This window comes from Leptodactylus fuscus, chromosome 5 (genome assembly GCF_031893055.1).
Source record: "Leptodactylus fuscus isolate aLepFus1 chromosome 5, aLepFus1.hap2, whole genome shotgun sequence".
Taxonomy (NCBI): Eukaryota; Metazoa; Chordata; class Amphibia; order Anura; family Leptodactylidae; genus Leptodactylus; species Leptodactylus fuscus.
Genome location: NC_134269.1, coordinates 106,015,522 through 106,159,700, shown reverse-complemented (window position 1 = coordinate 106,159,700; position 144,179 = coordinate 106,015,522).

The window sequence follows — 144,179 nt, the reverse complement described above, 5'->3', positions numbered from 1 at the left end:
CTCTAGTGTTTGAGCATCTGGACACATTGTCCTCTGAGGGACAATGAAAGGAGCGGAGAACAGCTCTGGGGAGCAGGGACAGTTGGGGTTATTGTTCTGTGAAGCTTGGGAATTTTGGGAGGAAGGAGGACAAGACTGTTGGGTAATAGGAGGAGAGGAGGCAGAGTCTGACTGGCTGCTGGACAATATGCTGTAAGCGTTCTCTGACAGCCATTGCAAGACCTGTTCCTGGTTCTCGGGCCTACTAAGGTTTGTACCCTGCAGTTTAGTTAATGTGGCAAGCAACCCTGGCACTGTGGAGTGGCGCAATGCTTGCTGCCCCACAGGAGTAGGCACGGGACGCCCTGTGGCTTCACTGCTACCTTGCTCCCCAGAACCATTCCCCCGAACTCGCCCAAGGCCTCATCCACGTCCCTTTCCGGGAGCCTTGCGCATTTTGAATTCCCAGTCAGACAATGGCACTATATACCAGTAGCAAAAATTGTGGGTGCACGTAACCCCAATATATTTTTTGAATTACCAGTCAGAAACTGGCACTATATGGCAGTAGCAAGAAATGAGGGTATTTGTAACCCCAATATATTCTTTGAATTCCCAGTCAGACAATGGCACTATATACCAGTAGCAAAAATTGTGGGTGCACGTAACCCCAATATATTCTTTGAATTACCAGTCAGAAACTGGCACTATATAGAAGCAGCAAGAAATGAGGGTATTTGTAACCCCAATATATTCTTTGAATTCCCAGTCAGACAATGGCACTATATACCAGTAGCAAAAATTGTGGGTGCACGTAACCCCAATATATTCTTTGAATTACCAGTCAGAAACTGGCACTATATGGCAGTAGCAAGAAATGAGGGTATTTGTAACCCCAATATATTCTTTGAATTCCCAGTCAGACAATGGCACTATATACCAGGAGCAAAAATTGTGGGTGCACGTAACCCCAATATATTCTTTGAATTACCAGTCAGAAACTGGCACTATATGGCAGTAGCAAGAAATGAGGGTATTTGTAACCCCAATATATTCTTTGAATTCCAAGTCAGACAATGGCACTATATACCAGTAGCAAAAATTGTGGGTGCACGTAACCCCAATATATTCTTTGAATTACCAGTCAGAAACTGGCACTATATAGCAGTAGCAAGAAATGAGGGTATTTGTAACCCCAATATATTCTTTGAATTCCCAGTCAGACAATGGCACTATATACCAGTAGCAAAAATTGTGGGTGCACATAACCCCAATATATTCTTTGAATTACCAGTCAGAAACTGGCACTATATGGCAGTAGCAAGAAATGAGGGTATTTGTAACCCCAATATATTCTTTGAATTCCCAGTCAGACAATGGCACTATATACCAGTAGCAAAAATTGTGGGTGCACGTAACCCCAATATATTCTTTGAATTACCAGTCAGAAACTGGCACTATATGGCAGTAGCAAGAAATGAGGGTATTTGTAACCCCAATATATTCTTTGAATTCCCAGTCAGACAATGGCACTATATACCAGTAGCAAAAATTGTGGGTGCACGTAACCCCAATATATTCTTTGAATTACCAGTCAGAAACTGGAACTATATACAAGTAGCAAGAAATGAGGGTATTTGTAACCCCAATATATTCTTTGAATTCCCAGTCAGACAATGGCACTATATACCAGTAGCAAAAATTGTGGGTGCACGTAACCCCAATATATTCTTTGAATTACCAGTCAGAAACTGGCACTATATGGCAGTAGCAAGAAATGAGGGTATTTGTAACCCCAATATATTCTTTGAATTCCCAGTCAGACAATGGCACTATATACCAGTAGCAAAAATTGTGGGTGCACGTAACCCCAATATATTCTTTGAATTACCAGTCAGAAACTGGCACTATATGGCAGTAGCAAGAAATGAGGGTATTTGTAACCCCAATATATTCTTTGAATTCCCAGTCAGATAATGGCACTATATACCAGTAGCAAAAATTGTAGGTGCACGTAACCCCAATATATTCTATGAAATACCAGTCAGAAACTGGCACTATATGGCAGTAGCAAGAAATGAGGGTATTTGTAACCCCAATATATTCTTTGAATTCCCAGTCAGACAATGGCACTATATACCAGTAGCAAAAATTGTGGGTGCACGTAACCCCAATATATTCTTTGAATTACCAGTCAGAAACTGGCACTATATGGCAGTAGCAAGAAATGAGGGTATTTGTAACCCCAATATATTCTTTGAATTCCCAGTCAGACAATGGCACTATATACCAGTAGCAAAAATTGTAGGTGCACGTAACCCCAATATATTCTTTGAATTACCAGTCAGAAACTGGCACTATATGGCAGTAGCAAGAAATGAGGGTATTTGTAACCCCAATATATTCTTTGAATTCCCAGTCAGAAAATGGCACTATATACCAGTAGCAAAAATTGTGGGTGCACGTAACCCCAATATATTCTTTGAATTACCAGTCAGAAACTGGCACTATATACAAGTAGCAAGAAATGAGGGTATTTGTAACCCCAATATATTCTTTGAATTCCCAGTCAGACAATGGCACTATATGCCAGTCGCAAAAATTGTGGGTGCACGTAACCCCAATATATTCTTTGAATTACCAGTCAGAAACTGGCACTATATGGCAGTAGCAAGAAATGAGGGTATTTGTAACCCCAATATATTCTTTGAATTCCCAGTCAGACAATGGCACTATATACCAGGAGCAAAAATTGTGGGTGCACGTAACCCCAATATATTCTTTGAATTACCAGTCAGAAACTGGCACTATATACAAGTAGCAAGAAATGAGGGTATTTGTAACCCCAATATATTCTTTGAATTCCCAGTCAGACAATGGCACTATATACCAGTAGCAAAAATTGTGGGTTCACGTAACCCCAATATATTCTTTGAATTACCAGTCAGAAACTGGCACTATATACAAGTAGCAAGAAATGAGGGTATTTGTAACCCCAATATATTCTTTGAATTCCCAGTCAGACAATGGCACTATATACCAGTAGCAAAAATTGTGGGTGCACGTAACCCCAATATATTCTTTGAATTACCAGTCAGAAACTGGCACTATATGGCAGTAGCAAGAAATGAGGGTATTTGTAACCCCAATATATTCTTTGAATTCCCAGTCAGATAATGGCACTATATACCAGTAGCAAAAATTGTGGGTGCACGTAACCCCAATATATTCTATGAATTACCAGTCAGAAACTGGCACTAAATACAAGTAGCAAGAAATGAGGGTATTTGTAACCCCAATATATTCTTTGAATTACCAGTCAGAAACTTGCACTATATACAAGTAGCAAAAATTGTGGGTGCACGTAACCCCAATATATTCTTTGAATTACCAGTCAGAAACTGGCACTATATGGCAGTAGCAAGAAATGAGGGTATTTGTAACCCCAATATATTCTTTGAATTCCCAGTCAGACAATGGCACTATATACCAGGAGCAAAAATTGTGGGTGCACGTAACCCCAATATATTCTTTGAATTACCAGTCAGAAACTGGCACTATATGGCAGTAGCAAGAAATGAGGGTATTTATAACCCCAATTTATTCTTTGAATTACCAGTCAGAAACTGGCACTATATGGCAGTAGCAAGAAATGAGGGTATTTGTAACCCCAATATATTCTTTGAATTCCCAGTCAGACAATGGCACTATATACCAGTAGCAAAAATTGTGGGTGCACGTAACCCCAATATATTCTTTGAATTACCAGTCAGAAACTGGCACTATATACAAGTAGCAAGAAATGAGGGTATTTGTAACCCCAATATATTCTTTGAATTCCCAGTCAGACAATGGCACTATATACCAGTAGCAAAAATTGTGGGTGCACGTAACCCCAATATATTCTTTGAATTACCAGTCAGAAACTGGCACTATATGGCAGTAGCAAGAAATGAGGGTATTTGTAACCCCAATATATTCTTTGAATTCCCAGTCAGACAATGGCACTATATACCAGTAGCAAAAATTGTGGGTGCACATAACCCCAATATATTCTTTGAATTACCAGTCAGAAACTGGCACTATATGGCAGTAGCAAGAAATGAGGGTATTTGTAACCCCAATATATTCTTTGAATTCCCAGTCAGACAATGGCACTATATACCAGTAGCAAAAATTGTGGGTGCACGTAACCCCAATATATTCTTTGAATTACCAGTCAGAAACTGGCACTATATACAAGTAGCAAGAAATGAGGGTATTTGTAACCCCAATATATTCTTTGAATTCCCAGTCAGACAATGGCACTATATACCAGTAGCAAAAATTGTGGGTGCACGTAACCCCAATATATTCTTTGAATTACCAGTCAGAAACTGGCACTATATGGCAGTAGCAAGAAATGAGGGTATTTGTAACCCCAATATATTCTTTGAATTCCCAGTCAGACAATGGCACTATATACCAGTAGCAAAAATTGTGGGTGCACATAACCCCAATATATTCTTTGAATTACCAGTCAGAAACTGGCACTATATGGCAGTAGCAAGAAATGAGGGTATTTGTAACCCCAATATATTCTTTGAATTCCCAGTCAGACAATGGCACTATATACCAGTAGCAAAAATTGTGGGTGCACGTAACCCCAATATATTCTTTGAATTACCAGTCAGAAACTGGCACTATATGGCAGTAGCAAGAAATGAGGGTATTCGTAACCCCAATATATTCTTTGAATTCCCAGTCAGACAATGGCACTATATACCAGTAGCAAAAATTGTGGGTGCACGTAACCCCAATATATTCTTTGAATTACCAGTCAGAAACTGGCACTATATACAAGTAGCAAGAAATAAGGGTATTTGTAACCCCAATATATTCTTTGAATTCCCAGTCAGACAATGGCACTATATACCAGTAGCAAAAATTGTGGGTGCACGTAACCCCAATATATTCTTTGAATTACCAGTCAGAAACTGGCACTATATGGCAGTAGCAAGAAATGAGGGTATTTGTAACCCCAATATATTCTTTGAATTCCCAGTCAGACAATGGCACTATATACCAGTAGCAAAAATTGTGGGTGCACGTAACCCCAATATATTCTTTGAATTACCAGTCAGAAACTGGCACTATATGGCAGTAGCAAGAAATGAGGGTATTTGTAACCCCAATATATTCTTTGAATTCCCAGTCAGACAATGGCCCTATATACCAGTAGCAAAAATTGTGGGTGCACGTAACCCCAATATATTCTTTGAATTACCAGTCAGAAACTGGCACTATATGGCAGTAGCAAGAAATGAGGGTATTTGTAACCCCAATATATTCTTTGAATTCCCAGTCAGATAATGGCACTATATACCAGTAGCAAAAATTGTAGGTGCACGTAACCCCAATATATTCTATGAAATACCAGTCAGAAACTGGCACTATATGGCAGTAGCAAGAAATGAGGGTATTTGTAACCCCAATATATTCTTTGAATTCCCAGTCAGACAATGGCACTATATACCAGTAGCAAAAATTGTGGGTGCACATAACCCCAATATATTCTTTGAATTACCAGTCAGAAACTGGCACTATATGGCAGTAGCAAGAAATGAGGGTATTTGTAACCCCAATATATTCTTTGAATTCCCAGTCAGACAATGGCACTATATACCAGTAGCAAAAATTGTGGGTGCACGTAACCCCAATATATTCTTTGAATTACCAGTCAGAAACTGGCACTATATGGCAGTAGCAAGAAATGAGGGTATTTGTAACCCCAATATATTCTTTGAATTCCCAGTCAGACAATGGCACTATATACCAGTAGCAAAAATTGTGGGTGCACGTAACCCCAATATATTCTTTGAATTACCAGTCAGAAACTGGCACTATATACAAGTAGCAAGAAATGAGGGTATTTGTAACCCCAATATATTCTTTGAATTCCCAGTCAGACAATGGCACTATATACCAGTAGCAAAAATTGTGGGTGCACGTAACCCCAATATATTCTTTGAATTACCAGTCAGAAACTGGCACTATATGGCAGTAGCAAGAAATGAGGGTATTTGTAACCCCAATATATTCTTTGAATTCCCAGTCAGACAATGGCACTATATACCAGTAGCAAAAATTGTGGGTGCACGTAACCCCAATATATTCTTTGAATTACCAGTCAGAAACTGGCACTATATGGCAGTAGCAAGAAATGAGGGTATTTGTAACCCCAATATATTCTTTGAATTCCCAGTCAGATAATGGCACTATATACCAGTAGCAAAAATTGTAGGTGCACGTAACCCCAATATATTCTATGAAATACCAGTCAGAAACTGGCACTATATGGCAGTAGCAAGAAATGAGGGTATTTGTAACCCCAATATATTCTTTGAATTCCCAGTCAGACAATGGCACTATATACCAGTAGCAAAAATTGTGGGTGCACGTAACCCCAATATATTCTTTGAATTACCAGTCAGAAACTGGCACTATATGGCAGTAGCAAGAAATGAGGGTATTTGTAACCCCAATATATTCTTTGAATTCCCAGTCAGACAATGGCACTATATACCAGTAGCAAAAATTGTGGGTGCACGTAACCCCAATATATTCTTTGAATTACCAGTCAGAAACTGGCACTATATGGCAGTAGCAAGAAATGAGGGTATTTGTAACCCCAATATATTCTTTGAATTCCCAGTCAGACAATGGCACTATATACCAGTAGCAAAAATTGTGGGTGCACGTAACCCCAATATATTCTTTGAATTACCAGTCAGAAACTGGCACTATATACAAGTAGCAAGAAATGAGGGTATTTGTAACCCCAATATATTCTTTGAATTCCCAGTCAGACAATGGCACTATATGCCAGTCGCAAAAATTGTGGGTGCACGTAACCCCAATATATTCTTTGAATTACCAGTCAGAAACTGGCACTATATGGCAGTAGCAAGAAATGAGGGTATTTGTAACCCCAATATATTCTTTGAATTCCCAGTCAGACAATGGCACTATATACCAGGAGCAAAAATTGTGGGTGCACGTAACCCCAATATATTCTTTGAATTACCAGTCAGAAACTGGCACTATATACAAGTAGCAAGAAATGAGGGTATTTGTAACCCCAATATATTCTTTGAATTCCCAGTCAGACAATGGCACTATATACCAGTAGCAAAAATTGTGGGTTCACGTAACCCCAATATATTCTTTGAATTACCAGTCAGAAACTGGCACTATATACAAGTAGCAAGAAATGAGGGTATTTGTAACCCCAATATATTCTTTGAATTCCCAGTCAGACAATGGCACTATATACCAGTAGCAAAAATTGTGGGTGCACGTAACCCCAATATATTCTTTGAATTACCAGTCAGAAACTGGCACTATATGGCAGTAGCAAGAAATGAGGGTATTTGTAACCCCAATATATTCTTTGAATTCCCAGTCAGATAATGGCACTATATACCAGTAGCAAAAATTGTGGGTGCACGTAACCCCAATATATTCTATGAATTACCAGTCAGAAACTGGCACTAAATACAAGTAGCAAGAAATGAGGGTATTTGTAACCCCAATATATTCTTTGAATTACCAGTCAGAAACTTGCACTATATACAAGTAGCAAAAATTGTGGGTGCACGTAACCCCAATATATTCTTTGAATTACCAGTCAGAAACTGGCACTATATGGCAGTAGCAAGAAATGAGGGTATTTGTAACCCCAATATATTCTTTGAATTCCCAGTCAGACAATGGCACTATATACCAGTAGCAAAAATTGTGGGTGCACGTAACCCCAATATATTCTTTGAATTACCAGTCAGAAACTGGCACTATATACAAGTAGCAAGAAATGAGGGTATTTGTAACCCCAATATATTCTTTGAATTCCCAGTCAGACAATGGCACTATATACCAGTAGCAAAAATTGTGGGTGCAAGTAACCCCAATATATTCTTTGAATTACCAGTCAGAAACTGGCACTATATGGCAGTAGCAAGAAATGAGGGTATTTGTAACCCCAATATATTCTTTGAATTCCCGGTCAGACAATGGCACTATATACCAGTAGCAAAAATTGTGGGTGCACGTAACCCCAATATATTCTTTGAATTACCAGTCAGAAACTGGCACTATATGGCAGTAGCAAGAAATGAGGGTATTTGTAACCCCAATATATTCTTTGAATTCCCAGTCAGACAATGGCACTATATACCAGTAGCAAAAATTGTGGGTGCACGTAACCCCAATATATTCTTTGAATTACCAGTAAGAAACTGGCACTATATGGCAGTAGCAAGAAATGAGGGTATTTGTAACCCCAATATATTCTTTGAATTCCCAGTCAGACAATGGCACTATATACCAGTAGCAAAAATTGTGGGTGCACGTAACCCCAATATATTCTTTGAATTACCAGTCAGAAACTGGCACTATATGGCAGTAGCAAGAAATGAGGGTATTTGTAACCCCAATATATTCTTTGAATTCCCAGTCAGATAATGGCACTATATACCAGTAGCAAAAATTGTGCGTGCACGTAACCCCAATATATTCTATGAATTACCAGTCAGAAACTGGCACTATATACAAGTAGCAAGAAATGAGGGTATTTGTAACCCCAATATATTCTTTGAATTCCCAGTCAGACAATGGCACTATATACCAGTAGCAAAAATTGTGGGTGCACGTAACCCCAATATATTCTTTGAATTGCCAGTCAGAAACTGGCACTATATACAAGTAGCAAGAAATGAGGGTATTTGTAACCCCAATATATTCTTTGAATTTCCAGTCAGACAATGGCACTATATACCAGTAGCAAAAATTGTGGGTGCACGTAACCCCAATATATTCTTTGAATTACCAGTCAGAAACTGGCACTATATACAAGTATCAAGAAATGAGGGTATTTGTAACCCCAATATATTCTTTGAATTCCCAGTCAGACAATGGCACTATATACCAGTAGCAAAAATTGTGGGTGCACGTAACCCCAATATATTCTTTGAATTACCAGTCAGAAACTGGCACTATATACCAGTAGCAAGAAATGAGGGTATTTGTAACCCCAATATATTCTTTGAATTCCCAGTCAGACAATGGCACTATATACCAGGAGCAAAAATTGTGGGTGCACGTAACCCCAATATATTCTTTGAATTACCAGTCAGAAACTGGCACTATATGGCAGTAGCTAGAAATGAGGGTATTTATAACCCCAATATATTCTTTGAATTACCAGTCAGAAACTGGCACTATATGGCAGTAGCAAGAAATGAGGGTATTTGTAACCCCAATATATTCTTTGAATTCCCAGTCAGACAATGGCACTATATACCAGGAGCAAAAATTGTGGGTGCACGTAACCCCAATATATTCTTTGAATTACCAGTCAGAAACTGGCACTATATACAAGTAGCAAGAAATGAGGGTATTTGTAACCCCAATATATTCTTTGAATTCCCAGTCAGACAATGGCACTATATACCAGTAGCAAAAATTGTGGGTTCACGTAACCCCAATATATTCTTTGAATTACCAGTCAGAAACTGGCACTATATACAAGTAGCAAGAAATGAGGGTATTTGTAACCCCAATATATTCTTTGAATTCCCAGTCAGACAATGGCACTATATACCAGTAGCAAAAATTGTGGGTGCACGTAACCCCAATATATTCTTTGAATTACCAGTCAGAAACTGGCACTATATGGCAGTAGCAAGAAATGAGGGTATTTGTAACCCCAATATATTCTTTGAATTCCCAGTCAGATAATGGCACTATATACCAGTAGCAAAAATTGTGGGTGCACGTAACCCCAATATATTCTATGAATTACCAGTCAGAAACTGGCACTAAATACAAGTAGCAAGAAATGAGGGTATTTGTAACCCCAATATATTCTTTGAATTACCAGTCAGAAACTTGCACTATATACAAGTAGCAAAAATTGTGGGTGCACGTAACCCCAATATATTCTTTGAATTACCAGTCAGAAACTGGCACTATATGGCAGTAGCAAGAAATGAGGGTATTTGTAACCCCAATATATTCTTTGAATTCCCAGTCAGACAATGGCACTATATACCAGTAGCAAAAATTGTGGGTGCACGTAACCCCAATATATTCTTTGAATTACCAGTCAGAAACTGGCACTATATACAAGTAGCAAGAAATGAGGGTATTTGTAACCCCAATATATTCTTTGAATTCCCAGTCAGACAATGGCACTATATACCAGTAGCAAAAATTGTGGGTGCAAGTAACCCCAATATATTCTTTGAATTACCAGTCAGAAACTGGCACTATATGGCAGTAGCAAGAAATGAGGGTATTTGTAACCCCAATATATTCTTTGAATTCCCGGTCAGACAATGGCACTATATACCAGTAGCAAAAATTGTGGGTGCACGTAACCCCAATATATTCTTTGAATTACCAGTCAGAAACTGGCACTATATGGCAGTAGCAAGAAATGAGGGTATTTGTAACCCCAATATATTCTTTGAATTCCCAGTCAGACAATGGCACTATATACCAGTAGCAAAAATTGTGGGTGCACGTAACCCCAATATATTCTTTGAATTACCAGTAAGAAACTGGCACTATATGGCAGTAGCAAGAAATGAGGGTATTTGTAACCCCAATATATTCTTTGAATTCCCAGTCAGACAATGGCACTATATACCAGTAGCAAAAATTGTGGGTGCACGTAACCCCAATATATTCTTTGAATTACCAGTCAGAAACTGGCACTATATGGCAGTAGCAAGAAATGAGGGTATTTGTAACCCCAATATATTCTTTGAATTCCCAGTCAGATAATGGCACTATATACCAGTAGCAAAAATTGTGCGTGCACGTAACCCCAATATATTCTATGAATTACCAGTCAGAAACTGGCACTATATACAAGTAGCAAGAAATGAGGGTATTTGTAACCCCAATATATTCTTTGAATTCCCAGTCAGACAATGGCACTATATACCAGTAGCAAAAATTGTGGGTGCACGTAACCCCAATATATTCTTTGAATTGCCAGTCAGAAACTGGCACTATATACAAGTAGCAAGAAATGAGGGTATTTGTAACCCCAATATATTCTTTGAATTTCCAGTCAGACAATGGCACTATATACCAGTAGCAAAAATTGTGGGTGCACGTAACCCCAATATATTCTTTGAATTACCAGTCAGAAACTGGCACTATATACAAGTATCAAGAAATGAGGGTATTTGTAACCCCAATATATTCTTTGAATTCCCAGTCAGACAATGGCACTATATACCAGTAGCAAAAATTGTGGGTGCACGTAACCCCAATATATTCTTTGAATTACCAGTCAGAAACTGGCACTATATACCAGTAGCAAGAAATGAGGGTATTTGTAACCCCAATATATTCTTTGAATTCCCAGTCAGACAATGGCACTATATACCAGGAGCAAAAATTGTGGGTGCACGTAACCCCAATATATTCTTTGAATTACCAGTCAGAAACTGGCACTATATGGCAGTAGCTAGAAATGAGGGTATTTATAACCCCAATATATTCTTTGAATTACCAGTCAGAAACTGGCACTATATGGCAGTAGCAAGAAATGAGGGTATTTGTAACCCCAATATATTCTTTGAATTCCCAGTCAGACAATGGCACTATATACCAGTAGCAAAAATTGTGGGTGCACGTAACCCCAATATATTCTTTGAATTACCAGTCAGAAACTGGCACTATATACAAGTAGCAAGAAATGAGGGTATTTGTAACCCCAATATATTCTTTGAATTCCCAGTCAGACAATGGCACTATATACCAGTAGCAAATATTGTGGGTGCACGTAACCCCAATATATTCTTTGAATTACCAGTCAGAAACTGGCACTATATACAAGTAGCAAGAAATGAGGGTATTTGTAACCCCAATTTATTCTTTGAATTCCCAGTCAGACAATGGCACTATATACCAGTAGCAAAAATTGTGGGTGCACGTAACCCCAATATATTCTTTGAATTACCAGTCAGAAACTGGCACTATATGGCAGTAGCAAGAAATGAGGGTATTTGTAACCCCAATATATTCTTTGAATTCCCAGTCAGACAATGGCACTATATACCAGGAGCAAAAATTGTGGGTGCACGTAACCCCAATATATTCTTTGAATTACCAGTCAGAAACTGGCACTATATGGCAGTAGCAAGAAATGAGGGTATTTATAACCCCAATATATTCTTTGAATTACCAGTCAGAAACTGGCACTATATGGCAGTAGCAAGAAATGAGGGTATTTGTAACCCCAATATATTCTTTGAATTCCCAGTCAGACAATGGCACTATATACCAGTAGCAAAAATTGTGGGTGCACGTAACCCCAATATATTCTTTGAATTACCAGTCAGAAACTGGCACTATATACAAGTAGCAAGAAATGAGGGTATTTGTAACCCCAATATATTCTTTGAATTCCCAGTCAGACAATGGCACTATATACCAGTAGCAAAAATTGTGGGTGCACGTAACCCCAATATATTCTTTGAATTACCAGTCAGAAACTGGCACTATATACAAGTAGCAAGAAATAAGGGTATTTGTAACCCCAATTTATTCTTTGAATTCCCAGTCAGACAATGGCACTATATACCAGTAGCAAAAATTGTGGGTGCACGTAACCCCAATATATTCTTTGAATTACCAGTCAGAAACTGGCACTATATACAAGTAGCAAGAAATGAGGGTATTTGTAACCCCAATATATTCTTTGAATTCCCAGTCAGACAATGGCACTATATACCAGTAGCAAAAATTGTGGGTGCACGTAACCCCAATATATTCTTTGAATTACCAGTCAGAAACTGGCACTATATGGCAGTAGCAAGAAATGAGGGTATTTGTAACCCCAATATATTCTTTGAATTCCCAGTCAGACAATGGCACTATATACCAGTAGCAAAAATTGTGGGTGCACGTAACCCCAATATATTCTTTGAATTACCAGTCAGAAACTGGCACTATATGGCAGTAGCAAGAAATGAGGGTATTTGTAACCCCAATATATTCTTTGAATTCCCAGTCAGATAATGGCAGTATATACCAGTAGCAAAAATTGTAGGTGCACGTAACCCCAATATATTCTATGAAATACCAGTCAGAAACTGGCACTATATGGCAGTAGCAAGAAATGAGGGTATTTGTAACCCCAATATATTCTTTGAATTCCCAGTCAGACAATGGCACTATATACCAGTAGCAAAAATTGTGGGTGCACGTAACCCCAATATATTCTTTGAATTACCAGTCAGAAACTGGCACTATATGGCAGTAGCAAGAAATGAGGGTATTTGTAACCCCAATATATTCTTTGAATTCCCAGTCAGACAATGGCACTATATACCAGTAGCAAAAATTGTGGGTGCACGTAACCCCAATATATTCTTTGAATTACCAGTCAGAAACTGGCACTATATGGCAGTAGCAAGAAATGAGGGTATTTTTAACCCCAATATATTCTTTGAATTCCCAGTCAGACAATGGCACTATATACCAGTAGCAAAAATTGTGGGTGCACGTAACCCCAATATATTCTTTGAATTACCAGTCAGAAACTGGCACTATATACAAGTAGCAAGAAATGAGGGTATTTGTAACCCCAATATATTCTTTGAATTCCCAGTCAGACAATGGCACTATATGCCAGTCGCAAAAATTGTGGGTGCACGTAACCCCAATATATTCTTTGAATTACCAGTCAGAAACTGGCACTATATGGCAGTAGCAAGAAATGAGGGTATTTGTAACCCCAATATATTCTTTGAATTCCCAGTCAGACAATGGCACTATATACCAGGAGCAAAAATTGTGGGTGCACGTAACCCCAATATATTCTTTGAATTACCAGTCAGAAACTGGCACTATATACAAGTAGCAAGAAATGAGGGTATTTGTAACCCCAATATATTCTTTGAATTCCCAGTCAGACAATGGCACTATATACCAGTAGCAAAAATTGTGGGTTCACGTAACCCCAATATATTCTTTGAATTACCAGTCAGAAACTGGCACTATATACAAGTAGCAAGAAATGAGGGTATTTGTAACCCCAATATATTCTTTGAATTCCCAGTCAGACAATGGCACTATATACCAGTAGCAAAAATTGTGGGTGCACGTAACCCCAATATATTCTTTGAATTACCAGTCAGAAACTGGCACTATATGGCAGTAGCAAGAAATGAGGGTATTTGTAACCCCAATATATTCTTTGAATTCCCAGTCAGATAATGGCACTATATACCAGTAGCAAAAATTGTGGGTGCACGTAACCCCAATATATTCTATGAATTACCAGTCAGAAACTGGCACTAAATACAAGTAGCAAGAAATGAGGGTATTTGTAACCCCAATATATTCTTTGAATTACCAGTCAGAAACTTGCACTATATACAAGTAGCAAAAATTGTGGGTGCACGTAACCCCAATATATTCTTTGAATTACCAGTCAGAAACTGGCACTATATGGCAGTAGCAAGAAATGAGGGTATTTGTAACCCCAATATATTCTTTGAATTCCCAGTCAGACAATGGCACTATATACCAGTAGCAAAAATTGTGGGTGCACGTAACCCCAATATATTCTTTGAATTACCAGTCAGAAACTGGCACTATATACAAGTAGCAAGAAATGAGGGTATTTGTAACCCCAATATATTCTTTGAATTCCCAGTCAGACAATGGCACTATATACCAGTAGCAAAAATTGTGGGTGCAAGTAACCCCAATATATTCTTTGAATTACCAGTCAGAAACTGGCACTATATGGCAGTAGCAAGAAATGAGGGTATTTGTAACCCCAATATATTCTTTGAATTCCCGGTCAGACAATGGCACTATATACCAGTAGCAAAAATTGTGGGTGCACGTAACCCCAATATATTCTTTGAATTACCAGTCAGAAACTGGCACTATATGGCAGTAGCAAGAAATGAGGGTATTTGTAACCCCAATATATTCTTTGAATTCCCAGTCAGACAATGGCACTATATACCAGTAACAAAAATTGTGGGTGCACGTAACCCCAATATATTCTTTGAATTACCAGTAAGAAACTGGCACTATATGGCAGTAGCAAGAAATGAGGGTATTTGTAACCCCAATATATTCTTTGAATTCCCAGTCAGACAATGGCACTATATACCAGTAGCAAAAATTGTGGGTGCACGTAACCCCAATATATTCTTTGAATTACCAGTCAGAAACTGGCACTATATGGCAGTAGCAAGAAATGAGGGTATTTGTAACCCCAATATATTCTTTGAATTCCCAGTCAGATAATGGCACTATATACCAGTAGCAAAAATTGTGCGTGCACGTAACCCCAATATATTCTATGAATTACCAGTCAGAAACTGGCACTATATACAAGTAGCAAGAAATGAGGGTATTTGTAACCCCAATATATTCTTTGAATTCCCAGTCAGACAATGGCACTATATACCAGTAGCAAAAATTGTGGGTGCACGTAACCCCAATATATTCTTTGAATTGCCAGTCAGAAACTGGCACTATATACAAGTAGCAAGAAATGAGGGTATTTGTAACCCCAATATATTCTTTGAATTTCCAGTCAGACAATGGCACTATATACCAGTAGCAAAAATTGTGGGTGCACGTAACCCCAATATATTCTTTGAATTACCAGTCAGAAACTGGCACTATATACAAGTATCAAGAAATGAGGGTATTTGTAACCCCAATATATTCTTTGAATTCCCAGTCAGACAATGGCACTATATACCAGTAGCAAAAATTGTGGGTGCACGTAACCCCAATATATTCTTTGAATTACCAGTCAGAAACTGGCACTATATACCAGTAGCAAGAAATGAGGGTATTTGTAACCCCAATATATTCTTTGAATTCCCAGTCAGACAATGGCACTATATACCAGTAGTAAAAATTGTGGGTGCACGTAACCCCAATATATTCTTTGAATTACCAGTCAGAAACTGGCACTATATGGCAGTAGCTAGAAATGAGGGTATTTATAACCCCAATATATTCTTTGAATTACCAGTCAGAAACTGGCACTATATGGCAGTAGCAAGAAATGAGGGTATTTGTAACCCCAATATATTCTTTGAATTCCCAGTCAGACAATGGCACTATATACCAGTAGCAAAAATTGTGGGTGCACGTAACCCCAATATATTCTTTGAATTACCAGTCAGAAACTGGCACTATATACAAGTAGCAAGAAATGAGGGTATTTGTAACCCCAATATATTCTTTGAATTCCCAGTCAGACAATGGCACTATATACCAGTAGCAAATATTGTGGGTGCACGTAACCCCAATATATTCTTTGAATTACCAGTCAGAAACTGGCACTATATACAAGTAGCAAGAAATGAGGGTATTTGTAACCCCAATTTATTCTTTGAATTCCCAGTCAGACAATGGCACTATATACCAGTAGCAAAAATTGTGGGTGCACGTAACCCCAATATATTCTTTGAATTACCAGTCAGAAACTGGCACTATATGGCAGTAGCAAGAAATGAGGGTATTTGTAACCCCAATATATTCTTTGAATTCCCAGTCAGACAATGGCACTATATACCAGGAGCAAAAATTGTGGGTGCACGTAACCCCAATATATTCTTTGAATTACCAGTCAGAAACTGGCACTATATGGCAGTAGCAAGAAATGAGGGTATTTATAACCCCAATATATTCTTTGAATTACCAGTCAGAAACTGGCACTATATGGCAGTAGCAAGAAATGAGGGTATTTGTAACCCCAATATATTCTTTGAATTCCCAGTCAGACAATGGCACTATATACCAGTAGCAAAAATTGTGGGTGCACGTAACCCCAATATATTCTTTGAATTACCAGTCAGAAACTGGCACTATATACAAGTAGCAAGAAATGAGGGTATTTGTAACCCCAATATATTCTTTGAATTCCCAGTCAGACAATGGCACTATATACCAGTAGCAAAAATTGTGGGTGCACGTAACCCCAATATATTCTTTGAATTACCAGTCAGAAACTGGCACTATATACAAGTAGCAAGAAATAAGGGTATTTGTAACCCCAATTTATTCTTTGAATTCCCAGTCAGACAATGGCACTATATACCAGTAGCAAAAATTGTGGGTGCACGTAACCCCAATATATTCTTTGAATTACCAGTCAGAAACTGGCACTATATGGCAGTAGCAAGAAATGAGGGTATTTGTAACCCCAATATATTCTTTGAATTCCCAGTCAGACAATGGAACTATATACCAGTAGCAAAAATTGTGGGTGCACGTAACCCCAATATATTCTTTGAATTACCAGTCAGAAACTGGCACTATATATAAGTAGCAAGAAATGAGGGTATTTATAACCCCAATATATTCTTTGAATCACCAGTCAGAAACTGGCACTATATACCAGTAGCAAGAAATGAGGGTATTTGTAACCCCAATATATTCTTTGAATTCCCAGTCAGACAATGGCACTATATGGCAGTAGCAAAAATAGTGGGTGTATATAGCCCCAATTCTATTGCTAGGGGACTTGCAGTGTATTTCTGGGGTGAAGGTGGGGGGGCACACCGTTGGAACGGGTATCGGGGGTTTATATAGGGTATACGGGAATACACTGTCAGTGTATTCCATTCAGGATCCTGGGAAAGCTGGGTTGCGGCGATTGAGCCCGTCAGTGCCACGTTACACTGACAAGCTTCTCCCTGGAATTTAGCTCTTATAAGAGCTGTTGTGGTTGTCTTCTCTTTCCTATCCTAGCCTGTCCCTGCCTACCCAGAATCTAAGCCCTAGCTAACTGGACGGAAACCTCCGTCCTCGGTGAATTGCAAGCTCAGAATGACGCGAAGCTGGGCGTCGCTGTTCTTTTAAATTAGAGGTCACATGTTTTCGGCAGCCAATGGGTTTTGCCTACTTTTTTCAACGTCACTGGTGTCGTAGTTCCTGTCCCACCTACCCTGCGCTGTTATTGGAGCAAAAAAGGCGCCAGGGAAGGTGGGAGGGGAATCGAGTAATGGCGCACTTTACCACGCGGTGTTCGATTTGATTCGAACATGCCGAACAGTCTAATATCCGATCGAACATGAGTTCGATAGAACACTGTTCGCTCATCTCTAGTACCAAGAGCTATAGTTTTTCATATTTTTTTCTGTTAACGTACCTTTATGAGATGCTGTTTTTTTGTGGGATGAGTTGTATTTTTCAATGGCATCCTTTTAAGCATGACATTCTGGAGAAAAATTTAAAAATACAGCAATTCAACCTTTGATTTTTGCATTATAAACATTGTTCTGCCTACTGTACAGTATAAATAACATATTCACTGTATTCTGCAGCTCAGTACAATTTCAGTAATCTCAAATATATGTAGTTTTTTTTTTCTTTTTAACTAGGGTAAAATAATTTGATAATTACACACTGAACAGCTAATTTACATACAGATTAAAATTTGATTTCCTCTCTGGTAAAATTATACTTTGACACAAAAGAGGTTTGTTCACTATGCCACTAACAAACCATACAAAAGCATATTTCAGCGTTTTAGAAGTTATTTTGATGATGCTAGACTGATATAAAGAAAATATCAGAGCAAAAAATAAAGATGGTCCATAAAGAATAAATAGGGTTTTTAACTGCTACCTGAGATCTGACATAATAGTATGGTAGATATCAGGTATTTAAATATGGCGGTCACACTGATCACAGGTATTAAGGCCCCTGACACCTCAGTCAAAACTGAACAAGGAGCCATTTTCTCAGCGGTGCATTAACGCCATCATTTTAGGGAGGTTTTCTGGTGCCCAGAACGAGATCCAGGGCAGTGAACTGTTGCTATGGTGGCTGAGAGCCTAGTGAAGGCTCCCATACTTGTCTGGCAATGATTTGTATGACTGGCTGTTCTATGTCCAAAAACGCCTGGTCTTACGAACTTAGAAAACTATTTTTCCTGTACAGTGAACGCTGTAGCAGGAAAAAAAAAAAATCACAATTGCCATTTTTTCTTGCTGTTTCGCCTTTTGAGTAAAAACTGATCAAAGCAATAGATGTTTCCCAAAATGATAACACAAAAAAGTACACTTGACCCCGCATCCTCATCCATAGAAATATAAAAAAGTTATAGGTGTCAGAATATGTCGACTTTTAGAAAAAAAATATTTTTTGAAAGGTTTTTGATTTAAACATAGAATATAGGTGACGTGTCTTTTTGGCTGCACAGTTAATGCCGTAAAAACTAAACCAATAAGAAAGTCGCGAACATGTACTTTTTCTCCAATTCCACCCCATTCTAATTTTTTTCCAGTTTCCCAGTACACTGTACAGAATATTAAATGGTAGCATTATGAAGAACAATTGACCCTGCAAATGTTAAGTCCTCATTTGGATCTGAGAACCGAAAATCAAAAAATGTCACTAGCAGGAAGGGATTAAACAAGTTTTCCTTTACAGAATGTCCATTGGATTTATTTTTTTCACTTTGGAATACACAGACAAAGATGGGTTGACTCTGAGGCATTCAAAGCATTACAAGGCTGAGAGCAGTTCATTGCGTTCACTTAACTCATTTCATAGCTGGTTTATATCCAATAGCCACAAAAGTTAATGCTATAAAAAAAAGCCGATACCTCATAAAAGGAGACTACAATATAAACACTATTAACCATGACGTTTTTTTTCCATAAACTCCTCTGAGTTTAGCTACATATTATTCAACAAGGCAAATCAAGCCTATCTGTCATAGTAAGGAATCCCTTGTGTTTTCATCAACAGATTAATGGCAAGCTATTGCACTTTGCTAAACATTTCCCTCCTGTCTCAGCAGGACAAGTTTAGAAGATTTAGATATTTTACTGGAATCTATTGAAAATCCTAAGTGTGGGCTGGATGCTGTTCATTTAATTCACTGCAGTATTCTCAATTTTGGATTGAAACACACTCTTCTTTCCAGAACCAGTAGGAGACTTTTTTTTAGAAAATGTATTTTCCATTATTCCGGTGCAAGAATAGCAGTTATCATGCAAATGTCTAATCCACTCTGGGCAGTCATAAAGCTTAAAGCCGTCCTATTTGTCATGCAAAACAAAGGATGTCTTGAATTATGAAATCTACAAGTATGTGTTATTAATCATCATGCATTAGTCATTGTTATTGGGAGCTGGAGCACTTATAAGGTTTGTATCTGTTTGTTCAAGTCAATGCCTACAGACTTTCAGTGGCAACGCTTTCAATTACATTTAAGTGGCATGTAAATGTTGGCAGATAAAGGGCTTTCTTTGACAGTAGACCAATAAATGTTAGTTTGCTCTGCTTTATATGGATGTGCAGAAACCCCTCTCGTTTTACAATACATACTTACTGTTCCTCATACAATCCCTCTCCCAATAATTGAACCATTCTGGTTACTGAAAGTTACAAACCAGCTGAGTCCTATTCATGTGTATTATGTAGGAAACATTGTGAGGATGAGGCGAAAGGTGTGAGGCTACCACTGTGCTGTTTAGACTGTTTTACTGTTTAGATCTAGATTTTTATAACAAGCTGACACTGCATATAGTGCATTTCTAATAGCAACCAGGTGCCATTGCCATCTCTACCCCTATATTGTAATTTTTATAGCCAAAAATTAGAATTTGGGGTATCGGCCATGTTTTCTGCCTCTGCAATCTGTACACTGTCACACATTCAATTGTTCCAATGCAACCACAATGATGCACAGTCTACAGTACAACCCTTATAGTTTTATAGCGAAATCTATCTGATAATTGATAATAACTACTTCAATATATGTCAATATTATAGCTTTAGGACAGACGTAAATACATGTAAATCTATACATGCTAATATACTAAACAAAAGGCATAAAGAGTACCTGCCAGCTTTCCTGCCAAATTGTGGCATTCCTCTATTATTCTTTCTGGACAGATATGAATACATTGTCATTCTCTTTTCTCTTATATGACTGTCATGTGACAATATTTTAGTTGTAAGCCCAACTGAGAAGTGAGACCTCCTTTGTATTGTGGACCCACTGCTGCTTTAGGCTTATAAGTACTTCTGCAGATTACTGATAGAGGTCCTTTCATTGCCCCACAAAGTAATAGTAGGAGACCCCTCTCTGCTCCCACACAGTAATAGTGCCTGCTATTCAGGGGTGAACCTGCCCCTTTCGCCGCCCGAGGCGAACGACAGAAAGCCCCCCCTTCCCCCGGGAGGAGGGGGCGGGGCGAAGGGGGCAGGGCTAAGTGAAGGGGGAGGGGCTTAGCGGCATTCGCAGGCAGAAAGCAGGCACGGAGATGACCTGCTCTCTGCCTGAGCGTGAGGGGAGACTGCTGGAGCGGCGCTGCTCCAGTGGCCTCCCCGATCCACCAATCGGTGCTAAGCCAGTCCAAGACAGCTTGTCCTGGACTGGCTTAGGTAAGTAAAAATGCCGCCCTCCCTGCGGCCCTGGCATAGCGCCGCCTGAAGCGGTCGCTTCAGGTCGCCTCATGGGAGCTGTGGCGCTGCTGCTATTGTCCCACTTACATGGCAATAATGCCCCCTTTATAACTCCCCTGACAGTTATAATGCCTTCGTCATGACCTAAAAGATGAATAACTACCCCTCTGTGCCCACCACTAAATAAACATTTCCATCTTTATTCCCACTACAATGTAATAACCCCATTTTTGCTCCAACACAATAAAAATACCCTGACTTTGGGATGCAGTCTGCACCCACTGTGACTCCTACAGCCATGTTACTGCTGTTTTAAGGGGTATCTCTGGGTGACAAAGGAGTTATGATTTCTCTGTTCCATATTGACACAAACCGTGTTCATAACAATACCAAATATAGATGTACTTCATTTATTATGATAGTTATTTAATAACACTTTTTTAAAAAGCCATGGTTATTTTTGTATCTATTTTTAAGTGTTAGTTATTTGATGTAATTTAACTTTTTTTTTGGCCCCCAAAGTAAAAATTAGTTTTTCAAAAGTTTTCTGTAGGGTCATTCTCACCATAAAGGTAAGCTGCTCTACTAGTCCCAGTGGGTCTCAGTACTAAACTCCTGTTGCTTTGCAACACATATCCCTAATATTTTCTTTTACTCACCAATATGGGAGCTCAATGCAAAGAAATCTTTACAGCTTCCATTCAGTCCAATGATAGCTATAGAAAGTCATCTGCACTCAAGGCTTCCTAATGGTGGCAACATGTTGTCAGGTTTATCATCTACTACTATATAAAGGGACATGGGAAGAATATGTAAATCTGAATTCCATGATGTAATTAGGATATCAGTGCCTCAGGCATGCACACCAATAGAGGGCGCTCACTGAGAATGTGCAAGTCTATCTTCCATGATGTAATTAGGAAGACAGAGTCTCAGTCAAGCAAGCCTATAGAGAGCGCTCCCTTTAACATCATGCCGACCTTCTCAGAGGCCTTTGTTTGCAATGATGTTGGGATTTTACCAGGTAGTCTCTCAGCCAAGGACTGCTGTTTCGATGTTATTGCATCTCGTCAGCTTGGCGCATTGAGGACTGACCTGGCAGAGGTGAGTGGCTTTGACAGGGTTGGGGGGATATCATCACTCCATAGGGAGAGACCACCATTTAGGTGTGTGGAGTCTTATTAAGCCATGAGCGCTCCACTGTGCAAAGGAACATGGGAAGAATATGCAAATCTGACTTCCATGATAAGTAGACACAAATATAAAGTTGTATGGGGGGAGATTTATCAATGTATTTAGCGCCGTGAATCCTCTGCCCATAAAGTAATAATGTGGTGAGGAGGGTCCATGGACCCAATCAGCGTTATCGGTCTGGTCTCATCTGTGACTGTGGCAACCCGTAAAGCCACACCACTGGCTATGTATATTCAGAAAACTATAAAGAACAGAACATTATAAAGACTTCACTATTAGGGATCACTATCTAAAAGTAATTATTGCCTATCTTAATAAAATTCCATCACGCTCCTTTGTACTGTATCTCTTATTATCCAGTCTTCTGAGAGCATTGATCTTCTTTTAAATGCAATTATTTGCTCTCCCTTAAATCTTACACTTATTACTCAGAAGAACCTTATAATACTAACATCCTTATTTCTGCCAAATGTTTCTATACCTTCTTTTCTACAAAATGTCCTTGACAATTGGCTATAAATCAGCCTTGTGTGCTGCTTCTCTACTGGGTATTCTGTAATGGTTGGTTTATCAGATTTCAATAGTTCTTATTACAGTTTCTAATGCATATTCAGTATCTATAATATTCTTACAATTCATTACTGTATAAGAGAATTCCAAAATGAATTCCAATAACAAAGGGTTAAGAGGACCTCTTATATGAAACATTAGTGCGGCATTTCTCTTGAAGAACATAATTACCACATTTGGTTTTCATCTCTAGGCCAATTACATCTTCAAGTGAAATTTCCCAAGGTCTTAAAACAAACAGCATTAACTGTCTTTTTATTTCTCCCATCCTTCATGCTCAAGACATTTACCCAAGGTCAGTCTCTCTTCTATTAATATTTCCCAACCTGATATATGTGTTTGTATGAACAAGATCTCACTCAATCCCAAATTCAACATGTTTTACTTTTATATAATTTCTTGTATTTTATTGCTCTTGTGTATTAGGAAATGCTACCTCTGACAGGAAGGAAGGAAGGAATCTGCTTTATCTCCAAAAACAGTGCCACAAATCTTGGACAAGTTGCATGGAAGAAAGTACTGGTGATTTTGGAAAAAAACCAGACCCTTGATGACTCCATTAGGCTGGAACCCCATGCAGAGTTTTGGCAGAGTTTTAATTTACCTGCAAAGTGGATGGAATTCAGGCTAATCCCATTCACACATTGCAGAAAAAACATCTGCAGAAGAAATGCTGCGATTTCAGAAACAGACGTTTTAGAAAATCGCAACATGCCAATTATACCTGTGGACACGCTGGTGTTTTCCATATAGGTGTAATAGAGGCAGAAAGCCCCTAAAGGAAAACTCTGTGGACTTTGGGAAGCTGCTTTTTTGTTGCAGATTTTTCAGTTTTTTTTTTTTTTACCAAAGCCTGAAGTGAAAATAAAAGAAGGGAGAGGAGGAAATACTTCCATCATATTATACGTTCCTTTTCAAGCTACTTTTGACATTGGCTCATGAAAAAAAAATGTAGCAAAAATTTCTTCCTCTGATAGGCTAAGGTCCCACATTGCAAAAAAAACTGCGTTTTTCACTGCTGCCTTAAATATATAGGGAAATGCTTGCAATTCCAAAGCTAAAATTAACTTGCTGCATTTTAAAATAAAATGCTTCTCCACAGCTTTTTTTCTTTTTTGGATGAGAATAATAAAATCCCCTTTAATTCACTTTGCTGCTACTGTAAAATGGAGTGTTGTTTTTTTTTCACTGAGTTCCTGCAGTAGTCAAAAATGCTGCATTTATGTGATGTGGGGCCTTAGCATTAAAGGGTATTTGTCATGTTAAAATGCATTTTCAGGTGGGCACACACGGTGGCTCAGTAATTAGCTGTGCAAGCTGGAGCCCTGGGTCCGAGTCCTACCAAGAACAACATCTGCAAGGAGTTTGTATGTTCTCCCTGTGGATTTCATCCCATACTCCAAAGTCATACTGATAAGGAAAAATATACATTGTTAACCCCTATATGGGGCTCACAATCTACATGAAAAAAAAAGCATTTTCAGGTACAATACGCCATAGAGAAATGGCTAGGCAAATTAATATAGAAATTTTCTGGAAAAGTTTTGATATAACTTTGCCTGTATTCATTTAGCTCTCCCCTATGTGTGATTGACAGCTATCTTTGTATACACAGTCATACAATTAAGGCTATCAGTCCCCGAAAGGACCACCTACTGGACTCCTAAGCATATAAATGAATAAACCAAAATTTATATAGGAACTTTTCCAATAAATAAAACACATTTATCAATCTGTTTGGCCCCGCCTGCTCTATAATATGCTTCAGATTTGACTATATTTTCAATATGACAGATTCGCTTTAAGCATCATGTCTCTCATATTCCATTAGAAAACTGTCATGTATGTTCCCTCGCATCAGTTATTACAATGGTGATTTTTCCTTTTTACCTTCCCCTCTCCTTTTCATTTACTTTACTATTATTTCTGGTACCATTCCCTTTAATAACTGATGGCTTAGTCTTTATTTGTTTGGCTATAAGCATAGAAAGTGATATTGCTACAGGTAGTTGTGCACAGTCCAAACACTGCTGAATAGAGATGAGCGAACAGTGTTCTATCGAACTCATGTTCGATCGGATATTAGGCTGTTCGGCATGTTCGAATCGAATCGAACACCGCGTGGTAAAGTGCGCCATTACTCGATTCCCCTCCCACCTTCCCTGGCGCCTTTTTTGCTCCAATAACAGCGCAGGGTAGGTGGGACAGGAACTACGACACCGGTGACGTTGAAAAAAGTAGGCAAAACCCATTGGCTGCCGAAAACATGTGACCTCTAATTTAAAAGAACAGCGACGCCCAGCTTCGCGTCATTCTGAGCTTGCAATTCACCGGGGACGGAGGTTTCCGTCCAGTTAGCTAGGGCTTAGATTCTGGGTAGGCAGGGACAGGCTAGGATAGGAAGGAGAAGACAACCAACAGTTCTTATAAGAGCTAAATTCCAGGGAGAAGCTTGTCAGTGTAACGTGGCACTGATGGGCTCAATCGCCGCAACCCAGCTTTCCCAGGATCCTGAATGGAATACACTGTCAGTGTATTCCCGTATACCCGATATATACCCCGATACCCGTTCCAACGGTGTGCCCCCCCACCTTCACCCCAGAAATACCCTGCAAGTCCCCTAGCAATAGAATTGGGGCTATATACACCCACTATTTTTGCTACTGCCATATAGTGCCATTGTCTCACTGGGAATTCAAAGAATATATTGGGCTTACATATAACTTCAATTCCAGGGAGAAGCTTGTCAGTGTAACGTGGCACTGACGGGCTCAATCGCCGCAACCCAGCTTTCCCAGGATCCTGAATGGAATACACTGACAGTGTATTCCCGTATACCCGATATATACCCCCGATACCCGTTCCAACGGTGTGCCCCCCCCACCTTCACCCCAGAAATACACTGCAAGTCCCCTAGCAATAGAATTGGGGCTATATACACCCACTATTTTTGCTACTGCCATATAGTGCCATTGTCTGACTGGGAATTCAAAGAATATATTGGGGTTACGTGCACCCACAATTTTTGCTACTGGTATATAGTGCCATTGTCTGACTGGGAATTCAAAGAATATATTGGGGTTATAAATACCCTCATTTCTTGCTACTGGTATATAGTGCCATTGTCTGACTGGGAATTCAAAGAATATATTGGGGTTACAAATACCCTCATTTCTTGCTACTGCCATATAGTGCCAGTTTCTGACTGGTAATTCAAAGAATATATTGGGGTTATAAATACCCTCATTTCTTGCTACTGGTATATAGTGCCATTGTCTGACTGGGAATTCAAAGAATATATTGGGGTTATAAATACCCTCATTTCTTGCTACTGGTATATAGTGCCATTGTCTGACTGGGAATTCAAAGAATATATTGGGGTTACAAATACCCTCATTTCTTGCTACTGCCATATAGTGCCAGTTTCTGACTGGTAATTCAAAGAATATATTGGGGTTATAAATACCCTCATTTCTTGCTACTGGTATATAGTGCCATTGTCTGACTGGGAATTCAAAGAATATATTGGGGTTACAAATACCCTCATTTCTTGCTACTGCCATATAGTGCCAGTTTCTGACTGGTAATTCAAAGAATATATTGGGGTTACGTGCACCCACAATTTTTGCTACTGGTATATAGTGCCATTGTCTGACTGGGAATTCAAAGAATATATTGGGGTTACAAATACCCTCATTTCTTGCTACTGGTATATAGTGCCATTGTCTGACTGAGAATTCAAAGAATATATTGGGGTTACAAATACCCTCATTTCTTGCTACTGGTATATAGTGCCATTGTCTGACTGGGAATTCAAAGAATATATTGGGGTTACAAATACCCTCATTTCTTGCTACTGGTATATAGTGCCATTGTCTGACTGGGAATTCAAAGAATATATTGGGGTTATAAATACCCTCATTTCTTGCTACTGGTATATAGTGCCATTGTCTGACTGGGAATTCAAAGAATATATTGGGGTTATAAATACCCTCATTTCTTGCTACTGGTATATAGTGCCATTGTCTGACTGGGAATTCAAAGAATATATTGGGGTTACAAATACCCTCATTTCTTGCTACTGCCATATAGTGCCAGTTTCTGACTGTTAATTCAAAGAATATATTGGGGTTACGTGCACCCACAATTTTTGCTACTGGTATATAGTGCCATTGTCTGACTGGGAATTCAAAGAATATATTGGGGTTACAAATACCCTCATTTCTTGCTACTGGTATATAGTGCCATTGTCTGACTGGGAATTCAAAGAATATATTGGGGTTACAAATACCCTCATTTCTTGCTACTGGTATATAGTGCCATTGTCTGACTGGGAATTCAAAGAATATATTGGGGTTACAAATACCCTCATTTCTTGCTACTGGTATATAGTGCCATTGTCTGACTGGGAATTCAAAGAATATATTGGGGTTACAAATACCCTCATTTCTTGCTACTGGTATATAGTGCCATTGTCTGACTGGGAATTCAAAGAATATATTGGGGTTATAAATACCCTCATTTCTTGCTACTGGTATATAGTGCCATTGTCTGACTGGGAATTCAAAGAATATATTGGGGTTATAAATACCCTCATTTCTTGCTACTGGTATATAGTGCCATTGTCTGACTGGGAATTCAAAGAATATATTGGGGTTACAAATACCCTCATTTCTTGCTACTGCCATATAGTGCCAGTTTCTGACTGTTAATTCAAAGAATATATTGGGGTTACGTGCACCCACAATTTTTGCTACTGGTATATAGTGCCATTGTCTCACTGGGAATTCAAAGAATATATTGGGGTTACAAATACCCTCATTTCTTGCTACTGGTATACACTCACCGGCCACTTTATTAGGTACACCATGCTAGTAACGGGTTGGACCCCCTTTTGCCTTCAGAACTGCCTCAATTCTTCGTGGCATACATTCAACAAGGTGCTGGAAGCATTCCTCAGAGATTTTGGTCCATATTGACATGATGACATCACACAGTTGCCGCAGATTTGTCGGCTGCACATCCATGATGCGAATCTCCCGTTCCACCACATCCCAAAGATGCTCTATTGGATTGAGATCTGGTGACTGTGGAGGCCATTGGAGTACAGTGAACTCATTGTCATGTTCAAGAAACCAGTCTGAGATGATTCCAGCTTTATGACATGGCGCATTATCCTGCTGAAAGTAGCCATCAGATGTTGGGTACATTGTGGTCATAAAGGGATGGACATGGTCAGCAACAATACTCAGGTAGGCTTTGGCGTTGCAACGATGCTCAATTGGTACCAAGGGACCCAAAGAGTGCCAAGAAAATATTCCCCACACCATGACACCACCACCACCAGCCTGAACCGTTGATACAAGGCAGGATGGATCCATGCTTTCATGTTGTTGATGCCAAATTCTGACCCTACCATCCGAATGTCGCAGCAGAAATCGAGACTCATCAGACCAGGCAACGTTTTTCCAATCTTCAATTGTCCAATTTCGATGAGCTTGTGCAAATTGTAGCCTCAGTTTCCTGTTCTTAGCTGAAAGGAGTGGCACCCGGTGTGGTCTTCTGCTGCTGTAGCCCATCTGCCTCAAAGTTCGACATACTGTGAGTTCAGAGATGCTCTTCTGGCTACCTTGGTTGTAACGGGTGGCTATTTCAGTCACTGTTGCCTTTCTATCAGCTCGAACCAGTCTGGCCATTCTCCTCTGACCTCTGGCATTAACAACGCATTTCCGCCCACAGAACTGCCACTCACTGGATGTTTTTTCTTTTTCGGACCATTCTCTGTAAACCCTAGAGATGGTTGTGCGTGAAAATCCCAGTAGATCAGCAGTTTCTGAAATACTCAGACCAGCCCTTCTGGTACCAACAACCATGCCACGTTCAAAGGCACTCACATCACCTTTCTTCCCCATACTGATGCTCGGTTTGAACTGCAGGAGATTGTCTTGACCATGTCTACATGCCTAAATGCACTGAGTTGCCGCCATGTGATTGGCTGATTAGAAATTAAGTGTTAACGAGCAGTTGGACAGGTGTACCTAATAAAGTGGCCGGTGAGTGTATAGTGCCATTGTCTGACTGGGAATTCAAAGAATATATTGGGGTTACAAATACCCTCATTTCTTGCTACTGGTATATAGTGCCATTGTCTGACTGGGAATTCAAAGAATATATTGGGGTTACAAATACCCTCATTTCTTGCTACTGGTATATAGTGCCATTGTCTGACTGGGAATTCAAAGAATATATTGGGGTTACAAATACCCTCATTTCTTGCTACTGGTATATAGTGCCATTGTCTGACTGGGAATTCAAAGAATATATTGGGGTTAAAAATACCCTCATTTCTTGCTACTGGTATATAGTGCCATTGTCTGACTGGGAATTCAAAGAATATATTGGGGTTACAAATACCCTCATTTCTTGCAACTGCCATATAGTGCCAGTTTCTGACTGGTAATTCAAAGAATATATTGGGGTTACGTGCACCCACAATTTTTGCTACTGGTATATAGTGCCATTGTCTCACTGGGAATTCAAAGAATATATTGGGGTTACAAATACCCTCATTTCTTGCTACTGGTATATAGTGCCATTGTCTGACTGGGAATTCAAAGAATATATTGGGGTTACAAATACCCTCATTTCTTGCTACTGGTATATAGTGCCATTGTCTGACTGGGAATTCAAAGAATATATTGGGGTTACAAATACCCTCATTTCTTGCTACTGGTATATAGTGCCATTGTCTGACTGGGAATTCAAAGAATATATTGGGGTTATAAATACCCTCATTTCTTGCTACTGGTATATAGTGCCATTGTCTCACTGGGAATTCAAAGAATATATTGGGGTTAAAAATACCCTCATTTCTTGCTACTGGTATATAGTGCCATTGTCTGACTGGGAATTCAAAGAATATATTGGGGTTACAAATACCCTCATTTCTTGCAACTGCCATATAGTGCCAGTTTCTGACTGGTAATTCAAAGAATATATTGGGGTTACGTGCACCCACAATTTTTGCTACTGGTATATAGTGCCATTGTCTCACTGGGAATTCAAAGAATATATTGGGGTTACAAATACCCTCATTTCTTGCTACTGGTATATAGTGCCATTGTCTGACTGGGAATTCAAAGAATATATTGGGGTTACAAATACCCTCATTTCTTGCTACTGGTATATAGTGCCATTGTCTGACTGGGAATTCAAAGAATATATTGGGGTTACAAATACCCTCATTTCTTGCTACTGGTATATAGTGCCATTGTCTGACTGGGAATTCAAAGAATATATTGGGGTTATAAATACCCTCATTTCTTGCTACTGGTATATAGTGCCATTGTCTGACTGGGAATTCAAAGAATATATTGGGGTTATAAATACCCTCATTTCTTGCTACTGGTATATAGTGCCATTGTCTGACTGGGAATTCAAAGAATATATTGGGGTTACAAATACCCTCATTTCTTGCTACTGCCATATAGTGCCAGTTTCTGACTGGTAATTCAAAGAATATATTGGGGTTACGTGCACCCACAATTTTTGCTACTGGTATATAGTGCCATTGTCTGACTGGGAATTCAAAGAATATATTGGGGTTACAAATACCCTCATTTCTTGCTACTGGTATATAGTGCCATTGTCTGACTGGGAATTCAAAGAATATATTGGGGTTACAAATACCCTCATTTCTTGCTACTGCCATATAGTGCCAGTTTCTGACTGGTAATTCAAAGAATATATTGGGGTTATAAATACCCTCAATTCTTGCTACTGGTATATAGTGCCATTGTCTGACTGGGAATTCAAAGAATATATTGGGGTTACAAATACCCTCATTTCTTGCTACTGCCATATAGTGCCAGTTTCTGACTGGTAATTCAAAGAATATATTGGGGTTACGTGCACCCACAATTTTTGCTACTGGTATATAGTGCCATTGTCTGACTGGGAATTCAAAGAATATATTGGGGTTACAAATACCCTCATTTCTTGCTACTGGTATATAGTGCCATTGTCTGACTGGGAATTCAAAGAATATATTGGGGTTACAAATACCCTCATTTCTTGCTACTGCCATATAGTGCCAGTTTCTGACTGGTAATTCAAAGAATATATTGGGGTTATAAATACCCTCATTTCTTGCTACTGGTATATAGTGCCATTGTCTGACTGGGAATTCAAAGAATACATTGGGGTTATAAATACCCTCATTTCTTGCTACTGGTATATAGTGCCATTGTCTGACTGGGAATTCAAAGAATATATTGGGGTTACAAATACCCTCATTTCTTGCTACTGCCATATAGTGCCAGTTTCTGACTGGTAATTCAAAGAATATATTGGGGTTACGTGCACCCACAATTTTTGCTACTGGTATATAGTGCCATTGTCTGACTGGGAATTCAAAGAATATATTGGGGTTACAAATACCCTCATTTCTTGCTACTGGTATATAGTGCCATTGTCTGACTGGGAATTCAAAGAATATATTGGGGTTACAAATACCCTCATTTCTTGCTACTGGTATATAGTGCCAGTTTCTGACTGGTAATTCAAAGAATATATTGGGGTTACGTGCACCCACAATTTTTGCTACTGGTATATAGTGCCATTGTCTGACTGGGAATTCAAAGAATATATTGGGGTTACAAATACCCTCATTTCTTGCTACTGGTATATAGTGCCATTGTCTGACTGGGAATTCAAAGAATATATTGGGGTTACAAATACCCTCATTTCTTGCTACTGGTATATAGTGCCATTGTCTGACTGGGAATTCAAAGAATATATTGGGGTTATAAATACCCTCATTTCTTGCTACTGCCATATAGTGCCAGTTTCTGACTGGTAAGTCAAAGAATATATTGGGGTTATAAATACCCTCATTTCTTGCTACTGGTATATAGTGTCATTGTCTGACTGGGAATTCAAGGAATATATTGGGGTTACAAATACCCTCATTTCTTGCTACTGCCATATAGTGCCAGTTTCTGACTGGTAATTCAAAGAATATATTGGGGTTACGTGCACCCACAATTTTTGCTACTGGTATATAGTGCCATTGTCTGACTGGGAATTCAAAGAATATATTGGGGTTACAAATACCCTCATTTCTTGCTACTGGTATATAGTGCCATTGTCTGACTGGGAATTCAAAGAATATATTTTGGTTACAAATACCCTCATTTCTTGCTACTGGTATATAGTGCCATTGTCTGACTGGGAATTCAAAGAATATATTGGGGTTATAAATACCCTCATTTCTTGCTACTGCCATATAGTGCCAGTTTCTGACTGGTAATTCAAAGAATATATTGGGGTTATAAATACCCTCATTTCTTGCTACTGGTATATAGTGCCATTGTCTGACTGGGAATTCAAAGAATATATTGGGGTTACGTGCACCCACAATTTTTGCTACTGGTATATAGTACCAATTTCTAACTGGGAATTCAAAATGCGTAAGGCTCCCGGAAAGGGACGTGGACGAGGCCGTGGGCGAGGTCGGGGGAATGGTTCTGGGGAGCAAGGTAGCAGTGAATCCACAGGGCGTCCCGTGCCTACTCCTGTGGGGCAGCAAGCATTGCGCCACTCCACAGTGCCAGGGTTGCTTGCCACATTAACTAAACTGCAGGGTACAAACCTTAGTAGGCCCGAGAACCAGGAACAGGTCTTGCAATGGCTGTCAGAGAACGCTTACAGCACATTGTCCAGCAGCCAGTCAGACTCTGCCTCCTCTCCTCCTATTACCCAACAGTCTTGTCCTCCTTCCTCCCAAAATTCCCAAGCTTCACAGAACAATAACCCCAACTGTCCCTGCTCCCCAGAGCTGTTCTCCGCTCCTTTCATTGTCCCTCAACCTGCCTCTCCACGTCACGATTTCACGAACCTAACAGAGGAGCATCTGTGTCCAGATGCTCAAACACTAGAGTCTCCTCCATCTCCGTTCGATTTGGTGGTGGATGACCAGCAACCCACCCTCATCGACGATGATGTGACGCAGTTGCCGTCAGGGCATCCAGTTGACTGGCGCATTGTGCGGGAGGAGGAGATGAGACAGGAGTTGGAAGAGGAAGTGGTGGATGATGAGGACACTGACCCGACCTGGACAGGGGGGATGTCAAGCGGGGAAAGTAGTGTGGATGTTGAGGCAGGTGCAGCACCAAAAAGGGTAGCTAGAGGCAGAGGCAGAGGTCAGCAGCTTAGGCGAAGCCAGGCCACACCCGGAATCTCCCAAGATGTTCCAGTTCGTACCCAGCCCCGAAAAACTCCCACCTCGAGGGCACGTTTCTCGAAGGTGTGGAGTTTTTTCAAGAAATGCGCCGAGGACAGATATAGTGTTGTCTGCACAATTTGCCTCTCGAAATTGATTAGGGGCTCTGAGAAGAGCAACCTGTCCACCACTTCAATGCGCCGTCATTTGGAATCCAAGCACTGGAATCAGTGGCAGGCAGCAACGGCAGGACAAAGGCCGCCTGCCGTTCATGCCACTGCCACTGCCTCTGCCACTGCCTCTGCCTCTGCCACTGCCACTGCTGACTGTGCTGGCGATGCACTCCAGAGGACGAGCCAGGACACCACTTCATCTGCCTCCGCCACTTTGTTGACTTCTCCCTCATCCTCCCCTGTTCCTGTCTTATCTCCTTCTCCTGCACCATCAAAGGCACCATCAGGCGCTTCTTTACAACAACCCACCATCTCTCAGACATTGGAGCGGCGGCAGAAATACACTGCTAACCACCCACACGCGCAAGCCTTGAACGCCAACATCGCTAAACTGCTGGCCCAGGAGATGTTGGCGTTCCGGCTTGTTGAAACTCCCGCCTTCCTGGACCTGATGGCAACTGCGGCACCTCGCTATGCCGTCCCTAGCCGTCACTACTTCTCCCGGTGTGCCGTCCCCACCTTGCACCAGCACGTGTCACTCAACATCAGGCGGGCCCTTAGTTCCGCGCTTTGCACAAAGGTCCACTTGACCACCGACGCGTGGACAAGTGCATGTGGACAGGGACGCTACATTTCACTGACAGCACACTGGGTGAATGTAGTTGAGGCTGGGACTGCTTCCCAAACTGGCCCGGTGTACCTCGTCTCCCCGCCTAACATTCCTGGCAGGGACACGAGAAGAACACCCCCCTCCTCCTCCTCCTCTACCGCCTCCTCCTCTGCCACCGCCTCCTCCTCCGCTGTTAGATTGACCCCAGCTACGAGTTGGAAACGTTGCAGCACTGGCGTTGGTAGACGTCAGCAGGCTGTGCTGAAGCTGATCAGCTTGGGGGACAGACAGCACACTGCCTCCGAGGTGAGGGATGCCCTCCTCGATGAGATGGCAATATGGTTTGAGCCGCTGCACCTGGGCCCAGGCATGGTCGTTTGTGATAACGGCCGGAACCTGGTAGCAGCTCTGGAGCTTGCCGGACTCCAACATGTTCCATGCCTGGCCCACGTCTTCAACCTAGTGGTGCAACGTTTCCTAAAGAGCTACCCCAATGTTCCAGAGCTACTGGTGAAAGTGCGGCGCATGTGCGCCCACTTTCGCAAGTCGACAGTAGCCGCTGCTAGCTTAAAATCTCTCCAGCAACGCCTGCATGTGCCACAACACCGGCTTTTGTGCGACGTCCCCACACGCTGGAACTCAACGTTTCAGATGTTGAATAGAGTGGTTGAGCAGCAGAGACCTTTGATGGAATACCAGCTACAAAACCCTAGGGTGCCACAAAGTCAGCTGCCTCAGTTTCACATCCATGAGTGGCCATGGATGAGAGACCTTTGTGACATCCTATGGGTGTTTGAGGAGTCCACAAGGAGGGTGAGCTCTGAGGATGCGATGGTGAGCCTTACAATCCCGCTCTTGTGTGTTCTGAGAGAATCCCTGATTGACATCAGGGATAACTCAGATCACACAGAGGAGTTAGGGATAGCATCCGATCCGTCACAGCTGGAGAGTAGGTCCACACATCTGTCCGCTTCACTGCGTTTAATGGAGGAGGAGGAGGAGGAGGAGGAGGAAGAAGAGTTGTCCGATGATGTGATGGTGATACAGGAGGCTTCCGGGCAACTTCGAATCGTCCCATTGTTGCAGCGCGGATGGGTAGACATGGAGGATGAGGAGGAAATGGAGATTGAACTTTCCGGTGGGGCCAGAGGAGTCATGCCAACTAACACTGTGGCAGACATGGCTGAGTTCATGTTGGGGTGCTTTACAACCGACAAGCGTATTGTCAAAATCATGGAGGACAACCAGTACTGGATCTTTGCTATCCTTGACCCCCGGTATAAAAACAACATCTCGTCTTTTATTCCGGTAGAGGGGAGGGCCAATCGCATCAATGCTTGCCACAGGCAATTGGTGCAGAATATGATGGAGATGTTTCCAGCATGTGACGTTGGCGGCAGGGAGGGCAGTTCCTCCAGTAGGCAACCAAGTTCTCACCGGTCCACACAAACGAGGGGCACACTGTCTAAGGTCTGGGACACCTTGATGGCACCCCCTCGCCAAAGTGCCGCCACGGAGGGTCCTAGTGTCACCAGGCGTGAGAAGTATAGGCGCATGTTGCGGGAATACCTTTCCGACCACAGCCCTGTCCTCTCCGACCCCTCTGCGCCCTACACGTATTGGGTGTCGAAGTTGGACCTGTGGCTTGAACTTGCCCTATATGCCTTGGAGGTGCTGTCCTGTCCTGCCGCCAGCGTCCTATCTGAGAGGGTGTTCAGTGCAGCCGGTGGCATCATCACTGACAAGCGCACCCGTCTGTCAGCTGAGAGTGCCGACCGGCTCACTTTGATAAAAATGAACCACCACTGGATAGAGCCTTCATTTTTGTGCCCACCTGTGTAAAGCACCCCAACATGAAACTCCATGTCTGTACTCAACCTCTCCAATTCCTCCGCATCCTCATACTCATCCACCATAAGCGTTGCACAATTCTGCTAATACTAGGCTCCCTCCACCCTGATTTCCCCCAACTCTGCTGGTTAGAGGCTCCCTCCACCCTGATTTCCACCAACTCTGCTGGTTAGAGGCTCCCTCCACCCTGCTTTCCCACAACTCTGCTGGTTAGAGGCTCCCTCCACCCTGCTTTCCCACAACTCTGCTGGTTAGAGGCTCCCTCCACCCTGCTTTCCCACAACTCTGCTGGTTAGAGGCTCCCTCCACCCTGATTTCCACCAACTCTGCTGGTTAGAGGCTCCCTCCACCATGAATTGGTCCAAACTGGGCTGTTTAGCGGCTCCCTCCACCATGAATTGGTCCAAACTGGGGTTTTTAGAGGCTCCCTCCACCATGAATTGGTCCAAACTGGGCTGTTTAGAGGCTCCCTCCACCATGAATTGGTCCAAACTGGGGTTTTTAGAGGCTCCCTCCACCATGAATTGGTCCAAACTGGGCTGGTTAGAGGCTCCCTCCACCATGAATTTGCCCAAACTGGGCTGTTTAGAGGCTCCCTCCACCATGAATTTGCCCAAACTGGGCTGTTTAGAGGCTCCCTCCACCATGAATTGGTCCAAACTGGGGTTTTTAGAGGCTCTCTCCACCATGAATTGGTCCAAACTGGGCTGTTTAGAGGCTCCCTCCATCATGAATTGGTCCAAACTGGGGTTTTTAGAGGCTCCCTCCACCATGAATTGGTCCAAACTGGGCTGGTTAGAGGCTCCCTCCACCATGAATTTGCCCAAACTGGGCTGTTTAGAGGCTCTCTCCACCATGAATTGGTCCAAACTGGGGTTTTTAGAGGCTCCCTCCACCATGAATTGGTCCAAACTGGGCTGTTTAGAGGCTCCCTCCACCATGAATTGGTCCAAACTGGGGTTTTTAGAGGCTCCCTCCACCATGAATTGGTCCAAACTGGGGTTTTTAGAGGCTCCCTCCACCATGAATTTGCCCAAACTGGGCTGTTTAGAGGCTCCCTCCACCATGACTTTGCCCAAACTGAGCTGTTTAGAGGCTCCCTCCACCATGAATTGGTCCAAACTGGGGTTTTTAGAGGCTCCCTCCACCATGAATTGGTCCAAACTGGAGGTTTTTAGAGGCTCCCTCCACCATGAATTTGCCCAAACTGGGCTGTTTAGAGGCTCCCTCCATCATGAATTGGTCCAAACTGGGGTTTTTAGAGGCTCCCTCCACCATGAATTGGTCCAAACTGGGGTTTTTAGAGGCTCCCTCCACCATGAATTGGTCCAAACTGGGGTTTTTAGAGGCTCCCTCCACCATGAATTTGCCCAAACTGGGCTGTTTAGAGGCTCCCTCCACCATGAATTTGCCCAAACTGGGCTGTTTAGAGGCTCCCTCCACCATGAATTGGTCCAAACTGGGGTTTTTAGAGGCTCCCTCCACCATGAATTGGTCCAAACTGGGGGTTTTTAGAGGCTCCCTCCACCATGAATTTGCCCAAACTGGGCTGTTTAGAGGCTCCCTCCACCATGAATTGGTCCAAACTGGGGTTTTTAGAGGCTCCCTCCACCATGAATTTGCCCAAACTGGGCTGTTTAGAGGCTCCCTCCACCATGACTTTGCCCAAACTGAGCTGTTTAGAGGCTCCCTCCACCATGAATTGGTCCAAACTGGGGTTTTTAGAGGCTCCCTCCACCATGAATTGGTCCAAACTGGGGGTTTTTAGAGGCTCCCTCCACCATGAATTTGCCCAAACTGGGCTGTTTAGAGGCTCCCTCCATCATGAATTGGTCCAAACTGGGGTTTTTAGAGGCTCCCTCCACCATGAATTGGTCCAAACTGGGGTTTTTAGAGGCTCCCTCCACCATGAATTGGTCCAAACTGGGGTTTTTAGAGGCTCCCTCCACCATGAATTTGCCCAAACTGGGCTGTTTAGAGGCTCCCTCCACCATGAATTTGCCCAAACTGGGCTGTTTAGAGGCTCCCTCCACCATGAATTGGTCCAAACTGGGGTTTTTAGAGGCTCCCTCCACCATGAATTGGTCCAAACTGGGGGTTTTTAGAGGCTCCCTCCACCATGAATTTGCCCAAACTGGGCTGTTTAGAGGCTCCCTCCACCATGAATTGGTCCAAACTGGGGTTTTTAGAGGCTCCCTCCACCATGAATTGGTCCAAACTGGGCTGGTTAGAGGCTCCCTCCACCATGAATTTGCCCAAACTGGGCTGTTTAGAGGCTCTCTCCACCATGAATTGGTCCAAACTGGGGTTTTTAGAGGCTCCCTCCACCATGAATTGGTCCAAACTGGGCTGTTTAGAGGCTCCCTCCACCATGAATTGGTCCAAACTGGGGTTTTTAGAGGCTCCCTCCACCATGAATTGGTCCAAACTGGGGTTTTTAGAGGCTCCCTCCACCATGAATTTGCCCAAACTGGGCTGTTTAGAGGCTCCCTCCACCATGACTTTGCCCAAACTGAGCTGTTTAGAGGCTCCCTCCACCATGAATTGGTCCAAACTGGGGTTTTTAGAGGCTCCCTCCACCATGAATTGGTCCAAACTGGGGGTTTTTAGAGGCTCCCTCCACCATGAATTTGCCCAAACTGGGCTGTTTAGAGGCTCCCTCCATCATGAATTGGTCCAAACTGGGGTTTTTAGAGGCTCCCTCCACCATGAATTGGTCCAAACTGGGGTTTTTAGAGGCTCCCTCCACCATGAATTGGTCCAAACTGGGGTTTTTAGAGGCTCCCTCCACCATGAATTTGCCCAAACTGGGCTGTTTAGAGGCTCCCTCCACCATGAATTTGCCCAAACTGGGCTGTTTAGAGGCTCCCTCCACCATGAATTGGTCCAAACTGGGGTTTTTAGAGGCTCCCTCCACCATGAATTGGTCCAAACTGGGGGTTTTTAGAGGCTCCCTCCACCATGAATTTGCCCAAACTGGGCTGTTTAGAGGCTCCCTCCACCATGAATTGGTCCAAACTGGGGTTTTTAGAGGCTCCCTCCACCATGAATTTGCCCAAACTGGGCTGTTTAGAGGCTCCCTCCACCATGACTTTGCCCAAACTGAGCTGTTTAGAGGCTCCCTCCACCATGAATTGGTCCAAACTGGGGTTTTTAGAGGCTCCCTCCACCATGAATTGGTCCAAACTGGGGGTTTTTAGAGGCTCCCTCCACCATGAATTTGCCCAAACTGGGCTGTTTAGAGGCTCCCTCCATCATGAATTGGTCCAAACTGGGGTTTTTAGAGGCTCCCTCCACCATGAATTGGTCCAAACTGGGGTTTTTAGAGGCTCCCTCCACCATGAATTGGTCCAAACTGGGGTTTTTAGAGGCTCCCTCCACCATGAATTTGCCCAAACTGGGCTGTTTAGAGGCTCCCTCCACCATGAATTTGCCCAAACTGGGCTGTTTAGAGGCTCCCTCCACCATGAATTGGTCCAAACTGGGGTTTTTAGAGGCTCCCTCCACCATGAATTGGTCCAAACTGGGGGTTTTTAGAGGCTCCCTCCACCATGAATTTGCCCAAACTGGGCTGTTTAGAGGCTCCCTCCACCATGAATTGGTCCAAACTGGGGTTTTTAGAGGCTCCCTCCACCATGAATTTGCCCAAACTGGGCTGTTTAGAGGCTCCCTCCACCATGAATTTGCCCAAACTGAGCTGTTTAGAGGCTCCCTCCACCATGAATTGGTCCAAACTGGGGTTTTTAGAGGCTCCCTCCACCATGAATTGGTCCAAACTGGGGGTTTTTAGAGGCTCCCTCCACCATGAATTTGCCCAAACTGGGCTGTTTAGAGGCTCCCTCCATCATGAATTGGTCCAAACTGGGGTTTTTAGAGGCTCCCTCCACCATGAATTGGTCCAAACTGGGGTTTTTAGAGGCTCCCTCCACCATGAATTGGTCCAAACTGGGGTTTTTAGAGGCTCCCTCCACCATGAATTTGCCCAAACTGGGCTGTTTAGAGGCTCCCTCCACCATGAATTTGCCCAAACTGGGCTGTTTAGAGGCTCCCTCCACCATGAATTGGTCCAAACTGGGGTTTTTAGAGGCTCCCTCCACCATGAATTTGCCCAAACTGGGGGTTTTTAGAGGCTCCCTCCACCATGAATTTGCCCAAACTGGGCTGTTTAGAGGCTCCCTCCATCATGAATTGGTCCAAACTGGGGTTTTTAGAGGCTCCCTCCACCATGAATTGGTCCAAACTGGGGTTTTTAGAGGCTCCCTCCACCATGAATTGGTCCAAACTGGGGTTTTTAGAGGCTCCCTCCATCATGAATTTGCCCAAACTCTGCTGGTTAGAGGCTCAATCCACCCTGATTTTCAAAACAAATGTTGGTGCCAACCTCAACTTACTACAAGGGCCAAATTCACTGCTGGTGACAAGCTCTCCTCACTGCAAGTGCCAAATACACATGTTTCAAGGTGTTTTCCTACTGTCAGAGAGGTGGTATTGAGTGTGTAAAGTGTGTAGGTGTTAGGCTGTGATGTTGGGGTAATAGAGGGTCTTTGGTGTGTTAGATGCCCCCAGACATTCTTCCCCTGCTGTCCCAGTGTCATTCCAGAGGTGTTGGCATCATTTCCTGGGTTGTCATAGTGGACTTGGTGACCCTCCAGACACGGATTTGGGTTTCCCCCTTAACGAGTATCTGTTCCCCATAGACTATAATGGGGTTCGAAACCCGTTTGAACACACGAACATTGAGCGGCTGTTCGAATCGAATTTCGAACCTCGAACATTTTAGTGTTCGCTCATCTCTACTGCTGAACACTACTGTACTTTTTTTTTTTGCAACTCAATGGGTGACCATAACACATTGGGAGAGAGAAGCAGAATGGGTTAATGACAATGTAAACTCTGATGCTGAGACTGTAAACTAGTAGACATTGATATAATACTTCAAAATAGGACGGACCTACTATATTAGTATTCCTTCTGGATGTCTCTCAACATCAAACCATCTTTTTCGCTTTTCATTCATATGTATAAATGAATAGAGATCCTTCCACTGCAACCACAGCTACAACTACTCCCAACCTCCTGGCCTTTGTCTACTGGGCTGCTGCATATATCGGGACCCATATGTTGGATTTTCAGTATATGCTTTTAATATTCACAGTTATTAATAAAGCAATGTAACAATTAATAGTAACAATTATCCAACACAAAAGTGAATAACGTTTCACAGATACTGAGCAGAAAAGAACAGCAGGAAAACAAGTCATATGTCAGGATGGTAAGATTTGTGGGAAGGAGATAGAGCAGCAGTTTCTTTGTTCTCTTTCCTCTGATGACAGTGGGCATTACATTTACATCTGCCACATTTACATAAATCTACAAATCAGATTTCATTCAATTAATGCATTGTTTTACAGTAAATTTATTTTAATCTATTCCATGATGTACAAGGCTGTAATGTGCCTAAAGCAGCGCTCATTTCAATTAGCTAATAAAGAAGCCATATTTATAAGAATATGATGTACAACATTAGTCAGTAATTGCCAATAAAGTCTCGTTGTCTGACCTTTTCAGCAAATAATGCTTTTAAACAAACCTGTTTGCGTCTGGCTTCTAACTCCTGTGATAAATGATGCTTAATGGGGTAAGACCAAAGCAGGTACAATGTGGAGGTTATAGTCTCCCTTTTATAGTATGAGTTTTATAATGCCATTTAATATGTCTTTTATATGAAGATTTAGGAGCAGATTTACTTACGGCAGTCTATAAATTTACTTAGAGGAACAGTTATGGCCGCTACTGAGGCAGACATTTCTATCAGTTGTGCGCTACAATTTGTGCCAAGTTATGATGTAACTAATATATTAGTAATAATAACTGGTACTGTACTGTATCTGTACTTTTACTGAGCATTTCCAAGATTTCATGTTCTAATCTCTCAGTAAAGTACAATGTACCAGATTTACTATGAGCTAGACAGTGTAAACTTATGGGAAGAATATGCAAATCTGTCTTCCATGATGTAATTAGGAAGACAGATGCTGCCTCTGAATTGCAAACCAATAGAGGGCGCTCACTGGAATGTGCAAGCCTGTCTTCCCTGATGTAGTTGGGAAGACAGAATTCCAGTGAAATAACTCAATAAAGGTTGCTCCCTTCTGCATCATGCTCGACCTTCCAAGAGGCCTATGTTTTGCAATTACGCTGGGATTATTACCAGGTATAGTCTCTCAATTGATGACAGCTGTTTCGATGTACTTGCATCTCTTCAGCTCGATGTAGAGAGGACTATAACCTGGTAGAGGTGAGAGGCTTAGACAGGGTTAAGGGGTTATTGTCACTCCTTGGGGAGAGACCACCATATAGGTGTGTGGAGACTCATTAAGCCTTTAGCACTCCACTTCGCAAAGGACCATGGGAAGAATATGCAAATCTGTCTTCCATTATGTAATTAGGAAGACAGATGCTGCCTCAGTATTGCAAACTTTTATTGGGTTATTTCACTGGAATTCTGTCTTCCCAACTACATCAGAGAAAATCCAGGAGTCTTCTATTCTTGGGTTGTTATGGGTGATGATACATGGGTCGTCTACCATAATCCCAAAATGAAAAAAAAATGAGTCCAAGCAATTGAAGCACAAAGGGTCACCAACTCAAAAGAAATCTTGTGCGCAGAAGTCAGCTGGAAAGGTCATGGCAACAGGTTTTTGGGATACAGAAGGTGTTTTATTACTAGAATTCATCACACACAAGACAACAATTACTTTACTGAATGAAGGCATTATGTGCGACAATCAAAGAATAACACCATGTGAAGTTGTCAGCAGGTGAGTTGCTGCTTCATGACAATGCACCAAAAAAATTGTTATTGATGGAACCTGTGACTGCTGTTCTGTTGCCTGATCTTGAGTGGAAATGAGAAGGCAGGCAGATAACTGAACAGTAGTAGCAGCTCCTCTCTAACAGTGAGTGGTGTCAGGTTAACAGTAAGATGCTGTTCATCTTCTCAGCATGTGGCCAGGGACTAGGGAACCATGATCAGGAACAGCTGCAAGACTGACACGAAAATGGTGCAAAACAACTGTGAAAAACATCCATTTTTCATGGTTGTCTTGCACCCAACGGACACCCATTTTCTCAGGTCCTCTACACATTAGTATATGGTGGGATCTGTGAAACCGGTTACACCCAAAGCACGCCCTCATCATCCTTCTTTGTGGAAAGCAACAAGCAGACTAAAAACTTTGTTGCAACTGAGGTTTAAGAAGTCACAAACCTGAGTTTTACAAATTTTTATGCCCAAAATTCTGTTTCATTGTGTTTTTTTCTGCAAACATGCATTCTCTTTGAATTCTATGATTTTATGTATAATAATATAATACAAGAAACATCTGGTCCTTAGAATGTAATTGCAACCTCAGATAAAAAATAAAACTCTCCAAACAGGGACATCATGGTGGCTCAGTGGTTAGCACTGCAGCCTTACAGCGCTGGAGTCCTGGGTTTCAATCCTGCCAAGGACAACATCTGCAAGGAATTTATATGTTCTCCCTTTGTTTGCGTGGATTTCCTCCCATACTCCAAAGTCATACTGATAGGGAAAAATGTACATTGTGAGCTCTATATGGGGCTCATAATCTACAAAAAAAATAAAAACTTGCCAGATAATACTGTTGTTATTAATTTAGCATAAAGTAGACCAAATGTAGTAGCAATGTGTAAGAAATATTATGTCCATAGGAGTTAAGAGGGGAAGTAGCAGCCAGGTGTAGCTAGTCAAATACCTTGATTAATTAATCATCAGCAAGTGTGACCAGCTCTGTGAAAGCAGAAGTTGTAGCAGTTTGCTAGTCTGGAGCATTTTTTGAGAAGCAAAAGTCTTGGGAAGGTCATAAAGCCATTTCCAAACATGATGAGGTTCATCATTTTACAGTGAGATTATTTACAAGTGGAACAAGTTTACAATCCTTCCAGAAGTGGAAATTTCAGCAAGTTCTCACAAAGGTCATACTGGGCAATGCTCAGATAAATTAAATAAAACAAGAGTTGCATCTAATACTTTACAGGACTCAAGTAGTATGTTAAATGTTCAAAAACATAATAGTATGATTAGAAAAGACTGAATGAGTATGGCTTGTTTAGTTGGGTTGCCAGAAGAAAGCCTCCTCTTTCTAAAAAGAACATAGCAGCATGGCTTTTTTGCAAAGCTGCAATGGAACCAACCACAAGAATCCTGGAACAGTGTCTTTTGGGCAAACAAGACCAAAGTGGAGATGTTTGGCCATCTATCATTATAGACATTTCAGTCAAGCACGGTGGTAATGGGATGATCATTAGGCTTATTTTGCAACCACATGACCTTGTCACCTTGTAGTCAATGAGTTGACCATGAACTCCTCTGTATGCCAAAGTATCCTAGAGTTATATGAGAGATTATCTCTCCAACAGCTAAACTTGGTCAACACTGAATCATGCAACAAACAATGATATAATGTGCACCAGGAAATATACAACATAATGAATAAAAAAAGAAAATAATTAAGGTGTTGCAATGGCCCAGTCCAGACTTCAACTCAGTTATATTGCTATGTATAAAGGGATGCCGACAAAACCCAATGAACTAAAGCAAAGTAGTAAAGAAGAGTGGGACAAAATCCCTCCACAATGGCATGAGAGACTGTGAAGGCATATGGAAAATGATTACGTCTGGTTAAAGATGGTTCTTTAAGCTATTGACTCATGGAGTGTACATTGCCTAAGAACAGGGAGTGAACTATAAATTAGCTAGAAGGGAAACAACTAGGAGCAGGAACTTTAGAGAGGCTTTTCGGGCAAAACACAATTGCTTTGTTGAATAAGACTAAGTTGTCTGAAAACTTAGTGACCATTTAAAGGGTTTTCTCCTATTATTTAACAAGTGACCAGTGACAGAACACAGTGATCAGCACTCATTGTGCCTGCACTAGCCTATTGGAGGGGCTGATATAGCGCATGTGCAGATGGAACAATCATTTTAGTGATCGGTTACACTATTAAACAGCCTGGTTATCAGAAATGAGTTTTCGTATGGGTATTTGTTCCTGATAACCCTCTATAATATTGCTGGGTCTTATAAGATGTCAAGGATCTAAGGTACTTTGAGAGAGGACAGATTGTAATGGCAAGATGTCCGGGTTGCAGCATCTTCAAAATGAGAGGTATACAGTTTTACAGTTACAAAAGTGATCTAAAGAAGAACAACCAGTGAACTTTGGACAGGGTCTTGGTTACCCAAGAATGGGAACTTAATGTTGAAAAAGTTAATGTTGGCTAGTTCATTTACCTGCTCTAAGGTGTATGCTTTACCTGGTGAGATTGCACCAGGACGCACTATCGGAAGAAGACAATGTGATGCTTTGGGCAATGTTCTGGGAAACCTTGGATTCTGACATTCATGTGGATGTTACTTTGGGACATACCACTAATCTAAACATTGGTAACACTAGTATTTGTCTAAAGGATGTGGCTTCTCCAGGATGTGCCCAGTCACACTCTGAAAATTATTAAGAAATGGTTTGAGAAACTTGACAAAAATTTCAAGGTTGTTCTGTCCTCCAAATTCCCCAGATCTCAATCAGATTGATTAGCTTTGGATTTGGTGAAACAAAATTCGGGGACTGCACCTTACACTTTATAGGACTTGCTGCTAATGTCTTGGTGCCAAATCCTACAGGACTCTTTCAGAAGTCTTATGGAGTCCCTGCCTTGCAAGGTCAGATATGTTTTGGTAGCATAAGGAGGGTGTAACATCTCTGCCTGTTCGGGTCACTGCACCACCCTCTGCTCGCATGCTGCGGCGCAGGAGGCGTGTGCAGTTTGAGAATCTGCTTAAAGTTTTTAGTTGCACTGTGTGAACACGGCTCTAGTCCTTAATTGGATTTGCACCACACCCGTCTTCTGCCAAGGTTGCCTCTGTCCATTAAGTGGTTAATCTGGCCTTGCCCTGTGATTGACAACTGCCTTTCTGTGAACTCCATGGGCGGGTTCTTCCTCCCTATTTAGCCTTGGTTCCCATTCACACCAGTGCTTGTTATTGCCGTGCGCATACCTGCTCTTACTGTCCCTGTTTGCTTATACTATTATACTTGACCTTTGGCTTTTCTCATTGGCTATTCTCTTGACTCCGATTTGGCACTGCATCGCTCTCTTGTTACCGAACCCTGGCTACCTGACCTCCCTTTGTTGTTGTTCGTCTTGTCTGCGTTTTGTGTTTCACATATTCAGGGAGGGATTGTCCTCGTGGTTGTTACCTAGGATAGGGCCTGGCAATAGGAAGGGAAAGCGGGGGGCTTCAGCTTAGGGCTCACTGTCTCTTGTGCCCCTCCCAGGGTTTAACAGTTCTGGGAATTGCTGTCTTAGCAATTCCCTTACATAATAACAAGCCCAAAAACCTACATCCATTGCTTCCCTACAGACAGCATGGATCCTATTCAGTGCTTTGCAGCCAAGTTGGAAGGTTTGACCGGCCTGGTAGCTGAGCTAGCTAAACAGGTTCAGACCCTAACTGACGCTGCTGCATCATCCCCAGCTGTTTTGGCACCTTACAAGGTCAAGATGTTACTCCCAGATCGTTTCTCAGGGGACCGTGACAAATTTGAGACGTTCAGGGAGTCTTGTCGCTTGTATTTTCGGATTAATCCACATGTGACTCAGGCCCAAATGGTGGGAGTGGTTATATCTCTGCTACAGGGGGATCCACAAGCTTGGGCCCTTAAACTCCCTCCTGATGCTGATGAGTGGTCTGATGTGGAAAAATTTTTTAAGTCCCTGGGCTCTATCTATGCTGAGCCAGACCACATTGCGCTTGCGGAATCTCAACTCCTCACCATGCGGCAGGGAAAACGCTCTGCAGAGGAGTATTGCGCAGAGTTCCGTAAGTACAGTGTAACTGCAGGTTGGTGTGAGTCAGCTCTAAAGGCTCACTTTAAAAAAGGTTTGTGTGACCGTGTTAAGGAGCTCTGGGTTGGTCACCCAGATCCCCCAACGCTTGAGAAAGCCATGACTTTGGCGGTCCGTATTGACCGCAAGATCCGAGAAAATTTAAAAGAGAGAGTAGGGTCTGTTGCCTCCAAGTTTTCTGTCTCTTCCTCTCTCTCCTCTGAAAAACCTACCTTTCCTCCCATCACTTCTGGTGAGGAACCCATGCAACTGGGAGCTATGGACGCCAAGACACGACGAGAGCATCGTCTCAGGAATAACCTGTGCCTGTACTGTGGTTCCTCTGGTCATGTCATCCAAGACTGCTCTATCAGACCATGGTCACCTGCGCAAAAACTTCAGTGCCTGAGTGGTAATCAGAAGAACCACTCAGGCAACCAGGTATTTTGGGGGAATAACAATAAGATGTTGTTATCTGTGTCTTTGTCCTCTGGGGACAGATCTGTTTCTGGCAAGGCCCTAGTTGACTCTGGGTCTGCAGCAAATTTTATTAAATATTCAGTTGTTGAATCTTTGGGCATTGAGCTTTTGCCACTTGATACACCTATGTCTGTTACTGGAGCGGATTCTACTCCACTGGCCAGGGGTAAAGTCAGGTTTAAAACCCCCTTGATCTCTTTGCAAGTGGGTTCTACACATTCAGAGGTCATAAGCCTTTTTGTTATGGAGAATCTCTCTGCTGATGTTATTTTGGGGTTCCCCTGGCTGAAGCTCCATAACCCTATTTTGGATTGGGGTAAAAAGGAGTTGGTAAAGTGGGGAGATCAGTGCTCATCCCACTGTATTGCTTTACATTCTGTAGATTGTGTCACTGTGGAGAAGGTCTCAGCTACTAAAAGTTGGGAGCGCTCCTCCGGTATTAAAACCTGGTGGTATCAGAAACGCCGGATGAATAAAAAATGTTTGCCTGGTTCTCAAGCGTCTGTGGTTCAAGCAGAACCAAAATACAAGGCAGGGAAAACTCAGAATCCCTCTAGAACTGGTTTGTCTGGTGAGGGTCCGGTGGCCCCTTATAAAAGGGGGGGTACTGTAACATCTCTGCTTGTTCGGGTCACTGCACCAAACTCTGCTCGCATGCTGCGGCGCAGGAGGCATGTGCAGTTTGAGAATCTGCTTAAAGTTTTTAGTTGCACTGTGTGAACACGGCTCTAGTCCTTAATTGGATTTGCACCACACCCGTCTTCTGCCAAGGTTGCCTCTGTCCATTAAGTGGTTAATCTGGCCTTGCCCTGTGATTGACAACTGCCTTTCTGTGAACTCCATGGGCGGGTTCTTCCTCCCTATTTAGCCTTGGTTCCCATTCACACCAGTGCTTGTTATTGCCGTGCGCATACCTGCTCTTACTGTCCCTGTTTGCTTATACTATTATACTTGACCTTTGGCTTTTCTCATTGGCTATTCTCTTGACTCCGATTTGGCACTGCATCGCTCTCTTGTTACCGAACCCTGGCTACCTGACCTCCCTTTGTTGTTGTTCGTCTTGTCTGCGTTTTGTGTTTCACATATTCAGGGAGGGATTGTCCTCGTGGTTGTTACCTAGGATAGGGCCTGGCAATAGGAAGGGAAAGCGGGGGGCTTCAGCTTAGGGCTCACTGTCTCTTGTGCCCCTCCCAGGGTTTAACAGTTCTGGGAATTGCTGTCTTAGCAATTCCCTTACATAATAACAAGCCCAAAAACCTACATCCATTGCTTCCCTACAGACAGCATGGATCCTATTCAGTGCTTTGCAGCCAAGTTGGAAGGTTTGACCGGCCTGGTAGCTGAGCTAGCTAAACAGGTTCAGACCCTAACTGACGCTGCTGCATCATCCCCAGCTGTTTTGGCACCTTACAAGGTCAAGATGTTACTCCCAGATCGTTTCTCAGGGGACCGTGACAAATTTGAGACGTTCAGGGAGTCTTGTCGCTTGTATTTTCGGATTAATCCACATGTGACTCAGGCCCAAATGGTGGGAGTGGTTATATCTCTGCTACAGGGGGATCCACAAGCTTGGGCCCTTAAACTCCCTCCTGATGCTGATGAGTGGTCTGATGTGGAAAAATTTTTTAAGTCCCTGGGCTCTATCTATGCTGAGCCAGACCACATTGCGCTTGCGGAATCTCAACTCCTCACCATGCGGCAGGGAAAACGCTCTGCAGAGGAGTATTGCGCAGAGTTCCGTAAGTACAGTGTAACTGCAGGTTGGTGTGAGTCAGCTCTAAAGGCTCACTTTAAAAAAGGTTTGTGTGACCGTGTTAAGGAGCTCTGGGTTGGTCACCCAGATCCCCCAACGCTTGAGAAAGCCATGACTTTGGCGGTCCGTATTGACCGCAAGATCCGAGAAAATTTAAAAGAGAGAGTAGGGTCTGTTGCCTCCAAGTTTTCTGTCTCTTCCTCTCTCTCCTCTGAAAAACCTACCTTTCCTCCCATCACTTCTGGTGAGGAACCCATGCAACTGGGAGCTATGGACGCCAAGACACGACGAGAGCATCGTCTCAGGAATAACCTGTGCCTGTACTGTGGTTCCTCTGGTCATGTCATCCAAGACTGCTCTATCAGACCATGGTCACCTGCGCAAAAACTTCAGTGCCTGAGTGGTAATCAGAAGAACCACTCAGGCAACCAGGTATTTTGGGGGAATAACAATAAGATGTTGTTATCTGTGTCTTTGTCCTCTGGGGACAGATCTGTTTCTGGCAAGGCCCTAGTTGACTCTGGGTCTGCAGCAAATTTTATTAAATATTCAGTTGTTGAATCTTTGGGCATTGAGCTTTTGCCACTTGATACACCTATGTCTGTTACTGGAGCGGATTCTACTCCACTGGCCAGGGGTAAAGTCAGGTTTAAAACCCCCTTGATCTCTTTGCAAGTGGGTTCTACACATTCAGAGGTCATAAGCCTTTTTGTTATGGAGAATCTCTCTGCTGATGTTATTTTGGGGTTCCCCTGGCTGAAGCTCCATAACCCTATTTTGGATTGGGGTAAAAAGGAGTTGGTAAAGTGGGGAGATCAGTGCTCATCCCACTGTATTGCTTTACATTCTGTAGATTGTGTCACTGTGGAGAAGGTCTCAGCTACTAAAAGTTGGGAGCGCTCCTCCGGTATTAAAACCTGGTGGTATCAGAAACGCCGGATGAATAAAAAATGTTTGCCTGGTTCTCAAGCGTCTGTGGTTCAAGCAGAACCAAAATACAAGGCAGGGAAAACTCAGAATCCCTCTAGAACTGGTTTGTCTGGTGAGGGTCCGGTGGCCCCTTATAAAAGGGGGGGTACTGTAACATCTCTGCTTGTTCGGGTCACTGCACCAAACTCTGCTCGCATGCTGCGGCGCAGGAGGCATGTGCAGTTTGAGAATCTGCTTAAAGTTTTTAGTTGCACTGTGTGAACACGGCTCTAGTCCTTAATTGGATTTGCACCACACCCGTCTTCTGCCAAGGTTGCCTCTGTCCATTAAGTGGTTAATCTGGCCTTGCCCTGTGATTGACAGCTGCCTTTCTGTGAACTCCATGGGCGGGTTCTTCCTCCCTATTTAGCCTTGGTTCCCATTCACACCAGTGCTTGTTATTGCCGTGCGCATACCTGCTCTTACTGTCCCTGTTTGCTTATACTATTATACTTGACCTTTGGCTTTTCTCATTGACTATTCTCTTGACTCCGATTTGGCACTGCATCACTCTCTTGTTACCGAACCCTAGCTACCTGACCTCCCTTTGTTGTTCGTCTTGTTTGCGGTTTGTGTTTCACATATTCAGGGAGGGATTGTCCTCGTGGTTGTCGCCTATTACCTAGGATAGTGCCTGGCAATAGGAAGGGAAAGCGGGGGGCTTCAGCTTAGGGCTCACTGTCTCTTGTGCCCCTCCCAGGGTTTAACAGTTCTGGGAATTGCTGTCTTAGCAATTCCCTTACAGAGGGTCTATATCATATTCGGTGTATTTTCTGAGAAGCAATACACAGGGCTGTATTTTGACAATGGTTGCACAATAGCATCATGCATAACAACACCAAATAAATTGCCCCTTCACCAAATAGGCAGGATGCAGTAAGTAAAAGTCTGACTATACTGTTATTAGATTTTAGCACAAAGTAAGTAAATGGAGTGAGCAACCGCAGGTGGACATCCACTTATTTTCATTTGTAAAGTATCATCAAGGTTGAGGGAAAGAGTGTTTGCAGATATTACTTTCAGTATTCAGTAAAGCTACATTATAAAAGCACATTTTGACATTGTAGCAGCACATGGCGGTTGTCTCTGTTACATGACATTTATCAGCCATATGTAATTACATTCTTGTATGTGGGAATTTGGTTATCTAGGAGAGTTTTTGTCAATGCCATTTGGATGATATATCATGTGACCTAACAACTCCTATTGTAAAAGCATTGACATTGAAGGGAGGTGGGCATATTATTAAACTGGAAACCCACCATCAAGTTTTCAGGTTTAGATCGAGCTAATCTTAGAGCGAATCAAAGTGCTAAACAGTAAATGAATGTAGGAAATACATAATAGTGGTAAATAATAAATGGTGTGCTCCTTAAAGGAGTCAGTAAGGAGGAATGGCAGAAGTAACATTTCCTGTAAAGCTCTGACTAGGAAATAGCAATGATTGCATGGTTAATCTCACAAGCTCTCTCCAGCATGAATAATATTGAAATATACTGAGAAAAGCTGCTGCTGAAATTACAAGAGGGACTCAATGTTGTGCCATAAAAAGCATTTCTACCATTTGTCTAGTCCTTTTAAATTGACCGATAGCATTTAGACTGTAAGTAGCAATAAAGGGCACACACTATTTGTAAAAGCCATTTTGTCTTATTAACTCACAGTAACTTGTCAACTGTTATTGCAGCAGACACTGATCATCAAGACAATCTGCCAGTATAATCCTGCAGAAAACCTCTTCGACATATACCGTTATGTGCTACAAATGAAGAAGACACTACAGTGATTATATACAGTATACAATGGGAATTCAGAAAGAAACACAAGGAATCTACAGCTAACAATTGGACACTTTGTAACAATGGCTGTTACTGGGAAAAGAATATCAATGGTTCCTTATTTATTTATTTATCCAATACAAGAACTTATTAGATTTTATTAAAGGGATCCTATATTTCAAACTTTTTTTTCTAACTAACACGTCAGAATAGACTAAGGAAAGGCTATTCGTCTCCTACCTTTCGTTGTCTTCTCCGTGCCGCCATTAGCCTAAAATCCCGTTTTTTGTCGGTATGTAAATGAGTTCTTTCGCAGCACTGTGGGCAGGCCCCAGCACTCAAAGAGCACTGGGGGCAGCCCCAATGCTGCAAGAGAACTCTCCAGCGCCGCCTCCATCTTCATCTGGAGCGAGGTCTTCACCGCGTCTTCTTCCAGCGGTGTCTTCTAACTTTTAGGCCTCGGGCCTAGGGCAAGCCGACTGTGCATGCCCTCCGGCCACAAGAAAATGGCCTTTTAAAATACTTGAAAGATAGGATCCCTTTAATAATTACCAAAATACAGCATATTTCTATTTTGGACATATTGGGGGATATTTATTGCCAAAAATGAAAAACGTAGCACAGATTTAATTTCTAATTTTACACTCGAAGAATTAATGCTGTGCTGTTATTGGTTGCTATGGGCAACAAAGTGTTTCATGAATATCATCTACTGACTATATTTTCAAAGTCCAAACAATATCCATATATGTTTCCATTTTATAATATTACAGTTCTACTATTTACTGTGTTTTATTTTTAGGATTTTCAATAATGGTTCATGCTTCAATTGTGTGTCTGTGTGATACTGAATCATATAATGAGCTGAGTCATATAACTATAACATAGATCAAACATAAAGGTCTATATGATGGGATATAGATTGAGCAGGTAGGAACAAGTCCTTTTCTGAATCCACGAGTATTTCATTATTAGAAACTAAAAAGGAATGGTTTGATGCTATAAGATCATTTTTCTAAACTGCATATGAAGAACGCAAACTAAAATAACAAACTAAGAAAAAAATAACAATGACTATTTTTATATATTAAGATGAACTATATTTTAGTGCCAAATATGAATTATTATTAAAATAACCTGATAATTGTTTAACACATCCCTATTCGTAAAGCACTACAAAATATGTTGATGAATATAGATTATGTTACCATGCAGGGCTGTCCAATAGGTCCAGTTCACTTCTGCGTTCAGGGAGCCCACCCCCCAGGACAGAAAACTTTACGCATAAAAAAGCGGTTACCTGAGAAACCCATGGACCCCATAAACTACAATGGAGTCCGTGTGGTTTCCGCACGAAACATGCAGAGAAAAAAGTCCTACAAGTAGCACTTTTCTTTCCACATGTTTCGTGCGGAAACCAAGCGGAATCCACATAGACCCCAGTATAATCTATGGGGTCCACAGTTTTCCTGATGTAGTCGCTTTTTTATGTATACAGGTTTCCGTTCGGAGGATCCCCAAGGAGATGTGAATCGGGCCTAAAGTTCTATGATACCTTGTGCTGTACTTTCTATTGACACGGGCCCTTATGTTGTATCATATAATGTCCAAATAAACTGATGCAGTTAACAAATAACAGTCAGATCTCAAACAGAAAACTAGAGAATGTAGCTAGATCCCTTGTAGATGCCTTTCCAAAATTGAGTACCAAGTTTGCAATTCTGGGGACCACTTGTACAGCCTTTAGTATTAAAAAGTCATGCACACAAAGGTAGGCCCTGCGGTCATATATTATTACATCACTATAGGCATAATGAGAAGAATTTACTATAGCATACACACCATAAAACTGACATAGTAGCCAGGCAAAGACAGAAAACTGACTTGACTTATAGTAACAATTTCCTCCAGTCATTGGTTCACATAGATTAAAATTTTTGCACACAAGACCAACTAACACACATGAAAATGGAGCCTGGAGCTCTTAATAATTTTGTCTCAATTCATGTCAATGGAGGAATTAATTTAGATTATTATTTTTTACAGGTTTATGGTTACAGGTTGTTTACATGAAGTTTTAGGGCTTATTCCCACATCTATGCATCTCTGTGCTATCCATGATTTTCACTGACCCATTATGCTATATATAACTAAAAAATAGGGACATGATTTTCATAGGCCCATACACTTTAATGGATATGTTTGGTCTGTAAAATGGACAAAAAAAGGAAAAAAAAAATCTGTATAAACATCCATTTCAAATAAATAAGATCATGTACTGTCCATGGAGAACATGGACAGCACATGTCGATGAATCACAGATCTGTGAATAAGCCTTAAAGGGATTCTACCATTTAAAAACTATTTTTTCTAGGTAACATGTCGGAATAGCCTTTAGAAAGGCTATTCGTCTCCTACCTTTGGAAGTGCTCTCTGCCGCGCCGTTCGTTTGAAATACCGGATTGTACCGGTATGCTAATTAGTTCTCTTGCAGGAGATGCGATGGGGGCGTCCCCATTGCTGCTCGAAAACCGACTGCAGCGCCTTTCTAAAGGCTATTCCGACGTGTTACCTAGAAAAAATTGTTTTTTAATGGTAGAATCCCTTTAACAAACAGCTTTATTTCACATTTCTGATGTATGGCTGTATATCAGTGCTGAAGGGGGAGCGGAAGGGTCTGCACCAGTACGTTCTAACACTTAAACCATCTGAGTGGTCAGATCGCAATCTTTAGCAAAACGCCTCTGATGAGATTGCTGGCATGAGTTTTAGCCGGCTTTTGAAATGCGTCAGGTGTTTATTAGTATCCTTAAAGGAAGCAGGTTCACTGGTTATAATGCAGGGAAGTTGCTATTAGCATTGGACAAAAAATTAGTGTATTAGATTCAGCTTAGTCCTTTTAGTAACATCTTGCTTAGTACAGTGACGCATACATGAGGGGAGCTGCCATACATGCTCAGGATGAAAATGATATTAGGGCAGTTGTATAGCATTGTTCCCAGAGAGGGATACGACTAGTGATTGCTGCTTTGTCCTACCAGATCTTTGTATAAACATAGGGCATGTAATAGGGTAGACTAATGATACTACCACAATGAATATTAAAAATCTGTCCAAACTTTATTAACAAAAATGTTAAAACACAGATATCAAATAGAAAAAAGAAAAGAAGGAAAAATCACATACAAATGGCCCAGCATTCAGGTAAGCATGGTATATAATGACACAATTCGCAGCAATAGGGGCAATATAAATGCAATGACTGGTATTTTAAATGTGGAAAGCCACTACCTTAATGTTGCCATGAACATGGCTAAACCATAGTCAGTAATCTTGCAAGGTAATAAAGATGCAAATTGACACCCTATAATGACACAGTAACAAGAATTTGAAATGCCATAACTTTACCATGTAATGCATGGGAAGAGCCCCAACGTACATTTCACCTAAACTGGCTTCTTCAGGGGGAACTATCAGATCTTTGGTCATGCAATATATTTGGGTACTATAGGTAGGGGAGTATTATTGTACCACTCCCCAATAGGTTCTCATCCTTATTGACCATTGAATTATATGTGTAACTCTTACATGGTTGTGCAAAAATTTTGAGAAATTATTTGGGATCCTTTTAATGGAATTAACAAAGAATAGAGTTTTAATACGTCCTTGTGGTTAGGGTTTGACTAACTTCATTTCTTTTTAGGTTCAGTTATAAGGTACGTAATACCATCTTGTCTATAATAGAAGTTTTGGTTTTCTATAGAGAAACCACTGCCATTTTCTTAGGTATAATTAACATCCTGAGATTTCCAAAACCACAATAGTTTTGGAAATCGCAGCATTTCTGCTGTTCGTATTTTTCTTCAATGTGTGGATAGGATTTGCTTGAAAAACAATCCTAACTATAAAACTATTATAACTATGATAAAACTAAATAGCTATGCCATTTGTTTTCATGGGGTATGCAGCTTTCTCTTCTTTTAAAATATTGAATAGGTTACAAAATGTGTCGCTCTGACTCCAGCCATTCTACAAATTGAGGGCATTGGATAGATTATCTTAATTACGGCCTTTGTTAATATTCCTCCTTTATTGGCATGCACTTCATGTCCGGCAGAAGCTGTTTAATGCACTGCTAAGCGCCCATGCATGCCGATAGGGACACCATAGTACATTTTAAAATTCATTAAGCTTATTAGTAAAAATAGGAACTCATAAATATAGGCTTAAATCCTACAAATCCTTTAGATACTAGATCCTAGCCGAGATTTTTTTTTTTTTTTTTTTTTTTTAACTTTTTACTAGTAACAGCAAAGGCCCAAAATCCATTTTTTTTCTAGACATGTCAAATTCTATTATATACTGTAAAGGGTTAAATTCATTTTTAAGGTTTCACTAATTAATTGGGAAAAGAATCAAACAGAAAAAGTTACAGTTGAATGGAATAATTGGTTTGTATCTTTTAGGAGGGATTGTTAAACATGGAAATGTGTTGTATACAAAATTGCTCTATGACTGATTAGTTCTTTGCCCGCCAGCATGGAAAAACAGCATATTACACATTCACTGCAGCTGTCTAGTTGAAGCAGCTGGATTGACACAAAAAATCCTTTGGAATTATAGTCTCTATGGATGGCAAGGTTTAAAGCAAAGCTAATCAAACATAAATGTTTTGCCAGAGGCAATCTAAAGCATTACACATGTCAAGGCCACAAATGCAATCTATAGCCGCCAGAGGATACACCTACTGTACAAGAAGTGGTAAGTGATTTAACAGGACCATAATGAGGTTGAGATTCTCAAAGGTACATAGTGCTTAAAAGCATCCATATGGGTTTTTAAGATGAAAATTAAGAAATAATATGGCTCTAAAACTGTACACTCGTTTTCTCTTGACAATTGTGTCATATAAAGAGTTAAAGACATGAGGTGTTTAGTGGAAAATATGTTCCATTATGTTACACCGTATATGGTACTAGGAGATACAGAAAGATGTTCTTGAAACGTAACATAAATGGATTGTTTACCAGGTTGTTCAATGTAATCTCTCCATAATCCTGCAGTCCTGTACAACCACCAGTGTGTTCACAGTGACACAGGGAGACTTCAACCTGAATTATTCATGTTTATTGAATAGTAAGGCTGAAACAAGACATCCATCCATCAAATTCAGGGGAAGGGACGAGGTTTGTTTGAGATGTTATAATTCAGGTATGTATGCAAAAAATATATATTAAATTAAAAATATATATACTTCACCATGCATGATATTTTTTTGTTGTAGTGAATAGTATATGTTGTACTTATATTTCTGACATACAGTATACCATAACTGTGATGGGAAAGGAGTTAAGGGATCATGTACAAAGAATCCCTGTGGGTGTTACCTTATGGTGCCACATGGCATATGACAATGCATGCTACATATCTTTATTATGGCACAGTACAGTACGGGCCCATAGCAGACTATGGTGAGGTAATACAGATCTGTATCTGGTTCTACAGTATGGCTTTACTATGTCTGATCCAGGGTTAGGTAAAAAAAAACCCTAACAAGATATGTTCCTTTTTTCCTAGCAGTGTTAAACTATATCAGCATTTAGCTTTCAGTAATTGATTTATTTAGATAACCCTTATAATATGGTGTTCTATACACTTCCATATAGTCTCCAATCCTCATATAAGAAAGTATAATATGCAGTATCTAAATAATAGTCAAAGAGCCCTCATTATCATGCCATATAGATATTACATATAATACTACAAATCAATTCCCAAATAATACCATCATACACCACTATTTAACTCATTAGTGACATCTAGACTTCCTGCGTCAGTCGCATCGGAATACCCATACAGTATGCACATTGTGGTTCATATATACAGTCCTATGAAAAAGTTTGGACACCCCTATTATTCTTAATCATTTTTAGTTCTAAATATTTTGGTGTTTGCAGCAGCCATTTCAGTTTGATCTATCTAATAACTGATGGACACAGTAATATTTCAGGATTGAAATGAGGTTTATTGTACTAACAGAAAATGTGCAATATGCATTAAACCAAAATTTGACCGGTGCAAAAGTATGGGCACCTCAACAGAAAAGTGACATTAATATTTAGTACATCCTCCTTTTGCAAAGATAACAGCCTCTAGTCGCTTCCTGGAGCTTTTAATCAGTTCCTGGATCCTGGATGAAGGGATTTTGGACCATTCCTCTTTACAAAACAATTCAAGTTCAGTTCAGTATGATGGTGGCCGAGCATGGACAGCCCGCTCTCAAATGATCTGAAAACAAAGATTGTTCAACATAGTTGTTCAAGGGAAAGATACAAAAAGTTGTCTCAGAGATTTAACCTGTCAGTTTCCACTGTGAGGAACATAGTAAGGAAATGGAAGACCACAGGGACAGTTCTTGTTAAGCCCAGAAGTGGCAGGCCAAGAAAAATATCAGAAATGCAGAGAAGAAGAATGGTGAGAACAGTCAAGAACAATACACAGACCACCTCCAAAGAGCTGCAGCATCATCTTGCTGCAGATGGTGTCATTGTGCATCCGTCAACTATACAGCGCACTTTGCACAAGGAGAAGCTGTATGGGAGAGTGATGAGAGAGAAGCCGTTTCTGCAAGCACGCCACAAACAGAGTCGCCTGAGGTATGCAAAAGCACATTTGGACAAGCCAGCTTCATTTTGGAAGAAGGTCCTGTGGACTGATGACACAAAGATTGAGTTGTTTGGTCATACAAAAAGGCGTTATGCATGGCATCCAAAAAAAACAGCATTCCAAGAAAAACACTTGCTACCCACTGTAAAATTTGGTGGAGGTTCCATCATGCTTTGGGGCTGTGTGGCCAATGCCGGCACCGGGGATCTTGTTAAAGTTGAGGGTCGCATGGATTCCACTCAGTATCAGCAGATTCTTGAGAATAATGTTCAAGAATCAGTGACGAAGTTGAAGTTACGCCGGGGATGGATATTTCAGCAAGACAATGATCCAAAGCACCGCTCCAAATCGACTCAGGCATTCATGCAGAGGAACAATTACAATGTTCTGGAATGGCCATCCCAGTCCCCAGACCTGAATATCATTGAACATCTGTGGGATGATTTGAAGTGGGTTGTCCATGCTCGGCAGCCATCAAACTTAACTGAAATTGAATTGTTTTGTAAAGAGGAATGGTCCAAAATGCCTTCATCCAGGATCCAGGAACTGATTAAAAGATACAGGAAGCCACTAGAGGCTGTTATCTTTGCAAAAGGAGGATATACTAAATATTAATGTCACTTTTCTGTTGAGGTGCCCATACTTTTGCACCGGTCAAATTTTGGTTTAATGCATATTGCACATTTTCTGTTAGTACAATAAACCTCATTTCAATCCTGAAATATTACTATGTCCCTCAGTTATTAGATATAGCAAACTGAAATGGCTGTTGCAAAAACCAAAATATTTAGAACTAAAAATGATTAAGATTAATAGGGGTGCCCAAACTTTTTCATAGGACTGTATATATATATTTCACATCATCCGAGCGTGTACTTGGTGTGAATGAAAAACTGCTTGGAGGTGCGGGCAGTGGGCAGGCTCTGGGAAGGTCTGCCAAGAAAAGTGCTGGAACGCCCATAACCAGGAAGTGTAAACCATGAAGTATTGCATGAGCCTGAAAATATGAGGGATGGTATAAATGGTCCAAACACACATTAGCGTTGTGTCTCCCACTGGGTGAAAACGCAGCGCTAAAGCGCAGCGGGAAGAACCGCAGCGTGAACTCATTGCGGTTCTTCCTGCAGCGCTTTCAACAGAAAGTTCACTGAGTTTTCCTCCACAGACTTTCTGTTACAATTATATTTATAGGAAAGCCGCCGGCGTATCCGTAGATATAATGGGCATGCTGCAATTTTCAAAAACGCAACGGTTTTGGAAATCGCAGCGTGTCCGCGCTGCCATTTTTTTTCTACAAAGTGGGCATGGGATTCGCAAGTACTGTAAAACGCCGCCAAATTGCAGTATTTCTGGCCAGTGGTGCCCCGGTCTAAAAGTACTCAGTTATATCTGCTCATTTATGATGGTGGGGTGCCTGCTAAACAATGCTTCATTTACTTCTATAGGATTTCTAGGACTGCATACTCTATCAGTCCAAAAGAATTGAATTGAGAGCTAGTTGAGAATGTACACCACCATTCTATCCACAAGGGGCCCAGTTGTCATAAGCAATCAGACATTTATCTCCTATCCTGTAGATAAGGTAGGAGATAGATGTCAATAAAAGGAAACCCCTTTAATCCAGGGTAAATGGGTTAGAGTTGACATCTCTGACTATTCAGTGTCCCTCACTAGACACAACATACAAAGGAATGTCTGGCTGTGATTCAAGAGTTGCATAGTTCTTTATATTGTAGCATAGCACACAAATTGTAAATGAACATGCTACCTGGACTACAGGAATTTATAGTAGAGTGGGATGTTTTTTATGCTGAGCACATGGGTCCTGTCCTCAGAAGTGCTCTAGAAACCTGAGGTCCTTGGCAATTTCTATCATTAAACCAGCCCTACATATAGGGTACCCTATACTTTGAGTTTATCATCAGTAACTATTAGTAATATTTCTGTAGGCTCATTTTTACAAATCCAGAAAAAAATCTAAGTAAGGGCAGCAATACATATAAGATACCTGTTGATCAAGAAGCCATTTTTTCCCAATTGCATCATATACATACATGTTTGTCTAGACCAAGTGTGCAATGTGCTCTGAATAAGTAGAGGTGTAAAGTCCAATCGTTCCCATCATCTGCTGTGCAAGAAGAGTTGGAGGCCCTTTACATATGATGGTCTGCCATTCACTGAAATTAACATCTATTCAGAGTTGTAGCTATAGGGGTACAGTAGCCCAGTGCTATTGGGCCCTTCCGCCTAAGGGGACCCAATGCCATTTTCACATCATAAGAAACCAGTATTATAGATAGCAACAGGTAAATAGGGGGCCTCTTTCAGCTTTTGCATTAGGGCCCATGAGATTCAAGTTATGCTTCTGCATGATTAGTTAAGGCAGAGGTAGCAAAACTTAAATCTTCGGGACTCCAATTTCAAAATCTGCACTTTGTCTCATTCCCTTTCAATGGTGTCACGAAACATTACATATTACAATACATACAATATATACATTATAATGATAAAATAGCTTTTATTGTGTTATGGGAAATAATTCCACCCAGAATGATTAAATCATCATACATATAAAATAATAAGGGCTCGTTCACATCTGCGCCCGTACTCCGTTCTGCAGGTTTCCGTTTCCTGCACAAAACAGAGGCAGGAGACGGAAACCTGCCAGCATGTTTCAAGCCCATTCATTTGAAAGGGCTTAAAGTCTCCGGCCATGTGCGCCGGTGAGCGTTTTATGCTCCACGGCGAAACAGTTTTTTTTTAACCGGACACAGAGTCGGAAATGCAGTACTTTGTGTCCGGTTTAAAAAAAAACGGTTTCACCGCGGAGCGCATAAAACGCTCACTGGCGCACATGGTTTTCACAAACCTGAAAACGGTGTCCAGACGCTGGTGTGAACCCAGCGTAAGTAAGTATATTGCAATATACAAGCATATTGTAATTTTCAGTTATATCAATGAAATACTTTCCAACATGGAAGACAAAACTCAGTAATGTGGACCGTGGCTAGAAGTGACAAATAAGGGTAATACAAACTCACAGACACAAGAATCACAGGTGAAAGGTAAAAAGCACATTGAAATAAGTGCAGCACGTTAACATATCCCGTCTGTAATAGTGCTTTTTTTTCCATTATTATGCAAAGAATCTCTTTCTTCAGTCCCCTCCAAGGGGGATAAATAAGAAATGAATTAAGAATTCTCAAACCATAGAGAACTATATTGTGTCCCTCCCCCAATCCCTTGGTCCATTAACTTACTTGTGGAGAGCAGTGATATCTACCGAGGGGCAGGAGTCGCAGAGCTGTTTAGCATGCTAGCTGGGTAGATTAGCATTCTAATTAGCCTGATTAGCATGAAATCCTCCGAGCAATAAATCTACTTCTGAGAGGTGTTTTCACAATCTGAAGCTAATATTTGTTACGTTTCTTAAAGACTCGTCACTCAAATCACTTGTGTCATTATGATAAAACAGATGTGTATAGACTTGTATGTGATTCCTTTAAAACCGGGGTAGGCAACCTTGGTGATTTATAGAGATCTATAGGAGTAAGACAACATTTTCTAAAGAATAAAGATCCATTACGTTAGCACCATCTTGTTTTCACTCAAAAAAAAAAAAAAAAAAAAAGCGACCGTGTTTAGGTTAAAGAATATTTTGACTCTAAAAACATTTGGCACAGTTGTGAAAACCGTCTTAAAGAAAAACTGGTTTAGTTTTCCATAGCAACTAATTACAGCACAGCTTTCATTTCTTACAGTGATTTGTAAATGATAACTGTGCTGTCATTGGTTGCTATGGGTAACTAAGAGGTTTTATTAGAATGGTACGTGAGTTTTCATGAAAAGTTGAAATATGTGCAGGATCCTGCAGGGCAATGTGTTCAATGGCTGTATTCACCTTCATACAAGATGTCTTGTCAGTTTTTCTTCTGCTAATAATCACATTATGACTGCAGAATATTTTACTTTTCTTTCTCAGGCTGGTGGCGTATACAATAAAGAGAAGTCTACCTCCCTCCCCTATCCATTACTACTACTGTTTTTACAAGTAATTCTGACAATAGTAATTGCAAAATTGCATACAAATGCCTAAGAAAAGTCCAAGGGAGAAAAATATAGGAGATTTAGGAACAATGAACTGCACATATAGGGCAAATACATGTAGGTATGATGCTGCTAAAAAGATCCCTAACACAGCACCCGTTCAGTATGCTCCAGAGGGTTCAGGGCACCTATTTCATGGTCCCAGCTGAAGATTACAAACAATGGACCGTAGAGTTTTTTTAGTACCTTTGGTGGAGGGTGAGGGCAGCGCCGCACCTCTCATCAGGTGGCGCTATGCCAGGGCCCCGGCGGGGGGGGGGGCGGCATTTTTGCTGACCTAAGCCAGTCCAGGACAGGCTGTCCTGGACTGGCTTAGCGTCACCATCTCGGCAGCCTGGCACGGGAAGCGAGCGGTGGATTGGGGAGGCCCTGTGGACACAGCGCCGCTCCAGCGGCCTCCCCTGACACTTAGCAGAGAGCAGCTCCTCTCCCTGCCTGCTCTCTGCCTGCTAACGCCGCCCTCTCCGCCCCCCCCCTCCTCCCGGGGGGGGGGGGGGCTTTCTGTCGTCCGCCTCAGACGGAAAGAAAGCTAGGTTCACCCCTGGGTGAGGGGTTATCTGGATGTGTATTAGTGGTCAACTCATATCATGATCTTCTATAGTTCAAGAATTTTAAGGAATATTTAACAACTGATCAGTAACAGAATAGTATACAGAACAATCAGTAACAGAATAGTATGCAAAAATATCGACAATCAGTAACAGAAAAGATCGTATAGATCTGGGGTAGGCAACCTTTTCTGTTCAGTGTGCCGATTTAAATAAAAAAATCCAAGATGTGGTCCTCGGAGTGCCGCGCAATAATTGTAAGGCTGGCGACTCCTTCTCTAAAATCATATAGTACAAACTGTAACATAAGGGTGCTGTTATACTGTGCTCCCAGCTATTTGCCTGGATACACCTGTACTTTTCCATTAGAAGCAATGTAAGTACATGTGTAACCTGCAATTAGTGGTAACTGTATATGACTGGTAGCAGAGTGAGGTAACACCTGTAGTGTAGTCACATACTATGTGATCGCTCCCTGGCTGCCAGTACTTTAACTTTTCTTTAAGTGAAACGCAGATTAATTTCAGCTACATTTAATTCCTGCTGGTGCGGTAACAGCAAAACCACAGCCAGAAATTAATGGGTGTCACACTTACCCCAATAGTGACAGCACTGTGTCTCCCTTCTGCTCAGCGCACTCCTGGCTTTGGCTCAGAAAAACGCAGCAAATTCTCGTGTTTCTTTTCAGGTGGTGACACACTGAGTACCCAGGTACTCAGTGTGTCACCACTCGAAAAGAAAAACGATAATATGTCCTGTTACAAGGCCTTAGAAAGTTCTGAGTGTGTGTTAAGTGAATGTATTGTTACTTGAAGTTGAACTTTCTAAACATGTAATGTACAATGTGGAACAAGCCATGAATGCTGCATCTTGTACTATACCTACAAAATAATTCAATCATAAAATCAATATCCTAAAGTGTCACTATATAAATGACACAGCCTATTTTATGGGATCTTTAAGTATCCCTGTATACACTTTATAACTCATGTTTAATATTATATTGATTACAGATTCCTTAGTCACAACGTGATGCTGGCAGCTTGATGGCCATTATAAACTACACTAACAGAACTGACGTTTATTTAATATACACTGCAAATATACATACTAAACCAGATAACAGAAAATATTCAGCTATTACAGGGGCTTGTAAAACTTTGATTATCTCAGTTACATAGCTCTTAAAGTAGTGGTGTAATAAAGTTGTAGATGATATGTTATTTGTTACTGTATGTGAATAGACATTCTATACAAGGGAGTGGCCGTGTTGTAACTATAGACCATGCAGGTTGTGGATCCACCCTCAAGCTTAGTCAGAAGAGAACCTCTGTCCCATATGAGGAGACCATTACTTATGAATACTATAAACATTCCATTTACTCAGTGAATTTTGGAACGCACGTTTTTCAGGGGATACTTGTTTTCTTGTCCAACCATGAGTTGTCCCACCCCTGAAGTTTATGGCTTTTTTTTATCTTATTCAATGATATTTGTAATGAATACTGTTTAAAATTATAAGTGCACAAAAATGCAATGCATTGCTCTTCTACCTCAGGATCAATGTCCCAATCTCCCTTGCAGTCCCTGCTGAGATTCTATAGTGGCCAGAAGCCTGAGTGTCCCATTTGCTTCCCTGCTCAGGGCCTCCATTTCCTCAACCTATGCATTTGTTCCCCAACCAATATCCAGCAGGGATAACCTCATAAAGACCTTTCCCATCGTCTTGTGCCTAAGCAATAAGGTCTGTTTGGTTCCTTGAGTCTGCTATGGTGTTTGTTCCTGTCTTTGCCGTAACCAGCCAGGCTTGTGAATTTGCTTTGTATTTCAATCTGCCACCTGTCCTGATGCAAATTTACCTACTTTAACCACTGCCCTGTCAGACCAAAAGTTCCATCTTCTGGCATGGTACTTTGTCCTTAGTCATGGTCACCTAAACTGTCAGAGACTACTCCTGCAGTAGTGACCTAGGGATTCTCTGCAGTCAAGTCCATATTCTTCCATAGGAGTTGGCAAGTCAATATCAGGGACTGTCTTAGACTATGATCCTGGGCACAGACTCCATACTCTTCTACTAAACAGAACTTAGTTCTATCCAGCACATCTGTGAGGGTTTTGGGTGTTATAGATATAAAACATATTCTTAAATATAGCTATATTACAGAGCTTTTAACTCCCCTCTGAATATGATCTAACAAAGCACTCATTATAATGTTAATCTGTTTTCCCCTAGTCCTAACAGCAGCACAATATAGGGGTGTTATGCTGCAATTAATTTTACTAATTAAAAATTCCGCCTGTCCTACCAGCACATAGGGTCAGAAATACCCCATATTGTGCTGCTGATGGGATGTAAGGGAAATGATGGGGTTGTCTTTGAAATGAGCAGTAAGAGGTAAAATGCATTTCACTAAGTAAATTCTCAGCTGCCCAGCCAAAACTCGTCTCTGTACAGAAAGTCAATACATTCATTCTAAAGTAATATTTCCTGGCTTACACACTAGTTTATAAATAAGAAGCTAGATATATTTCCTGTTTGATAATAGAGACAGAATAGCTTCTCTACACCACACTTTAGTTATAAGGAAAGGAAAAAGGAATGTACCAGTAAATCCTTAAATAAAATAAAAAACAAAAGAGACACCGAGCACACTATATAGTGTAGAATGTCTGATAAATTTTGGTGGAAATAACCAGAAGATTTAAAAGGACCAAATGGCCTCTCACCTGATGAGGTTGTGACAATCGCTCACAACTACGTTTGGGGTTTACCGTCAGGTGGAGGAGGCAGCACGTCTGATGGACACCGGCCAAGGCCAGGGAAGATAGAGTTTTCAATGAAATGGAAAGACGGCGCTCTCAGGTCACAACAGGATTTTATTCAAAAAGACAATGATGCATCATTGTCTTTTTGAATAAAATCCTGTTGTGACCTGAGAGCGCCGTCTTTCCATTTCATTGAAAAGTAAATCCTTAAAGGGATTCTATCATTAAAACACTTTTTTTTTCTAGTTGACACGTAGGAATAGCCTTAAGAAAGGCTACTCTTCTGCTACCTTTAGCTGTCTTCTCCGCGCCGCCGTTCCGTAGAAATCACGGTTTTTGTCAGTATGTAAATGAGTTCTCTCACAACATTGGGGGCGGGCCCCAGCGCTGAGACAGCACTGGGGGTGTCTCTCCTGCTGCGAGAGAGCTCTCCAGTGACGCCTCCATCTTCATCTGGAATGTCCTCTTCAAGTGTCTTCTTCCGGAGCAGGTGGTCAAACTTGTAGGCCTCGGGCAGAGCCGACTGCGAATGCCCAGAGGCCACAAGAAAATGGCTGCTTAGTTACTGTGTAAGCAGCCATTGACTCCTACGTGTCAACTAGAAAAAAAAGTGTTTTAATGGTAGAATCCCTTTAATCCAGAAGTTGTTTTAGAGAGGACCTTCCACCACCTCCACCAAATTCAGCTGTTTGTATCCTAATTTCCACCATTCCTAAGCAATTGGAGCCGTTAGTTTCAGCACCCAACATGTTAAATAGGCTGTGAGTGCTGGACTGCCCACCTGACTCTAGAGAGACTAATTAGCATATTAGGTGCTGAAACAGCATCAAGCAGAGCTGAAGCTCCTGTCATTGCTGGCCTCCTGGGTGTCCTAGCAAGCCCTTACAACCCCCCTTACAATCTTATCGTGGGGGATCCGAGAGGTGGCTGGGAGGGGAGTTGATTGATGCTGTGATCAATAACGATCACAATTAATCTGCTAGAGTCAGAGTATCTTCTGACTCCAGAGTCTAGTCTTGGACCTCAGCTGTGTAACAGAGCCAAGTGCCAGAGGTAATGCCGCAGGTACAGCTCCTGTGCTCGCGGCATTACAGCACTGTACTATTACAGAGCTGAGGCTGAGAGTCAACTATACACTCAGCAAGACATACAGGTTGTAGCGCTGAGTGTTAAGGGATTAAGTGAAGAAAAATCTAAGTATATAGCCAATAAAAATGTTTCATAAAACAGCATTCTACAATTTGAAAATCATATCATATCATATATGTACATATTACTGTCTGGGTGCTATATTTACTATTCCACATGACCGCGGACTGATAAAAGACGTGCCTCAGTAATGCTGATTGTTCCAGCTTCTTACTATAGTGCTGACAGTCATTCTCCCTATGCCCCCTGACCCTAAACAAGGTCTGGTATTATTCTCTAAATGGATTAGGAGAGAACATAACAATTACAGAAAAATATTGCTTTATACATGGAAACTGGTTAAACGTGATGTATATTTATTTGTATACAAACACTGTACATATCGAGGGTTTCAGATATTTATATTCTACAAGTACTCTGAGAAACAAAGCTTTTACAACAGCAGAGCCAGCGAGGTGGTTTCACAGACAGTTCAATACTATTGATATAAATTGAACCATTAGGATTACATATATAGACAAGGATTACTAAGTGTATTATTGTAGATTTCTATGAAAATATAATATACAGCTCTGTTTAGAACTGACCTGTTTTCCCACTGTGCTCTCTTCAGATTAAAGTACCTTGTCACCATATAGAACAGTGTGAGAACATGACAGCTAACATGACTTGTCCCATTTACTTTATAATAATGTCAATTATTTATCTTTTCATAGATCTATGGGTCAATCAAAAAATGTCATGGTTAAGGAGGCGCAGCTAGCGATGCATGGAGGTGACTGTGTGACGCTGACATTATAACGGCACAAAATGGCTTCACACTGATCGTCTGTACTCCGTAGAACCTGTGGGAGTAATAATTCATTGTAAAACAAAGAAAAGCCCAGTAAAACTGCCCAAGATCTTTCCAGCGGCAGGTCCAGGCTCGGCATTCTCAGATGGCATTGAGGAAGCTCCATCACTTTCACCAGTAGCAGTACTGACAAATCACAGGTCTACCTCTCCAGCAGTGGAGAACGCATCTGCCCTCCCTCAGCCAGGTCATCCCCTTTGCAGTCCTCTATTTGCTCCATGATCTCCACTATGGCTTCCAACACCTAGGTTATTGCCTGTCCTAACAGAAGGAAAGAAAGTAAGCAGACCCCTGTCACTATACCCATGCCAAGTGTTCTATTGGCCTAACATAGGAGGGAATAATTCACCTGCTACCATAACATTGATGCACTCCTTACTGGTGGACCATAACCTGTCTATTCATTACCAAATCCAGGCAGCTTTCTCTAGTCTTTAGGCCGAACTGACAACTCTAGGGAACCACAGCGTCCATATTGAATCTAAAATGGAAGAGCTGACCTCAGTCCATAATGTAATAGTGGACATTTCTAACTCTGTTGAGATCAAGATCTCTGCACTCAGAGCCAAAATTGCCAACATTTAAGGCCACTCTAGGAGAAGTAATGCCCGATTTAGAGGAATTCCCGAGTCAGTTAAAAATGCAGATTTGAGAGACTTCATTACTGATTTTTTTTTTTTCAGCTCTACTTCTCAATGTGGTTATCATTGACTTACTCTTGGATATGATGCACAGGCTTCCCAAGACCAAGTCTTTGCCAGTGGCTACTCCAAGGCGTGTTATCATCCACATCCATTTCTTTCATGTCAATGAGATGATAATAGAGGCTCTAAGAAATAAACCAAATGTGCCAGATTTCTTCTCACACATCTCAGTATATGCAGCCTTGTCTGTGGTTACCATGGCTTGATGGTGGGAATACAGCAATTGCACTTAGATCCCTTTGGATAATGATGTACCATATTGCTGGGGCTTTCCAGTGAAACTTATCATCAATGAAAATGGCAGGAAACATGTGGTGACTTCTCACAAAGAGGGGCTACAGCTATTTCATGAGTAGAACGTGCCCTCTGGTGAGGATTCTGGATGCCCTAGTCAGTGCAAATCACCCAATCAGCTCCAGGAAGACTGGACAATGGTAGCTTATCATAAACACTGCACTGCTTGGGAATCGGCTACTTTGACTCTGCATTCAGAGGCTTCTTTTTATTGCTACTGATGTCTTGCAGTTTAAATTTGACCTTCCTTCAGGTAACATGCTTGTGTAGCCCCACTGAGTCATATTCAATTCCTGGTTGTAGGTACAGTCATCCCTTAGTTGCTTAACTTTGTGCAGGTATTATGTGACTCTGAAGCCCTAGCCCTGCTAATTCCTCAGTAGTTTTTTTGTACCCTTGAGGGCAGTATTATTTTTATGCTGCCCATTTACCTCTCTGTATTGGTTAGCACTTACTCTAGTTTTGTTGCTTATCAATGCGCTTTTGTTCTGTGCATCTCTTCCCTTCATTTGTATTGCCTACACTAGTACTGTACTGCTTAAGATCAGTAGCTATCACACTGCCGATTGTCAATCTGGCACTACGCTATCCCTTCTAACGTGCTAATGATATGTAACATAGTCTCCCTCAATGTGAAGGGGTTAACCTCCCCATATAACCTCCCCATATCTGTTCTGTGAGGCAGCTCGATTACATGCCGGTGTCGTGTTCATTCAGGAGATCCACCTTAAGGATAGTGACCTCTTTAGAGTTAAAAATTGGCATTACCCTCATATTTTTCTGCTCATGCCCCACTTAAAGAAGGATGAGTCTCTATAAAGTCTTCTGTAGTATTCTGTGTTGGAGGAGGTTGTGGATGGCAAGAGTTGGTATGTCATATTAAATTGTAAAGATCAATAATGTAGGATATACTGTTGTGTCCCTAAATTTCCCTAACTCAGGTGAAATAAAATTCCTATCTTGCCTACTCTCTAAGATTCAACAAGTTAGTCAGGGCTATGTTATTGTAGTAGGTCAGTGGTACCCAATACATTGATCGCGATCTACCAGTCGATCGCAAAGGAAGTATGGGTCGATCGCGTGACATTTTTTTTTTAACTTTTTTTTGTTTGAAGCAGTGCAGGAGAGCTACCGCTCTCCTTGCGCTGGTTCAGACGTCTACGTTTTAGCGTAGGTGGCGTGATGATGCGCAGACGTCTGCCAGGAGAAAACCATGCGATGGCAGCGGGAGCAGCAGCAGCATCGAGGTCAGTAAGCAGTGCCGCACCTCCCATGAGGCGACCTGAAGCGAGCGCTTCAGGCGGCACTATGCCAGGGCCTCAGGGAGGGCGGTATTTTTGCTAACCTAAGCCAGTCCAGGACAAGCTGTCCTGGACTGGCTTATCACCGAGCGGTGGTTTGGGGAGGCCACTGAAGCAGCGCTGCTCCGCCAGCCTCCCCTCACGCTCAGGCAGAGAGCAGGCAGTCTCCGGGCCTACTCTCTGCCGGCGAACGGGGCTAAGCCCCGCCCCTTCACTAGGCCACGCCCCCAATCCACCCGGCCACGCCCCCGATCCACCGACCACGCCCAGTATGTATTCCCAGCAGGTTGCGGCCTATTTACCAACCTCCCCGGACCTGTTCACTGCTTCCCCTTGTACTATAGGCCGTGTCGGGCAGTAGTGAATAGGCCCGGGCCAGGCCACGATCCCACTACCGCTATTATTATATTCGGGTGTCTTTTCAAACTCTGACACACCATATACGTGCCAGATCACGCTCAATTTTACATCGTGTAAACGCACCCTAAGACCGAGGGTTTCCTAAGAGACTTTGTTGAACTTAATGATAATGGTGAAGTCTTCAGCTCTACTGTTTGATGTGCCAGAGGCACTCAAACCGACCTACATAGTAGACTACCTACCCTCCACAGACTCAATATGGTCTCTTTTACTGCCTTTAGAGCCATGCAGATCACACAAGTGCATAATGAATTACACCAACTGAAGCCCTTTCGTATGACTTGGCTTTACACTGCTTAAAACCTAAAACCACCATTAGCATGGTAATAAACCTAGCTCCTTACTGGCTTGTCAAGATCCAGGTGAAAAAAAAAATAGGTTTCAGACCTGTACTCGCACACTTGTCTGTATAAATTGAAATTGGATTCTTCCATGAAAAAAAAAGATCAATTTGAGTCCGTCTGTTAAGGCAGCCCCAATTTTATGGTATATTGTGTGTTTATGTCTTTCAAAAGGACAGAGATGGATCCATTTTTATAATTTTTTTTTACATCCATTAAACAGATCTGTTAACTAGTTCCTGCATCATGATATACTATTACATCAGTGATAGGAACATGTTTTGAACTGAAGTAATAGTGTGTCACAAAGATGGAGCTGTGTCGGAGCCATCAAGAGACACAGCTGACATCCTCCTCTCATGGCTGCAAGTAGTGTAAACACCATTTGCGGCCATTTAATAATTCAATGGTGGTATCTAAGGGGGTCTCTTTGTGTTCTCCCCCCATTGACTCCCCTGCTGTTTGTGTTCTGTAGAAGACTTTGCCAGAAGCAAAAAAATTAAATATAAATATGAGAATAAAGAATGATCTAAAAATCTTGTATATCCCAAAATGGTACCAATAGAAACAATTTCGGTTCTTGCAAAAAACAAGCTCAGATAATGGAAAAACAAAAAGGTTATGGTTCTCAGAATGTGGTGCATCTAGAACAAACTTTTGGGAGATTAGTGATTTTATTGTGCAAAAGTAGCATAACATAAAAAAATATACAACTAGTATCATAATGGTACTAACTGGCAGAATATAAGTAACATGGTATTCACGATGCCCAGTGCATCATGAAAAATTTAAAACTAAAAAATTGTGAAAATTGCCATTTTTGCCATCCTGCTGAGAGAGAGATATTACAATTTGATCAATAAGCTAAATGTTTGCCAAAATACAAATCAATACAAATACAACTCGTTGTGCAAAAGAAACAAGCCTTATTATGGCTATGTCATCATTACAATGAAGAAGTTATGGCTGTTAAAATTAGAAATGAGCGAACACTGTTCGGATCAGCCGATCCAAACAGCACGCACCCATACAAATGAATGGAAGCACCTGGCACGGCCGCCGGCAAAGTGTACGTGCCAGGTGCTTCCATTCATTTCTATGGGTGCGTGCTGTTCGGATCGGCTGATCCGAACAGTGTTCGCTCATCTCTAGTTAAAATGTGATAATGGAAAAAATAAAAAAAGGACCTGTGTCCTTAATGAGTGAAATGGATGTAAAATATGTGATGTGAATGGAGGCTAACAGTGTAACAGTGTTGGAAACACAAAGCTAAAAGACCAACTTCTACCTTTTAGCTTATCTGACCAGAAGTAATGATGGAAATCATCACAACCCTCATAAAGTGACAAATGACCCTTTAGGTATAGTAGATAATGGGGCATGGAGGCAAAAACGCTAACAAGATAACATTAGTGTGAAAGATTTATAGAAACACATTTAAGCATCTAACAAATACATTAACAGACAATGATGTATTTCTTCTTTATTACATTTCTATATTCTATAAAGATGATTGACTACCACATTGATTTTCTTTCCAGAAAGATAAAAGCAGAAATTCCTGTACAACATCTTCCAGACAATGCAAAAAGAGGAAATCTATTGGAAAACATCTTGTAATATATTATAGATATCCAAAATTATAAAAGTAAATCCGTTAAACCTTATCAGTGATACCACAAAGATTTTATTCCTAGAATTGAAATATATAATTATTTATGATCTCTTTAGGGACATATGATATAAAAATAGTATTGAAATCTGTATTTTCTACTTTATTAGAATATTTGTCTCAATGGTCATTTAGGAAAGAGAAAATATAGGTCATAGGAAGCCAAACACAATTCAGGAAAATAAAGGATCCCCTCTTATCTCTTCATCTTCAGACTTACTAATCTATCCTCAAATGACAACTTTTCTGTAACCCCAGTCACACTGTATATATTATATATTAAAAGTAAATTACATAACGCGTTAGATAATAAGTAGAGATACTTACAAAATATAGAAATATTTTACAAGTAGAAACAATGAAGCTACTTATTCAGAGTCCACTTTGACAGTCAGCCAAATGATGATGATACGTGACCATGGGAATGGTGCTGACTCAGGAGACATCCCTAAAGCACAATAGTATCTGTAGTCGAAAGCTACATGCAGGAAGTATGAAAGCCACATCTGATCCCAAAGTCACCTGTTGGGAAATACTGTCTCTACTTTAAGCTAAGACCTAGATTCAAATATTCAGGTTAAAGTATAGCATTCTTCATAGAGCAATAGCGATCCTTACCTGCTGTGCTTTGGGCCATAAAAGTGTGTTCTAGCAGACAACATGTTAGATCTCTACCAGGAACATATCCCTAGAGAGGAGGTCTAGCAGTAGAGTAAGTGTGAATGTTTTCTTCGTTCTCAGAAGAGATTCATGATTGCATGCCTGTGTACAAGGTAACCATTTTAAATTCAGTGAGGTCTTATGAATAATGTGAATGTATAGTAGAAGAAAATGTGTAAATTATTTTAGGAAAAAAGGTGAAGACGAACAGACAAAAATAAGGAACAAAGAATGGGGAATTTTTGGTACAGATACAGTAGATTTTTAGTCAATGGTAAAATCATTTGCTAGGGCATTAAAAAGGGGTATTACGATACATTATGCTTACCCTTATCCTCTATAATGAACAACAAAACAATCTATGATTATATAGGAAATGAATATGCAATAAAAGTTTGTTTTATTTTTATTATTCTTAACAACAGAAACATTTATAATAAAAATAGCAAAATAATTATTTGAACTATGCTTCATAGAATATAGCATAGAATGAAGCAAAGAATTCATATTATTTGTATTTGCTATTGTTGTTGTACCGACCTCATTTACGTTTGCAAACTTGGCACAATATCCTTAAATATTAATTTGAGCTATAATGATTACATAATTACTATATATCACTGTATCCCGTATACAACATAATGCAATGGTTTTTATATACCGTAACGTAAGTTGTAGCTTAGTTGCATATTTTATTTCTGCATCACCTATAACTATTTAGATTTAAAATCTACAATTAAAATTTACATTTTATAATGAGTTTTCCAGGTTTAATATGACTGTTAGAAAGTTGGCTGGCTATATTCAACTCTGATATAGTTTAATTTACAAAGACGTGTTATAATCTTCAAAATTATTTTACTCTGTATTAACCTGAGGTGTAGGATTCCAGATGCAGTTATCTGAAAGACTAACATATAGGCTATAGAGCATTGATCCTCAACATGTGGTACATGTATTCCAGGGGGTATTAAAGAGTCCACATTGAAAAACGGTGTACTGGAAGTGGCAGATGTGGCAATGTTCAGGTTACAAAGCTCCTGGGGGCTAGTGTACCCCAAACCAACATCCAATTTGAAATACTGAGGCACAATGGCTGCCAAACCGAAGTAGGCATCAAAGATTGTGCCTTTGCTGGATGGTTCCCATGCAGCAAGAGGAAACAAATTGCTCCTAAGGCAGCAGGAAGCCTAATGAAGGCTCCCAGTCCTGTCATAGCAATATACCTAATGATGCTGATCTATGACCAGCCTCAATAGTTATATAGCAAAAGTCCCATAGACTGCAATATAGTTGTATTGGAATTTTTTCCATCTTTCCAGTATATCATATAGAATATTAAATGGTACCATTACAAAGTACAGTTTATCTTGCTGACATTAAGCTCTCATGTGACTCTGTAAAGGGAAAAAATACGTTATGAGGTTTGGAAGGTGATAAGCAAAAAACCCCAAAAATCTAAAAATGCCTGGAGGGGAAGGGGTTAAATTTGTAAAAGAACCACTAAAATTAATTAAATTTTCATTAATTCTATTTTGTACTAAAAGCAACCTATTCTGTGTTTGTTCTTTATAATTTCTATGTAACTATTAACAATTAAAACAATCCAGAAATATTTCAATTTTCCCTCTGGTCATTTTGACAATAGGAAATGCTTCCCAGTAGACTTTCCTGACATGACTTTCAGCTTGTATTGTGGTATTAGCAGCAGGGTCAGCAGTCATTTCATTATCATCACAGGCAGGATCATATTAATATTATAATGTGAAAGTTTGTGAGTTTGTGAGTTTGTGTGTTTGGATGTTTGGATGTTTGTTAGTCAATCACGCAAAACCCGCTCGACCGATTTGGCTGAAAGTTTCCACAAACATAGTTAATACACCCGATTGCGCAATAGGCTACTTTTCGTCACAATAGCGCACATACGTTTGTGCCAGGACCCCCACAAAACCCAAACTCACACCACCATCTCTGCAATCTCACACACTTTGGACCATAGCAAGCCACAAAATTCATATTGCTCTCTGCAGCCTCGCCCCTAACCCCACACAATCTCATATACATATACCTTACCACATTGCCCCTCACCTTAACGATACTCGAGGAGGCTCTCTTTAACGCTCCGGAGCAGCCATGTTTGCCGACCCCCACCGTTCTGACAATCCGCGACACCGCCCACCCATGTCAATACCCCTAGGCGGTCTAATAAATGCAAAAAAAAAGTTTAAAAAAAGTAAAAAAATATAAAAAAAAAAATAAAAAGGATTAAAAATTCAAATCACCCCCTGTTTCCCTAGAACACATATAAAATTAGTTAAAAACTGTGAAACACATACATGTTAGCTATCCCCGCATCTGAAATCGCCTGCTCTACAAAGCTATACAAATATTTTTCCTGTTCGGTAAACGCCGTAGCGGGAAAAATGGTCAAAAGTGCCAAACCGCCGTTTTTTCACTGTTTTGATTCTGATAAAAATTTGAATAAAAAGTGATCAAAGCAATAACATTTCCTGAAAATGGTAGACCTACAAAGTACACCCGATCCCGCAAAAAAAGACGCCCTATACATCCCCATACACGCACATATAAAAAATTTACGGCTGTCAGAATATGGCGACTTTTCACACAGTTTTGGATTTTTTTTAAGGGGTCAAAATGTAAATAAAACCATATAAATTTGGTATCCCCGGAATCATAACGAAACACAGAATACAGGGGACATGTCATTTTGGTTGCACAGTGAACGCAGTAAAACAAAAGCCCGTAAGAAAGTCGCAGAAATGCATTTTTTCTTCAAATCCAACCCATTCTGAATTTTTCCCAGTACATTATATAGAATGAATAATGGTGGCATCATGAAGAAAAATTTGTCCCAGGAAAAATTAAGACCTCATATGGCTCTGGGAGCGAAGAAATAAAAAAATTATGGGGTTTAGAAGGAGGGGAGTCAAAAACGAAAAACGAAAATAAAAAAAAGCCATCGGCGGGAAAGGGTTAACTTCAAATACTTCTGTCCCAAAGTCACTATGTAAAGTTTCTCACAACACCGTATAGCAGCTCAAATACAAATTAACTTCAAGACAAAAGTCTCACGTATTCTCTGAATTACAAGATACAAAGTTACATTTCATATCCCATACCTTATACACACTACGAAAACCTTACCCATGCCTGTATATACCCACTTCTACAATCACCGCAGATGAAGTCGCGGGTACCAGCTAGTTACAATATAAGTAACACCTTTGGGGACAGCTTCCCTCCTCCGTTCCATACGATGACCTCTCCAAATATCACATGATGTGACCACAATACTCTCCCAAATAATTCATTAAAAGGTTTTTCTTATTAGTTGTCTTATGCCTAGATGTGTACTGTGAAGAAAGTCTCTGAATGTCTCTGAAAGTCTGTGAAGAAAGTCTCTACTATGAAATTGAAATGATATTACTGAATTGTTAAAGGGATAGTTGTCTTAGAGTCAACTGTGAAACAGAGGTTGAAAAACATTATACATATTATACAGTTATAAATCAAATTATCAAAGTAACTGCTAATTTATTCCTCCTGACAGTTCAAAGATTCTGAAGCTTTACAATTTTTGCAAACAACTGTATGAATGTTTTACATGGCAGTCTTTATTATTTGTCAGATGGGACACTGGAACCTAATTCAATACTATGCGGCTGCAGTGACAAGTCATTTCCACAGTAAACACTGAAAGTTCACAACATGACTTCTGTTGTAAAATCATCCACCTTCAAACTGTACTATTATTTAACCATCTACTACCTAGGTGAAGGAATCTTATCTGTTCCTGCCGCCACAGTGGAATGTTATAATATGGGCCATGGATGTCCAATCTCTCACCAACTTTACCAAGTATATGCCAATTAGAAGTGTGACAATAGTTATATTCACCTGCAAATACATGCAAGGCTGCAGCTTGTGCTTCCATAAGCAAGGGGCAGCATCAAAGTGTGGATGGTGAGTGCCTACTCCAGACATAGTGAGGGCAATCTATTGCTCTTTCTCAGTGAAGTTTTCCCTATTTTGGACCCCATGTCCATTAACAATAAAACTTCCTTCAGCTACACTCATCTGATCCCAGGGTTCAGCAGCATCATGGGTGAACATTGTATGCATTGCATTCAACCCAACTTAACGCTAGGAATTAATTGAGAATCAGTGCCTCCCTTTAAAATATTCTGCTCCCCATTTTATTAAAAATGTAGGTAAACAAGTTCACAAAATGTCCATACTAGTAAAATCCCTCATATAGCTCCATATATACAAATATATAAAAAAAAAGTTGATGGTGCTTCAATATGGCAATGTAAAGCAAACTTTGTTTTCACTATAACATATGTGGTATTGCCATAATAAAAGCCCTGCCCTGCAGAATAAAGGTAACAGGTTATTTTTATGACATAGTAAAAGCTGTTGGAATGAAACCCATGGGAGGAGGGAATTTACATGTATTAATACTGTCTATCTTTGCACTATCTTTCCCATTCACGTTTTTAGACATATTTATGAATCTGTCATACCGACCTTAATAAATGTGGATGGTTTCTAGAAGCTCTAAAATTCTGTCTCACCATGAGACAAATATATGGCACAAAAATGGAGACAAATATTTGGCACAAAACGTAGACAAAATCTGTAGGCAAAGATCTTAACTTACAGGCTTTAAGCAGGGGCGTAACTACCGTGGTAGCAGCAGTAGCAGCTGCCACAGGGCCCGGGCCATTAGGGGGCCCGGTGACAGCCACTACCGCTGCGTTTTTTTTTGTTTTTTTAAATAGTCCGTTACGGGCCCCATTCACTTGCTGATCCTGGCTGGGCCGGGATCGGCAAGTGACACCGCGGGCCCCACAAACACTATCATTATACTCGGGGGTCTGCAAAGACCCCCGAGTATAATGATCAGCGGACCGGGAGACGTAAGGAACATAACAAACAGTGTTACTTACCTCTCCACGATCCTGCCTCCGGCCTCCCTCATTCGTGTCTGACGTCTCTGACGTCACATGACCCGGGTCTGCTTCCCGGGTCATGTGACGTCTGACGTCATTAATGCAGGACAAGAGCGGCAGCCGGCAGCCGACAGCCTAGGAGCCGGGCACAGGTAAGCAACTGTTTTTTTTTTTAAATGTTTTTATTCCCCCGGGTCTCCGATTATTATACTCTGGGGTCTGAAAAGACCCCAGAGTATAATAATTGTTTATGGATGTCCACAGTGGGACATAATACTGTGTGCAGGGGCCACTATTGGGGTTAATACTGTGTGCAGGGGCCACTATTGGGGTTAATACTGTGTGCAGGGCTTACTAAGGGACATAATAGAGTTCTGAGGAGGGGGTCGGTTGAGGTCTTCGGCGTCGGTTTTGGGGGGGGCCCATGTCAAAAGTTCGCCACGGGGCCCCGCCATTCCTAGTTACGCCACTGGCTTTAAGGAACAAATATTGGGCGCACGCATCAAAGACCCTACAATTCTTGGCATAACATAAGCAGACACAAATCATCTCTCACTTATTGAAACAAATATGTGGCGCACAACAGGAATCTTTGGCGCACAAAGTAAGTAGTGGTAAATTATTTACACCATTTTAAACTTGGTGTACTGTGCACAGGAAATCTACGCCATATTTGTTCTTTTCTGTTTCTCACATGTGTCGTAAAAGTGAGATACTTCTAAACCACACCCATTATGTTATAAACCCTGCCTATTATGTTATAGACCACGCCCATTTTCTTTCTGGTGCACACTGTTCATAAATATAAAAAAATAATGTGCACTATGAATTTTGGCGCAAATGTAGACAGTAAAGTGTCTGGTTTGGATTGATAAATGTGCCCCAACGTATGAAACATTAATTAGTGCCATTAAAAAAATACACTTTTCCCACAGAAACAAGCCCTCATATGCTAAACATGTTTTTTAAGAATTGTTGATAGTTTTCCATGTCACTATCTACAAGTACTATTTCTTGAAATTTATACTCTGACTACTAACTATTAGACAATATTAGTAAATCTGCCCTGCTGTGTATGCAGATATTTTCCTTTAGCAAGCCCGGAAATTCCACGCTAAGGAACTGTACTGAAGGTGGGGACGGCTGTACATATAACTCTAATCCCCCCCAAAAAGGCATGAGTAAAAAGCAAATCCCGTAAAACTGCATACCCAAATCAGTGGTATGCTGCATAGAAAGTATATTGGAATTTTTACATTTATTTCCATGTGTAAAATTTATACTAAAGGGAATTAAAACTACATCATACACTGTAACAAGCTTAACATCCGTGATTTTTTTTTTTCTTGAAAACAGTTTTTTGCTTTCATGTAAAAATGGTCAGACATAATCATGAAATAACATAACGTGTCTAAATTCCCCAGTTAAATTACAAGTGATTGAGATTATTCACATATGTAATCATTATAATAAAAATAATCACCAGATATTAACTAAACATGTTAAAACTACCATTTCCTTTCTTCCATTACAAATAGTTCACAGAGACCAAGATCTCTGCCAAAACATAAGAAGCTACACCTGTGTGTGTGTATATATATATATATATATATATATATATATATATATATATATATATATATATATATATATATATATACCGGTATATATAGCGAGAGAGAGAGAGAGAGTTCCTTAGTCATGATAACCATCAGTACGTGAATTATATTGGAAATCAACTAACAATTTTAATGTTTATTGGAAGGCAATGGAAAATTTCCTGGAAATGATACTCTTTAAGCCCTTTTGTCACTGTCTGTTATAAATTTTACAAGAGAAATATGGTTAAAGCTGACCCAAAAGGTGCAATTGCCAACATATACAGTATTAAAGAAACAGGGATAATAGAGTATATTAAGGTGAAACAGCTTAATGGATGGAGGTCATTTGACTTTTGGAACTGGATAGATTTTAACAGTTTTGCAAAGTGTCAATTAAACAGAGAATTTCATTTCAATTACTTGTGTAAAATATAACTGGAGTAACTAAAGTTCTTTTATGGTACTACATATGTCTGGGTCTGGGAACATTTGGGTTACAGTTGTTAGACAAAATATTAATAATGGGGTCAGGGCTGCCGATAGGCCAGTACTACTGCTACTGGCGTCAGGGGCCCGGCCAAATTTTAAAATGGGGGGGGCCCGGGCCCCCTGGCGCCGGCAGCAGTCATTGTATGTCCTGTTTCAACTCAGATCTGCGTCCAGAGGACGCAGATCTGAGTTGAGCACATACGCGGCTGAAGCGAGGAGCTGACACAGGTCAGCTCCTCGCTTCGCCGCTGCCGCCTGTCTCGCTGACACATATGCGGCTGAAGCGAGGAACTGACCTGTGTCAGCTCCTCACTTCGCCGCTGCCGCCTCTCTCGGTGACACATATGCGGCTGAGCCGGAACCCGGCTCAGCCGCAGATGTGTCAGCGAGAGAGGCGGCAGCGGCGAAGTGAGGAGCTGACACAGGTCAGCTCCTCGCTTCAGCCGCATATGTGTCAGCGAGAGAGACACCCAGCGGCGAAGCGTGGAGCTGACCCGTGTCAGCTCCTTCCTTCAGCCGCATGTATCAGCGAGAGAGACGCGCAGAGAGCGGCGAGGGAGAGGAGGAGAAGGTAAGTTTAATGTGGAGGTGGAACGTGAATCTGGGGGCAGATGAAGGAGAGGACGGCATGACACTGTGGGGACATAAATCTGGGGGCAGATGAAAGAGAGGACGGAATGACACTGGGGCAGATGAAGGAGGGGACGGCATGACACTGTGGGGACATGAATCTGGGGGCAGAGATGGAGAGGACATGAATCTGGGGGCAGAGATGGAGGGACATGAATCTGGGGGCAGAGATGGGGGACATGAATCTGGGGGCAGAGATGGAGGGGGGACATGAATCTGGGGGGACATGAATCTGGGGGCAGAGATGGAGGGGACATGAAACTGGGGGCAGAGATGTGGGGACATGAATCTAGGGGCAGAGATGGAAGGGGGACCTGAAACTGGGGGCAGATGAAGGGTGTATATGAAACTGGGGGAGAGATAGAGGGGGGACATATAATTTACGGGTGACTGTAGGAGGATTATACTGTGTGCGGGCACATGAAAAATTAACGAGTCAACGGAGTAACGGAGTAACGGAGTCAACACAAAAGTGGGCGGGGCTAAACTTGCTGCGGCGCGCTAAGCGCGCCACACATTTTGTCCCTCTTTTAGTTCTTCAAAAGTTGGGAGGTATGGAGATGTGGAGACATGAATCTGGGGGCAGAGATGGAGGGACATGAATCTGTGGGCAGAAATGTGGGGACATGAATCTGGGGGCAGAGATGGAGGGGACATGAATCTGGGGGCAGATGAAGGGTGTATATGAAGCTAGGGGAGAGACGGAGGGGGACATATAATTTACGGGTGACTGTAGGAGGATTATACAGTGTGCGGGCAAATGGAAAATTAATGAGTGGGAGGAGTCAACATAACAGTGGGTGGGGCTAAATTTCCCACGGCGCGCAAAGCAAAAATGGCAGGGGAGGGGGGGGGGGCCCAGACACTTAGGCTGTATGGGGCCCCAAAATTCCTGATGGCGGCCCTGAATGGGGTAATTGGGTCTTCTTTTTCTATATTTTCATGTAGTTATGAAAAGACCATTTATGTATTCTATATGGTACTTTCAGGAAAACATCTGACAGTTCTATAAATATTAAAGTTTGCAAAAGAACTTTGAAGAAAAAAATATTTCCCTTTTAAGTGTTTTCTATTTTCATTCGGAGTTATTCGTATTTCTAGTTAAATAAGATGGAACGAAAAAATGGAACTGTCAATTATGTCTATAAATAAAGAAGACGTAGAATACCTTTAATATCCTTTATATACAAAGCTCCTTCCTTCTTTATGTCCCTTCTACTGCTACTTTAAGACTTTTTGCATTGTCATATGTATTATGCTGCAACTGGGACTTTAAATGGAACCTATCAATAGACTGCAAGGTAAGAGATGGTATGACTCGACTCAGGACATGTGAATGAAGAGGAGCAGACCGTTTTAATTTTTCCTGTTTTGAAAAAGGAGATAGATTCCTTCCATAGTTAAGGGAAGGAAGTATGAGCCTCCTCCATCTAGGGACAAAGTGACCTCTTTTGATGATCTGCACCTTTTTTTTGTTGACCATAGAGACTTACTCTTATTTCCCAAAAGTGTGCACTGCTTCTGAAAGCGGTCACGTGGGGCAAGCTCATGTTATGACACCAGCGCACCCCATGTAACCACTGAGATCCAATCACAGGCCTCAGTGGTGACATCTGGACAGCTACAGGCCAGAAATGTCTAGAAGATAACTGCGGATCACCAGATGCCCAGGAGAGTTGATTAAAAATGTTTATTTTTATAGACCTATCAGGGGACGACTTCTATAGTTATCAATGTGACTTGGCCTGACCGAAGTTATCAGGCCCTGGACCCTGGGAGGACCCTTTGGAGATGGGAGCCCTGGGCAATTACCCAGTCTGCTCTCTAAAGCCAACTCTGAGGATGACCTGTCTAGTTCAATCCTATTGATGAGGTACGATAACAATAGCTGCTGATACAGTTAATGTTGGACATCTTCAGAAATCCAGAGCCGATGCCTTGACTGGTCAGAACTATTTTGGAAACACAAAAGGGGTCTACATAATATAAGGCAGTGGTTTAAATGAAATGGGTTATGAATGTAGGTATAATGAGGAGATGGACACTCATAATTTGATCAAAGAGACTCACATTTGTTTACTTAAAGCAGTAAGGACCCATTTAACTTATATTTTTGGTTTCCATTTAGTTGGCATCTGTAAAGGATACATTAACAATGGATGCAAAAGGATGCCAATGGAATGTAATGCATTTGCATAGGGTTCATGTGATAAAAAAAATATGCTTGCTGTTGACCATAATTTGCAAAACACAAAGATTAGGTGTTTGTATCTAATATAAAATGGGCAATGGAATAATTTAGCTTTCACATTGAACTCTATGCACGCATATGCTTCTCCTTTGTTGCTATCCATTCATTTACAACAAACCTGCTATATGGATGCTCACAAGCGATTTTAAAAGAAATAGCACAAGTAAATAATATCACATGTGATTTTAATATAACCTTGTAATTCCCAAGGAATACATTAGCAGAAAATTGCATTATGAAGTAACGCAGTGAGATTATATTACTGCTGCCACTTAGTAAAATGCTTTAAGCTCTATACCTTATTGAGTGATGTTTGGCTGGTATAGGCTAATATATGTATTTGTGTCATGTTCTCATTCATCCATACTCCACTCATGAGATTACCGTATATTATGCAATTTTGTTTCCCAATAGAAAAATAATGCCAAAAGAACTTGTTATATACTGTATGTACCCTGAAGTCTCCATATTGGCCTTTACACATTTGGTTTTCATGTTTCCCATTACTGTAGAGTTGAAAGTTTGGTTTTAACATCTGTAAACTATTTATGGAGAAAAAATGATGTTTTCTTGCCATACTACAGTATTGTAAGTGAATTACAGAGAAAGAAAAGTAAGGAAAAGTTCCATCCTCCACAGACGTTTCAGAAATAATATATCAAAATGTGAAGGCAGTCATACTGCACAATAAAATAACAAGCAGGAGGAGATAAAAATAAAAATGTGAAATGTTACTGTTTCAGACCAAGCTGCTGTAATGAGAGCAGGCTGAAATTCGGAATGGTGTTTACAATGTGAAATAATTATACCACTGAGAAATAGAGAGCAAGAACAACTGAAGGCTCATGGAAAAAGATTACAGAAGGCATCCATGTGTGTCTCATTGCCGCAACAGAACTGGGGGGAAAGGCATCTCCACAATTTGGAGAATTACCGTATGGTAGTGTTGCCATTGTGATACATTTCAGTATTCCCTGCACTACTGTCTCCACTAACTCTAAGATGCAACATCATTACATTACAACGCTAGATATCCAATAGCTAAATTACTGTAATGGAACTGTTGAACAAATTCCACCAGTAAACCCCTTGGGCCTAATAAGAAATAAGTCTAGACCCACTCTCCATCAATACCATGTAGAATTATTATTATTATTATTATTATTATTATTATTATTATTATTATTATTATTATTATTATTATTTCACACATGACACAAATATATATATATATATATATATATATATATATATATATATATATATATTTATATATACATATTTGTGAATAACCCCGTAAGAAATGGCTCCATATTGGTTGGGACCATATTGTGCCAGATCAAGGACCTATGGGAGGATCCTCTGGTGCACTGATCAACGAGTCTGATCTTGGATGCATCACAATATAAACATGGCATGAAAACCATTTTCCAAGGCAGAAAACCATCTGAGATGGTTACAATCACACACTCAGTTTTTGGTGTTTTTTTTCAGTCAAAATGAAAAGTGAATTAAGCAGAAATGAAAAATATAAGTCCTTCCATTACACGTGGCCTTTCATTTGGAATGCGAATCCTGAACCCGAAGGCCAGCCGGCTGAGGAAGCTTCCTGATCTGATTCAATCTTTAATACCCCCTGGGGCAGTTACCAGGAAGTTTTCAGAAGCTGATATAGATGACAAAGCTGGTGAGATGCCACAACAGCACAGGTCGAGTATGAGGTTGAGAGGTGACATTGTGGTCTTGACTGGGTCGGAGTCTGGGGCTGGTGAAGTTTCAGAGCCAGACTAGACCAAGATGGCCCCGAGTGCTCAGGAAAATTCAGTTGTAAATCTACCCGGAAGGTCTCAGGCTCTGCAGGCCAAGTCCAAAAAGAAAAAGAAAGGCACTGGTCGTAAAGGGTCAGTTGGGAATGTGAACAAGCCTGCTGCATCAACAGCAGCTGAGAGCTCTTGTATGGGCGGACAAGCTTCGGGTGGCAGTGGATCTAGACTGAAACCTGATGGGTCAGCTCTTGTACCAAGCCCGGAGGGTGGACCTGAGACCAGACCTAAGATGGATGTTAAATAAAAGCCTGGAAGTGTTCCTGGATTGATGACATCAGATAAGCCAAAAGAGCCAGATAAGATGGACTTGAGCTAGAGGGAGGGAAGTGCTTCGGAATGTTTTGGGCGCTTCTGTGTCTGGATCTGATCCGGAAAATATAAGGGAAGTTATGTGCCTTGTGTTTAGGGGGAAACTCTCGCAGTTGATTTTGGAGATTTCATCCTCTGGAGAGGAATCTGATCTTTAATGGTGTTTTCTATAAAAGTTGCCTCACTAAATGTGAGATTTATAAAGGGCTCTTTCCACAGAGCAGCATTGTTTTCTTTTCTAGAGACTGAGACTTTTGATTTGTACTTATTACAAGAATGTGGTTTTCAAAATGCCATGGATTATGTGGACATAAAAAAGTTTGGACTCTTGTGCCCTCCTTTTGGTCGAGGGGCAATGACAACAGATCTGCAGGAGTGGGATGACTCTGCCATGGGTGGCACATCCATATTCAGACTGTCACTGAAATTATACCAGGCAGAGCCATCCTGCTACAACTATCTTTTAATGGACATTGTGTTCGTGTAATAAATATATACGCTTCCCCTTCAAAAGCTGAAAGGGCAGAGCTATTTTAAATTTTACCCTTGTTTTGTGTAGGCGCATCCCCACTCATTATTGGAGGGAATTTTAAGTGTGTGCTATTGTTTGAGCTCCGCCAAGGAGGGGACCCAAATAGAAAGGACCACACCTCCCGTTTGATAATTTTATTGATGATTTTAATTGAAAGATTGCTGGAAGGAACTCTTGCTGGTGGACCCAAGCTCCACTTAGTCCGATGGGAGAGTTTCCTCCAGAATCGATTTTATTTTTGCCTCTTCTGGTTTTATTCCTTTTAGTTGTTTTATCCAAACAAATGGTTTTTCTGATCACAAGTTTTTATTGGTTCATTTGGAATGGGAGTCTGAGAAGAAAACCAGTAAAAGGGTTTGGAGATTAAACGATACCCTGCTGGAAGATCCTGAGGTAAAAGAAGGCTTTGTATGTGCTTACCTGTGCTGACAGCCTCTGAGGGCACCAAATACATCTATGCTGCGCTGGTGGGAGGGTATTAAACCTGGGATTAAACAATATTTGACCGAAGTGGGCAGGAAGAAAGCAAAAGGGAAGAAAGAAAGAATGTTTTTATGTGCTTAATATACAATTGCATTAGTTATTAAAATCAAAAGAAGCTGGGATGGAGGTGGAAGCGAAAATTTTAAAGGTTAATAGGGATATTTCAAAAACACTTGAAGAGAAAGGGAAGCAGATTCTTTTCAACTCTCATGTACAAAATTTAGAGGAAGGAGAAGAAGGTTATGGGAAGGAAAGACATCATTCTTAATTTGGAAGATAAAGATAGCATTAAAGATATGCTAGATGTTACTTTTAACGTTTACAGGTCTCTTTTTGGCATTACACAGATCGATGCTTCTTTTTTAGATTCAGCTCTTAATGCTCTGGATTTTAAGTTGGATATTTTAGACCAAGAGGTCTGCTTGCTTATTTCTGATTCTTAAAGTGCCATTGCACACACTCTAATGTTCTCCTTCCAAACCCTGATGTTCAGAATCTATTTAAAGCAGTTTCACTAGGCACCTGACTCCTGAGCAATATGGGTTCCTAATTGCTAGTTTTTGCAAGGGTGTTCTACTACTGATTTCTGATAATTTCTTTAAATTTTAACCTTCGCGTGTTTCTGATTCCATCTTTGATTCTGTCCCAGTTCTGCTGATCTCCAATGTCTTACCCTGAAATGCCTCTGACCTTTTTGTACCACCCTACCTATCCTTTTCATTTACTGTATGTCACTGAACTAATTCTGACAGCCCTCAACTTCGGTCCATACATTAAAACACTCTTGTCTGACCCCAGATGCTTTGCACTTTTTTCAGCTGTCAACTGAAATGGGCCACTCTGAAAGGTAGCGATCTGATAGTTTAAATGGTGAATATCGAGAAAGCTAAGACACAGGAACACATCTTCCATGAGGTGACCTGAGGTGATTGCTTTAGTTGGTGCGTCACAATATATTGGGGGGGGGGTTAATTGTCAGCTATTTATTGTAGCTTGAGGTCATAAAAAGGGGACCATATACTGTGTGGGGGCCATGTCATATACTGCATGGGGACCATAAAAAGGGGTCATATACTGTAGGGAGGCCATAAGAAAGGGCTCATATATTGTGGGGTTGGCATAAAAAGCAGGGTCATATACTGCGTGGTGGGCCACAAAAAGTGGTTATATCTCATGTGGGGTGAGAGAAAGGATATTACATACTCTGGGGGGCCATAAAAGGAGGTGTTATACTATGTGAGGGCCAAATAAGGGGATTTTTTTAATATACCAAAGGGGTGTCATATACTACAACCTTAATTAGGGGGGCCCATCACACAACCAAAGATGGCTGGGTTGGATTTTTTTTTTTTGGGGGGGGGGGGCACCTTTCTATAGAGTCTTAAACAACACCCTTGGGAGTGGTTCATAGTCAAGTTATTAGGTGGCAGAGTGGGCTTATAACTGGCTGCCTGCTATAGTAAAACCTTAAGATTGTACACAATAAAAGTAGTATGTAAAGTTTGGTGTCCTACCTGCTGCAGAACATTATTACACATCTGAAATGATGTAGACCTTGAGGGGTTTTTATATGATTCAATCAATGATGGACAGGAAGCTTGTATCCAATTTTCAACAAGATGTTCTACAGCAGCTGTTTATGTTACTAGAAGTAATGCACCAGTATAGTAAAACATAGCTGTAAGTAAAATGTATAATTCAAAACCTTTTCTTATTGTACAACTGGTTTACAACATATGACATTTTACATTTTGGTCAGAAATCCCTTTAAAGTTTATCCATAGCAGTTCTAGCTCTGAATAAGAGTTGGCCATTCTTCTTTATCCCACAAACTTCTTATATTTCTCACAGTTCCTGATAAGTGAAATGTGGCTTTGGTTGCTATGGTGAATTAATCCATAGGAAGGATTTATATATAATCTCTAAAACTCGCCTGACTATAATAATAATAACTCGCCTGCAGTGTATTTTCTAAGTACTGTAAGTCTCTATCTTAGGAAAGTACATACTACTGTACTGAATACAAGAATTCCTCCTCAATCATATTTATGTCAAGAAGTATACTTCTTGACATAAATATGTACATACATTCATATTCATATTATGTACTTTGCATTGAAAACATGTACAGTAAGGATGACAAATGATGGACTTTTGATTATATGTTGCATGTACAGGAATTCCCTATTACAAGTATATACCTATTGATGAATTGCTCCCTTTACAAAAAGCAACCAATCTTCAAGTAGCAAAAGGAAGAAGTGGGAAAATACTGGTGCCCTATGTGAAGAAATCTCAATATAAGAAGGCATACCGCATAACATAGTGGTACAAATTAAAAGTGCATTTTATGTATCATAGCAGGAGCAAAATAGGAGGTACACATAAGAGACCAACAAAAATTGTAGCTTTTTGGGTACCAAGGCATGAATAACCCATCATATTACTTACATTTGTGGCTATTGACTCAGTGTAGGGAAAATTCTAGTGGGGAAGCTGCTTCTTGGTTCTCTAGCACCCTCCATGCTTTGCTGCACCGTGTAATAATGAAGGCAATCTGATGTTTGGAAAAGGCCTGAACCACAACCATATAACGCTAGGTTCACACTAGTGTTCGGGTTTCCATCCTTAGGGATTGCTTAGGCACCCAAAAGATGGAAACACTATTTGCTTAAAAAGCAGATACATGTGGAAACCCTTGTACCCCACAGACAATAATGGGGTCTGCTGGGAATATGCCAATTTTATACTGATTTTAAGCGGAATCTGGGATGAAATGCACGAATGCTAATGCGAATCTAGCATAAGTCTACAACCACATGGTGACCACAAACAGTGGTATACAAAGGTCACATTATAGTAGTATTTTACTAAAATGTACAATAGAACTTCTGAGAAAAACTCCCGAATTGTGGATTATAATTTGTGACTTGTGGATGGAACTAAAGCTAGATTCACATCTGTGCATAGAGAGCCAGACTGCTGAAAGAACGGTTGCCCCCAGACACCTGCAGACCCCACAGACTATAATAGGGGCCACCACGTGTCCGTCAGGTTTTTATACTGAACCCGGCAGAAAGAGAAGTCCTCTGTGCAGGAGTTTTCTCTCTGATGATTTCTGATGAAGGGACCTCTATAGTAGTCCCGAAAGCTCGATATGTCATCAAAACATTTTTTAAGTTAGCCATTAAAGGTATCAACTACTGAGGACTTCTCTCAAAAAATTTTTTCATTTCATGATTTTTGACAGTGAACCTTGCCTAAACCTCTTATTCAACCAAAGGAAAAATAGTTGCATGTTATCCTACTAATATTATAAATGTGAGTTTGTGTGTTTGTATGTTTGGATGTTTAGATATTTGTTACTCTTTCACGCAAACACGGCTGAATGGTTTGGATGAAATTTGCCACATACAGTAGATAGTTTGCAAACTCGATTAACACATAGGCTACTTTTTATCCCGGTAAATGACACGGTTTCATGACTGTTATGAATTTATGTTCACATACCATATTACACTGCTCTTGCTGCCAGGACGATCAGATAATTGGAGATTGCTGATAAAGCCTGGTCTGTTATCTCTCTATTTAAACACACAGCTAACCCTGAGTGCATTGTGTACAAGCATTTGCACATTATCTAATCTACTCTAGGCAGTACTGACACATTGGATGGGAAAACACCTTTCATCTAAATTGGCAGTTTGCCAATTTTAAACATGCCGGGGAAAAAGAAAATCTAAATTGTCACAAAATTCTAAAACAACGAGAGCTATGAAGGTAGCCAGAAGTCAGCAGACTTCTGAAGCGGAGCTCAGGGGGATCATCGACGCCAACAACACACTCATTATATGGCATCCCAGCATATGAGATACCAAAACTAACAGTTCATATTGCTTGAGAATGGTGGAGGCAAAGGGAAAATTCCAACTGTGCCTTAATAAGTGAAGCAGCAGCTATTAAATGATATAGAGAGCTGGACTTGGCAGTGGTGAAAATTTCTCTTTATCTATTGTCAAGCTAATAGTTGGCTAAACATTAGATATATTATGCACACAATATGCAGTAAAAAGTGAATATTTATTAGCATTTCCCTTCATTGTCTCATTGTTCTCATTCAATAGAACAGTATAGGCTTTAAGCCAAGGAATATTTGTTATGCCATGTTACATCAGCAGCCAACATAGGCATATTCGACAAACTAAAATAATAATAGATATTAGAGATGAGCGAGTAGAACTCGATCGAGCAGGTATTTGATCGAATACAGACATATGGATACCATGAAGGATATCCTCCATATAGAATCCACTATATGATCCAAAGCAGAGGCTTTTACTCTGACCAAACCAGTGCAGCTATGTAATACCTCAATATTTGTTCATTTGGATGAAAGGTTTCACAGCTGCAAGGGGTCTGAAAAGCTAAACTCTCAATGATCAGTTAGGTGACTGGCCAGCCTCATGACAAAAATGGCTTCTTGTTGTGAGGCAACAGCCGTTAACTTAGCATGCTGAAATGAACTGTGTATCAACACATCAGGAATATACAGATCCAATCTACTTAAATGGCTTCACATATTATAATGCATGGTACCATGTGCATTTGTTGTATTATCTTTCTTTTTAGTTAGCTTTCTTATAGTTGTATTATTAGATATATCAAGATTTACAGGTTTTTTTGTATAGTATTAAATGTGTAATTCCACTTTGTATGCAATTTCTTCACTTAGCATTGGAACATTTCTTTTTAGAGATTTCCTAATATGCTTTCAAAAGCCATTACTTGGTGCCAGAAATTAAGTTATGCGTCTGTACTGAGCTCGCAGCTGTAGATTTAGACAATTTCCAGATAGACTGTATGTTGAGACATCATAGCATACACATAATGTCACATTGTGCAAATAATCATGATCAAATTTGCCTGACACCTATCCCATGATCACTGGGTATGAATGTAAAAGATAAGTAAGTCATTGTCTGTGTCAATAAAAATTGCATCGAGGTCAAGACTTTACTGAACGTTCACTGTATCTTAACTAGTTTAAATTGTGTTTGTTAGGAACATTAGCTTTAGACAGAATAACAAAATACTTGTATGTCTCACTTTTCATGTTTTTTTCTACTTGCATTATAAATCAACTAGCATCTGCCCGCGAATTCGTCTGCGGTTTGGAGTTGGCGCTGAGCCACTGATATTTAGGCATTCGCCGTTGGTTATGATCCGCCATGTGCTGCCACGTCCACTCCTGCATGCCCCTGTCCCATTTGCTCCTTGCCTGTCCCCATGGGCTCTTTATCTACCGGCTGCTCCTGGCTCCCTGCAGCCACCCTCGTCCCCTGCGCTCATGAAGTGACAATCACCGTTCGCGGACATGAATTCCGGTTCTCTATGAGGATACCAAGTAGGCTAACTTTCAATCCGGGACCTAAGGTATGTATGTGTGAAAATTCAGATAAATCCGTTCACCCGTTTAGGCGTGATTGCGGAACAAACATCCAAACACACAAACCCACAAACATACAAACTTTCACATTTATAATATTAGTAGAATTAATTTATTGGTGGCAGTTATATGATATTTTTGTGTATAATGTTTGATAAACTCATAAAAGGGTATTTAAAGGGGATGTCCCAGCTATATAATAAACAATAATATGCCCACATATACTTACCCCTCCACCGGACCACCGGACCACCGCTTCCACCTTTGACCTTTGAGCCTTAGAACCAGAATTTCTTTATATGACCGCAGCAGGGTGGTGTCTGTATGCACCGATCTCTACTGTAGCCATTCACTGGTGATGAGGTAGTATACATAGCTAAAGCTGCTGAATGGCGGCAGTAGTGATCTGTGTATACAGCACCTCCCCACTACTATTGTAAATAGATGTTGCCATGAAGAAGTAAAGGTCAGCATTGAAATCTGGTGGAAGGGTAGGTCCAGCTTTTTTATTATTTTCAATCAGTTCCTTCATTTGCTATTAACATTATATAACTTGGAAAACCTGTCACATGTGATGCCATTTGATAAATATGATATATTTTAATAATATTTTTTATTTATTTTCTTGAAGTACTGTATATGCTATTATGTGGATGTGCAGAAAATGTTTTGCAAACTATTCACAAACATGAAGAGACCCCTGTTTTACCCTCAGTAATGTAAAGAGTTGTAAAGAATTATTGTCACATCGTAGCAATTTCTGTATGTAATAGATTAGATCACATGTTTTTCTGACAATATGTTCTATTGGTTTGGGGATTATACAGAATTAGAAGTCACAATGTACTTTTGATTTGAACACTATATAAATGTGCAGATACTTGTGAAACAAGTTGACTAATAAGGTTACCAGTTTTTTCCAGGCAAGTTACAACAAGTCAGAAGACTGAAGCCAGGGCTTTCTGGTATTATGTGTTATAAATAGCAACATTTAGCATAATACATTTGAGACTATAACAGTAAAAGACATTTCTCTGTACAGTAACTTTCTGCCATTTCACTAAAGGCATTATGAACAGACCCTTCCAGTTAAGGTCACAGAATACAAGAAACGAAAGAGAACTCGAAGTAGCAATACATAGCAAAAAATTAATATACACTGTGAAAAGGTGACAGGCAGAGTGCTGGAGACAAGGTATTTCTCCCCCAGATTCCTGACCTATGTGTGGTCCAGGCTAGAATAAGCTGCAGCCCAGCTGTGGGTCCTGAGTCTTGTTACTCGGCCGTAAAAGGCTGCAGAGACTGCACTTCAGGGCAGATCCTGGGAGGAGAGGGAGTGGCTGGGTCTGCCTTGACACTGGGAGCCTTGTGTTATGGTATAGTGTTGTTTTGGTTAATTCGTGTGGCTGGTAGTAAGCCACACGTACAGTTAGTACTTTCTGTTTAGATAGCGCTCAGATGAGGATGATTTTTTTTTCTTTTTTGCCTGAAGTTAAGGCTGTATTTAATTTGCTTATCCTATGCCTGACGTAAAGGTTTATTTATATTACAGGTTTGGTTTTTTTAAAAAAAAGGAATGTTTTTGCTGCAAAATTTGTGTCCTTGTCTCTGACTGGTTGCGTCAGCACTAGTGTTGAGCAAGTAGTATTCGATCGAACACCTCGCCGGGATAGGAATGCGTGTAATCGGCGGAACACCAAGGGGTTAAATGCATTGAATATTCAAAGCCTTTAACCCTTTGGTGCTCGGCCGATTACACTCATTCCTATGCTGGCGAGGTGTTCAATCGAATACTACTCGCTCAACACTAGTCCGCACCACTGCTTCTACCGAGCTACCTTCCCCACAATACATAGAATAAATATTCCAATACAAGTGAAATGCTAACAGTGGTAACCAAATGCTATACTGTGTAGTTTAGCAAACTCATCATTTATGGCTAACAAGTCTCAACAGTTTGCAGTTCTGAATGCTGCACTATTGAAAGGAGTATCATTCCTAATGTCTGCTCTATTGTCTACAACATATTAAAGTAAGGCTATGTTCACATCTGCACAGGGTGTCTACCTGCAAGCCCGATGATTTAAGTTACAAAAAAACAGACCCCTGACTGACCCTATTATAATCAATTTATATTCATCATTTTGGATTCCAGAAAATAAGTCATGAAGGTTCAGATATGAATGGAGCATAAGCTAGTACGTTTTTTATGTCTTTGCAAAATGGTTACCAATGATGATTACAGCATTACATTTGCACAACTATATGTTAGAATGTGCAAAAAAAAATTGCTGTGATAAATTCACCAGCAATTCAGTTAGATAATGGCTCTAAATGTATAAGTCTCATGGATTTCAGTGGGGGCTTGGTTTTGGAAACCTCTGTGGCCTTTCTGTGAAAAGCGCTGCGGCCCGCTATGTGGGACCTTAGCCTTAAGCTCTTTGTCCCTTTAGGATGGGCAACAATCATTGTGGAATTAAAGTTAAAATAAAAATGTCATAATGAGTTTTCCATGGATGCGGCTACTACTGTGTATTGTAAATGAGAGACACTGTCTACAAAATATTTGGATGTGGCATGTTTGTCATAGACTAAGGAAATAGTACTTGACATTTCATAGTTTCACTTGGGGCTTCCCTGTTTTTGTTTCTTTCTTTTATGTAATATGAAGTTGACTGGGAATGATGTAGGATTATCATCTGACAGCTTTGTCTTACTTCTGCACTGTAAGTCACTTACATCCTTTATGAACTGCATACCAAATCTGGACACCCCTTTAAGTTGCTGTAAACTCTGATGGATTTAATAATCCTTTAAGCTGTCAGAGGCACAGAAGCAGAAAGGCTTTGCTAACTGCAGTAACTATAGAAACTACCAAATGTGACACACATACATTTAGTATTCAACTCAATATAGAAATATGTCAGAGGGGGAAGCAAGCAACTCTTGTAAATCTGGCAAAAAGGGAAAATGCAGTAGGGTTATCAGATGAAATAAACTACACTTTGCATTTATTCTCTTCCTTTTGTACCATATACACAGTGCCAAATGTTCTTTTTTTTACATCAGGCCTTGGAAGAGTTCATGGTAACACGGCAAAGATGCTTTTAAAACACACCTGGAACAGTTTACAAGCACATTACAAATGGAAAATCTAGGGACAATAGGCTCTAGTTCTTAAAGGTGTTGTGTGCATCTGAGAAGTGAACCTAGGACATTACAGGAAACGAAAGGTAAAATGACAAGAAATCTTAAAATATAAAAGAAGCAGACAGTGTATATTGAAAATGTCGACAGCAAATTCACAATGAAAATGGTGAGATGAAGTTTCATGGTGATTTCACAGCAACTGTCAGGGTAATGCTCATACATTTCTAAAGCGGCATTCACACTACCGCCTCTGTCCACTCCGGGGTTTCCATTGTAAATCCCAGGGAACCTGGACAGGGGATGGCTTGCCGGCAGTCAGCTTTAAAACCCATTAGGTGACCACTGGAGTCCGTATTCGGCCTTTCCGCCTAGAAATCTTTTTTTTTTTTGCACAAACACAAAGTCCTGCATGTACAACCTTGTGTCCATTCAAAAAAAAACTGTTTCTAGTCAGAAAGACAGCATACAGACATTGGCGGTCACCTTTAAAAAACCATTTAAATGAATGGGTTTTAAAGCAAAATACCGGCAAGCTGTCCCCAGTCCAGGTTCCCTGGGGTTTATGGTGGAAACCCCGGGGCGGACAGAAGCGGTAGTGTGAATGCCGTTTAAGGGAACTGAATTACCTTAACAACAAAAATCCTAATCCAGAGCATTTTTTTTTTGTTCTGAACTAGCAAGATAACAATAATAACTGTAACTGTTGTAAAGAAAAAAATGCTATAAATATATGAAAAGTGAAGAAATATGATAATCCAATACTATATGATAGATAAGATAATAAATCATATTGTAGGAGCTGATAAATGAATACTGTACTGCATATGTCTGAATAGACCTCATTTTCTATTATGATATGGTTTATGAAAATCAATTTGTGTTTTTCTGAGATTTTGCATAATTTGTGGCAAAAATACCTGACAAAACCAGAGTGTGTAAATTATGATACAAAAGAAAAAAAAATGAATATAAAGGTAAGGAAGATAATATAGGCATCATTGTGGGTAGTACCATGCCGTCACCTACGCAATGTACATATACACCCAAGAGTTAAATTTTTCATGAAAATCCATGTGCGTCACGATCTGATGCAGTATCTGCAGTAACAATATTTTAACTTAACTTTAGACAATTAAATATTAACTTCTTAACTGTATGGAATGAATGAATGGCATGTTTGGTGTACAATGAGAAATGAAATATGATAATAAGCCCTTTTAATCTGTTTCTTATACATAAATACAATTTGCAAATTATAGTGATGCCATAAAAACTTCTAAGTGGGTGGCAGATGAGGGTTTAAGTGTTGTAGGAATAAATATAAAAGAATGCAAAAATGAAGTTGTATTTCACGCTAGAAAATTTCTTATATATAACTCCACATGAACAATACCAGTATCCCATGCTTTGTATAAACTAAGTTATTGACTTAATGTACATTATACCTATATTTAAACTGTACAATGGTATTTAATAGAGTAATTTGGGACGTGTAAAAACCTTACACTGTACCCAACAGAAATTAAAATTAGGATGTATATCTGCTACATGTGGCCTATGGTCTTTCTGCTGTACTTTTGCTATATGCAGCTGTGGGGTTCTATTATGTTTGGCCCACAGGCATTTGATACCTCTGCTACCAGTGGCCTACGGCTTTCTGCTGTGCATGTTTGGCCTATGGGCTCCTGCTGTAATTCTACTACCTGTGGCTACTGGATCTGTTATCAATGTTTGGGCTAAAGGTTTCTGCTATGACTCTACTACCTAGCCTCCAGGCTTCTACTATGAATGTATGCTGAAAGGCTTCTGTTGTGTATTTATATCTGCTATCTTATCTAATGTCCTGCTTTATATTCCTGTTTTAGACCCCAGCCTGTCTTATCTGGATGTTGTGGCCTGTACCTGATTTAGTACCTCTGTTTCTAGTCCTGTACTTCTGGATCTTTTTATTCTCTGTATGGATTCTGTCTTCTCTGATACTAATCTGTATTCACACTATTTCCTTTGCCTGATATTGTGGTATATTGCACCATAGTCCCTGACCTGTCTGGTCAGCTGTTGCCAACTATATGGGGTTAAAGGGTGTATTCCAGGGAGTCTGCTTAGACAATACCTTAGGTGGCTCAAAGTCATTGCAGTTGGTCCATGATCCGCTGCCTATTACACTGGTAACAAATCACACAGATTAAGTGTCGGGCTAATTAAGCCCTTTAAGGTTAGCTTTCCATGGAGCAATTGCATCGCATCCAAAATTCAACTGGGATGGAGTGAAACTGGGTTGCAAATGGAAAGCGTGACAACATGGAGATCTGCATCATTTTCAAATTAACACAGCCAGTGTTGGAATGGCCCACCAGAGTACCAGAGCAATCTCCAGTGGTCCTAGACTCTAATACAATAATGCTCTTGCAGAGGACACCCAAAATTAAAGGGTTCTATAGTCTGTTTCTTAACCCCTTCCCGACATGCGCTGTAATAGTACGGCGCATGTCGGGTCTGTAAATATGGCGACCGCCCGGGAGCCGGGTGGCCCCATTATCCGCCGGGTGTCTACTGCTTTAAGCAGTAGACAACCGGCTCTAATGCTTCCGATCGGTCCCCGGACCAATCGGAGGCATTAACCCCTCCGGCGCCGCGGTCAAAGGCGCCGGAGGCGCCATTTTCCCGGCGGCGCATGGGCGCCGCCATTTTGGCCGGGATCGCTGGCTCCTGGAGCATGCTCCAGGGCTGACGTCCCGTTGCCATGACAGACGGGAGCCTTGTACAGGCTCCCAGGCTTGTCTGCAAATCCTCTCTTTTGCAGGCTGGTCTATGCAGCCTGCAAAAGAAAGGATGCTTTTTTGCAATGCATTAGCATTGTAATGCATTGCATTAGTGATCAGACCCCCTGGGGTTCAACACCCCTAGGGGGTCTAATAAATGCAAAAAAAAAATTAAAAAAAAGTTAAAAAAAAATATAAAAAAATATAAAAAGAATTAAAAGTTCAAATCACCCCCCTTTCCCTAGAACACATATAAAAGTAGTTAAAAACTGTGAAACATATACATGTTAGGTATCCCCACGTCCGAAATCGCCCGCTCTACAAATCTATAAAAATATTTTTCCTGTTCGGTAAACGCCGTAGCGGGAAAAATAGTCGAAAGTGCCAAACCGACGTTTTTTCACTGTTTTGATTCTGATAAAAATTTGAATAAAAAGTGATCAAAGCAATAACATTTCCCGAAAATAGTAGAACTACAAAGTACACCCGGCCCCGCAAAAAAAGACACCCTATGCATCCCCGTACACTTACGTATAAAAAAGTTACGGCCGTCGGAATATGGCGAGTTTTAGAAAAAAAAATTTTTCACACAGTTTTGGAATTTTTTTTAGGGGTCAAAATGTAAATAAAACCATATAAATTTGGTATCCCTGGAACCATACCGAAACACAGAATATAGGGGACATGTCATTTTGGCTGCACAGTGAACGCCGTAAAACCAAAGCCCGTAAGAAAGTCGCAGAAATGCATTTTTTCTTCAAATCCACCCCATTCTGAATTTTTTTCCTGCTTCCCAGTACATTATATAGAATAATTAATGGTAGCATCATGAAGAAAAATTTGTCCCGCAAAAATTAAGACCTCATATGGCTCTGGGAGTGGAGAAATAAAAAAGTTATGGAGTTTAGAAGGAGGGGAGTCAAAAACGAAAAACGAAAATAAAAAATGCCATCGGCGGGAAGGGGTTAAAGGGGTTCTATCATTGGGAAAAGTCATTTTTAGATAAGCACATCCTTGCATAGCCTTTAGAAAATCTATTCCACACCTACCTTTTGTATGTAAATCGCCTCAGTCGTTTTTGAATGAGCCCATTTTTATTCATATGCTAATTAGCCTCTCGGTGCACCCATCATGCACCCTCTGCTATTCTTTCTTAGGTATGTGTACAGCACAGGCTGCTGCTGATGATGATGACGATGACTTCCTGCTTCCTGTTTTCACACACAAATAGAAGAGAATAGCAGAGGAATGCTGCTGGGAACTTCCTGTGCTGGCTGGAAGCTAATTAGCTTATGAATAAAAACTGGCTCATTCAAAAACCACTGAGGCAATTTACATACAAAAGGTATGTGTGGAATAGCCTTTCTAAAGCCTATGCAAGGATGTGCTTAGCTAAAAATGACTTTTCCCAATGATAGAGCCCCTTTAAGGGTTGTTGGAAGGTGGGCCTAGAACCCCTGAACACTAAATGCAGCTAAAAGCTATTTCATTGTTAATGGTTGTAACTTGTGAAGCTGCACTTTTCAGTGCCATGTCACAGGTTATGCTGTGTGGCCAAATCAACTGCCTTTGAAAACCACACCTATCTTCTTTGTAATAGCATCCTAGCTACGATCCCAGTGAGAACACGACGTGAGAAATCAGCCCTATTAAATTCCCTTAACTGGTAGAATTATATCAGTTCACACCTTTGGTTAATCATAACTAAGCTAATTTTTTCCCTCCAGCGTGCACGTGTGTTCTCTTTACATGCTTCTTACAGCTCAATTACTGTAAAACAAGAAATCATGTATATAATGCTGCTAGGTGTAGTAGCGCCATCTGCTGTTAGGTTGCTGAGTTACAAAGTTGTAGTTGAGCTCTAGGTCTCAGTGTTCAAAGTATTCTTCTAGATTTGTAAGTTGTGAATTTGGCGTTGAATTGAATCCATGGCATGTTTAGCTTCTTAGGCAGCTTGATTTAATAATGATAATACTAATCGCCTGGGGAACAAGAAATGATAAAAACAACTAAAAATACCTCTAACAGTGGGAAATTTAATGTTGAAAATTCTTCTATGTTTCTCAAGAAATAAGACATTCCCCATCTTTTCTGTCTCTCAATCTAGTGTTTGGATGGAAGACAAAATGATGCTGAAGGAACCTTCTTCCATTGTTCAGTCTGCAAAAAGAGACCACAACCATTTAACTAAGAACTGCCATCTCTTTAGTATGACCGAGCCAAAGACAGTCAACAAAGATATATCAAGATATCCACAAGACTGTGAGAATACATTATCATAGAGAATGACAGAAATAAATCATGTCTGCATTTTATTTGACTGGCAGTTCCTTTTATACAGTAACTATAGGGAAACCGTCAGCATTTCCGTAGGTATAATTGACATACTTTGATTTCCAAAACCGCAACGGCTTTGGAAATTGCACCATGTGTACTGCGCATATTTTTCCGCATTGTGTGTATGGAATTCAATAGAATCCCATCCACTAACTGCTGCAGACCTGATTGACATGGCATCTAATTTGCCAGATTTTTTTTTAATCATTTTTTTTTCCTATTTGCGTTTAGGTAACCCTTTGTAACCCTTACAATACACAGTAGAGTTAATTTTGGGAACTATGGCCCTTAGTAGCACTTGTTGAGCTTTTCTTCATGGAAAACATATGAACTTTGTCAGTAAACAGTACAAGAGAATCCTATTATTCATTAATCTTTACCTTTGATCACTTCAGAAACAAACGTTCCTGTTTAACAATATCAATATTGCATTCTTTCCAAGTGTTTTATATACTGTAGAGATGTTTGTCATTTTTGTTATACTTTCATAGTACTCACTATTGAATGATGAGTCCAGATTATTTAGCAGAACTTCGCCCACTTCATGGATGCAGAGTTTGACAAAGCTTGTGGAGAGGTAGTCAGAAATTCACACTGAATATTCTGCTGTCATAATGAACTTCTACATCCACCCTGTACTCCTCCTCCTCAGCCCTACTGAAAGTCCACCATTATAATCTTAAATATCTTCTGTTATGTACTTATACACAAAATGTATATGCGTATTTAAAAAATCTCACAATTTGTCTATATGAAAATATTTCCCCTGTGTTGCTTAGAGTAACTATATGGTAATAAATAATATTTTAAAGACGGGCTGATTTATCGTTTCTTGGGCGTCATGAAACTGGCATATAAGCCATGAAATAGTTGAAATTTTTTGGTAAAAGTAACTTTTGCACAAAAATTGCAATTATACAACTTTTGCATTTCATGCCTTTTTCCGAGGGTGTGGTAGATGCAGGACTGGCCATGATTCTCATCAGATTTGGCTGTAAACGATGCCAGAAATCTATGTCAGCAAGCAGTTGGCATAGATTTCCGTATAACAATACAAACCAGTGGGCAGGGAGGCGGCGGCCATAGGGGGTGACTCTGTAGGTCCACCATGAATACATGCAATTATTCCAACTGTATTGATGTCAGAAAGACACCGATATAGTTGAACTGCATGGTAGAGCAGGAAGGATTCGGCTTCTTGCTCTGCCATTCTGTAATCTGCAAGCCACTACAGGGCTGTTGGCTTACAAAGTGACGAGACCAACAGACACATTGCAGAAAATTGTGCACAGTTGAAATGCCGTGATTTCCAAAACCGTTGCAGTTTTAGATATTGCAGCATGTCAATTATACCTACGGAAATATTGGTGGTTTCCCTATAGTTATAATGGAAGCAGAAGTTCCGCAGAGATTTCCTCTTGTGAAAAACCGCAAAGCATTTCTGCCACATCTTTTATTCCCGCAACGCTTTATTGCTGAGGCCTGCTACATGGAGCCTTAACTTAAAGTGTGTTTTCTAAGCTTACACAAGACTGCACAAGGAATTGCACACGTTTTTAAAATTGTCCTTTGTTTACATGGTAACAAGGGAAATTTAAAAAATGTTCATGTTCTGCCTTAGAGATCTAAACTAAACAATCTGATAATATGACTGTTTGCATGGGAACTTAAAAGAAGTTGTCCAGGATAAACTTTTTTTTTTTTCATATGAGGGTGGACAAGGTGAAAGCATTAATAAAAAAAAAAAAAAAAAAAAAAAAACATACCTGTCCCTGGTGCTCTGGTGTCTCCCTGTGCGGTCCTGTCCTGCTGCTCTGGTGTCAGGTATCACTGTCCCGTGTCCTTTCCTTAAGCTGCTAAGGCCGCTGTTTGCCCTCAGTGGTCACATGTGGAATTCCAGGGATTTCCACCGGAACAAGACACTGAAGGATGGAGCAGTAGGACTGGACTGCGATGGCAGACACTGGATCACTGGGGACAGCTGAGTACGTCAGTTATTTTTCTCACCGTCCCTGGCCTCAAAATATATATATATATATATATATATATATATATATATATATATATATATATGTATATAAATTTATCCTGGACGTCTCCTTTCATAAAATATCCATAGTACTATATTATACATAAAATGATGATCTTATTACTTGAATTCAGTATCAATAAGCAAATAAATTAAGACATCTTGTACCATAACACCATTAATATGTATAAAATATGCCAGGAGAATAACAAATATTTTATTCTATTATTTATTTTGCATAAAATGCAATAATAGTCATATATATATATATATATATATATATATATACAGATATATTACAGTACATTGATACATTTTTACAGGTTGTAAATGCAACATCCACTTACTTAGATAATATATATATTATATGCATAAAATGCTAAATAAATATATGCAATAAAGCAGTAAGTCAAATTTTTCTCTTATGACAATATGAATAATGGAAAGTAAGAATTATAGTTCCATTCACTGTGGCTCAGTGGTTGTCCTGAGGTCCTTGAATTCGAGGACAGCATATTCATATGTGTTCTGTCTAAAAATGTACACTTGAGTCCATGAACACCATTCAAACTTAGCAGAATTTAGTATCTGTGTGTGAGGACATCTGAGTCAAAGTCTACTCTCTGACTTGTGAAATATCTAGAGTCATTTTCCATCCTGCAGGGCGGTTTGTGAATCTGTATAGTCCAGGAAGTGGTTGCATGCATGTGTAGTAAAAACAAGAACATTTCTAGTTTACAACCTTTATTATTTAAGAAAATCTCATACTGTATATATGAGGGATATACTTCCCTGTAAGCATAGTTTTTTTAGTTTTTATTGTAAAGTATAGTCTTTTTGTAGAGACTACAAATGGGTTAACCTTGGGACATTATGAATACAGCAGGAAGTGTGACTTCTCTTCAAAGGTAAAGGGTTTTGTTTCAAATCCGGTCCTTTCATGTCCTCAGAGATGGGCGGTATTATATACCACTAGAAAGATGACAGCACACTTAATTCAGTTCACTGTCCACTTTGCCATATGTGCCTGGGGGCCAAAGATATTGGTGCTGTTAGTTTCGTTACCAATATCTCTCCAATGTCAGAAGGGCAGGCCTTACTACCTAGCGTCATCACTAGGCTTTAAGGAATGGCTGCCTTGGCAGTACTGCCCATAGGCTTATACTGTGGGCATTGTTCCTCACAGCCCAGTGTTAGTAAAGCCTGCCTTTCTGACATTGGAGGGATATTGGTGCCAAAACTAGCGGCATAGATATCTTCAACACGCGAGCGCATACCAGCAAAGTTGATGTGCACTGTCAGCTTTCTAGCGGTATATAATGAAGTCCACCTCCGAGGACATGAAAGGTCCTCTTTACTGCATATACCTTTACCTTTTAACATGTTTTTTTACCAAACATAAGCATATACATATTCCTAAATCAAACTGAATAATTTGGCATAAAGAAAATGGAAAAGCACATCCATGTAGAGTCAAATTTATCGATGTGAGATGTGGTAACAAATAATACAGTTGTGAGTTACAGATATATTTCATGTAGTCTGTATTCAGAACTTGTACATTAAAAAACAATACAGTATATAAAGGATGTCAAATATTTTTAGAAGAAGAACATAACATGATGATATCCTATACATACTCTATATTGGTGTCATTACAGACCTGCAGTCAATCCCAGGAGAATAAGTACATTGGTATATGTGAATAACAAGGTTTAGATACCTTCAGCCTATGCTTTATGTTTTTCTTTGTACTAGTATTATTGTGCATGCTTGCTTGTAGCAAATGTAGTTATTTGAAATAGAAAGCACTAAAGTATGGAACAAAGCAGAGCTGCTGAAATAATAGAAGTACAATCATGTAATGCATCTTTCCAGGTAGTCGATTTGATAATGTATAGCGCAAGCACTTAAAGGTAGTCTACCACCTCCCCCAAGCATATTCAGAGCACATTACAATGATAAACAATATACCTTTGTTATGGCAGATTTGTAGAAAAACAACTTTAATATCTTATGCAAATAAGGCAGTTGGTGCATGCGGGGTGGATTTTTAGCTCCCTGGAATACCACTCAGACCCCTACCATCTCCTTCCTATATCAGCCTGTACTGTGAGAGTTGTTCCAACTCATCACTCATCCTATTTGAGCAGCAAGAGTGAACCCGGATGTGAAGGCCCATCCCTAGTGCATCGATTGTTTCATTTACACAATATTTCAAAGTAGTTTTTTTTTTTTTTTTTTAAGTGCATTATAGAACTATACAGATAACAAATTTTCTGAATTTTTCTTCTCAGATAAAGCAAGATTACTTACCACCAGTCAGGAAATTAATCTGGACACATCTTATGGGTCCAATATATCATGCTTTGTATGTCAGGTTTCTTTTGTATAAGGCATGAAAAGAGCTCACAATGTACATTTTTCCCTATCAGTATGTCTTTGGAATATGGGATGGAAATCTATGCAAACACAGAGAGAACATACAAACTCCTTGCAGATGTTTTTTTGCCCTTGGTGGGATTTGAACACCAGGACTCCAGGGCTGCAGTGCTAACCACTGAGCCACCGTGTGGCCCCTTTATGCCTGGGTTTTTGTGCAAAATTGCACAAACTTATCAGTTTTGCTCTGACTTACACCAGAAGCCTAAGCTAATCTCAGGCCAGTCAAGGCTAAAACATTGTGGCTGCTGTAGGCAAAACAAAGCTCTCGCCATTACAAATAATATATGGAAATTAGTCAAGGCAACACATTATATTGTATCAGAAGTATTTCAGTTATAAAAAAAATGTTCCTCAAGGGAGAACATTGTCTTCAAGAAGAAAGAGATTACAAGGAAAAATGTAATAGGTTTTAAAAAAAAACTAAATCAAAACATCAGCTGTTAAATATAAAAAGCAACATAGATATTGTGCAATAAGAAAAGAATCTGACAGTCTCATAATGCAGAATTCTTTATCCTGGATCTGCAGAAATCTTCAAGCTTTTTCAATTCATTACTATTTTATTGGAGCAGAATAAGAACTGTTACATTCATCAGTTAACCGTTTCAATAAAAGTAGATATTCTCTTTTGTAGGTAGAGATGAGGGGTAGCAACTCATGGTAAAGGATGAAATGCATCTAAAATACACAGCTGAAATAACCTAAGGAACACTAAAATCATATGTCAGATATTGATGAATGAGGAATTCAAGTTGAAAACATTTTCTAATACAAACTATGTAATTCACTATGTAAAATCATAGGTGGATCCAATTTCATCACAGCCCTTCATAGTTTGAGCCAGTTGTGTATATGGCCCCCACTTGTCTCTATACACTGATATCATCGGGCCATGCTCATAATGAAGCTGCAGATGGTGTCCTGTGGGATCTCTTCTCAGAACTGGATCAGGGTATATTGGATATTGGATTCACTGATTCACAATATCCCAGAAGCTCTTAGTTGTTGGTTACATACTTGGTCCACAAAAGACTGGGCATTGTTTCCCACCAGGAGGGACTCAGGGACCACTGCACCAGTATAAGGTGTGACAATGGCTCTGTGTGTTTACATGGAGAGATAACAGACTTGGCTTTGTCAGCAAACTGCATTTAGCTGAACAATTGCCCTGCCAGCGAGATCAGTGACATCACTTATCCTATCTCCCAGGTCCCTGGTTATAGCAACGCTGTGTAAACAATGGGAGGAATAAGGTCACATACCAGGCAAACAAAGCTAAATTTCTAAAGCAATATATTTAGGAAAGGTGTTCAATTTACATAAACTACGAGTATAGATAGGATCCTTGAGATGGGACAGCTCCTTTAAGCTATGAAAAAATTGCCCAGATTTGGAGATCTATGTAAATAGGAGCCTAGAGAAATCGCTCCTTTGATCAACAGCCCTACCAAGGGGTAATGTAGTGCAAGTCACAGACACACATTGTTAAATATCCAAGACACTTCTAGCTGGCGATCTATTCAATCTATTGAAATATGTGAAAATGGATTTTAAGAAAGTTTGGCTTACATTTCAAGAACAAGCTGATTACCCAAAGAAGTGGCCACAGGAAAATCCAGTGTCAGATTTATGTCTAAAATGCTTAAAATGTTAAGCTGTTGAAATCTTTGGCATCAGCAGAATATATAGTCCTGTCCATTATTTTGTGTTTACTAGTGTTTTATGGTTGAGCCCTAATTCAACATTGCAGTTGTTTATCGTCATACTGCAAACCTATACTCTAAAGGGCTACCAATGTTAGTTGTAAAATCATTATCACAAGGGAAGGAAAATGCATCTGTAAGATATCACATAAGATATAAAACAACTTCAGGCATTGCAAATCAGTAATAGTTCATGTAAGCTATGTTTATGTGAAAAGTCATAACTCTTTAACTATTACATCATATAAAAAAGATGGAACAAAGGCTAGAAAATACACAATGTGTAAGCAGCCATCATGGCCTTCATGAACAGTAGCATAACAATTACAATGATCACATATAGCTATACACATTTTTTTAAAAAATTCTGTGTACTGTATGTGTTCATATATTTCTGTTAACAGAGCACTTGTCTAACCTTGTTATTAGGCAAGTCAAACATTTTCAATGCTTTTTATTAAAATGATGTTACCACAAAAATAGTGGAGCAGTTGACTGAATGCAACATTACTTACCTAGTCTAGCGGCCTAGATTGATACTTAAGAACGTGCATACTTTTATGTTTTTTCACATCCATATTCTAAAAGTCATAACATTTTCATTTTAATGCTCACATATGAATTCTTGTTTTTTTCTGCAATGAGTTTGAGTTTTCTATTGCACCATTTTAGGAAAAATTTTGCATAGTGATCACATTTTGTTAACTATTTCTTATTAGGACAGGGAAAAAGTTAGTTTTTCCATCCTTTTTTATGCTCCAAATTTTACATGGTCCACTGGATAACATAAATGACATGTTACCATTATTCTGCGAGTCAGTACAATTACGGTGATACCACGTTTATATTGTTTTTTTTCATGTTCTACTTTTGCACATTAATAAAATCAACTTATTTGCCAAAACTAATTTGCTTTAGTGGCACTATCATGGGAGCTGTGCACAGGAGCTCACAGTTATCAGGGTGATGTATCTATATGGTCCCAGAGGGCAAATGTTCTGCAGTGACTGTGAGAGTAGGCACCTATGTTGATGCTTTATCAGCTAGGGGTGGCGCCTTTGGTGAAGGTAGATAAGTATATCTCATTATATTGTAATATATTTGCTGTGTTCTTCCATTATACACACTAAATGGAATATCTCATTTTGAGTCTCACACAACACATGTTCATGTTGATCCTATTATTCTTTCATTTACCTGTGTTTGGGATGTAGTGTGGTACACAAATGAGTAGAATAATATTATTAATAGATTAGTAGTAGTTTCTCCTCAGTGAATCCCCCCTGAGCACAGCTGAACTCAGTGAGCTGCTGAGATGCCAGAACAATCACGGGCATAGCACGAGGACAAAGTTCAGTGGCAGGCCAGCTGCTGAAACACCGGAGCAGGCTGATCATCAACACCAACAGCACGCTCATTATATGGTGTCCCAGCAAGCTGCTGAGATGTCGAACAATCACAGGCATGGCATGAGGAATAAGTTTAGCAGCAGGACAACTTGAAAGCTGCAGAAACACCGGAACAGGCAAACCATCAACGGTATCAATTTGCTGAATATAGGCGGATCATCGACACCAACAACACGCAGATTAAGTCGTAGGCAGAGGCTAGATAGGAAATAGATCAACTAGCCAGAAGCAGCCGCCTCTTCCCCCCTCCATAGACCTCTATGTCAGGTTGAGTACAGAGACAAATTGAAACAGTTTGAGTGAAGGAACGGAGGAGGAGAATAGGCCCAATATGAATCTTGGAAAATATACTCTACAAAATGTTATATATTCTCCTGTACTATTCATTTATGAAAAGTTGTTGTATAATTGAAGATATGCTTTAAGCATCTGAAATCTTTTTCATCTATCATAATGGGATTGTATCTGCAGCATATGCATGGATTTCTTCAGTTCACATTTAAATGAATGGGATGGTCTCATTAATTTCTACAATAAATGTGCTGTGTATGAATATACCCTAAGGGATCTCCAAGAACAAGCTGTCATAAAATTTTCAGTGTCTGCAGTGAAAGCATATAGTCGCTTAACTCACTGAAAAGTGTAACTCCATAGTCATAATCATAAGTACATACAAATTATAGTGATAAAGATTTAGCATTACCACTGGTATATTATTATTTTCCCTACATATTTTTTCATGAAAGGGGTTTTCTATGAGTTAAATGTTGATGGCCTCTTCTTAGATAGAATAGAATAATATGGTAGAATTAGTTGTAGAATCTTCTACCCTGGCTGAATATCATAAGATCAGTGGATTGAGTTAAATATCCAGTAGTAGTATAATGTAGCAGAAATAATGGCTACAATGTTACCATTGAATAAAATCAAATGACCTTATGTTTGTACCTTCTCTTCTAGGAAATTCATCTTAAGCCTCAGCGCTGCAAATAAAAAGAACACCATGTAATTTATAATGTTTAAATAAGATTAACATATTACTTGTAAATCTTCACAATTTGAGTACACAGAGAAACACAGTGGAACATATTTCTAGCACAATTTCTGCACCACATTTGTCATCTGATTTAGACACTTTCTCACAAGAGAACTGAGTATATCCCAAAAGATTTGGAGTTTGCCAAGAAGGGGGTGGAACTTTTAATGCAACATCATGCACCAAAAATGCGGTGCATGATGTTGTCACACTTGTTACAGAAAACCAAATCAACTTATTGGTAGTGTTAATCCAGACTCGACATTCTATATATGTGCCATATTTCTCATCGACTCTTATCCACTATGATAAATCTGGTACATTTCAAAGATGTCTTGTCTAAGTTGCACTGCCTAAATCTTAGAAAGTATTACTAAATATGAATAAATATATATTTAAAAAAATCACCAATTTTTTATATTAAAACCAAATAACAAAAAGTATCACTTTTGTGTATAGTATTTATTTATTTGTTGCAGATGTTTTTCCCTTATTTTCTGTGCACGACTATGGAAGATGTAATCTTGTCTAAGCTTCTGCTTTACGTCATAGTCATGGCCGAAAGCAGCAAGAGTCTGGAGCCAACTCATTGAAGTCTATGGGAGAGTTCTCTAGGCAAGCTCTGTGTAAAGAATGGGAGTATGTAGACTGCGACATCTATTGTCAGTAGTGGATTCAATAAATGGGTGTTATATGGTGTTATCTTCTATTGTAATAATTTGTCTTGTCTGTGATGTAAATGAGGAGACTGTTGCAAAGAAACATTCATTTTAATAAATATCACACACTATTATCACTGTATTCTAATCACATAATTATCAGCAGTCAAAATATTACTGAAGCAAAGGGAATTAGGAACAGCTGAAAAATTTCAGACTAAATACAATTCTAAAATGTAATTATTCTGCTGTTTTTGATAACTTTAGAATAATAGAAACTCTTTCTTTTACTGACATTGCTCATGCGCAGTTGCACCTAGCAAAAAAGCACTGTGTCCCAGTTGCCAGGGTATCAGAGTTGAAGTCGCTCATCCAAAAAAGTATCATATGGATCAAGTCACAAGGGAGAGGATAATCAAAGCAACAATGTTAACTGAAAACATGAATTGAAATAAAATATGAGAAATAGATAAAGAAATTATATATAATAATAACAGTAACATTATTAGAAGGATCCAAGGTTAGGGGAATTAAATAACAATTCTTTAGCACTGCAGTCTTGCAGTCCTGGAGCCCTGGGTTCGAATCCAGCCAAGGACAACATCTGCAAGGAGTTTGTATGTTCTCCATGTGATTTGTAGAGCAGGCATTTTTGGTCACAGGGATACAGCGCCGCACCTCCCATGAGGCGACCTGAAGCAACCCCTATCAGGCGGCGCTATGTCAGGGCCCCAGGGAGGGCGGCATTTTTGATTACCTAAGCCAGTCCAGGACAAGCTGTCCTGGACTGGCTTAGCACCGAGCGGTGGATTGGGGAGGCCGCTGAAGCAGCGCTGCTGCAGTGGACTCCCCTCACGCTCAGGCAGAGAGCAGGTCCTCTCCGTGCCTGCTCTCTGCCAGTGAATGTCGCTAAGCCCCACCCCCTTTGCTTCGCCCCACCCCCTTTGTGTCACCACGCCCCCCCTCTGCTCCACCCCCTCATCCCGTGGGGGGGGGGCGGCTTTCTGTCGTTCGCCTCGGGCAGCAAAAGGGGTAGGTTCACCCCTGCAGGGATACCTAACATGTATGTGTTTCACAGTATTTCAGTTATTTTTTTATGTGTTCTAGGGAAAGGGGGGTGATTTGAATTTTTATTATTTTTTTATTTGAACCCCAGTGGGTCTGATCACTAATGCAATGCATTACAATGCTAATGTATTTCAAAATGCTGGGGCTTCTATTGCAGGCTACATAGAGTAGCCTGCAATAGAATCCAGAGAATGACAGGCCAGGTAACCTTCACAAGGCTCCTCACTGTCATGGCAATGGGATCCCAGACCCGGAGCTTGCTCTGTGTAGAGAATGGGAAAATGAGGGTTAATGCCCACGATCGGTGCGGGCACCAATTGTGGGAATTAGCACTGGGTGTCTATTGTATAAACACGCGGCATCCACCGTAATAGTATGGTGTCGGGAAGGGGTTAAAGGCTATTCAGGCATACGTTTAGTTAAAAATGCATTTTACAAAGGATAGAATCCCTTTAAAGGTCTTTCATCAGTAGTTGAATTTGCATTTTTGCATTGCACAGCATTTCTATGTATTTTTTTATTCACACGACATTTTTATTCACAAGACATTCTTCTGTTTTTTTTAATCCTATAATGAAATCTATAGGAAAACACCTAAAAAACACACCAGAGCAGAGCAGAGCATGCTCTGAAAAAATGTGAAAATGAAAAGAAAAAATAAGCATTGAGGCCGGGGATCCACCAGGTGCAAACGTAACAGTTTGGCCGTAGTGCAAACACAGTGGAAAAAAGCACAGCGTTTTGCAGCTTCTAGCAAATACTATCAACACATTGTGAAAAAATACATGCAGCGGATAAAACTGACGCGGTTTTGGAAATCGCAGCATGTCGATTATACCTATGAAAAGGCTGGTGGTTTTCCTGTTTCTTATTAAACAACCTGCTACATCATTTTTATCAGTGTTTAGCGGTGTAAAAAAAATAATTCCAAGCACTAAAACAAATTTGTGCAAAATGCAACAAAAACGTTTTTGGTTTTGTTTTGTTTTTTTGCCCTGTTTTTCATTAAAAAAAAATTTTTCCCTCTACCTATTAAATGCATAGGAAAAATGCTTGTAAATTTGCAGCTCAAATTAATCAGATTTAGCCTTAAAGGGGCTCTATCAGCAAAATCATGCTGCTAGAGCCCCACATATGCGTGCATAGCCTTTAAAAAGGCTATTCAGGCACCGTAAAAGTTAAATTAAACTACCCCCCCGTTTTAAAATAATAACTTAAAAAAGAATGTTCTCTACTTACGGAATGTGCACCCTGGGCGGGCATTCAGGGTGCGCCGTCTTCTTCTTCCCCGCCTCTTCTTCATCTGACGTCTTCGGGTCCCGTCCTTCTCCGGCGCTTGCTCGCGGACACTGATAAAAAAAAATAGCCCGGGCGCATGCGCAGTAGCACGCGGCCTCTACTACGGCATGCGCCCGGGCTATTTTTTTTTTTATCAGAGTCCGCGAGCAAGCGCCGGAGGAGGACGGGACCCGAAGACGTCAGATGAAGAAGAGGCGGGGAAGAAGATGAAGACACACCCAGATGCCCACCCAGGGTGCACGTTCCGTAAGTAGAGAACATTCTTTTTTAAGTTATTATTTTCAAACGGGGGGGTAGTTTAATTTAGCATTTACGGTGCCTGAATAGCCTTTTTAAAGGCTATGCACGCATATGTGGGGCTCTAGCAGCATGATTTTGCTGATACAGCCCCTTTAAGCCTCGTTCATATCTGCGTTCGGTATTCCGTTCGGGGAGTCCCGTGAACGGAATACCGAACGGAATTGTAAGCGGTATGCAGTGAAAGCACACGGACCCCATAGACTATAATGGGGTCCGTGTGCTTGCTGTGAGCTGCCTGCACGACTCATACGGACAGGAAAGTAGATTGTGAACTACTTTCCTACCCACATGATCCCTGCAGAGATCTGGCGGCAAGTACACGGACCCCATTATAGTCTATGGGGTCCGTGTGTTTTCACTGCACACCGTTTGCAGTTGCACTCGGTATTCCGTTCAGGGGGGATCCTCATGCGGACTCCCCCGGACAGCATACCAACGCTGATGTGAACGAGGCTTTATATATTCAATTACTGATTTTATAATGGAGTGGGTTTATCACAGATTTTGAGTATATTATGATATCCAAAATTTGTAGGAACAGAGGATTAGACCAAGAGCTGTGAGAGATCTTGAGCTGTGCTTGGGGTGGTTACATAGAGAAGTAACACCTGTTCTTGATGTCTAAAACCAGAAGAAGTGTACTGTGAAAATGCTAATCCCAGCGTACGCCCCTGCATCTATATAGTCACTTGTAGCCTGTCCTATCCTCTGAAGTAACTTTTGGTTAGAGTCAGCAGAATTCTGTGACCTTTGAAAAGCCACGTTCATGTATATTGTAAAACAAGCTGCTAGTGCTGTAGCTAATGTGATCGCTAGAAATGGATTCTCTTCCATTGAATAGCATTGGGAAATGATTTGCAGAACATATCAATGAGGATGGGGATTAGGACATAAAGTTTCCTTTTAGGAGAGAACCTATAGTAATTCCCTGGGCGCTGCAATCATTTCATGTTTAGTTTCCACCCAAGTATATGATGTTTTCCTTGGAATGATAAAAGAGTTTTAATATTCACGCAATTGTCTCCGTCTATGCTGACGTGAGGGAGATTGGCAGCATAAATACACAGAACATTCCTGTACATGCTGAGCGAGAACGCTCGCCTGCACTAACCAGACACAAAACAAAAAGCACCACAAATACGAGTCCAAGTCCAAATGTTTTCCTCTAATATCAAAGGTCAATAGCTTGGCAATCAAGTAGAAATGAACATGTAAATGAGCATATTCATTGACACAGGTCTGCCTGCACTTGGACAGTTGCCATGGAAACCATGGCGAAAGGCAGCGCGGTTGTGTTTTCTGCAGTATTGCATAACATACTCAGGCCGCTGCTTATTTACTCCTGAGCAAGCATGTTTGCTCAGATGTTTTGTCCATTTAATCAGCCTTATCTACTTTGACTACACAAAGAACAGTTGTATAGAGCCGCCTGCATAGCAGCAGATGTGAAGTGACAAGCAAAGCAGAAAAAGGAGCATTGACAAAAGACTATTGCCATGTATACACAGTGTTAAAATCGCGTTATTATTTCTAGTAAATAATGGTATATAATTACATGGTTTTATTTTATTTTTTTCATTTACTTATTTAATTTTTAATGAATTACTTATTAAATAGTTTGTTTTTCAAGGTAAATTATAGCAATCTAGTTATTAAACTGCTTTATTGAAGAGTCTTTTCATGAAATGACTATTCTACTAAATCTATGGGGGTTGCTAGTAGTGATATTTGAAATTGAATATTTAATACTATTTTTGTTACATTTATAACAGTATCCCAGCCATCAATATTCTCCATTTTCTCTGCAGCCTATTCAGGTTTTGATTTTTACTTCTTTTGCGTGTGTGTAACCAACCTGATGAACTAGGTTGTCTCATTCATTACTATGTCTGTTCATGCGTTATACTAGCCCCCATGAAACTCATTCTGTGTGTGTGCTGGATTTACCAGTCTGAACATCATGTCAGGACTCCTAGCAGTATAGTTATCTATGATGCTAGAAGTCCCTGCCTCCAAGTGATATTCTGTCCCATGCTATTATAGGTTTGGATAGTATTCATAGTCATATTCATGGTTTTTCATTGCATTTCCGTGTTTCTTCCAATTTTTTGCATGCACAAAAAAGCAGAGGCTGTGTTCTGTATTTTTTATGTCCATGTGCTGTCCATTTTGGTTGCAGTTGAATACATTCACTGTGATGGTTAATATACTTTAATGGAAGATGCAGCCTAGTCAAACAAAAATCTGAGTATTGCTTTTCTTATGATGCCTTTAAAAAATGTATTTGCAAGAAAAGCTGTTGGCAAAGATTTGTGTCTTTTGTGCTCTTTTCAATAGTGTACAAACAATGAACCCTGCTTTTTTTTTCCATTAAATCTGACGGTACATTTCAAGCATGCTGTATTGTTGAATGTACATTTTGTAAGGGATACTGAGAGCATAAACTTAGGCCAATAGCTTTAATACACATCATGGTCCTAGCTCATCCTGTAATATATACATTGCATAAAGGCCACTTATATATGCCTGGTTGACCATGCACAAGGAGCTAAGATATTCATGCAGTGAAGCAGATATTTTCAGCCAGCACTAAAAGACCTGTGATATATATCCATATATAATTTATTCATATATATATATATATATATATATATATATATATATATATATTAATATTAGTGTTTACATTTGTAGAGAATTAAATTATCAAATATTTTGCAGAGTTTTAAAGATTAAGTAAAGATAATTAAATCGTGACTGAACATAGAAAGTTCCTGCATTCATGGTCATATCCATTGGCAACCAATCAATACAACAGAATGGCATCATTAAGTTTGCTAGAGAAAATCTTTAAGGTAACAGGCCCATGTTGCAAAAACCGCTGCGTATTCCATTACCTGCAAATTGGATGGGGAGTGTGGCTAATCCCATTCACACATTGCAGAAAAAAATCTGCAATGGAAAAGCTTCACTTTAAAGAACGCTCACATTTTGGAAAATTGCAGCATGTCAATTATACCTACGGAAACTTGTGAAAAATGCAGTTTTTTTTTGCTGCAGCTCACCACATGGGGCCTAAGCCCAAAATTTGTAATTATTTATATTTGCAAAAATGTTCGACATTTTAATTTACCAATTAACCAATTTAAATATGGTTACGTTCATAGGAAAACCCCTTTAGGTTGAGGCCCCATATTGTGGAAACGCAGCTTTTTTTGTTGCGTTTTTTTGACCCAAAGCCAGGAGTGGATTGAGCAGAAAGGAGAAGTATAAGAGCTTATTATATATTTTCCATTCCTTTTGTAGCCATTTTTGACCTTGGCTCAAAAACCTGCAGCAAAAACTGTAACAGAAAAAGCTGCGTTTCTACAGCGTGAGGCTTTTTTTTAGTTTTTCCCCCAGTGTTTTTTTTTTTATTTATAGAAAGTCCACATAGTTTTCCTCTATGGGATTTCTGCTTTCATTATACCTATAGGGAAACTGTTGGCGTTTCCGTAGTTATAATTGAGGTAATGTGATAAAACTGTGACGGCCTTGTAAATTGCGGCGTATCATGTCCATCCTTGGGTCATCCATACAGTGCTTCAGGGTTTGTCATGCAATGTTTTACTTGTACTTCACATCTAATATTGTCCTATCTTTGCTTACTCTCTCTCTTCTCCTCTCTCCTGTCTGCCACATCAGTCAGGTTCTGTAAGCTATGTATTTATTGCCTACCATCTTTTTTACACCATGTATAACATCTATAAAGTCTACTTGAAAAAATCTTCATTTGAACATCTTCCACGTGTCTTACAGAGGAGTTGAGCTATCTGGTAATATTTAGTGGTATAACCTCAGTGAAGTCTCTCTCAAATCTACAGTCAGATCTCCATCACAGACTCCATGCAGGTATGTATCTTCTACTCTGAGACAGAATACAGCGTGTCAGTTGTGTGTATTTTCCCACAATGTGTGGACGGGATTTACTAGAATCCCACTGGCTTAGTAAGGACTGTAAAACAATGAGTTTGTGCCACGTGGGACCTAAAATGGTTTTTCCCATCTCCTATAGTGATAGCATATGGTTAGGATACAGCATGCAGAATGTAACAGATGTCAAAGCAAAATGAGATCGGTGTCCACCACCCTGGGACAAGAAGCTGAAACAACATATAACTAACTTGTTATTTTCCATAACAATGAGCTATTTTCTTGTACTAGAGTGGAGACACTCTACCTCTGGGTCTCATAGCATATATTCATGTTAGTATGAGAAGGAGACGACCTCCTCAGAGCTGATCTAGTGCTGCAACATCTTCACTAGTGTAAAAATTTCCCTGCACAGTTGTTCCTGGCCACTCACTGTACACAGAACTGCAGCATAGTCCTATTCATAGGAAGGATCAGTGAGGGTTCCAGGGTTCAGAACAATCACAGTAAGCCTCCATGTATACATATGTCAGTGTTTTGGCTGTATTTTTAATGGCTAGCACACTGACTCATTACATTCTATGGCCCCATACGCTCGTCCGCGTATTATCACGAGGTTTGTGTAGAGGGCAGTAGGCAGTTTCATAAATACTGGGGAGGCAGTGGTAGCAACTGCTACAGGGTCCTGGACATTAGGGGGCTCAGTGGGCACTATGTGTGCAGGGGCCACTATGGGGCATAATACTTTGTGTGCAGGAGCCACTATGAGGCATTATACTGTGTGGAGGGGTCGCTATGAGAAATTATACTGTTTGGAGGGACCACTATGGGACATTATATTGACTGAAGGCCTTTTTGGGACATTATAGTGCATGTAAATGGGGTGTTATACTGTGTGGGGGCCAGGAAAGTGGGTGCTATGCTGTGGGAGGGAGGCTCCAAGTAAAAAGTTTGCTGGGGGGGCCAAGTTTTTGCAAGGTACACCACTGGCGGTAGGCCCAGGACACAACTCAGGACAGGTGCTATTCCTGTCAGTTTTGCAGCCTAGTCTCACTGTAGGATATGAATGGGTTCATAGAAGGCAAGGACAGCACACAGATATCATTCATGTGCTGTCTGTGCCAGACCCGTAGTTGTACACGTTTATAGCCTTAATGGAACAAGGGAAGTAAAATCCAGCATCAATGAGGATCCACAGATGAAGGGTATGTATAAAATTTAACTTTTATTCACATAGGTAAAAAAAAAGTTACAGAGTAACTGGGTAAAAAACACATCTCAGGTCATATCAAAAACAAGCTACTCGTTTCAGGGAGTTATTCCTCTTCCTGATTTGTAGCCTGCCTAATGTCATATCCAAGTAATAAAGCCATCACATTATGATATAGGATTAACTTTTTAACTGCAAGTAAAAATAATGTTCCTCTTATTGTACATAAGTTCTCTGTTACAATTCCAAGTAGCTGTACTTACAGAGCCATTAACAAGATTAGTGCTTACATTCCTTAAAACATCTTCTGTACTAGCATAATGAAGAATGCAATAGCAAGTCCAAGGAGAACCTCAATGGAGGTTACAAATACAAATATAATGCTTAAAAGAGATGCTGCAAAAGCAAATTGTGAGAAAAGAAGAGCTTTTACAGTTATATAGAGAGACTCAAACGAACAAAGGAAGTAGCAGATCTGTTGACAGTGGACTTGAGGAGAGAGAATAAGTAGAATTTATAATAAAAGGTCTCTCGAGGAGAGAAAGAGAGCAGAGGGAAGCGCAAATAGTAGTGACAAGAAGGCACAGAATAGCAAGCAGCGAACTGAAAGGAAATTTAAAGGGAATGTGATATGTATTTATTTTTAGTTTTATTAATTATTAATTTGGCATGTAGAAGAAAAACAATATGTTTGTCATTTTTTTTTATTCTGTAGCTATTTAGATTTTACTTTGAAACACTTCCCTGGTGGCAGCCATATTGGGTATATACACTTCATTGCTGTACTGTGTGTGCTCTTTATGGCAACTGTATTTAATGGGATTTAGTGGTTGAAAGTGTCAATAGAATAAAATAACCACCAAAAAGGGATTGAGATTAGAGATGAGCGAACAGTGTTCTATCGAACTCATGTTCGATCGGATATTAGGCTGTTCGGCATGTTCGAATCGAATCGAACACCGCGTGGTAAAGTGCGCCATTACTCGATTCCCCTCCCACCTTCCCTGGCGCCTTTTTTGCTCCAATAACAGCGCAGGGTAGGTGGGACAGGAACTACGACACCGGTGACGTTGAGAAAAGTAGGCAAAACCCATTGGCTGCCGAAAACATGTGACCTCTAATTTAAAAGAACAGCGCCGCCCAGGTTCGCGTCATTCTGAGCTTGCAATTCACCGAGGACGGAGGTTTCCGTCCAGCTAGCTAGGGCTTAGATTCTGGGTAGGCAGGGACAGGCTAGGATAGGAAGGAGAAGACAACCAACAGCTCTTATAAGAGCTAAATTCCAGGGAGAAGCTTGTCAGTGTAAAGTGGCACTGACGGGCTCAATCGCCGCAACCCAGCTTTCCCAGGATCCTGAATGGAATACACTGTCAGTGTATTCCCGTATACCCGATATATACCCCGATACCCGTTCCAACGGTGTGCCCCCCCCCCTTCACCCCAGAAATACCCTGCAAGTCCCCTAGCAATAGAATTGGGGCTATATACACCCACAATTTTTACTACTGGTATACAGTGCCATTGTCTGACTGGGAATTCAAAGAATATATTGGGAATACAAATACCCTCATTTCTTGCTACTGCCATATAGTGCCAGTGTCTGACTGGGAATTCAAAGAATATATTGGGGTTACGTGCACCCACAATTTTTACTACTGGTATACAGTGCCATTGTCTGACTGGGAATTCAAAGAATATATTGGGAATACAAATACCCTCATTTCTTGCTACTGCCATATAGTGCCAGTGTCTGACTGGGAATTCAAAGAATATATTGGGGTTACGTGCACCCACAATTTTTACTACTGGTATACAGTGCCATTGTCTGACTGGGAATTCAAAGAATATATTGGGAATACAAATACCCTCATTTCTTGCTACTGCCATATAGTGCCAGTGTCTGACTGGGAATTCAAAGAATATATTGGGGTTACGTGCACCCACAATTTTTACTACTGGTATACAGTGCCATTGTCTGACTGGGAATTCAAAGAATATATTGGGAATACAAATACCCTCATTTCTTGCTACTGCCATATAGTGCCAGTGTCTGACTGGGAATTCAAAGAATATATTGGGAATACAAATACCCTCATTTCTTGCTACTGCCATATAGTGCCAGTTTCTGACTGGTAATTCAAAGAATATATTGGGGTTACGTGCACCCACAATTTTTACTACTGGTATACAGTGCCATTGTCTGACTGGGAATTCAAAGAATATATTGGGGTTATAAATACCCTCATTTCTTGCTACTGCCATATAGTGCCAGTTTCTGACTGGTAATTCAAAGAATATATTGTGGTTACGTGCACCCACAATTTTTACTACTGCTATACAGTGCCATTGTCTGACTGGGAATTCAAAGAATATATTGGGAATACAAATACCCTCATTTCTTGCTACTGCCATATAGTGCCAGTGTCTGACTGGGAATTCAAAGAATATATTGGGAATACAAATACCCTCATTTCTTGCTACTGCCATATAGTGCCAGTTTCTGACTGGTAATTCAAAGAATATATTGGGGTTACGTGCACCCACAATTTTTACTACTGGTATACAGTGCCATTGTCTGACTGGGAATTCAAAGAATATATTGGGGTTATAAATACCCTCATTTCTTGCTACTGCCATATAGTGCCAGTTTCTGACTGGTAATTCAAAGAATATATTGGGGTTACGTGCACCCACAATTTTTACTACTGGTATACAGTGCCATTGTCTGACTGGGAATTCAAAGAATATATTGGGAATACAAATACCCTCATTTCTTGCTACTGCCATATAGTGCCAGTGTCTGACTGGGAATTCAAAGAATATATTGGGAATACAAATACCCTCATTTCTTGCTACTGCCATATAGTGCCAGTTTCTGACTGGTAATTCAAAGAATATATTGGGGTTACGTGCACCCACAATTTTTACTACTGGTATACAGTGCCATTGTCTGACTGGGAATTCAAAGAATATATTGGGAATACAAATACCCTCATTTCTTGCTACTGCCATATAGTGCCAGTGTCTGACTGGGAATTCAAAGAATATATTGGGAATACAAATACCCTCATTTCTTGCTACTGCCATATAGTGCCAGTTTCTGACTGGTAATTCAAAGAATATATTGGGGTTACGTGCACCCACAATTTTTACTACTGGTATACAGTGCCATTGTCTGACTGGGAATTCAAAGAATATATTGGGAATACAAATACCCTCATTTCTTGCTACTGCCATATAGTGCCAGTGTCTGACTGGGAATTCAAAGAATATATTGGGGTTACGTGCACCCACAATTTTTACTACTGGTATACAGTGCCAATTTCTAACTAGGAATTCAAAATGCGCAAGGCTCCCGGAAAGGGACGTGGACGAGGCCGTGGGCGAGGTCGGGGGAATGGTTCTGGGGAGCAAGGTAGCAGTGAAGCCACAGGGCGTCCCGTGCCTACTCCTGTGGGGCAGCAAGCATTGCGCCACTCCACAGTGCCAGGGTTGCTTGCCACATTAACTAAACTGCAGGGTACAAACCTTAGTAGGCCCGAGAACCAGGAACAGGTCTTGCAATGGCTGTCAGAGAACGCTTACAGCACATTGTCCAGCAGCCAGTCAGACTCTGCCTCCTCTCCTCCTATTACCCAACAGTCTTGTCTTCCTTCCTCCCAAAATTCCGAAGCTTTACAGAACAATAACCCAAACTGTCCCTGCTCCCCAGAGCTGTTCTCCGCTCCTTTCATTGTCCCTCAACCTGCCTCTCCACGTCACGATTCCACGAACCTAACAGAGGAGCATCTGTGTCCAGATGCTCAAACACTAGAGTCTCCTCCATCTCCGTTCGATTTGGTGGTGGATGACCAGCAACCCACCCTCATCGACGATGATGTGACGCAGTTGCCGTCAGGGCATCCAGTTGACCGGCGCATTGTGCGGGAGGAGGAGATGAGACAGGAGTTGGAAGAGGAAGTGGTGGATGATGAGGACACTGACCCGACCTGGACAGGGGGGATGTCAAGCGGGGAAAGTAGTGTGGATGTTGAGGCAGGTGCAGCACCAAAAAGGGTAGCTAGAGGCAGAGGCAGAGGTCAGCAGCTTAGGCGAAGCCAGGCCACACCCGGAATCTCCCAAGATGTTCCAGTTCGTACCCAGCCCCGAAAAACTCCCACCTCGAGGGCACGTTTCTCGAAGGTGTGGAGTTTTTTCAAGGAATGCGCCGAGGACAGATATAGTGTTGTCTGCACAATTTGCCTCTCGAAATTGATTAGGGGCTCTGAGAAGAGCAACCTGTCCACCACTTCAATGCGCCGTCATTTGGAATCCAAGCACTGGAATCAGTGGCAGGCAGCAACGGCAGGACAAAGGCCGCCTGCCGTTCACGCCACTGCCACTGCCTCTGCCACTGCCTCTGCCTCTGCCACTGCCACTGATGACTGTGCTGGCGATGCACTCCAGAGGACGAGCCAGGACACCACTTCATCTGCCTCCGCCACTTTGTTGACTTCTACCTCATCCTCCCCTGGTCCTGTCTTATCTCCTTCTCCTGCACCATCAAAGGCACCATCAGGCGTTTCTTTACAACAACCCACCATCTCTCAGACATTGGAGCGGCGGCAGAAATACACTGCTAACCACCCACACGCGCAAGCCTTGAACGCCAACATCGCTAAACTGCTGGCCCAGGAGATGTTGGCGTTCCGGCTTGTTGAAACTCCCGCCTTCCTGGACCTGATGGCAACTGCGGCACCTCGCTATGCCGTCCCTAGCCGTCACTACTTCTCCCGGTGTGCCGTCCCCGCCTTGCACCAGCACGTGTCACTCAACATCAGGCGGGCCCTTAGTTCCGCGCTTTGCACAAAGGTCCACTTGACCACCGACGCGTGGACAAGTGCATGCGGACAGGGACGCTACATTTCACTGACGGCACACTGGGTGAATGTAGTTGAGGCTGGGACTGCTTCCCAAACTGGCCCGGTGTACCTCGTCTCCCCGCCTAACATTCCTGGCAGGGACACGAGAAGAACACCCCCCTCCTCCTCCTCCTCTACCGCCTCCTCCTCCGCCACCGCCTCCTCCTCCGCCACCGCCTCCTCCTCCGCTGTTAGATTGACCCCAGCTACGAGTTGGAAACGTTGCAGCACTGGCGTTGGTAGACGTCAGCAGGCTGTGCTGAAGCTGATCAGCTTGGGGGACAGACAGCACACTGCCTCCGAGGTGAGGGATGCCCTCCTCGATGAGACGGCAATATGGTTTGAGCCGCTGCACCTGGGCCCAGGCATGGTCGTTTGTGATAACGGCCGGAACCTGGTAGCAGCTCTGGAGCTTGCCGGACTCCAACATGTTCCATGCCTGGCCCACGTCTTCAACCTAGTGGTGCAACGTTTCCTAAAGAGCTACCCCAATGTTCCAGAGCTACTGGTGAAAGTGCGGCGCATGTGCGCCCACTTTCGCAAGTCGACAGTAGCCGCTGCTAGCTTAAAATCTCTCCAGCAACGCCTGCATGTGCCACAACACCGGCTTTTGTGCGACGTCCCCACACGCTGGAACTCAACGTTTCAGATGTTGAATAGAGTGGTTGAGCAGCAGAGACCTTTGATGGAATACCAGCTACAAAACCCTAGGGTGCCACAAAGTCAGCTGCCTCAGTTTCACATCCATGAGTGGCCATGGATGAGAGACCTTTGTGACATCCTACGGGTCTTTGAGGAGTCCACAAGGAGGGTGAGCTCTGAGGATGCGATGGTGAGCCTTACAATCCCGCTCTTGTGTGTTCTGAGAGAATCCCTGATTGACATCAGGGATAACTCAGATCACACAGAGGAGTTAGGGATAGCATCCGATCCGTCACAGCTGGAGAGTAGGTCCACACATCTGTCCGCTTCACTGCGTTTAATGGAGGAGGAGGAGGAGGAGGAGGAGGAAGAAGAGTTGTCCGATGATGTGATGGTGATACAGGAGGCTTCCGGGCAACTTCGAATCGTCCCATTGTTGCAGCGCGGATGGGTAGACATGGAGGATGAGGAGGAAATGGAGATTGAACTTTCCGGTGGGGCCAGAGGAGTCATGCCAACTAACACTGTGGCAGACATGGCTGAGTTCATGTTGGGGTGCTTTACAACCGACAAGCGTATTGTCAAAATCATGGAGGACAACCAGTACTGGATCTTTGCTATCCTTGACCCCCGGTATAAAAACAACATCTCGTCTTTTATTCCGGTAGAGGGGAGGGCCAATCGCATCAATGCTTGCCACAGGCAATTGGTGCAGAATATGATGGAGATGTTTCCAGCATGTGACGTTGGCGGCAGGGAGGGCAGTTCCTCCAGTAGGCAACCAAGTTCTCACCGGTCCACACAAACGAGGGGCACACTGTCTAAGGTCTGGGACACCTTGATGGCACCCCCTCGCCAAAGTGCCGCCACGGAGGGTCCTAGTGTCACCAGGCGTGAGAAGTATAGGCGCATGTTGCGGGAATACCTTTCCGACCACAGCCCTGTCCTCTCCGACCCCTCTGCGCCCTACACGTATTGGGTGTCGAAGTTGGACCTGTGGCTTGAACTTGCCCTATATGCCTTGGAGGTGCTGTCCTGTCCTGCCGCCAGCGTCCTATCTGAGAGGGTGTTCAGTGCAGCCGGTGGCATCATCACTGACAAGCGCACCCGTCTGTCAGCTGAGAGTGCCGACCGGCTCACTTTGATAAAAATGAACCACCACTGGATAGAGCCTTCATTTTTGTGCCCACCTGTGTAAAGCACCCCAACATGAAACTCCATGTCTGTACTCAACCTCTCCAATTCCTCCGCATCCTCATACTCATCCACCATAAGCGTTGCACAATTCTGCTAATACTAGGCTCCCTCCAACATGATTTCCCCCAACTCTGCTGGTTAGAGGCTCCCTCCACCCTGATTTCCACCAACTCTGCTGGTTAGAGGCTCCCTCCACCCTGCTTTCCCACAACTCTGCTGGTTAGAGGCTCCCTCCACCATGAATTTGCCCAAACTGGGCTGTTTAGAGGCTCCCTCCACCATGAATTGGTCCAAACTGGGGTTTTTAGAGGCTCCCTCCACCATGAATTGGTCCAAACTTGGCTGTTTAGAGGCTCCCTCCACCATGAATTGGTCCAAACTGGGGTGGTTAGAGGCTCCCTCCACCATTAATTGGTCCAAACTGGGCTGGTTAGAGGCTCCCTCCACCATTAATTGGTCCAAACTGGGCTGGTTAGAGGCTCCCTCCACCATGAATTGGTCCAAACTGGGGTTTTTAGAGGCTCCCTCCACCATGAATTGGTCCAAACTTGGCTGTTTAGAGGCTCCCTCCACCATTAATTGGTCCAAACTGGGCTGGTTAGAGGCTCCCTCCACCATGAATTGGTCCAAACTGGGTTTTTTAGAGGCTCCCTCCACCATGAATTTGCCCAAACTGGGCTGTTTAGAGGCTCCCTCCACCATGAATTGGTCCAAACTGGGCTGGTTAGAGGCTCCCTCCACCATGAATTTCCCAAAACTTGGCTGTTTAGAGGCTCCCTCCACCATTAATTGGTCCAAACTGGGCTGGTTAGAGGCTCCCTCCACCATGAATTTGCCCAAACTGGGCTGTTTAGAGGCTCCCTCCACCATGAATTTGCCCAAACTGGGCTGTTTAGAGGCTCCCTCCACCATGAATTGGTCCAAACTGGGTTTTTTAGAGGCTCCCTCCACCATGAATTGGTCCAAACTGGGCTGTTTAGAGGCTCCCTCCACCATAAATTTGCCCAAACTGGGCTGTTTAGCGGCTCCCTCCACCATTAATTGGTCCAAACTGGGCTGGTTAGAGGCTCCCTCCACCATGAATTTGCCCAAACTGGGCTGGTTAGAGGCTCCCTCCACCATGAATTGGTCCAAACTGGGGTTTTTAGAGGCTCCCTCCACCATGAATTGGTCCAAACTTGGCTGTTTAGAGGCTCCCTCCACCATGAATTGGTCCAAACTGGGCTGGTTAGAGGCTCCCTCCACCATTAATTGGTCCAAACTGGGCTGGTTAGAGGCTCCCTCCACCATTAATTGGTCCAAACTGGGCTGGTTAGAGGCTCCCTCCACCATGAATTGGTCCAAACTGGGCTGTTTAGAGGCTCCCTCCACCATGAATTTGCCCAAACTGGGCTGGTTAGAGGCTCCCTCCACCATGAATTGGTCCAAACTGGGCTGTTTAGAGGCTCCCTCCACCATGAATTTGCCCAAACTGGGCTGTTTAGCGGCTCCCTCCACCATTAATTGGTCCAAACTGGGCTGGTTAGAGGCTCCCTCCACCATGAATTTGCCCAAACTGGGCTGGTTAGAGGCTCCCTCCACCATGAATTGGTCCAAACTGGGGTTTTTAGAGGCTCCCTCCACCATGAATTGGTCCAAACTTGGCTGTTTAGAGGCTCCCTCCACCATGAATTGGTCCAAACTGGGGTGGTTAGAGGCTCCCTCCACCATTAATTGGTCCAAACTGGGCTGGTTAGAGGCTCCCTCCACCATTAATTGGTCCAAACTGGGCTGGTTAGAGGCTCCCTCCACCATTAATTGGTCCAAACTGGGCTGGTTAGAGGCTCCCTCCACCATGAATTGGTCCAAACTGGGCTGTTTAGAGGCTCCCTCCACCATGAATTTGCCCAAACTGGGCTGGTTAGAGGCTCCCTCCACCATGAATTGGTCCAAACTGGGCTGGTTAGAGGCTCCCTCCACCATTAATTGGTCCAAACTGGGCTGGTTAGAGGCTCCCTCCACCATTAATTGGTCCAAACTGGGCTGGTTAGAGGCTCCCTCCACCATGAATTTGCCCAAACTGGGCTGTTTAGAGGCTCCCTCCACCATGAATTTGCCCAAACTGGGCTGGTTAGAGGCTCCCTCCACCATGAATTGGTCCAAACTGGGGTTTTTAGAGGCTCCCTCCACCATGAATTGGTCCAAACTTGGCTGTTTAGAGGCTCCCTCCACCATGAATTGGTCCAAACTGGGGTGGTTAGAGGCTCCCTCCACCATTAATTGGTCCAAACTGGGCTGGTTAGAGGCTCCCTCCACCATTAATTGGTCCAAACTGGGCTGGTTAGAGGCTCCCTCCACCATGAATTTGCCCAAACTGGGCTGGTTAGAGGCTCCCTCCACCATGAATTGGTCCAAACTGGGGTTTTTAGAGGCTCCCTCCACCATGAATTGGTCCAAACTTGGCTGTTTAGAGGCTCCCTCCACCATTAATTGGTCCAAACTGGGCTGGTTAGAGGCTCCCTCCACCATGAATTGGTCCAAACTGGGTTTTTTAGAGGCTCCCTCCACCATGAATTTGCCCAAACTGGGCTGTTTAGAGGCTCCCTCCACCATGAATTGGTCCAAACTGGGCTGGTTAGAGGCTCCCTCCACCATGAATTTCCCAAAACTTGGCTGTTTAGAGGCTCCCTCCACCATTAATTGGTCCAAACTGGGCTGGTTAGAGGCTCCCTCCACCATGAATTTGCCCAAACTGGGCTTTTTAGAGGCTCCCTCCACCATGAATTTGCCCAAACTGGGCTGTTTAGAGGCTCCCTCCACCATGAATTGGTCCAAACTGGGTTTTTTAGAGGCTCCCTCCACCATGAATTGGTCCAAACTGGGCTGTTTAGAGGCTCCCTCCACCATGAATTTGCCCAAACTGGGCTGTTTAGCGGCTCCCTCCACCATTAATTGGTCCAAACTGAGCTGGTTAGAGGCTCCCTCCACCATGAATTTGCCTAAACTGGGCTGGTTAGAGGCTCCCTCCACCATGAATTGGTCCAAACTGGGGTTTTTAGAGGCTCCCTCCACCATGAATTGGTCCAAACTTGGCTGTTTAGAGGCTCCCTCCACCATGAATTGGTCCAAACTGGGGTGGTTAGAGGCTCCCTCCACCATTAATTGGTCCAAACTGGGCTGGTTAGAGGCTCCCTCCACCATTAATTGGTCCAAACTGGGCTGGTTAGAGGCTCCCTCCACCATGAATTTGCCCAAACTGGGCTGGTTAGAGGCTCCCTCCACCATGAATTGGTCCAAACTGGGGTTTTTAGAGGCTCCCTCCACCATGAATTGGTCCAAACTTGGCTGTTTAGAGGCTCCCTCCACCATTAATTGGTCCAAACTGGGCTGGTTAGAGGCTCCCTCCACCATGAATTGGTCCAAACTGGGTTTTTTAGAGGCTCCCTCCACCATGAATTTGCCCAAACTGGGCTGTTTAGAGGCTCCCTCCACCATGAATTGGTCCAAACTGGGCTGGTTAGAGGCTCCCTCCACCATGAATTTCCCAAAACTTGGCTGTTTAGAGGCTCCCTCCACCATTAATTGGTCCAAACTGGGCTGGTTAGAGGCTCCCTCCACCATGAATTTGCCCAAACTGGGCTGTTTAGAGGCTCCCTCCACCATGAATTTGCCCAAACTGGGCTGTTTAGAGGCTCCCTCCACCATGAATTGGTCCAAACTGGGTTTTTTAGAGGCTCCCTCCACCATGAATTGGTCCAAACTGGGCTGTTTAGAGGCTCCCTCCACCATGAATTTGCCTAAACTGGGCTGTTTAGCGGCTCCCTCCACCATTAATTGGTCCAAACTGGGCTGGTTAGAGGCTCCCTCCACCATGAATTTGCCCAAACTGGGCTGGTTAGAGGCTCCCTCCACCATGAATTGGTCCAAACTGGGGTTTTTAGAGGCTCCCTCCACCATGAATTGGTCCAAACTTGGCTGTTTAGAGGCTCCCTCCACCATGAATTGGTCCAAACTGGGGTGGTTAGAGGCTCCCTCCACCATTAATTGGTCCAAACTGGGCTGGTTAGAGGCTCCCTCCACCATTAATTGGTCCAAACTGGGCTGGTTAGAGGCTCCCTCCACCATTAATTGGTCCAAACTGGGCTGGTTAGAGGCTCCCTCCACCATGAATTGGTCCAAACTGGGCTGGTTAGAGGCTCCCTCCACCATGAATTGGTCCAAACTGGGCTGTTTAGAGGCTCCCTCCACCATGAATTTGCCCAAACTGGGCTGGTTAGAGGCTCCCTCCACCATGAATTGGTCCAAACTGGGGTTTTTAGAGGCTCCCTCCACCATGAATTGGTCCAAACTTGGCTGTTTAGAGGCTCCCTCCACCATGAATTGGTCCAAACTGGGGTGGTTAGAGGCTCCCTCCACCATTAATTGGTCCAAACTGGGCTGGTTAGAGGCTCCCTCCACCATTAATTGGTCCAAACTGGGCTGGTTAGAGGCTCCCTCCACCATGAATTTGCCCAAACTGGGCTGGTTAGAGGCTCCCTCCACCATGAATTGGTCCAAACTGGGTTTTTTAGAGGCTCCCTCCACCATGAATTTGCCCAAACTGGGCTGGTTAGAGGCTCCCTCCACCATGAATTGGTCCAAACTGGGGTTTTTAGAGGCTCCCTCCACCATGAATTTGCCCAAACTGGGGTGTTTAGAGGCTCCCTCCACCATGAATTTGCCCAAACTCTGCTGGTTAGAGGCTCAATCCACCCTGATTTTCAAAACAAATGTTGGTGCCAACCTCAACTTACTACAAGGGCCAAATTCACTGCTGGTGACAAGCTCTCCTCACTGCAAGTGCCAAATACACATGTTTCAAGGTGTTTTCCTACTGTCAGAGAGGTGGTATTGAGTGTGTAAAGTGTGTAGTTGTTAGGCTGTGATGTTGGGGTAATAGAGGGTCTTTGGTGTGTTAGATGCCCCCAGACATGCTTCCCCTGCTGTCCCAGTGTCATTCCAGAGGTGTTGGCATCATTTCCTGGGGTGTCATAGTGGACTTGGTGACCCTCCAGACACGGATTTGGGTTTCCCCCTTAACGAGTATCTGTTCCCCATAGACTATAATGGGGTTCGAAACCCGTTCGAACACACGAACATTGAGCGGCTGTTCGAATCGAATTTCGAACCTCGAACATTTTAGTGTTCGCTCATCTCTAATTGAGATTAACCCAATTTCCCAGTGATGCGGAAGAGGAAGGGTAGCTGTATACTGAGCCTTATCTGTATGTACCGTATATAGTATTATCTACTCTTCCAGCCATACAATACAGCTGTCAACTGTCTTTAAACCACTTGAAACAGTAAAGCTGACAAGTGAGCTTAAAAAATGCCAAGTTTCGGACTACAGTATGTTATCTGGTTGCCAGTGTGAAAACTGAAGCACCTGAAGATTTGTTAATATTAAGAAACATAATAGAAACATAAAGCAGCCACATAACACAGTGCCTACATAACAGTAACGAATAGTGCCCTTATATTAACAGCTAAGCAAATGTGGAAATTAATACAAAACTTATGTTAAGCGCAAATTCATTAAAACCACCTATGTAGACAGATAAAACTGTGAGAGCACCAACAGCTCTCCACATAAGTAAATAATTATATCAGCACTATACATGAACACATGGGATTGTGCTGCCACCAAGGCAATAATAGGGCAATAATAGGGCAATAATAATAGGGCAATAAGGTAGTAATAATAATAATAAATTTTATTTATATAGCGCCAACATATTCCGCAGCGCTGTACAATTTGTAGGGTTCAAATACAGACAGATACATAACAAAGAACGTCATTTCACACAATGGGCCTGAGGGCCCTGCTCGCAAGAGCTTACAATCTATGAGGTAGAGGGGGTGACACAAGAGGTAGCAGGGGCGGCATTGCTTATGCATAGGTCAGACCCTTTTGTAATAGGTAATAGGTAAGGTAATAGTAGGGCAATAAGGTAAAAAAGGGTTTGATCTTACCATTAGAGTTGAATGTGAATGGATGCCAGACATTCACTGTGATCTTACTGCTGGGCTACTACGGCCTGTGCTAACCCTGGGGCTCTAGACATCCTGAGAGCCTCAGTTTGCTGACCCTCAAAATTCTACAGATGCTCTCACACCCCAATAATAACAGCCACCCAAAACACCTTGATAACTGCATAAAGCCACAATGTCCCAAAAACATGTTTGGAATAAAGAACATATATCAAAATTCTAATGGCTAATGGCGTAAGGAAGTTCTCCTCCTTGAGCTTCTTTCTTCCATAAAGTATTACTAAGTATTACATTCAAGAAATACATTTTGCAAATAAAAAAATAGGAGTAAGTGTTGCAAACTAGAAACTGCACTTCTTTCTACCAACCCAAGGAAGAACTCTTGTTTTGGTTGGTTAAAGAATCTGCATGGTCCATATGAATTACTAGCTGGTACCCGCGACTTCGTCTGCGGTGATTGTAGAAGTGTGTAAATACAGGCGCGGGTAAGGTTTTAGTAGTGTGTATAAGGTATGGGATATAAAATGTAACTTTGTATCTTGTTGTTTCTGTAATTCTGAGAATACGTGAGACTTTTGTGTTGAACGTAATTTGTATTTCAGCTGCTATACGGTGTTCTGCGAAACTGTACATAGTGTCTTTGGGACAGAGGTATTTCAGGTTAACATACTTCGATATACGACATTGTATGATGTGTTATTTTCCGCCAGTACATGTAAGTTTTGGGCACAGGATACTCTTGAGCAAGCAACATAAAGTCTGGCCCTGTGAATGACAGTTTAGTAACTCCATGTGCCTCTTATTAATAGCAATTAACCCCATAATGTCCCTCACATTAACCCTTGTGTAAGAGTTACTGATAGAGATGAGCGAGTACTGTTCGGATCAGCCGATCCGAACAGCACGCTCGCATAGAAATGAATGGACGTAGTCGGCACACGGGGGGGTTAAGCGTGCCGGCTACGTCCATTCATTTCTAAACCTGTGTCAGAATAAGATGATCCAGTAAGCAGAAATCTGCAGACTTTTCTCACCACCTTTCATGTTATCTTTGGGGAACCTAGACATATCTCTGCTCCACCTACATCTGCAAAATATGAATCCAGGTCAGTATGTCATACTTTCCTGGAATAACGGACTCACATAGCATCATTCTGGGAAAGGCCTGTCTGGGAACGCCTGTCTAGTTGCATTAAAGATGAGACCTGTCTACCACTCTTGTTTTTTCTTGTGATTTTCTGACCAGCATTTTTAGTGAACATCTTAAAAAGATCTCTCATGAAAGAAGAACACCTCATATGGCACCCTTGTGTCAAGAGCCTCCACTAACCTTTGTTCCAGATTGTTTCAGCTTGCCATGATGTCATATGCACCCCACCCCTCATTTATTCTCCAGTGAGGATTTTGCTGTCGGTACAGATGTCTGTGTCTCTGTCTTCTGTTCCACAGAATTTGACCAGTTTACCCCGTCAGTCTACTAAATCTACTTATTCTATGGAAAGGTTTCTAAATCTCCAGAACTTTTAACCCTTTGTCCAGGAGGAAGTTGTGAAATGAAGCTCTTGGTGTCATGCCAGCCTATGTTTCTAGTGCTCTGAATAATTCTGCTGGATTCAAGCCTGCCATTCCCCTTCTAATGCGCCAGCTCCTGATCTTTCTTCCTATACAAACTGCAACCCTGTCATGAAGAGAAAATTTGGAGAAATATGCAGGCCCACTCCTTATGTCTTTGTATGTCTGATATTTATGTCTGATTAATTTGAGTTGGAAGATGTCAATGATTCAGCATTTTTTCATTGTGAATGCAATGGTACATTGCAGGAGGTACAGTAAGGCTAGCAATCTGCAACCTTTGCTGTACTACCTCCCCCACAAGGCATGGCTGGCAAGATATCTTCTCTAGCTGCTGCCCATTCCCTTCACAACAATACCATGTTCAGCCCAGAGTGCTACTGCTTTAAGTGTTTGTCTGTTGTGCCTCTGGGTTGTGTTGGTATGTCCTGACCTCTATGTTTTCCTGTTTAACCCCATCCCCAGTGTTTCAAACCCTTATCCTTGGATTGGCCACTGGGTAGGATTGTAGGACACTTAGGTCTTCAGGATGTCCGTTGAGGCCTCAGTTCAGTAGTAGCAGTGATTCTGTGTAGTCTATGCTGGACTGTACAGAGAGGACACCAATTCTGCACCTCAACGGCTACCCATACAGCCCCTAGGAGGAGAGAATATTGCCCCAAGCTCAACTAGAGAGAGCCCTGGGAAAGGGAGTATCGCTGTCTGGATTATTGGACATTTTATGTGCAGGAGGAGCAGTAGAGGACCCTGACAAGAGGAAAATGTTCGGGCCTAGTCTAATGGTAACAAGATCCCTGTTAGGATCTCCCTGTATCACCAGTGTCCTTTGCTGGGAGAGGTACAAGAGGAGGAGTAGTTGAAGAAGTCTGCCATTAGAGCCTGTGACATCCCTGGCCATCCTCCTATAACCAAGGCTGGGAGATTGGATACTGTGCTACTACTATCCACAGTTGGAAGCTGCCATTTACATATTTTCCAGTTGCTGAATAAGGGTGCATTCAGACTACGTAACGCCGGGCGTGTATGAGAGCCGTACACGCCGGCATTACGGCAGACTGCCGAACACTTCCCATTCACTTCAATGGGAGCGCTCGTAAACGCCGCTGTTACGAGCGCTCCCATTGAAGTGAATGGGAAGTGTTCGGCAGTCTGCCGTAATGCCGGCGTGTACGGCTCTCATACACGCCCGGCGTTACGTAGTCTGAATGCACCCTAAAGCTGTTATCTTATTCCACTGAACTTCTGGTATCCTGAGTTGTGCCTGCTTTACAATCAGTGCCCTCCCAACCAACATCACACCGGCTCAGAGAGGAAGGGTCCCCTCTCCAACTGGAAGTATTCCGGGGGAATGCAACTACTACCACCATCAGGTTGACCTTGGCTTGTTTCCTGACTTTGTCCCTGACTACTGGAGCTATCTTTTTGATCTTCTGATACTGGCGTTGGCCTCTCCCTGGCTAGTGAGCTTCAGACAAGTCCAGATACTCATATTGGGGTTAAAGGGTGTGTGTATGGGTGAAGACCAAGGAGGCCACTTAGACTATGTCCTCATAAATAGCCCAAAATCAAACCAGTTCAGTGACAGTGGGTCCACAGCCTGCTGTCTGTTGCAGGGCTAAAAAATAGCTACCCAGTCCGGAGATCATATTAAAAGTGGTTGTCACTCTGGACAATTGCTTTAAAGCATAATATTATTCTTCTGCCATCAGTCTTCTGTCATGAAAACTGCATTGCAATCATGGTGTAACAACACAGCCCTAAAAAAGCTTTATGAATTACTTCCCACCCTTTCAGCTTTCTTCCATAGAGCTATATTTTACATTTTTTCTACTGCACTCATTGTAAGCCAAGCACATGGTTACCTATGGTGAGGAACAATGATCAATAATTGCTATAGTGTGAAAGACTTGACTAAACCTTTTTTTTTCTACCAAACTGAATAAATATTAATCTGGGAAGTAAAAAGCTCCAGGGAATGAAATGTATGGATAATTGTAAAAAGAGCATTTAAATAGATGAAAAACACTGGCAAACAGATGCACATGAAATGATGAGAGAGGAACACAGAAGACTTTTATTAAATTTCAGATAATAGTACAAATAATCTTTTCTTCTGCACAGCAATTTCTGTAACTTAATGAACCACTTAAAATGACTCACAAACGCGGATTTTGTTGAGTAAGGAACTGTACTTTGTTTGTCGCTCAATGTACCTTCACATGAAACATTAGGAGCATAGTGTTTACCCACTACTAAACAGCATAAAAGGACTCTGTTCTGGCTTTGCCTAGCATTGATTTTATTGCTGACTTAAATGAGATACTCTTTGAAAAGGCTGAATGTGAAGTCCCCGTTCTAGCTCTCGATGAGTCTCTTTATAAACACCCTCCTCTTTTGATCCACATACGCATTTATTTTCTATAAGAATCCATTGATTTGGAATGCTGCTCTGTTACTAATGTGCAAATATGACCAATACATAAAAGTTCTCTAGCACATAACTCCACATTTCTTTCTTTGAACCTAGTGCTTTATAGTTATTGTTAGATCTGAAGGCATACCATCCAGACGGGTGTAAGTTGAGGGGGTGCAGAGGATGTGGTTGCACCTGGGCCCTGGAGCCTAGAGGTGTATAATGTGTCTTTCCCATTATGAGAATACCAATATGTAAATAATATATTATAGTTGGGAGCTTAGTACAGATTTTGCATTGGGGCCCTGCAGATTTACGCTACAACTAGGCTTAATATTCACCAACACTACATGTATTTGTGTTCTTATTGATCACTATTGCTTACCATCCCCCAAAATCCATCTGTTGGGCATCCCACTTTTGAGGGAAAAAAAGCAAATTGCCTATTTTTGAAAAATTGATCATTAATAATGCCCAGATTTTTTTCATATGAATTTACTGCAATAAAGTGTCGTATAGTCTCATAAGGTCCCTGCTCTACAATTCCAGATAAATAGTGCACGTAGCCTGATAAAGTCATATGTAACATTTACATCACACAGCATCCTTTTACTACATACAGTGCAGAGACAGCACACACAGATAGATAGATTGATAGATAGATAGATTCCTTCAATGAATGCTACTCAAAAGGCCCATAGGCTCATAGAAAAATGAACATTGTACAGTATACTTATTCTTTTTCAGTTGCTTTGTATGGATAACTGCACTATTCTATGCAGTTGGAAAAGGTATATACTGTAACTCTGGATAAGTTCGATGTATGTGCCATGTCTCAGCTGGTGCTGCATACAGGGGGAGCCAGTGCCTAATGCCAATTGTTTGTTTCCATCCATTTACTGTCAAATTCTGTCCAAAAAATTGTCACAGAAATATGGAGTACAAAGAGTGTTCAAAATTAATTCTGTGTTTTGAACACTATAAAAAATGTTAAAGGAGTTTTACAGGACTTGAAAATTGATGACCTAGACCTAACCCATTGCTGACATCTCTGTAATAGTACAAAGGATGTTGGGTATTTCAAAATGGCGGCTGCTCAGGATGTATTATACAGTGGAGACCCGGCGCTAATGCTCGCAATGATCGCAGGCTTGCCTTTATTAAACTTGACCGAGGCGCTATTCTTGTAGTAGCACATTGGTGCCACCATTTTACTGTGGATCGCTGGCCACTGGAATGAGAACCTATTGAAGGCTCCCAAGCTTGTCAGGCATGGATTTGTATTACAAATGGTAGGATTTTTCAATGCATTACAAACTTATAAAAAGCTTTTTCCCATATGGTGAATGCTGTGGCAAGGTATCTGACACCCCTATCTAATACCTATTTTAAATGGAAGCCACTCTTGGCTGAATGTTGCTTCCGCTTCTCAGGCCAGAAATGCCACGTGTATCAATTTAATTGAAGTGAAAGGGGCTGAACTGTAATATCAAGTACAGCGTCTATACAATGTGCAGCACTGTGCTTGGTAAGAAGAAGCTGGTGCCATCACTTCTCAGCTAATGCTCTGACTTCTTCAAACAGCTCACCATAGAGATGCCAGAGTCAGAACCTACCATTCAGCTATTGATGAGCTAGCCTAAATATAGGTTAGCAATATTGTAATCCTGGAAACCCTATTAAGAGGAATAGGATATATGATAGATAGATAGATAGATAGATAGATAGATAGATAGATAGATAGATAGATAGATCTGAAATATACAGTAACACATAACATATTGCTTTATACTTCTCTTTTTCAATGTCTGACTGATTTTTCAACAAGAAACACTCAGTCCAAGATGTGTAACATGTAAGATGTCTATAGCCAATACCTGTATTTCCTGTCTTTGGGTCGAGTCTAAGCACCATTTTTTTGTATAGAAGCTTTGCTGTGCTGAGTAACATCTGGTAAAATAAAGCTGTCAGCTAGTCTTGTTCTGCCAGAGTTCATATTTGCATTCTGTACTGAAACAAATGCCTACAAACCATAATAGTAACTGACATCTGATAATGCTCCTGGGAAGCATCCTTTTTATTTTCATGTGGTTAAATTGATGTTTTCTGTTCAGCTCTTAGATAATACATCATATTAAGAGTCTTTAGCTTGTGCACTTAAGATTTCATTGCCTGGAAGAAAGGAAAAGCCATTTGTGAGAAGACAGGTGACCTGTTCCCCCTCATACATAGAATTAGCTTCTTACAACCTTTACTCCTGCAGTTTCTTAAGTCACTTAGCAGTAATACATCACTGACATAATAATAATAATAATAATAATAATATTATATGAGTTGTGTGCTATATACAAATTACCAGCATTGAAAGGCGAAGGATAAGTTCAGAAGGCGATTTTGCCACAAATCCATTTCAGAGCCAGAGCGATATACATACAGGTCTCAGCTACGATGAAGGCGCCATGCATGTGGTGTGACACAATCATTTCCCAGGGGTGTTTTATGTTTCCATGTTTTATTCCGATGGAATAACTTTGATGTTTGGCCTCACTACTAGGCTGTAAAGCAGCATTACGCACCTTATATTATGTGACTGGCATTGTATATTAGCCTTATCTGTGAGAATTTGGTATGCTGGACATATTCATGAAGTATAGGTGTGTGAGTGGATGTTTTATCAGTATTTTTCACCTGTGCAACCTCTGCTATATTCCACTCGGGCCTGTCGGTATTCTGCAGTGAACCATAGCTTCACCTTACATCTAGTAAATATGGAGTTCTTCTCAGTGATATGGTTTATAATGATGTCTCTTTCAGTGAATTGCCTTTGATTTTAGCACCAGAGCTGACAAGACATGGGGAACCTTGATGTTGGACAGCTCACCTGTTCTAACAGTATAGGTAGCGTAAATAAGCTAGCACAGTGCACCTCACATTATCATGTAACTGGCACCTTACATAAGCCTTATCTTCTGGAATACTAGGCATTCATAGACTGTAGGTGGTTGTTTATCAGTATTTTGCACCTTTGCAGCCTTCACAGGGCCTATCGGTAATGTTCCCTTTAAACCAGAGGCATAGCAATAAGGAGGGCAGGTGTAACAATCGCTACTGGGCCCGTGAGCCTGAGGAGGCCCAAAGATCTCTATACAATACAACACAAGAAGATACCAGTATTATAGTTAGCAAATAAATGGGGGCCCCGTTACAAATCTTGCATTATGCCTTCTGAAAAGGAAAGAGTTAAAACAAGATACTAATGATGATAAACAATCCCAATAACAACCTTACCCTTGGTTCACATCTGAGGTTTCCTTTCTGTTTCTATTATTTGTATACAGAAAAAGCAGACATTTTTTAAAATGCAGTTTTTCTGCTGCAGAATTTTTCTCTATGATGTATGGATGAGATTAGTCAGATTGCCATCCACTTTGCAGGTAATGTAAAACACGGGGGGGGGGGGGGTTTGCTGCGGTGTTATCGCCTCAGACAAGATGTTGCATTTTTACAATGTGGGGCCCTGGCCTGAAACTGTTCGTTTACAGGTTATTTCCAGTGACTGGATAGTGAAAGAAAAAAAATTGGATCTGTTACATGGTACGTAATACAAATATTAGTGATAGGAATTTAATTTCAGTTTTTCAGGCATTGTAAAGTTGGTATCACAAAAGTTCAAAAAATTATTTAAAAAGCTGCAATCAGATGTTAGAGATTATTATTTAAGAAATTGTGAATAATTTTAGCCGCGGCTCACTGCTTGGGGCTTTAGCCTAAACATAGAAATGCTAATTAACAAAACTAAATAAATAAAATCAAATCAATCATAAAAATTGTGCAATTGCCCCTTTTAATGATTTCTGGCCTGATGGGCTATTTTTTGCTGCCCATGTACTGCAGTGCATTTGACCTTTTTTTGCCGCAACTCATAAATACAGCGCACCCTTCTTCATCAACTGAGCACAGGGCAGAAAAAGACCACAAAAAGGCGAAATTTACACAATTTAAATAAGGTGCAAGTAAATGCAGCTCACTCCGTCTGTGGTTTAGAAAATTGATCTTTCCCTCATTTGTGATGATCCTGAACAAACACATAAGGCTAAGGCCCCATGTAGCGAGTTGCATGCAAAAAGGAAACATATTGCAGTTTTTCCTGCAGACTTTCTGCTTCAATTATACCTAGATGTAAACGCCAGCATTTCACGTAGGTATAATTGACATGCTACGATTTACAAAAACGCAAGCTTTTCTGAAAACATAGCATCTCCATTGTGTATTATTTTCTGCAGTGTGTGGATGGGATTAGCCTGAATCTTAGCTGCTTTGCAGTTAACGTAAAAATTTAGAGTTTTTGCCGCAGTGTTTGTGCTATGTGGGGCCATGGCCTTAAATAGTTTAATAAATCTGCCCCAAAGAATTGAATAGGTCTGTGAGCTGTCCATGGAAAACAGAAGACAGAAGTCATTGACATGTGAATGAGGCCTAAGGGAATGGCCCTATTGACCATGACAATAGTCTACGGGTTCAGTTAGGCTTTATTTAACAAGATGCCACTCAGAAAGGTGCTCACACTGGTGAAATAAATGAGGCAGATCTCTCCTTCTCTCATTTTCTAATGAATAAGTAGACAGGAGAAAAGCATTGTCTGAGGAAGTAGCTTTTAGCAAATACTAGAAAATGACTCTTCTGACCCCAAGTGGTCGTTTTCAAATATTGCAAGAAAAAAATAAATAATTTATTGAACTACAGTGAAACCACTTTCCACCTATCACACAAAATTGCATTAAAATGACACATCTCAAAGGCGTTTTTGTGGTGACTAATATTTATTGCAAAAAATATTTCAAAGTTGCATTCATGCTTGTAAATTCAGTGGAAGTACTTGGTTTTAGAGCATGGTGAAGGCTAATTTGCCCCACAAAATGAACTAAAGAAGGAGGCACACAGTGAACACACTGCAGATTTTTCTGCATGATCCTCTGCAAGCCTCTGTGACTTTGGTTTGTACTCTCATCCAATATTCTGCTACGCTAGATCGCAGTGAATCTGCTGCCAGCAGCTAACTCATTGCAGTTACTGCCCATCTGGCCCTTGTCAAACTGTAGCTTTACACACATCAGATTTTACAGCAGAAATTCTATAGTAATTGTAGAAGGGGCATTTCTCATACTCAAAAACCAGACATGAGAAAAAACTGCAAAAAATAGGCTTCCAGAATATTTTTAAGCAGAGGAAAAATGTTGTTTGTGGAGGACAGGGGCTTCTTCAGGGTTCTGTATAGCACACACAGTATACTAGAAAAATACTAATGGCCGGCCTCATCCTGGTGCGGTTTAACATCCTGACAGGTTTCAAATTCTCATGCTCAGGGTTTGTGCTAAGTACCCAGCGCCGTACCTCCCATGAGGCGACCTGAAGCGACCGCTTCAGGCAGTGCTATGCCAGGGCCCCAGGGAGGGCGGCATTTTTTCTTACCTAAGCCAGTCCAGGACAAGCTGTCCTGGACTGGCTTAGCAGCGAGCGGTGGACTGGGGAGGCCACTGGAGCAGCGCTGCTCCAGAAGCCTCCCCTCACACTCAGGCAGAGAGCAGGTTCTCTCCGTGCCTGCTCTCTGCCTGCAAATGGTGCTAAGCTCCGCCCCCTTTGCTAAGCCCCTCCCCCACCACGCCCCCTCCTCCGGGGGGGGGCGGCATTCTGTCGTTCGCCTCGGGCGGCGAAAGGGGCAGGTTCACCCCTGTAAGTACCCAATATTTTACACCAAGGAGGTGAAGTTCAGTGAATCTGCAGAGGGACCAGTCATCTAAAACAGTGTAAGGGAGCCTTCACATGGAGTTTACGCTCGCTCATTCTGAATGTATAAATCATTCACATTGAAAGCAATAGGTAAAAAAGACTCCCATTGATTTCAATGGGGAGCGTGCGTATGCCGGCACCCATTCAAGTCAATGGGATCTGTTTTTTACGCCACTCACTCTCACTTTTTACATTCAGAATGAGCGAGCGTAAACTCTGTGTGCCGGCTCCCTAACTCCAGAGAGGCAGGGTCATTCCTTTAAAATAAGACCAAGACCATGCCTTTAGGCTTTAAAGCAATTTCCAAAAATACAGAATCTGGAAGATAACAGAGAGGAATGGAACAAGCTACCTAAATCTCACACTGCCCTGGCTGATAGAGTCTAAGACTACCTATATGCCTTCACCAGAGCCTGCCGTGAGGCTGGATGGTGTTGGCTGGATTTGAACCCGAAGAACGGAAACCCAGACGAAGGTGTGAACCTAGCGTAAAATGACAGTAGTGAGTCATGCTGCAATGAAGAGAATACATACTGAGAATCCTAACAGTACCTACCCTTCTATGAGAGGCTACTGAATCTTTTGTTCTCAAACCAGATCTCAAGTTTTATACAGGCGTAACAGGTTTTACTTATACAATTTTAGCAAGTACAAGAAAACAAATAGTCTCAGAATGCAGTGGCATATTTAACTGGAGTAGGTAGAGTATTGTCCACCGCAGTAACATTGACTGGATTCACAAGTGGTAATACAGACATCCCCAACTGCTTAATAACCAGAGAATCCAGAAAATTAGTCGCAGAGCCAGTCAATATAGGCTTAACCAGGAACTATTTTAAATATCTGGTCGCTGCCAGGAGGCTCTCTCATGAATCATCTAGATGCAGAAGTCTTTCTGGATTCAGATGCTTGGGACAGTTGTCATTGCCAGTGGTTAGCGTATCCACAATAGAACCCAGCAACATGGGTCTTCAGATGATTCAGGGATAGTTTCTATGGCGGGCAGAGTAGATAGCAAATTTGAAAACTCCTCTTGTGTTCCTGTAAGCGTTGATCAAGTTGGATAACTAGTGTCATGGCTTCTTCTAAGGACATACATCAATGATAACCCAAAAGGCATTTAAGATTTTCAGACAAAGCTTATCAACATTTATAACACAAGACTGAATCATTTCACTGACAAATTACAGACCTGAGTTCAGAGCAACAGTCATCACCATGGTGAGAACCTTAGCAAATGAAATGGAGATTACAGCTATACAATATGGTTCATTATATAGGAGACCCAAAGCTGCAAAAAGGTAGGAAAAATTTTGATCCAAAGACATTGGCCACACTTGAAGATCTTACTGTAAGAGATTAAAGATGGGAGAACCTCAGAAGATTTGTTTCATCCTTTGTTTAGATGAAGCAAACCTCTGCTGTGGCTGGTCTGAACTTAGCCAGATAGGACTGGAAGGGGATTTATTTTATGTCATGTGCCTAGGGTCATGGACACAGTGAGCATCATGACATTATGATGCTCGGCATGCCCACATCGCTGAAACCCAACCACATGTCGGCAGTGACCCATGACATCACAGAAGACGCTGGTAGGAAGCAGAGACAGAGTACCAGACAAGAAAGCCCAAAAGAGGTAACGGAGGGTGATTTTTTTTTTTTACACTTCCCCTGGACCTCTACTTATTCTCTGGGGTTTGGCTAGACCCCAAAATATAACAATTTATTAGTAGTGGCTATTTTAGTTCATCCAAAATAAATGCCAAATTGTTTGATTTTATTAAAAACTGAACAATTAGGAATTTTGGGGTTGAATTTGGTTCGTTACAAACTGATTCACCCATCTTTATAAGAGAGATATGAGACCCACACAATGTCATTCAGTCTCTGGGGATTGAGGTCTCAAATAAAAATATACAGTCCTATGAAAAAGTTTGGGCACCCCTATTAATCTTAATCATTTTTAGTTCTAAATATTTTGGTGTTTATAACAGCCATTTCAGTTTGATATATCTAATAACTGATGGACACAGTAATATTTCAGGATTGAAATGAGGTTTATTGTACTAACAGAAAATGTGCAATATGCATTAAACCAAAATTTGACCGGTGCAAAAGTATGGGCACCTCAACAGAAAAGTGACATTAATATTTAGTAGATCCTCCTTTTGCAAAGATAACAGCCTCTAGTCGCTTCCTGTAGCTTTTAATCAGTTCCTGGATCCTGGATAAAGGTATTTTGGACAAACAATTCAAGTTCAGTTAAGTTAGATGGTCGTCGAGCATGGACAGCCCGCTTCAAATCATCCCACAGATGTTCAATGATATTCAGGTCTGGGGACTGGGATGGCCATTCCAGAACATTGTAATTGTTCCTCTGCATGAATGCCTGAGGATTTGGAGCGGTGTTTTGGATCATTGTCTTGCTGAAATATCCATCCCCGGCGTAACTTCAACTTCGTCTCTGATTCTTGAACATTATTCTCAAGAATCTGCTGATACTGAGTGGAATCCATGCGACTCTCAACTTTAACAAGATTCCCAATGCCGGCATTGGCCACACAGCCCCAAAGCATGATGGAACCTCCACCAAATTTTACAGTGGGTAGCATGTGTTTTTCTTGGAATGCTGTTTCTTTTTGGACGCCATGCATAACGCCTTTTTTTATAACCAAACAACTCAATTTTTGTTTCCAAAATGAAGCTGCCTTGTCCAAATGTGCTTTTTCATACCTCAGGCAACTCTATTTGTGGCGTACGTGCAGAAACGGCTTCTTTCTCATCACTCTCCCATACAGCTTCTATTTGTGCAAAGTGCGCTGTATAGTTGACCGATGCACAGTGACACCATCTGCAGCAAGATGATGCTGCAGCTCTTTGGAGGTGGTCTGTGGATTGTCCTTGACTGTTCTCACCATTCTTCTTCTCTGCCTTTCTGATATTTTTCTTGGCCTGCCACTTCTGGGCTTAACAAGAACTGTCCCTGTGGTCTTCCATTTCCTTACTATGTTCCTCACAGTGGAAACTGACAGGTTAAATCTCTGAGACAACTTTTTGTATCCTTCCCCTGAACAACTATGTTGAACAATCTTTGTTTTCAGATCATTTGAGAGTTGTTTTGAGTAGCCCATGATGCCACTCTTCAGAGGAGATTCAAATAGGAGAACAACTTGCAATTGGCCACCTTAAATACCTTTTCTTATGATTGGATACATCTGGCTATGAAGTTCAAAGCTCACTGAGGTTACAAAACCAATTTTGCGCTTCAGTAAGTCAGTAAAAAGTAGTTAGGGGAATTCAAATCAATAAAATGATAAGGGTGCCCATACTTTTGCACCGGTCAAATTTTGGTTTAATGCATATTGCACATTTTCTGTTAGTACAATAAACCTCATTTCAATCCTGAAATATTACTGTGTCCATCAGTTATTAGATATATCAAACTGAAATGGCTGTTGCAAACACCAAAATATTTAGAACAAAAAATGGTTAAGATTAATAGGGGTGCCCAAACTTTTTCATAGGACTGTAACTTGCAGCTTTAACAAAAACTAGCAAAACACTTGCAATTTCCAGAAGATCAAAAAGGCGGATTCATCTTGGGTTCAACTGGAGCTGAGACAGTAACTAGCACTCAATATTGTGCAGCCTCAATATGTTGCAGTTTTACAGTAAGTTCTTGGAACAGCTTTGTCAGAGAATGCATCTACCGAGAGGTCTTCACCAAAGCCCACTGCAAGGCTGGATGGTCTTGGCCAGATCTAGATCCAGGTTAACAAGTGACTTAAGGAGAATAAGTGTGTTTTACAAGGTAAAAGACATGGCTAAAGTTTTGCTCTAAAAGTTTGTAGCAAACTAATAATTATAAGTTTTTGAAATCAGAGAGAGGGACGGAATAGAAACAGTCGGCGTGCCAGCCGCTTCCATTCATTTCTATGGGAGCGTGCTATTCGAAACGGCTGTTTCGAGTAGTGTTCGCTCATCTCTAATACAGAGGTGTGATGTAGCAGTCACAAAAGCATACTGGACTTGGCACTCAAGAAGAGATCACCGATTCTGGCACAATAACCCCTCACATGCCACGACCAATAGTAATTACAACACCTAAGGTTTTAGAGGGCTAGCAGTAGCTTCAACCCCATTGTCTTGCCAGACTAAATATTGGTTTGATTTAAATTTTGTTCAATTCACTTATTTTTTGTTCATTATTAAGGGAGCGTTCACACTACCGTCAGTGTCCGACAGGTAGTGTCCACTGCTAATGTCCGTTCAAAATCTTGTGCGGACAGTAGCAGCGGACACTAGCTGTGTCCGTGACATTTTTCATTCATTTAAATGGAGATCGGGTGCGTTCTTTTGC